General features: G+C 43.0%; 1 protein-coding gene across 3 annotated transcripts; it reads right to left on the reverse strand.

Annotated features, from left to right (window-relative positions):
• Nucleotides 1-59638: 59638 nt before the first annotated feature.
• Nucleotides 59639-112360, reverse strand: FAM167A (family with sequence similarity 167 member A). Of its 3 annotated transcripts, none has more exons than XM_030195565.1 (3): nt 112137-112360; nt 77681-78188; nt 59639-61093 (listed from the first exon to the last, which is right to left on the reverse strand). In XM_030195565.1, the coding sequence occupies exons 2-3, from the start codon at nt 78044-78046 to the stop codon at nt 60830-60832; spliced, it is 630 nt and encodes a 209-aa protein (XP_030051425.1). In that variant the 5' UTR covers nt 78047-78188; nt 112137-112360; the 3' UTR covers nt 59639-60829. The 3 variants fall into 3 exon arrangements, with proteins under 3 accessions (XP_030051425.1, XP_030051426.1, XP_030051427.1); XM_030195566.1 differs by lacking the exon at nt 112137-112360 and adding an exon at nt 111717-111783; XM_030195567.1 differs by lacking the exon at nt 112137-112360 and adding an exon at nt 109389-109434.
• Nucleotides 112361-121896: the final 9536 nt, after the last annotated feature.

A 121896-nucleotide genomic window follows, 5' to 3' on the forward strand; every position in this document is an offset into this window, starting at 1 on the left:
TCAACGACCTCAGGGGGGGCGGGGCACAGGGCGGAGGATGGCGGGAGGTGGAGCTGGGGAGAAAGAGAGGAGAAGAGAGGAAGGGAGGGGGGGCCAGGGCAGCTTAAAGTTTTGATTTTTGGGAAGCGGGGAGCAACGGCGAGCTCGGGTGGGCGGGCGGGGGCAAGGACATCCATAAAGTACATAAGTACATAAGTAATGCCATACTGGGAAAAGACCAAAGGTCCATCGAGCCCAACATCCTGTCCCTGACAGCAGCCAATCCAGGTCAAGGGCATCTGGCAAGCTACCCAAATGTACAAACATTTTATACAAGTTATTCCTGAAACTGTTCTGAAAGGATGGGCTCCGCTTTAACCGGGTTGGAAACAGGCTGCTGGTGCTAACTTTTAAAAAGGAGATAGAGCAGTTTTTAAACTATAATGGGGGGGGGGGGGGGGGGGGAGCTGACAGTCACCCAGGAGCGCATGGTTTGGTATGGAGTATCCTTGAAGGATACTATTGAAACAGGACATTTAGGGAATCCCAGTAGTGAGGTTTCAACAATGCTGAAAATGAGCCAGGTGTGTTTAATGAGAGAGCAGGATAAACGATGCACAATATCCAGTGGCGTTCCTAGGGGGGCTGACACCCGGGGCGGATTGCCGATGCGCCCCGCCCCCGGGTGCAGCACCCCCCCCGGTAAAAGGACACCCCCCCGGCAAAAGAACCCCCCCCCGGGTGCACGCCGCTGGGGGAGGGGGTGCCGTGCGCCTGTCCGCTTCGTTCGTTTCCATGCTCCCTCTGCCCCGGAACAGGAAGTAACCTCCTGTTCCGGGGCAGAGGGAGCACAGAACGAACGTAGCAGACAGGCGTGCGGCATCCCCCCCAGCAGCATGCACCCAGGGTGGACTGCATCCACCGCCCCCCCCTTGGTACGCCACTGACAATATCCCCTTCAACTTCTCAGCAGCTTGTAAATCCATGGAAAAAACACAATTTGAAGTGCCTGTATAAAAATGCTAGAAGCCTATAAAATAAGATTGGAGAGTTAGAGCATATAGCACTAAATGATGAGGTAGATATAAGAGGCATCTCAGAGACTTGATGGAAAGAGGACAATCAATGGGACACTGATCAAATTGGAGGAGGGGTTGAGCTATATGTTAAAGAGGTGATTGAGTCAAATAAAATAAACATTCCACATGAAACAGCAGCGTGGAATCATTATGGATAGAAATTCAATGTGTGAAGGGAAGGAGTGTTCTTGTAGGGCTGTACTATCATCTGTCAAGACAAAACGAACAGATGGATGAAGAAATGTTTACAGAGATTAGGAAAGCAGCAAATTAGGCAACAATATAATAATGGGTGATTTCAAGTACCCCGATATTGACTGGATAATTGTTAAATCAAGGAGTGCCAGGGAGATAAAATTTCTAGTTTGTAAGCTCGCAGGGGTGCTCTCAGGTATGCAGTGGCCCTCTAATGGTTCCTGCTTAGCCTCACCAACCCTTTGCTTCAAGGAACAACCTTGAAGCTAAACTTCTCTATGACTCTGGTGACTCGGGCCTCTATGTTTGGGCCCCCTCTTTCCCTCAGGGTGATCTCTTCATTAACCTCCGGTCCTGGACCTGCCTCCCTGCTGTATCTCCGGGTAACCGACCCCCTTACCAGTTCTTCTGGTGGGGCCCCCGGCTCACCCTTCTCTGGAAGATAGCACAGATTCCTCTGCTTTCAGAAATATGCAAATTAGCTGAGTACATGTAAATTCCATTTATTAGAGCTATGCTTCTGTCTTGTGGGAACCTTTCTTTCCAACTATTATTCATTTACTACCAATTCACTCCCTGAGCCCATTTACTGTGGGACACCTGAGTCTCAGGGTATAACAGCCACCAGCCCTGGATAGGACCTTCTTTACTCTCATTAACCTTACGGTCCTATCCTGCACCCCACGGCTGCTTGTTCATTTTAAACCTTTCACAGTTCCAACCTCAATATTTTGGGGACTTCTAACCCCAGGCTTTGCAGCCTGCTTCACTCAGTGCCCAGGGCACACAGGCCTCTCCCCCCCCCCCCCGAACACACAGTTCCTGCCCGTACCTGGGACCCACAGTCCTGAACACACAGTCCTTCCTCCTCAGCACTTGGGACACCCAGTCCTGGACACACAGTCCTTCCTCCTCAGCACCTGGGACACACAGTCCTGGCTTCAGGCCTACAGGCTCCCATCTCCCCTCCCTCGGGCAAAACAACTCCTCCTCTACTGAAAAGGAAGCTATTTATGAGGTGTCCAATAAACCTCCCCACCTCTTGAGACCTCACCCCTCTGGTTCCAGAAAGATATGGGCCTAGAAGTCTCTTCTCACTCCCCCAGCTATCTCTCTGGAGCTCCCTCTACTGACCCATGCCAGTCAACACTCAGCTAGATCCCTGGAGCTCCCTCTAGTGACCAGAATGGGCATTTTCCCAGTTTTCAGTAGGAGAGCGCCCTCTGGCGTCCTCCTCATGTAAGGGCAGACCCTGTGTTTATCACAAGTTGTAATAAATGACTATTTCTTGGAGCAACTGGTCCAGGAACCGACAAGAGGGGGATCCATTTTAGATCTGGTTCTTGGTGGTATGCAGGGCATACTATGAGAGGTGGTGGTGTTGGGTCCCCTGGGGCAACAGTGATCATAACTTGATCAAGTTTGAGCTACTATCTGGGATGAACCCGCAAAGGAAATCTACTGTAGCTGCATTTAATTTTTGAAAGGGTAACTATAATAAAATGAGGAAATTGGTTAAAAAGAAGGTAAAAGGATTGGCTGCTAAGGTTAGGACACTAACAGGCTTGTTTTTGAAAGTGATCGCCGGCCATTTTCTGACATAAATCGGGAGATGGCCGGCGATTTCACAAAAGCGGCGAAATCGGTATAATCGAAAGTCGTGTTTTTGATACCATCGCCGCTTTCCTGTTGCTGCGCCGGCGAAAGTGCAAGGGGGCATGTTGGCGGCGAAGCGAAGGCGGGACATGGGCGGGCGTGGGCTGGCTTTCACGGATTATGGAAAAAAAAAGCGGCATTAAGCAGTATTTCGCCGGGTTTACTTGGTCCTTTAATTTTCACGACCAAGCCTCAAAAAGGTGCCCCAATTGACAGATGACCACCAGAGGGAATGGGGGATGACCTCCCCATACTCCCCTAGTGGTCACCAACCCCCTCCCACACTCCCTGGAGCAGTTTTTAATGGGTGAAGTGCACTTCAGGCAGGCAGACCCAGGTCCACCCCCCCCCCTACCTGTTACACTTGTGGTGCAAAGTGTTGAGCCCTACAACCCCCCCCCAAAACCCACTGTACCCACATGTAGGTGCCCCCCTTCAGCCATAAGGGCTATGGTAATGGTGTCGAGTTGTGGGGAGTGGGTTTTGGGGGGATTTGGGGGGCTCGGCACCCAAGGTAAGGGAGCTATGGACCTGAGAGCTATTTGTATATATTTTTTTAATTTTTAGAAGTGTCCCCTAGGGTGCCCGTTGGTGTCCTGGCATGTCAGGGGGACCAGTGCACTACAAATGCTGGCTCCTCCCATGACCAAATGCCTTGGATTTCGCCGGGTTTGAGATGGCCGGCATTTTTTTCCATTGTCGCTGAAAAACAAAACCGGCCATCTGAAACCCGGCGAGCTCTGGCATTTGCACCGCCGCCAAAATAGATTGCCGGCGACCTATTTCGCCGGCAGCATTCGATTATGCCCCTCCACATCAGGTATGGACGTCATTCAAAAATACCATCTTGAAAACCCAGATCAGATGAATTCCACATATTTGCAAAGGGGGAAAGAAGAGAAAACGACAGCCAGCATGGTTAAAAGGTGAAAAAAGAGGCTATTACTGCCAAAAGATTGTCCTTCAAATAATGGAAAAAGGACCCAAATGAAGAAAATAAGAAGCAACATAAGCACTGGCAAGTCAGCTGCAAAGCATTAATAAAGAAGGCTAAAAGAGGATATGAAGAGAAACTTGCTGCAGAAGCTAAAACTCACAGTAACAATTTTTTTAGGTACATCAGAAGCAGAAAGCCAGCAAGAGAATCCATGGGACTATTAGATCATGAAGGAGCAAAAGGGGCACTCAGGGACGATAAGGCCATAGCGGAGAAAGAGAGAGAATTCTTTGCTTTGGTCTTTACAAAAGAAGATGTAAGATACCTGCCTGTTCATAATATTTTATGTTACGTGCGTAAATACGAATCCCTTCCACACACCGCCAGACTCCATCCATATGTCTCTCCACCTGACAAATGCATGCTATGTAAGGCATACATTTACAGAGAATTCTTAGGCACAGATTTGTCATATATGCACATATGCACACACACATAAACGCTGGTATTCTAAAAACTAAACCTATTTTATAGAATTATCCTCTTGGGCCCTAAGTACCCACTGTGTTTGCCTATTCCTTAATCCTGCCCTGCAGACCTTGATCTAGTACAGAATAAGAAACCACAAAATAGAAACAGAAACATGCAGACAAAAACTGAAAAGAGCCTCGAGGAAGCCAGACTATGAGGCATGCAACATTGGAAAAAGAGAAACAGAAAAATTCAAAGATGTATTTGTAGGGTGACACAACCTCTAACTAAAACTGTGATCTTACCTTTGGACCTAGAACTATCACATGACACAAATAGAAGAGATCAGACACCTCAATGACCAATTAGAATGCTACAGGCTGCCTCCGCCCCTTTATTAACTTTATCTGGCTTTTTATGTATTAGAGTTTAGGCTTGCCACTGATAAGGTACCTTAAATAACTTTTTGTTCTGAAAAACAAATGATTTCCAGAAGTAAAAAATAAATGGTACAAAAATATGCAGGTAGATAATAAGTGGACTGAGCGTAATCTGCTATTTGAAAGCCATTCGAGAGGTTTGAGTGATGGGATTTGAAGAGTACTATGAAACTAAGGAAAACCTTTCTTATGGGCCTAATTAAAAAATGACGTTTTAGCAAAATCAAGCAAAATCTAAATAAATAAGTTTATTGTTGCATCACAAATACAGAAAGAAAGTTGTAACCTCAACTGTATATTTCTTTCTAGTTTATTTGACCCAGAGGTTTCCCTGTCTTCTTTAAATTTCCAGCTCACTCAGAGACAGGTTTGAGATCTGGTGTCATGTATTTCAGTCACAGCTACCTGGAGATCTGTCCCCTAATTTACAGCACCCAGTGGGGGTAATTCTGCCTAAATATAGGTGTGGGGATGATGCATGCTAAGCATTTATCTGCAGCTCTGCACTGATAAGGCACTTGCTGTTAGGCAATTACATGCCTCATTTTAGCCACAAGCTCTTACCAAATGGCCTGTGTAAATGCTCCCATCTAACTGTAGGCATTTAGAAGCATAATTGTAAGTAGTAGTGTAGCCAGGAATCTTTTACAGGGGGGTGCATCACCTGTGCCCTCGTCTCCCCCCCCCCCCCGGTACCTTAAAATCATCTCTGCTGCAGTCTTCTCCTGGGCAGGAGCAGCAACACTCCATAGGCTGCCTGTGGCCTGCACCAGGAGTCGGGACTTCCTCTATGACAGCGGCCAATCCTGGCCAAGGGCACCTGGCAAGCTTCCAAAACGTACAAACATTCTATACATGTTATTCCTGGAATTGTGGATTTTTCCCAAGTCCATTTAGTAGTGGTTTATGGACTTGTCCTATAGGAAACCATCTAACCCCTTTTTAAACTCTGCCAAGCTAACCGCCTTCACCACGTTCTCCGGCAACGAATTCCAGAGTTTAATTATGCGTTGGGTGAAGAAACATTTTCTCCGATTTGTTTTAAATTTACTACACTGTAGTTTCATTGTATGCCCCCTAGTCCTAGTATTTTTGGAAAGCGTGAACAGACGCTTCACATCCACCTCATTATTTTATATACCTCTATTATGTCTCCCCTCGGCCGTCTCTTCTCCAAGCTGAAAAGCCCTAGCCTCCTTAGTCTTTCTTCATAGGGAAGTCGTCCCATTCCCGCTATCATTTTAGTCGCCCTTCGCTGCACCTTTTCCAATTCTACTATATCTTTCTTTGAATATCTTTGTGTCATCACCAAATTTAATTACCTCACTAGTTACTCCCATCTCTAAATCATTTATAAATATATTAAAAAGCAGCGGCCCTAGCACAGACCCCTGAGGAACCCCACTAACTACCCTTCTCCATTATGAATACTGCCCATTTAACCCCACTCTCTGTTTCCTATCCTTCAACCAGTTTTTAATCCACAATAGGACATTTCCTCCTATCCCATGACCCTCCAATTTCCTTTGTAGCCTTTCATGAGGTACCTTGTCAAACGCCGTTTGAAAATCCAGATACACAATCAACCGGCTCCCCTTTGTCCACATGTTTGTTTACTCCTTCAAAGAATTGAAGTAAATTGGTCAGGCAAGATTTCCCCACACAAAAGCCGTGCTGACTTGGTCTCAGTAATCCATGTCCTTGGATGTGCTCTGTAATTTTGTTTTTGATAGCAGCCTCTACCATTTTCCCCGGCACCGATGTCAGGCTCACCAGTCTATAATTTCCCGGATCTCCCCTGGAATCTTTTTTAAATATCGGCGTTACATTGGCCACCCTCCAATCTTCTGGTACCACGCTCGATTTTAAGGATAAATTGCATATCACTAGCAGTAGCTCCGCAAGCTAATTTTTCCATTCTATCAGTACTCTAGGATGAATACCATCCGGTCCAGGAGATTTGCTACTCTTCAGTTTGTTGAACTGCCCCATTACGTCCTCCAGGTGTACCGTGAAGTCAGTAAGTTTCTCCGACTCGTCTGCGTGAAATAGCATTTCCGACACCGGTATCCCACCCAAATCTTCCTTGGTGAAGACCGAAGCAAAGAATTCATTCAATCTCTCCTCTACATCTTTATCTTCCTTGATCGCCCCTTTTACCCCTCGGTCATCCAGCGGCCCAACCGATTCTTTTGCTGGCTTCCTGCTTTTAATATACCAAAAACATTTTTGCTATGTTTTTTTGCCTCTAATGCTATCTTTTTTTTCGTAATTCCTCTTGGCCTTCTTTATCTGCGCCATGCATTTGCATTGACACTCCTTATGCTGCTTCTTGTTATTTTCAGACTGTTCCTTCTTCCATTTTCTGAAGGCGTTTGTTTTAGCCCTAATAGCTTCCTTCACCTCACTTTTCAACTATGCCACTGAATATCACCACTTCAGAGGCGGGAAGTGATTTAAGTGGACAGGCGAGGCTTCTGTCCGCTTAAATTACTTTGAAACTTGGCCAGAAAGAAAAGATGGTTAAAATCAATATGCAAATAAAGAAGCAAGGCATAGAAGAAAATAACCTGATACCAAAGAAGATCAAACCCATTGGAACAATTATTTACAGTAAGAAAATGCAATACCAAAAAACCCCTCTAAACTGTCTATATTCTTAATATGACCCATTACCCAGAAGCCACAGCCCCATACACACCAAAAGGCAACAAGAGAAATAAATATCACCAGAAATAACACTTGAAGACAATATCAGGGGTGGTTATTTCTGTCTTCTCTCCTCCAATTATGACAGGTACAGTGGGGGAAATAAGTATTTGATCCCTTGCTGATTTTGTAAGTTTGCCCACTGACAAAGACATGAGCAGCCCATAATTGAAGGGTAGGTTATTGGTAACAGTGAGAGATAGCACATCACAAATTAAATCCGGAAAATCACATTGTGGAAAGTATATGAATTTATTTGCATTCTGCAGAGGGAAATAAGTATTTAATCCCTCTGGCAAACAAGACCTAATACTTGGTGGCAAAACCCTTGTTGGCAAGCACAGCGGTCAGACGTCTTCTGTAGTTGATGATGAGGTTTGCACACATGTCAGGAGGAATTTTGGTCCACTCCTCTTTGCAGATCATCTCTAAATCATTAAGAGTTCTGGGCTGTCGCTTGGCAACTCGCATCTTCAGCTCCCTCCATAAGTTTTCAATGGGATTAAGGTCTGGTGACTGGCTAGGCCACTCCATGACCCTAATGTGCTTCTTCCTGAGCCACTCCTTTGTTGCCTTGGCTGTATGTTTTGGGTCATTGTCGTGCTGGAAGACCCAGCCACGACCCATTTTTAAGGCCCTGGCGGAGGGAAGGAGGTTGTCACTCAGAATTGTACGGTACATGGCCCCATCCATTCTCCCATTGATGCGGTGAAGTAGTCCTGTGCCCTTAGCAGAGAAACACCCCCAAAACATAACATTTCCACCTCCATGCTTGACAGTGGGGACGGTGTTCTTTGGGTCATAGGCAGCATTTCTCTTCCTCCAAACACGGCGAGTTGAGTTCATGCCAAAGAGCTCAATTTTTGTCTCATCTGACCACAGCACCTTCTCCCAATCACTCTCGGCATCATCCAGGTGTTCACTGGCAAACTTCAGACGGGCCGTCACATGTGCCTTCCGGAGCAGGGGGACCTTGCGGGCACTGCAGGATTGCAATCCGTTATGTCGTAATGTGTTACCAATGGTTTTCGTGGTGACAGTGGTCCCAGCTGCCTTGAGATCATTGACAAGTTCCCCCCTTGTAGTTGTAGGCTGATTTCTAACCTTCCTCATGATCAAGGATACCCCACGAGGTGAGATTTTGCGTGGAGCCCCAGATCTTTGTCGATTGACAGTCATTTTGTACTTCTTCCATTTTCTTACTATGGCACCAACAGTTGTCTCCTTCTCGCCCAGCGTCTTACTGATGGTTTTGTAGCCCATTCCAGCCTTGTGCAGGTGTATGATCTTGTCCCTGACATCCTTAGACAGCTCCTTGCTCTTGGCCATTTTGTAGAGGTTAGAGTCTGACTGATTCACTGAGTCTGTGGACAGGTGTCTTTCATACAGGTGACCATTGCCGACAGCTGTCTGTCATGCAGGTAACGAGTTGATTTGGAGCATCTACCTGGTCTGTAGGGGCCAGATCTCTTACTGGTTGGTGGGGGATCAAATACTTATTTCCCTCTGCAGAATGCAAATAAATTCATATACTTTCCACAATGTGATTTTCCGGATTTAATTTGTGATGTGCTATCTCTCACTGTTACCAATAACCTACCCTTCAATTATGGGCTGCTCATGTCTTTGTCAGTGGGCAAACTTACAAAATCAGCAAGGGATCAAATACTTATTTCCCCCACTGTAACTAGCCTCTTCTCTCTGGGATAATTTTCAAAGTCCAAGTGCAAATGTAACCCCTATGTACTATTTACATGGTATGTCCCATTGCCACCTCAAACAGAGCCCCCCCACTTAAGTGTGTTCTGTTGTGTCCTGAAGAAAAAAAAGCTACGTGTGTGGGCCAGTCAGTTAAGTTGTGTGGCAGTCTACTCAGCTAAAATCTTCACTCAGTGAAGCAAGAATGGGGCAAAAAAATAAAGACCTGGTAAGTATTAGCATCTTCTCGGTCTTGAGAAAGAGAACTGTTACAATAAAGAGGGTGGGGTGGGAGGGAGGGAGGAAGGAGAAAAAAATAAACACTGTGCTACCTGAACCCATTCGCAATAAGAAATTATTTGGACAACAGCCGTGGGGGGGGGGGGGGGGGGGGGGTTAAAACTCCTGTTAAAGGACCCACTGTGCTCCTGTTGGCTTCATTCAGGTTTTATGTGACTGGAACATGTTGCCACTTCTCTCATCTAGATAGTTGTTAGATGCTGATCTTGATGCTATAACACTGCTGCTCTGAATTCTGTTTATGTACTGCTGCTCATAGAGACAAAATAAAACAAAGTCCAATCTTTGGTTTTAGAAATGACACCATAAACTCCACATGGAAAGGAGAGTGGGGTGGTGGAGATGACACTTGATTGATGCAACATCTACGGTATGTACTGTTTGCTGAGATGTATCACCTTGATATTAATCGCAACTTGTATTTGTTCATACCAAAATCGGTTAACGCCGATTACGGTACCACGTAAGCCACATTGAGCCTGCAAAAAGGTGGGAAAATGTGGGATACAAATGCAACAAATAATAATAATAATGTGCATGTATTGTAAAGACTGGCAACTTTTCCATGAGGGATTATTTTCTTGCATTACATTGGATTGGCCAGCAGAGGGCCTCAGCTTCCTACTGTTAGAATCACGTTATCTGATAGTTATTTATCAAGAGCTATTAACTGCCTTTATGAAGACATTTACCCAAGGCGGTGTACAGCAGGTTTAGCTTGACATAAAACTTTGCCTAACAATAGTAAAATGACCAATATAAGCAAAAATACAATCAATGAGGTGAACCTGAAGACGGTAAATTGAATCCTAGTACTAGTATTAACATGATACAATATAAGTAAACAGTTAACAACACTGTAAAACAATCATATAATAACAGAAATATAACCTAACATAAACTGATTTGAAACTGCCTTGATGTCTATTCTACTACATATGGTCTTATAGTCAAGTCTTATAGTCAAGTCTTTCTCTCTTCTCTGTATTCATTTAATCTCACTATATATAGGAGGAAAAGACCTCATTTAGACCTTAAACCACATTCCTGGAACAATATGTTTCCTCTGTGTGTGGTCGGTCAAACAAGTCATCACTGGTCTAAATACCTCCTTTCCACCGTTGTTGAACAAACAAAAAATACACATTTTTGTTTAACAATAATTCTAACATTCAACAATTATATATGGTGAAGTATTACTTAGCTACTGAATAGCTTGAAGTGATTGTCAGCTGCTCTTTTGTATCTGAATGCTGTAACTCCTCGGTAGAGGTCCCTACGGGGATCCGTTTCACTATGGCTTCATCCAGAAACATCACCTCTTACAATGATGATCTCTTATGCTTCATGCTATGTGTAATTTACATAGCATGAAGCATAAGAGATCGTCATTGTAAGAGACGAGGTCTCCAGATGAAGCCATAGCGAAACGGGTCCCCGTAGGGACCTCTACCCGGGAGTTACAGCATTTACAGCGTTCAGATACAAGAGAGCAGCTGACGATCACTTCAAGCTATCATTTTTTCTTATTACACTTTCAGCATGTAAGCTCTTTATGAATTATTCTTGATTTTGCTGACTTGATTCGTCACTTTTGAGACAACATAAATTGTCTTTTTGATCAGAAAATTGCTTTAAGAGTTCATAAATTACTAAAATATGCTTAAAAAGGAAGAGAGATTATAACATTCATGATGAAAATAAAAACAATTTTCAAAAGGGGTTTTATGCCCAAAGAAAGATGTCTTAAAAAACATGTTCAGTAAGCCTGGTTTTTCTTAGGTCCTTTCCCTTCTTTATACATAGCTGTTCTTCAAGAGATATGCAGATTCACATAAAGTGAATATAATCCAGTGAATTCTTTGAATGATTTAGGGGGTGGGGGTGGGGGGTTATCAAGGTGCTGTAAAAGGTGATAAATACATAACACTGCTTGCAAACCATCTTGCAAGCAGCGGCATGCCACAGTCCTGGCAGGATTGGGCTGCCAAGCCACGGCCCAATGCTGCTGTGCCAGATTACATACAGTGGGGGAAATAAGTATTTGATCCCTTGCTGATTTTGTAAGTTTGCCCACTGACAAAGACATGAGCAGCCCATAATTGAAGGGTAGGTTATTGGTAACAGTGAGAGATAGCACATCACAAATTAAATCCGGAAAATCACATTGTGGAAAGTATATGAATTTATTTGCATTCTGCAGAGGGAAATAAGTATTTGATCCCTCTGGCAAACAAGACCTAATACTTGGTGGCAAAACCCTTGTTGGCAAGCACAGCGGTCAGACGTCTTCTGTAGTTGATGATGAGGTTTGCACACATGTCAGGAGGAATTTTGGTCCACTCCTCTTTGCAGATCATCTCTAAATCATTAAGAGTTCTGGGCTGTCGCTTGGCAACTCGCAGCTTCAGCTCCCTCCATAAGTTTTCAATGGGATTAAGGTCTGGTGACTGGCTAGGCCACTCCATGACCCTAATGTGCTTCTTCCTGAGCCACTCCTTTGTTGCCTTGGCTGTATGTTTTGGGTCATTGTCGTGCTGGAAGACCCAGCCACGACCCATTTTTAAGGCCCTGGCGGAGGGAAGGAGGTTGTCACTCAGAATTGTACGGTACATGGCCCCATCCATTCTCCCATTGATGCGGTGAAGTAGTCCTGTGCCCTTAGCAGAGAAACACCCCCAAAACATAACATTTCCGCCTCCATGCTTGACAGTGGGGACGGTGTTCTTTGGGTCATAGGCAGCATTTCTCTTCCTCCAAACACGGCGAGTTGAGTTCATGCCAAAGAGCTCAATTTTTGTCTCATCTGACCACAGCACCTTCTCCCAATCACTCTCGGCATCATCCAGGTGTTCACTGGCAAACTTCAGACGGGCCGTCACATGTGCCTACCGGAGCAGGGGGACCTTGCGGGCACTGCAGGATTGCAATCCGTTATGTCGTAATGTGTTACCAATGGTTTTCGTGGTGACAGTGGTCCCAGCTGCCTTGAGATCATTGACAAGTTCCCCCCTTGTAGTTGTAGGCTGATTTCTAACCTTCCTCATGATCAAGGATACCCCACGAGGTGAGATTTTGCGTGGAGCCCCAGATCTTTGTCGATTGACAGTCATTTTGTACTTCTTCCATTTTCTTACTATGGCACCAACAGTTGTCTCCTTCTCGCCCAGCGTCTTACTGATGGTTTTGTAGCCCATTCCAGCCTTGTGCAGGTGTATGATCTTGTCCCTGACATCTTTAGACAGCTCCTTGCTCTTGGCCATTTTGTAGAGGTTAGAGTCTGACTGATTCACTGAGTCTGTGGACAGGTGTCTTTCATACAGGTGACCATTGCCGACAGCTGTCTGTCATGCAGGTAACGAGTTGATTTGGAGCATCTACCTGGTCTGTAGGGGCCAGATCTCTTACTGGTTGGTGGGGGATCAAATACTTATTTCCCTCTGCAGAATGCAAATAAATTCATATACTTTCCACAATGTGATTTTCCGGATTTAATTTGTGATGTGCTATCTCTCACTGTTACCAATAACCTACCCTTCAATTATGGGCTGCTCATGTCTTTGTCAGTGGGCAAACTTACAAAATCAGCAAGGGATCAAATACTTATTTCCCCCACTGTATAAATGGGCAGAACACCCTTTTCCTACTCATATCCCTCTAATAAGTTCCCCAGTCAAGTTCCCCCACCCCCAATCGATGACCCTGTCATGTACTCCCAGTGTAGCCCCCAAACAAAAACCTCTTCAATCAGCCCCTTATATGGAAACATGACTCCCTGTGCCAACAAAGGCAGGACTGAGTGGAGATCGCTCCTGCCTGGACCCCCATTAGACCGCCAGGGATGATAAAAGGTAGGCTCAGGGAGGAGGGGGGGGGGGTCTATGGGTGGCCCTGTCTGAAAAGGGGGATGGGGAAGCTTCTGGCTGGATAAAGTTGCCTGGGGGGGAGGGGAATGACCGTAGGGGCCCTAATTGGTGGGGTCTTAACTGGGTACACATGACAGGTGGCCTCAATTGGGGGTGGAGAACTTGACTGGGGGGGGGGGGTTCATTGGGGAGGGGAATATTATGACAGAGGAGGGGCTCTCTGCCTACTCATATGTAATTTGGGTGCCAACCCCTTAAATATGTGGCCCAGCAACATCAGGCTGTGGCTTGGCAGCCTGTTGTTTCCGAGATGGTAAAATAAACCCAGCTTTTAGCAGGAGTTATTTTACTGGATATACATGGTTTGCTGTGTGCACCTGTTGCTCAATGCATGCTGCAGTATGCTATTTACATAGCAATGAGCTCCTTGACATGCATTTGCATATTTTGCATCTGATTACTATGTACTGTGAGATAACTTATTTAATGCTGTGTTAGGGTATCGCACCTAGCATTAGAAATCTTTAACACACGTTAAAGGACAATTAATGTGTGTTATTGCTCTAATACAGCTTGATAACTCCCCCCCCCCCACACACACTAAATTGTCACCAGAAAAGTATGATATTTTATCTGTGGATTTTAAGCAGAATCAAAGGGACATTAGCAACATAAATTTAGACTATATAAATATATACACTTGGCAGACTGGATCTCAATTATCACTAGCTTCCAGAATCACTGTTTACATTTCTATAATTTGTTTTCCATCTGAGACAGACCCTATCATATTCATCTTAATTGCATAGCCAGATCCCCTGGGGAAAATGTCCTTGTTAGCTGAAGGGGTGCCCAGCCTCAAAGAAGAAAATTAATATTTTATCATATAATGTCCTAACTCACAGCATTTCTATAATTACTTGAGAACATACACATGTGAATGTAACCGACGTCATATCTGCTCTGCAGTCATTCTCCTTCTGTGATATTTTTTCAGTAATAATATAGTGTCTTTGGCATCAGAATTTAGTCAGTCTAATCAGGAAGGAAGTGTGAGCTGATAATTCATGCATTGCTTAGAGAATGTTAGAAAGCTGCCTTGATCAGCAAAGAGGTGAAAAAGCATACAGTATATGTAAAAATCTGTATTCTCGTTTTTTATTATTGATATAAAGGAATAAATATACAACTGCTCACTGCCAAAGTAAAACAAGCTATTTGCTTGATTCCTTGTGTCTCTCCTCATGTTTTTTGATTCCTTAGGTTTTCCTTCTGCCCTTTGACATTTATCACTGGTGTCCAATTGGCATCAGCTCTATTGTAATCAAGTCCCTTGATGCAGACAGCTCACCCAGGGGCCCTTTTACTAAGCTGCGTAAACATCTACGTGCGCCCAATGCAAGCCAAAATGGAGTTACCGCCCAACTACCGCGTGGCTCTTGCGGTAATTTCATTTTTGGCATGCGGTTGATACGCGCGGCCGAAAAATAATTTTTATTTTTGACGCACGCCAAGTGGCATTTGACGCGCATAGGTCATTACTGCCCGGTTACCATGTGAGACTTTACCGCTAGGTCAATGGCTGGCAGTAAGGTTGCAGAACCCAAAATGGATGAGCGGCAATTTTCAGCAAAAATGTAAAAAGGCCTTTTTTACAGGCACGCTGAAAAATGGATGAACGCATGCCCAAAACCCACGCCTATACTACTACGGTTTTCCAGCACACCTTAGTAAAAGGACCCCCAAACAAACTGGGCTGCTAATTGATTGCTATATGATCTTTGAAAATATTTAGGTTAGTATTTTAATGTGGAATGGAATTTTAGAAAGGACGTCCAACTCAGAATATAGATGTCCAAGTCTGTCAGATATGGACATCCATGTCTCATGTATTTTAGACTATTTAAATATATATATTTATTTATTTATTGCATTTGTATCCCACATTTTCCCACCTATTTGCAGGCTCAATGTGGCTTACAATATTCCGTTATGGCATTCGCCATTCTGGAGTAAGAAGATACAATTGGTGTAGCATGGAATACATGGATATACATTTGGCAGACTGGATCTCAATTATCACTAGCTTCCAGAATCAGTGTTTACATTTCTATAATTTGTTTTCCATCTGAGACAGACTCTATTATATTCATTTTAATTGCATAGCCAGATCCCCCGGGAAAAATGTCCTTGTTAGCTGAAGGGATGCCCAGCCTCAAAGAAGAAAATTCATATTTTAGCATACTTTCCTAACTCACAGCCTTCTATAATCGCTTGAGAACATGCGCATATAGCCTTTTGTAAAATACATGAAAATGGTCATCCAAATTCTGGCTATGTCCAGCATGAACCTCTGTTTTACAAACTGAAGCTTCCAGACTATGAATGAAGTAAAACAAGAAACTTAGGGGGTCTTTTACTAAGGCATGCTAGCGTTTTTATTACTCGCTAATGATTAGGACGTGCTAAATGCTAGAGACGCCATATAGGTGTCTCTAGTGTTTAGTACGTCCTAATTATTAGTGAATGCTAAAAATGCTAGCACACCTTAGTAAAAGACCCCCATAGACAATCATATTATAAAATGGCCAACTAGTCATCTGTGTGAAGCAGTACCCTAATGGCTATTGTGAATATGAACTAAGTTGCTACTAAACGGGGATAAACCAGTCTCAGCCAGAACACAATCAAAAGGCAGTGACAGCAAACATAGGATGTTGGGTGGGCGGGCCTGGAGGGAAAGTGGCTGGGCCTGGGCCCATCCAGGCCCGCCCGTGGCTACGCCCCTGGCCCCCAGAACCCACACCCATTACTTGCACTTTACAAGGAGCCCATACCAAGCAATACACACCCATGTCTGTGATCTCTGCGCCCTCCCCACAGGTGACAGAGGCTAACCCCTGTGATCCTGGCTCATAACTCCCATAGCACTCCCCCAAACAGGGCCTCCAAAGGGGGGCCCGGGCCCGGCGCCAGCAAGCTTCTTCACAATAATGCAATCATCCCTCCCGACTCCTGGCACAGAAGGAGCAGGAGAGGAAAGACCGTGGAAGCAGGCAGGCAGGAAGAGGCTTGCTAGCACCGGGCTCGAGCTCCCCCATGGAGGCAAAGACAGAAAAGGGGCAGGCGGGTGGGAGGGAGCCGCAGCGCGAGTGGAGGGTGGTGGAGCGAGTGGGGGGTGGCGGAGCGAGTTTGTGTGTGGGGGGGGGGGGCACGTGGCGGTCTGGTTCTGCCCCAAGCCTAGCTGTGTTGGTGGCCCTGCCCCCAAAATGAGGCAGAGAAGTGATACTATAGGGCCCATTGGACTACCTGGGACCAGTGGCGTAGGAAGGGGGGGCGGTGGGGCGGTCCGCCCCGGGTGCACGTGCTGGGGGGGTGTCAGCGCCGCTGGTTACCTGCTCTCTTTGCCCCGGAACAGGTTACTTCCTGTTCCGGGGCAGAGAAAGCAGGGAACCAACGGAGCCAACGCAGCTCCCAGAGACGACGTGCACTCGGCGGGGCGGAGCGCCAGCGGTAAAGATGCTCTCCGGGGGGGGGGGGGGGGGGGGTTGCGCGCGCCAAGGGGGGGTGTCGTGCTGCACCCGGGGGGTGCGCAGCGGCGACCCGCCCTTGGTTGTCAGCCGGCTTCACTACGCCGCTGCCTGGGACATCACCAAACAAACATTTTAGGGAGCTTAAAAATAGATTTCGACGCCTTGACCGTTCTTGGGGGGAGCTCCTTTACTTCCCAGAGAAGGTAGCCAAAATCTTCATGGCCTGTTGCATGCTGAACAACTTTGTGTTGCAAAGAAGACAGCTCCTGTCAGAAGACAGACAGATAGCAACAGCAGCAGCCGCAGTAGCAGGCAGATCAGGAAAATGATGACATTACCTCTCTCCACAGTGCTGACCAGACACCACATCAGCTGGGCGTCCGCACCAGACAAACACTCAAGAGACATTTTCAATAAAGATAAGTGGCATGCACAATTTATTAGTAATCCCATTATCCCAAACCCACCACCCCCACCCCCTCACCCTTTCACATACCCACACCCTTCCATCACATTTTCCCTTACCCCAACACCTACATACCCCTCCTCCCTTCCCCTGGCACCACCGCCACAGCATGGGAATGATGTGGCTCACTACAGAACCAAACGTCCCGCCCCCTCTTATATCCCCTCCAGTGGCCACCTCTCCCACCCCTCCTTCTAGCCGCTGGGGATGGTCCTGGCCTCTCGGGGAGTGATGGAGTGTCTGAAGCCTCCCCTGTGTGCTAGAACTGTTCTCAGAGTCCTCATTGCACCCTGCAGCCTATACTGCTGCTTGAAAATCAGACCACTTTCTTGGCCCCGTGTCTGACATGCTGTTGGGCACAGCACCCAGCACTGCATGGTGTGCTGCTCCCGAGAGACACACTGGGCCTAGATCTGGTGAGTCCATACCTCGTCTGCTTTGATGAGGGGTCAGGTGCAGCAGTTGAGGCAGTAGTTGCGCTGCTGTCCTGGTTGCTCTGGACACTTGTGCCACTTTCTGCTGGTGCGGAGGGTGGTGCTATGGGAATGGTGGCCTCACTAGTGCCAGTGGGAAGGTCAGGTGCCTCAGTGTGCTGGTCTAGACCTCAGTGTAGGCCTGCAGATCTCTCCGGACCCCAAGAAGCTGCTGCAAGTTATTATGCCAGCCTTTCTGGCTCTCCTGCTGCAGACTGCTTTCCTGGGCTTGCATGCTCTGTTCCTGCAGTTGTAGACACTCATGCATCATCTGCAGTTTCTGTCAGCGGTAGTCAGCATGGTCTCGGTTTGGGCCAGGACTTTGGTGGATAGCCTGCTGCGTTGGGCGAGCTACAGACTCACCCTCCTCTGGCTGAGCCAACTGGCCTGGCTGCTGGGTCCATCATCCACATCGAAGTCAGAGTCGACACCTGTGAAGGTAAGTTAGAAGAAATGTCACAGTGGCATTAACTAATTTGTCAGTCTGTTGCTCCCTTCCTGATCACATTCCTCCATGTGCAATTGCATACCACAGGTGTTGAGGACTTCTATTGTCTGCCCATGATCTATCTGTCACCAGGAGGGTATTGTGCACTGTGAACCTTCAGATGCACAGCTACACAGGCAGATGGGTAAAGACACAGCAGAATTAGAAAAGGTAGAGAGAAGGGCGATGAAATTGATAAAGGGGACGAGATGACTTCCCTATGAGGAGAGGCTAAAGAGACTAGGGCTCTTCCGCTTGGAGAAGAGATAGCTGAGGGGAGATATGATAGAGGTCTATAAAATACTGATTGGAGTGGAAAGGGTAGACATGAATTGCTTTCCAAAAATACTAGGACTAGGGGGCATGCCATGACACTACAAAGTAGTAAATTTAAAACAAATCAGAGAAAATATTTCTTCACTCAACGTGTAATTAAACTCTGGAATTTGTTTCCAGAGAATGTAGTAAAAGCAGTTAGCTTAGCAGGCTTTAAAAAAGGTTTGTCTAACTTCCTAAAAGAAAAGTCCATAAGCCATTATTAAGATGGACTTGGGGAAAATCCACTGCTTATTTCTAGGATATGCAGCATAAAATGTATTGTACTGTTTTTGAATCTTGTAAGGTACTTGGAACCTGGATTGGCCACTGTTGGAAACAGGATGCTGGGCTTGATGCACCTTCGGTCTGTCCCAGTATGGTAATGCTTATGTTCTTATGTTCTGACTCTTCTCTCATGTTTGGTTTAGGCACTGTTGCACTATAATCCTCTGCTATGGCAGATACTTACTGCATAAGAGCTAATCCTTCTGTCAGTCTCACACACAAGCATATGGCAAGGAAATCTCTTTGAAGCATGGACTTTTGGCTCATTGATATATCTTTTCTGCGGCAGTATTATTGAGCCTGCCCTTCTATCAGAGCTTCTGCCATCTGTCACTACCTTGTGCTGTGTCTGGGCCAGGCTTAGATAATGACAAACAGATAGCATCTGTGTTAAAAATTATACTATATCTCTTAGAAGAATTGTTAATGCATTTGAGTGTGTTCTACCTACAGTTTTATTCATGGTGGGGGCAATTGCTTGAGTCTGTAGAACATTATTTCACTCTTAAGAAACCCAAACAGAAAACACCTAATGTGTAAATCCTAAGAAACGTTTTCTGTACTTCAGTGTGACAGATGCAAATAATAAAATTCAATAACAATGTAGTGGTCACTCTCAGCTTTAACCTGTGACAATTAAGTTCTCGGTGAATAGGAAATTTAAATAGTCATAAACAGAAGGCAAACTGCTCCACTGAAAGGAAATCGCCAAGCAGGAAAAGGTAGAGCAATGGAACCTCTTGCAGATGGTGTTCAGAATTATGCTTATTAAATATTCTTCTAAAACAATGAGGGAGACCCGACACAACTCGTGTTTCGACCTTACCGGCCTGCATCAGGGGCCTAGGAATTTGTTATTCAATACTTATTCCTAGATTAGTCATCAAGGGATTAAACTTCCAGTTCAGAGTCACTACCGGCGGTTTCACTACATGAGTGGTGAACAAGCTATTGGTTCTTCCGTAGAAAGAACTCCTTCAATTAAACCTGATGCAGGCCGGTAAGGCCGAAACAAGCGTCGTGTCGGGTCTCCCTCATTGTTGAGCTGGATGTGAGCCCGCTGTGTTGTCCTCTTCACTGCCGTCGCTGTGCCTGAAAGTAAAACGGTTAAACGCGTGGGGGGGGGGGGGCAGGAAGGAATGGAGAGGAGGGCTGTCGGGAGCTGAAGGAGGGCATGGAGAATCACTGGACATGGAGAGGAGGGGAGGGCAGGGGGAGAGAAGAGATCGCTGGGCATGGAGAGGAGGAGAGGGGAGGGCAGGGGAGAGAAGAGATCGCTGGACATGGATGGGAGGGGAGGGCAGGGGGAGAGAAGAGATCACTGGACATAGAGAGGAGGGGAGGGCAGGGGGAGAGAACAGATAGCTGGATATAGAGAGGAGGGGAGGGGAGGGCAGGGGAGAGAAGAGATTGCTGGACATGGATGGGAGGGGAGGGCAGGGGGAGAGAAGAGATCACTGGACATAGAGAGGAGGGGAGGGCAGGGGGGGAGAACAGATAGCTGGATATAGAGAGGAGGGGAGGGCAGGGGGAGACAAGAGATCACTGGACATAGAGAGGAGGGGAGGGCAGGGGGAAAGAAGAGATCGCTGGACATGGATGGGAGGGGAGGGCATGGGGAGAGAAGAGATCGCTGTACAGGAGAGTAGGAGAGGGCAGGGGAGAGAGGAGAATTACTGAACATGGATGGATGGAGGGGAGGGCAGGGGAGAAGAGAATTGCTGGACATGGATGGATGGAGAGGAGGGCAGGGGAGAAGAGAATTGCTGGACATGGATGGATGGAGGGAGGGGAGGGCGGGGGAGAAGAGAATTGCTGGACATGGATGGATGGAGGGGAGGGCGGGGGAGAAGATTGTAAGCTCTTTGAGCAGGGACTATCTTTCTTCTATGTTTGTGCAGCACTGCGTATGCCTTGTAGCGCTATAGAAATGCTAAATAGTAGTAGTAGTAGTAGTAGAAGAGAATTGCTGGACATGGATGGATGGAGGGGAGGGCAGGGGAGAATGGAGTGTTGCTGGACATGGATGGATGAATGGGGGCAGGGGAGAGAGGAAATGGGTGGATGGAGGGGAGGGCAGGGGAGAATGGAGAGTTCCTGGACATGGATGGAGGGGAGGGGAGGGCAGGGGAGAGAGGAGAATTGCTGAACATGGATGGATGAATGGAGGGGGCAAGGGAGAGAGGAAATTTGCTGGATATGGGTGGATGGAGGCGAGGGCAGGGGAGAATGGAGAGTTGCTGGACATGGATGGATGGAGGAGAGGGAAGTCAGGAAGGAGATGCAAATGGATGGAGGGGAGGGAAGAGAGGAGAAATGCTGGACATGGATGGAGTGGAGGGCAGGGAAGAGAGGAGAAATGTTGGACAAGGATGAAGGGAAGGAGATGAACACGGATGGAGGGGAAGGGAGAGAGGAGAAATGCTAGACATGGATGGAGGGGAAATTGCTGAATTTAAGGGCTGGATTGGAACACTTTGAGGGCAGATGCTGAAACTGGAGGAAGGATAGGGACAGGGCTACAGATGGTAGACAGGATGCATAAGGACACAGGAGGATGGTGGACATGGTGAGAGAAAAACTATCAAATGGAAAGAAGACACTGCATAAAACAGAAGACACTGGGACCAAAGCGAATAGAAAAACTAAATGATCAGACAACAAAGGTAGAAAAAAGTATTTTATTCAGAATTTATTAATTGGAATATGTCCGCTTTTGGAAATGTGCATCTGTAATATTTTGCATGCAAGTTTCAATTTTTCTAGTATTGCTGCATGCCGAGTCTAACTTCTTGAGGTAACTTTCCAGTTTAGTATTTTGCCTTCATATATTTTTTTATTTCTAGTTCCTCGTGTCATCTGTTGTCGTGTTTTTCATGTGTGATCAAGGTGCAGTATTCTGCTAGCTAGTGTGTAGTATTTGCAGACCTTTATGTTTTGTTTTTCATTAGGTAGTGTACTGGTGTTTTAGAGCCCGGTGTAATTACAGTGCTGCCTTTCCACGCATAAGGTTGTAGCTCGTCCTGTTCTTGGAATTAGTGCTGTTATGGTTTGATAAGGTTCTGAGTGGGTTTTTGCACAAGTTTGTGTATAGTGTTTTGCAGTGGAGAGATTGTGTGTTGGCCTTACCAAAACATCAGAAAGGGTATAGAGTCTAAATCATGACACACTACCTCTTGAAGGATCTACATATAGAGCTTATGCATTTCTAAGGTCTACGCTGGCATGGTATGGGAAAGGGGGTGGGGAAATACTACTGGAGAGGGAGTGCTGGGTAAGGAGGAAAAAAAGGAAGGAAAGGAGAAAGAGCTGGCTTTTTTGGGAATGACCATAATGAATATGTATGAGGTATCCTGGTGAAGTCACTGGAAGGGGATGGAAGTGAAGGAGGGGTTTGATTTTTGGAAGATGTTCCTGGTGGGCAGCAATGAACTCCCCCAAAGTAATTTAAGCTCCTGTTTATCCACCAAAATTGTCTTTGGTCATCTCCCACCTCTGACCATTCATTTCATACGGAGAGTCCCTATTTTTCCTGTCATGCCTGTACCAGTATTCGGAACTACAAGGAACCAGCTTGCCTATACACCCATGGGAAGGCATCACAGGCACTTTGTTCACACCTTTTTCAGTAGTAGCTCAAAGTGAGTTACGTTCAGGTATTCAGTTACATCAGGATTTAGGATTTTCTGGGACCAGAACCAGAACTGGAAAAGTTGATGACTAGCACTGTGGGGTGGCATGGGGAACCACTGTGCCCCAGTAGGTTCCAGGTGAAACAGAGGGAGATTGTTTGGAATCATGTATATACCATCCAGGATAAAACCCTGTACCAACTGAGGGACTGGTTAAATCTCAGGCAGAGGGGGATTTCATTTACCTGTTCCAGCAAATCAAATGCAGGTTGCAGAGCTGAATGTAGTAAACTGTCATCAAGCTGGCTGCAATGTAATGAAACAGAATTATCACCTTGAGTATTGTTCAATTCTGGTTGCTGTATCTAAAAAAAGATATAGTGGAATTAGAAAAGGTTCAAAGAAAAGTGACCAAAATGATAAATGGAATGGAACTCATCTCATATGAGGAAAGGCAAAAGAGGTTAGGGCTCTTTAGCTTGGAAAAGAAATGGCTGAGAGGAATATGACTGAGGTCTACAAAGGCGTGGAATGGGCGGGTCATGGGCGTTTCTAAAATCTATGTGCATTATTATAGATTATACTCACTCCTTGCCTAATTTAGGCGTTGGGATTTACATCAGACTTTACTTGATGTAATTGTGACTAAATTTAGTTATGTGGACTGGTGCTTGGTGTATTCTATAAACTGCATGGAAATTTAGGCTTACAGCAATACCTCAGTTGACTATGGTTATCGTCGGTTTCGGTTTTCATTGATTTCTTTCCGCAAAACATTTGTCTCGGATTTCGTCGGTTGCCTCAGATTTCGTCGGCGTGCCCACGTGACCTCGCTGCTAATTTTGCGAAAACAAAGGGCGACCCACGTGTTCTCCTGCTCATTGTGGCGTTGTTTCTCATTGTGTGAGCATCACCCCGCGCGTCTAATGCCAAAAGACCAAGAAGGGAAGTGATCCCAGATAGTGCCTCGGTTTTTGTCGGTTTCGGATTTCGCCGATTGTTTTCGGACGGATTATCGAAGAAAACCGAGGTATCACTGTATTCTATAAAGTAGGCCTAAATTAAAATGTACTTTATATAATATGCCTAAGTGAATTTTATTTTGGCGCTGAATTTTTAGTCGTGATATATAGAATCTAGTCCTAAGTGCTGTTCTAGAAAAGGAGTGTGCACTTTATAGAATAGCATGTAGCTTGGATTCCGGTGCCTAACTTTTGGGTGCCATACGTATGGCTGCTAAAAGCAGGTATAAATGCCAGTGCCCAAATTAGGCGTGCTTCTGGTGAATTCTGTAATTCCACATGCAACTCTTTAAAGCACCACCAAGATGCACCTGGCCATGTCCCCTTTTCAGATATACACTTTGGGGGTCTTTTACTAAGCTGTGGTAGCGTTTTTAGCTCGGGGTAGAAATCAGCTGGCGGTAAACGCCGAGATGCCCATTATATTCCTATGAGCGTCTCAGTGTTTACCGCTAGCTGATTTCTACCCCGAGCTAAAAACGCTACTGTGGCTAACTGTGAAAGTTATTGATTAAAAGCCCATGGTGACGCATGCACCTAATTCTGTAAATAAAGCACGTAAATATTACGCCAGTATTCTGCCTTATCAAAAAAAAAAGAAGACATTGTTGAGTTCCTGAACCAGTGAGCTCACTTAGAGAAACCAGCCTGTAACAATAAAAGCAATATCTCACATAGAAATATGTTAAAGGATTTCCTCAATTTGCCTATTCATAAATATCCATTAAATCCCTTAAAACTTCCTACTGCTTCCAAATGAGTATATTTCATATGCACTTAAATATGCAAGGCCCTCATTTTGGATGAAAAAGGGATGCATTTGGGTAGAAGTAAATAGAAAACTCTACATGCTCATTAAAAACACCACTATATCCTTTTCTTAACATCTGTCACAGCTTCTCTTATGTCCACAATATTATTTTTGAATTACTAAAAGAATGAAGAAACTGACATCAAGTTTTCTTTATAGAGAAATACAGCAAATGACTGTGTAGTGATTTTTCGCTAAGATATAGTGCAGAAACATGACAAAAGGAAAACAAATTGAAATACATTTCTTTTGAAAAGGAGGCCACAGGAATGGAGCCTGGCTAAACTGTATCACAATGAATTATTTTCCTATCCAGCCAGAACTAAATTTAAGCAGGCTGAGGCAGGTTAGAAGGATACATCATTTCTAGTGTACTTTATACTGAAGAAAATAGAGATGTTAATTAACATATCTTATGTGGTCAGACCTAAGAGGAAACTTAATAACCTCTGAACCAGGCATTTTCAAGACAGAGAAAGAAAGATGAGGGAAGCACCAAAGGGTAGGCGAGAAGAGTGGAAATTCCCTAATGAAGTACTCATGGCCAGAGTTTACTTAACAGAATAATACTGTGCTTCCATTAATATAACTTTCATATTATGAAACAAAACTGCACAGAGGGAGTAGGACATTTGGATATTCCCAATATTAATCAGCAACAACAGCCTAATTCCCTTGCAGTTTACACATTGGAAAGGTCCAATAACCCTTACCAACTAAAGGAATGGAAGCCAACTCAGAAGTGCCCCCAAAGAAAATTCACTCAAAATTAGAAACAAGGAAATATCCCAGCAGAATACACTTAATAGGAAAAATGTTCCCCTTATTTTTATATGTGCTATATATTTCCAATGATTTATGATCCTGTTCGCAAATATATTGCAGAAGCAAAATGAAGCACATCCCTGTAGCCCTGGGATGCAATTCATTTTAAAACTAGTGTTGCATAATTTCAGGGATGCAGATGTTCTGCTTCGTGCAGGTGTAAAATGTGCTTGCAGCTAACTAGTTTCCAAAAACTTAACTCAGCACCAGGGATTGGACTCCTTGCTCTTCATGTCTCACTTTCTACGTCTTCCTCTTTTACAAATTCTATTTTGCTCTGTCTTGTTTCTCCATTGCCATTTGTGGGATCATGACACTGGATGGTGACTGGGCAAATCGATAAAACATGTTCCCAAAATTGCTTGAGGCAAGTTACAATTAAAAAACATTTACACTATCAGGCTTATTTTTGAAAGAGAAGGACGCCCATCTTTTGACACAAATTGGAAGGCGGGCGTCCTTTTCACAGGGTTGCCCAAATCGGCATAATCGAAAGCCAATTTTGGGTGTCCCCAACTGCTTTCCGTCGTGGGGACAACCAAAGTTCCTGGGGGTGTGTCGGAGGCGTAGCGAAGGCAAGACTTGGGCTTGCCTAACACATGGGCGTCCTCGACCCATAATGGAAAAAAAGGGCGTCCCTGACGAGCATTTGGATGACTTTACCTGGTTCAATTTTTCTTATGACCAAGGCACAAAAAGGTGCCTGAACTGACCAGATGACCACCGGAGGGAATTGGGGATGACCTCCCCTTACTCCCCCAGTGGTCACTAACCCCCTCCCACCCTCAAAAAAGAACTTTAAAAATATTTTGTGCCAGCCTGTATGCCAGCCTCAAATGTCATACTCAGGTACATCGCAGCAGTATGCAGGTCCCTGGAGCAGTTTTAGTGGGTGCAGTGCACTTCAGGCAGGCAGACCCAGGCCCATCCCCCCCCCCCACCTGTTACACTTGTGGTGGTAAATGTGAGCCCTCCAAAACCCACCAGAAACCCACTGTACCCATATCTAGGTGCCCTCCTTCACCTGTAAGGGCTATGGTAGTGGTTTACAGTTGTGGGTAGTGGGTTTTGGAAGGGGGTTGGGGGGGCTCATCACACAAGGTAAGGGAGCTATGTACCTGGGAGCTTTTTCTGAAGTCCACTGCAGTGCCCCCTAGGGTGCCCGGTTGGTGTCCTGGCATGTCAGGGGGACCAGTGCACTACGAATGCTGGCTCCTTTCACGACCAAAGGGCTTGCATTTGGTCGTTTCTGAGATGGGCATCCTTAGTTTCCATTATCGCCGAAAATCAGAAACGACCAAGTTTAAGGATGACCATCTCTAGGGACGACTTAAATATCAAGATTTGGGCATCCCCGACCGTATTATCGAAACAAAAGATGGACGCCCATCTTGTTTTGATAATACGGTTTTCCCCGCCCCTTCGCTGGGACATCCTGTGAGGACATCCTCAGGAAAACTTGGGCACCCCTTTCAATTATGCCCCTCCACATCATCTACCCTTCTCCACCCCTACCCCCCACCATATAAAATCCCAATTTCCAACCCCAAACAATCATAAATAAATCTGCACCCATAACCTACTTAATCCATTATCCAAACAGCCATACCTTAACATTTTTACAAAAGGTAGAAGAGACACTTTCTTGTTGTACCTCCACTGGTAATGAATTCCAAAGACGCATGCCATGAACCATAAAAGCTCAATTATTTAAGAGGCGATAAGTGCATCTTCACGAATTGCAATCAGCTTTGCACACGCTAGTACAGTTTTCAGGGTCCGTTTTACTAAGCTGCATTAAGAATTTAACACGTGTCATAGAGTGCATTAACAGCTTGCATAGGCATGTGGTGGTGCCAGATGCAGTCATTTCAGCTCCAGCGCATGCCAAAATCCACGGTAAGCACATCTGCACTAGTTTTTGTAGCACAGCTTAGTAAAAGGGGCCCTAAGCGCGGCAATTGCTGAGGATTTGCTGGGCACACTCCCCAACAATTACCACATTCTAATTTTTGCTGTTATTCGCACTAAGGGCCAGATTCAGTAAATGGTGGTCAAATATGGGCATCGAAAAAAAAAATTGGTGCCCGGCACTATTCTATAAAGGGCGCTCTGGGATGAGAATTCTTTATAGAATATTGTCGGTTGCCGAATTCCACACCTAACTTTGGGCACGAGGACTTACACCAACTGAAACCAGGTGTAAATTCTGGTGTGCATTCGGGGTATTCTGTAATACTGTGCACAATTTTACGGAATTCCCCGACCCACCCATGCTCTCCCTGGGGAACGCGCTGTTTGCAGTTATGTGTGGATACACTTAGGCGCAATCCCATAACTGGGCACATAAGTGTATTTCTGTATCGATCTGCCATTTCACTCCATTTTGGTGCCCTGCATTCATTGGAATGTGTTTTTGCGCTAAAATTGGGGAGCAGAATTAGTGCCTAACTTTAGGTGCCATTTATAGAATTTCCCCAAAAGTGCAAAAATATAATGCACTTTACTAAAAGAACCTCCTAAGTTAACTGCAAACGTGATGGCTAGTAAAGGGAAAGGGGATTTGATATACCACCTTTCTGTGGTTGCAATCAAACAGGTTTACATATTATATACAGGTACTTATTTTGTACCTGGGGCAATGGAGAGGTTAAGTGACTTGCCCAGAGTCACAAGGAGCTGCAGTGGGAATTGAACCCAGTTCCTCAGGCTGCTGCACTAACCATTAGGCTACTGTGCACTAGCTGTAATATGCAGTGCACACCCATTCTCTGCCTATGACCAGTGGTGTGCTGGTAAGTTTTAAACAGCAGGCTCTCTCCCCGGTCCAACTCTGTGCCCCCCCCCCCCAAATTGCAGAGCTGGCTATACCCAGGGAGAGAGCCGGGGGGGAGGGGGTCATGCATTACTCTCTCCGGGAATTTTTTTTAATGCTTCCAGGTTCCAATCTAATTCAAGTTTAACGTGGGATAAAATGCCATAAATAAGTAAATAAATAGATAGAAACTCTGAGCATTGAGAACCTGATTCCCATAACATGATGTCTGTTTTAGAAGCCCATTACCAGGAGAAAAAAATCTCTGCATCAATAACAGGGTTAAATGTCATAAATAAGTAAGTAAATAAATAGATAGATAGATAGATAGATAGATAGATAGATAGATAGATAGATAGAAACTCTGAATATTGAGCACCTGATCCTTATAATATGACATCTGTTTTAATGTCCCTTTACCAGGAGAAAAAAAGATCTCTGCACAAATATCATTCATGCTAGGGTGTCCCTATAACCATCCCCTCTAAATGACACACTGATTATGATTTATAACAAATTACTACTCTATAAAAAGTTATTCCATTACTATACTTCTCTGACCTCTGTGTACATCTGTATGCTGCAAAAGCTGGCATGTTTGAAAATATAAGCAAGATTGAATTAAAATGCTACCAACAATAAAGAACGACAACATGGATGCAGCACCTGATTCTTATAACATGATATCTGTTTTAGTGTTCATCCGTATGCTGCACAAGCTGGCACGTTTGAAAATATGAGTGAGATGAAATTAAAATGCTACCAACAATAAAGAACGACAACGTAGATGCAGCAGCTCATAAGTTTGCTTGATTTTGTTTTGGGTTTAAGGGCAGCGCGGGAAGGGGAATCAGACTAACCTAAACAGTTTCAATTTCTTTGTTTCATGCAGTGCCTGGTCTACCCGGAGCCTTGTCTCTGCCTAGTAGTGTACAGCCCCGCTGATGCAACTTCCTGATGGGATCCGGCAGAGAAAAGGCTCCGGGTTGGTCAAGCAGTGGTGAGGGGGGGATGATGAACATAAGGGACGACATGATGAGGTATGCTGGGGCCGGGGGAGGAGGGAGAGAGGAGGAGAAAAAAAAAAACAGATGCTTGTGTGCTCGCTGCCTGACTCCAACAACCGACTTGCAAAAATCAGTAAAATTTAACAACAGGCTCGTGCGAGCCGGCTCCAGCACACCACTGCCTATGACCTGCATGGTTCCCACTCCCTGACATAACATGTAGTTAATGCATGAATTAGCGTGCACTAACCACCATGTCATCATAATAACAGCCAGCATGCTTGTGCAGAAGCAGTTAACACACACTAATTCATAAGTTAACTGCTTAGTGCACTTTATGTTTCAACAATTTTTATTAGTGATCAGAAGAAACTAACTAATACAACTCTTCTCGTCAGCAACATAAAAATAGAAAAAGGAGCAACAACAAATATATGGAACATGACTCTTCACAAACTGTGTGTCACCAAAAGTTTTACCATATAATTGTAAATTTACCCCCCATATCAACCTCCAATCCCACCCAACCCTTCCAATCCCCCCTTCCTGCCTTCCCGGCCAGAACATGAGCAACAACACATCCCCGGAGCCATCAAAGTCGTAGGCTGTTAAGTAACAAATTCCGGCCCGAAGAGGAGAGTACCTGGATATACGAATCCCAAATAACAAGAAATTTTTGAGCCCGCTTACGGGAAGAGGAGGCATCCCGAGCCTCCCAGGTGGCCAGAGCATGTATCTGAGACCGCCAAATCCAGAAATAAGGGGGCTCCATCGAGACCCAGACATGAAGGACACGCTTAAGGGCTACCATTCTTAATTTCTGAAACAAGGAGAGCCTCCCCACCATAATCTTTTTATATGGCCACATACTAATGGTAACATTAGTGCATGGCCATAAATAAAACAAATACAAAAATGGCCTTTTTATGAGCATGCTAGATATAGGCTTATCGCATGAGAAAGACACACTATATAGCTGAAATATCCAAATTCCTTTGTCCTAATTCTTGACCCAATGTCACCAGATAACTCCTTGGATTCTTCACAAATGGAATATAGTAAACTTTGTTTAAAGGAGGGATAGCTTCCGAAGAAATTTTCAAAACGTCAAGGAAATATTTTCTCAAGACATCAACAGGTTGAATTCCAGAATACTTCGGAAAATTCAAAAAGCAGCGGTTTAACCTTCTATTATAGTTCTCAATCTGTTCCATTTTTCTATATAGAAAGGTCTTATCCTTCACAATAGTTGTAATAACACGTTGTAAATCTCTCACCTCTTCCTTAACCACAGTTAACTGAGTTGTAAAGTCATACTTAATTCCTTCTCAGCTTTGTGATAAGCCTTCAATCTTATTTATTTATTTATTTATTTGTTACATTTGTATCCCACATTTTCCCACCTATTTGTAGGCTCAATGTGGCTTACATAGTACCAGAGAGGCCTTTGCAGGCTCCGGTGTGAACAAATACAGGGTGATGTTGTGGTAAGATTTTATTAGTTAAATAAGTCACTTCTTTTGAAGACTTCTCCACTGTTGTATCCAGCTTCCAGAGAACTTTTCAAATGTTCTTCAGAGACACTTCCATGGAGGGCTCAGTTGTAGCAAACACTCTCAACTGATTCACTCCCAAAGATTTCTCACTGCTGACACCAGCAACAGCTTCGCCCCCGACTGGAGCCTTCTCTTGTGTCATCACTGCGAGAGCTTGTTCCTCCATTGCAGCTGGGTCAGTGGGTCATGGAGGTGGAAAGAGAGTCAGAGGAGATAAGGTGATGTCCAACCTTAGAACTGCTGGTTCTCCTTCACCTGCAGCCAGGAACTCCACTCTGGATTGATCAATGGGGGTCCTGGCTGCATAGCATATGATAGATTGCTGCTTTGTGGACGGCGATCTAGTGGTGGGGGAAACACCTTCACAGTCCCTCTAAGCTTCGTATGTGGAATTGAAAAGGAAGAATATCAGACAGGTAAGAAATGTGTTGCACAGCATCCAGCTTCATGCCACCATCTTGGCCCTCCTCTAAGAGTCTCTAAATTATAATGTGTAGGCAGAAACCATTTCAGTCATCAAAGAGGTGCATACGGCATCAGCATGGCACACACTAATTTTCTACCCTAAACATGGTATGGTCCTAAAATCAGAAGCATACTGAACAAGTAAGGCAAGAAAGAACTATGGGCCAGATTATATAAATGGCGCCCATATTTGTGGGCCGAAAAAAAATGCGCTAAGTGCTATTCTGTAAAAGGAGCTCTAAATTGGGCACTGTTTATAGCATAGCATGTAGTACCGGGATCTGCACCCAACCCAACTGGGTTAGTGCAGTGGACTTTGATCCTGGGGAACTGGGTTCAATTCCCATTACAGCTCCTTGTGACTCTGGGCAAGTCACCTAACCCTCCATTGCCCCAGGTACAAATAAGTACCTATATATACTATGTAAACCACTTTGAAAGTAGTTGCAAAAACCACAGACAGGCAGTATATCAAGTCCCATTCCCTTTTAGGCATGAGGATTTACACAAACTGAAACCTGGTGTAAATCCTTGCACCTAAATTAGGTGCGGATCCCCCAAATTTTATAATACTGTGTGCATCATTAGTGAATGCCCCTGACCTGGCCATTAAGAGATTTACACATACATCTTTATAGAATAGCATTTAAGAAGATCCATGCATAAATCCAAATTGTTGCCAATTGACACCAGTAATTGTAAACATCCAATTATTGGCACTAATTGGCTTGTTGCTCAATTAAATTGCACGCATAAATTAGGTGTGTGCCCAAATTTGCACACGCAATTTTGAGTGCCGTATATAGAATCTGGGCATATCTGCAAATACATTTTTGAGGGCAATTTGCAACAATGTGGACCTATAATTATTGTCTCATGGGATAATTTTTAGGGCTGCATTTTGATTAAAAAATGTAATCATGATAAATCGCACAATTAAAGTTTACTTATTTATTTAATTTCCCACTGCCACTCCTTGTGACTCTGGGTAAATCACTTAAATCTCCATTGCCCCAGGTACAAAATAAGTACCTGTATATAATATGTAAACTGTTTTGATTGTAACCACAGAAAGGCGGTATATCAAATCCCATCCCTCTTCCCTTCCCTAAAGGACTAATAATTTCCCTCCCTCCGCCCCCGATCCATCATATCTCCCTTTCGCTTCCTTCCCTCCCTTTCTTCTTCTCCCAAGTCCATTATCTCTTTCTCTCTCCCTCCCTCCTATTGTTCAGCACCTCACCCTCCCTCCCCTCCAACCTCATGAGTAGCAGCACAAACTTGGTGGTGAGCAACATAAAGTTTTTTTGGAGGGAAAGATTCTGGATCATGCTGCAGACAGAGATCGGGAGTGGAAGAGAGCAGAAGAGAAGTTTGGAGGAGACAGGAGATGCTGCAATTTGATTAAATTCTTTAATTGCGATTAATGATGAATGCATTAATAGCATAGTTAAATACGATTAACTTGCAGCCTTAATCAAACATATAAACGGCGAGTGACCGTACTCACTCGCAAATGCGCAGTAGAGACTTCCCTCTCTGCCCCGCCCCCGCGTCAATACGTGATGACGGGGGCGGGACAGAGAGGGAAGTCTCTACTGGCATGCTGCAGACGTCAAAACCGCTCCCCCTCCCCCCTCCCCCGGAATCGCCGCCACCCCTCCATCTGGCCCGAGCACTGTGAACTTACATCACTATGCAGCAGCAGGCACATCAGCAAAGCTGCCGTCGGGCTTCCTTCTCTGCCTTTGTCCCGCCCTCGCCGACGTTACGTCACACGAGGGCGGGATACAGGCAGAGAAGGAAGCCTGCCCTGACGGCAGCTTTACTGATGTGCCTGCTGCTGCTTGCTGATGTAAGTTCACAGTGCTGCTCGGGCCGGGTAGAGGGGCAGCGGCGGCGACTCCGGGGGAGGCGGGGCGCCGCCGACCTCAGGGGGGGCTCGGAACCCCCCCCCTCATTCCAAAAGTAGCCCATTTTCACTTGCTCAACGGCTAGTAATTATATAAAGCATTTTCCATGTACAAAGAATGTTTTACGTGAGGAAAAATTGCATAGGATTTACACATCCTAGTGGAGGAGCGGCCTAGTGGTTAGGCTGGTGGACTTTGGTCCTGAGGAACTGAGTTCAATTCCCGGCACAGGCAGCTCCTTGTGATTCTGGGCAAGTCACTTAACCCTCCATTGCCTGCCGCATTGAGCCTGCCATGAGTGGGAAAGCACGGGGTACAAATGTAACAAAAAAAAAAAAGTAGGTGCATTGAAATGTAGCATCTACTTTTATGCATTCTGTGCATAGACATTTCCGGGCCTGATATTTAGGCCAGATATTCAATGCTGGATGACTGGCACTGAATATCCAGTTTATCTTTGGCCACTAAGAACATAGCCGGCCAAGTCGATATTCAGTATTGGCTAAGTTCATAGCAGCCATAGATAGACCTGCTATTGACACGGCCAGATTTGTCCGCAAAACTTAGCCGGCAATGTGCTGGAAATCAGTGCGTAGCCGGTTATATCATGTGATATAACTGGCTATCTGCTAAGCACTAACCGGCAATATTCAGCAGGAGATAGTTGGCTATCTATCACTGAATATCGCTGGATAGCTGGCTAAGCACCATTGAACCAACCAGGTGATGTTTATGGCTGGTTAAATGGTTTTGAAAAGCGGGTGGATCATTTTTTATAGTCTGGATGGAGCAAGAGCAGACTTGCAATGTGTGCATGCATTTTATAAAATAGACCAGTGTACACACTAAAGTGTGGTGAAATCTGGGATTAGCGTGTTCTATGCATTCTGTGCGCTAAGCCAGATTTACCACTGCATTAAAGTTGGGCATTTATAAAACATGGAAAAGCTATGTACCTGAAGCTGTTGAAATAAAGTTTAATCAAAGTAGATATAAAATGTGACATTTTATATTTTAGCAGATTATCCCTATGACAACATAGCAAAACATGACATCATATCGGATTAACTCTCCTTTGGAACTCAATGTTCATAAGAAGTTTACTCTTTAAGATAAGTACTTATTTTGTAAACTGCGTTCTGGAAATATTAGTTCTTAAAATAGAGTTTAAAAAATAGGTCTGTGACGATGCTGTGGTAGTTTGTAGCCTAAAAACAGATTTTGATACCTATTTTCTGATGATCTAACAGGCTCAGAAGTAACCTGAGGAAATACGTCTTCACGGAAAGGGTGGTAAATTTGTGGAACAGCCTCCTGGTGGAAGTGGTGGAGATGAAAACAGTATCTGAATTCAAGAGAGTTTGGGACAAGTACATAGGATCTCTAAGGGAAATATTTTTCGGGCGCATAGCAGACGTGCCAAAAATGAAATTACTGCAAGGGCCACGCGGTAGCCGTGCAGTAACTCCATTTTGGCTCGCATTGGGCACGTGTAGACACTTACGTGGCTTAGTAAAAGTGCTCCTTTATTTTTTAAAAATAGAAACAGACAGATAAAGCTCATATGGCCTATCCAGTCTGCCCATCCATGGTATCTACTATGCCTGCCACTCTCTTAGAGATCCTATGTACTTGTCCCAAGCTTTCTTAAAATTATGATGCCGTTTTCATCCCTACCACCTCCACTGGGAAGCTATTCCATGAATTCACCATCCTTTCTGTGAAGAAATATTTCCTCAGGTTACTTCTACAAGCGACATACTTGTACAGAAAGAATTGTGGAGTTTTTTTGACAGATTATTAATTTCAGCACTTCAAGCTAACATGATACACTTTCAAAAGCCATTGAAACATTACTTTGGGACATGAGTAACGCTTTGAGAGATTGGAAATATGCCCAGGATTTAAGAGGAAAAGAGCAGAAAAAGTCAAAGGTGATTGAGAGAGGGGTATCATGAAGTGAACAATGGGAAGAGATAGCTTCCTATGGGAAGGCGCTCAGCTCAATTTAATTGAGATGCACTACGTGATGCAATGCACATGTTCACAGAAATCTTAACTCGTATTCCCGTACTCTTATAAATTTGATCTTAATCTTCTAGCACAGAAACTGTAGATGACATTTCCCAGAAACTAACTTGCATTGCATTTCTGTTTTCATTTTCAACAGCTGACCTTCAGGATTCTGTATGAACTGCACAATGAGGTACGGTACTTGTTGACATTCAGAGTGGTTGTTTTGTTGGCTTCATTGATGTGCCAGTGATTCACATAAAGAGAGCATTGTTTTTCTGCCTAAACCAGATTATGTCCTATTTCCTTGAAAAAAAAAAAGAAAAAAAAGGCTGAGATAAAAGCTTTGCACGTATACAACTAAGTGAATGTAGAGTTTAAGTTTACTTGCGTCAGCATTTTGAAACATAAAGAAAATGAATTGCTAGATTTACTTAAGTGCAATTATGTTTTCCAAATGCACTTATCAGAATTAATGTGCAATTACTAAGAAGCCTCTGCCTTAACTGTTGGGGTGGTCCCAGCATTCGGTTAATACAGAGGAGCTAGCTAAATTAAAAATAGACAAAGCAGTGGTGCCTGAAAAGATATATCTTGAGTGTTGAAGGAATTTAGGGAAATTCTGGAAGCTCTGCTGTCTATCTTTTAAATGTTTCTTTAGAGTTGAGAGAAGTCCTGAAAGACTACGGAAGGGCAGATGTGTGGTCTCTCCACAAAAGCGTAAATAAGGAGGAGGTTGGGAACTACAGCCTGGTAAGTTTGACCTCTGTGGTGAATAAATGAATGGAAATTCTGCTAAAACAGAAAAGAGTGCAATTTCTGGAATCCAATGGATTGCAGGAGTGGAGGAGTGGCCTAGTGGTTAGGGTGGTGGACTTTGGTTCTGGGGAACTGAGGAACTGAGTTCGGTTCCCACTTCAGGCACAGGCAGCTCATTGTGACTCTGGGCAAGTCACTTAACCCTCCATTGTCCCAGGTACAAATAAGTACCTGTATATAATATGTAAGCCACATTGAGCCTGCCATGAGTGGGAAAGCGCGGGGTACAAATGCAACAACAAAAAAAGGCGAAATGACACCTCTTCCCCCCCCCCCCCGGCAAAATGACCCCCCCCCCTGGGTGCACGCCGCTGGGGGGCGGGGTGCCGCGGCGCGCGCCTGTTGCCTTGTCTCCGAGTTCGCAATTCGCAAGTTCCGGGGCAGACTCAGAGGGAGCAGTGAACACATGCGAATTGTGAACTCAGACTGAGACAGGGCAACAGGCATGCACCGCAGCACCCCCCCCCCCCCCAGCGGCGTGCACCCGGGGCGGACCGCCCCCCCGCCCCCCGCCACCCCCTTGGTACGCCACTGGCCAAGCCAGGTCACAAGTACCAGGCATAAACCCAAATTGTGGCAACATTCCATGCTACAAATCCCAGGGTAAGCAGTCACTTCCCCATGCCTATCTCAGTAGCAGACTATGAACGTTTCCCTCTAGGAACTTGTCCAAACCTTTTCTAAAACCCAGATACCCTAACTGCTATTAACACATCCTCCAGCAAAGAGTTTCAGAACTTAACTATTCATTGAGTGAAGGGAGAGAGAGAGAGAGATGCCAGACTACAGAAGGTGGGTGGGGTTTCAGGTGGGTGCAGGATGAAGGAAAGAGAGAAGAGAGAAGTCAGCCATGAGGAGGGACAGAAATGCTGGCTCTTAAGGGAGTATAGGATCAAGGATACAGAGGGGAGGCACTAGACAGGATGGATAGCGACAGATAAGTAGGATAGATGGCAGACATAGAGAAGAAATGTCAAAAGGACAGGAGAGGGTCAATCCAAAAGAAGGAAGGGAGGTCCAAGCCTCATGGATATGCAGCAGCAAACCAACAGAAGTGAGGCAACAAAGAAATGAGGATTCAAAAAGGGTAAATTAAAACAAGTCTTTAATAGGGATGACAAGTCCAATCACACACTTGACACAGCTGTGTTTAGTGCATGTGCCTGCATTAGGAGTCAAGAGTGCCTTTTGATTTCCTTCCAGTACTTATATACTGCTTAGACCTAAGTGGTTTACAGTTTTATTTTACAGGTACTGGGTCTGTCCCTATTGGGCTCACAATCTAAGTAGCACATTGTACTACTGTTGTACCTGAGGTAATGGAGGGTTAAGTGACTGCCCAGGGTCACACAGAGCTGCAGAGGGAATTGAACCTGGTTTTGCAGGATCTCAACCTACTGCTGAACATGAGGCAGCGGTGGGAATTAAACCCCCTTCCCCAGGTTCCACAATCTGCTACACTAACCATTAGGCCACTCCTCCTAGGGGGGGGCATCTCAGTTTTTCTCATGGGACTCATTCAATCCTAGCTATGCCACTGACTCAGGAAGAGCGGGAAATTGGGAGACAGTAACATACTGCTGTCCTGTGGCTTTACTAGAATTCAGGGTAGGGGTTGACATGATGACTTCCAGGGGGCAAATTTGATGTGAAAACCAATTTGTTCAATAAAGATTGGTTTTGACATCAAGTTTGTCCACTGGAAATCATTGTGTCAACCCCTGCTTCTTCCTTGGTTCTTTGGTTCCTTTGGTTTCCTGTCCTTTTCTGTGTGTTTAGAATTAACTCGAGTGTCAGGTAATTGCAAATTCGAGCTGACACAGGTGAGTCTTAAGGGCTCATCGAAAATTAGAGTAAGAACATTTGGATTTTAGCGATCAAGGTTTGGAGTTCCAGAGGAAAGGAAAGAGGAAAAAGAAGGTACTATTATGGGCTGATTCCCATTTTGCCTCAGCAGGGGGAGGGAGGACAAGTCAGTGGTAATTCAGTGAATGAAGACAGCAGAGTGGAGTATAAGAAACAGTGAGAGAAGCCAGATATTCTAATCTGCCTCCATAAATAGCTTTATGTGTTAAAGTAAGGACCTTAAATTTAATTCTATATGGAATGGTGAGCCAGTGAAGTTGCGTCACGTGTTTTGTACAGGTTCCAATTCTTGAAAAGAGGATTGATTTAAACCATAATACAGTGAGTTACAGTAATCAAAGTGATTAAAATGAAAGCAAATGCAAGTATTTTTAATGATCAAATGAAAAAAAGAAAAAGATTTATTGAATGTAATTGTCTAATAGCAAAGTAAGAGGATTTAATATCTAAAGAAATCTGTATATCAAACTACAGCCCAAAATTTAATGCAGTTACACAAGGGAATAGAAACATTATCAATCTGTGATTGGATCTTTAGAAGAAGAGGATACCAGCATGTCCACATTGCCTCTGATTTTGTTGGGTTGAGCTTCATGCCTTGAGATGCAATCCAGAAAGCAATAAAGGTGAGGGTGGATTTTCAAGCTGTCAAATCAGGTTTTGGATGGTCTGTATGATAAATGATCAGGTCCCAGGAAGCAAACAAGCAGGCGGTCAACATAGTAAAATAGTAACATAGTGGATGACAGCAGATAAAGACCTGTGTGGTCCATCCAGTCTGTCCAACAAGATAAACTCATTACATATGGTATGTGATACTTCATTTGTATACCTGATCTTGATGTGTCCTTGCCATTTTCAGGGCATAGACTGTAGAAGTCTGCCTGGCACTGTCCTCGTTCTAAAATTTCTGAAGTTGTTGTCAAAGCCCCTGAAAAGCTCCACTCCAGCCCATCCAAATCTATTCAGCCACGATCAGGGCACAGACAGTAGAAATCTGACCAGCATTGGCCTTGTTTTCCAACTTCTGTAGCTGAATCTGTTCAGCCATGTTCAGGGCACAGACCATACAAGTCTGCCCAGTACTGGCTTTGTTTCCCAATTACCGGTGTTGCTACCTAATCTCCGTTAAGCATCTTTGGATTCATTCCTTCTAAACAGGATTCTTTTGCGTATATCCCATGCATTTTTGAATTCAGTTACTGTTTGCATCTCCACCACCTCTTGTAGGAGGATATTCCAGGTAACTACCACCCTTTTGGTGAAAAAAAACCCTTCCTGATATTATTCCTGAGTCAGCCCCCTTTCAACCTCAATTCATGTCCCCTAGTTCTACCATCTTCCAATCTCTGGAAAAAGTTTGTTTGCGGATTTATACCTTTCAAATATTTGAACGTCTGTATCATATCACCCCTGTTTCTCTCTTCCTACAAGATATGCATGTTCAGGTCAGCAAGTCTCTCCTCGTATGTCTTGCTACACAAACCCCATATAATTTCGTTGCTTTTCTTTGAACCGCTTCAAGCCTTTTTACATCCTTAGCAAAATACGGCCTCAAAAACTGAACACAATATTTCAAGTGGGGCCTCACCAACAACTTGTACAGGGGCATCAACACCTCCTTTCTTCTGCTGGTTATACTCCTATCTATGAAGCCTAGCATCCTTCTGGCTGTGTCTGGGCAGAGTGTTTGTGGATTTTCAATTATGTGCATTGTTTATAAAATACATGCATACATCTACTTTATACACAACATTTGCACCATCTCAGGTAGGCGTAAATGTCTGCTGCTTCATTCTAGGTGCAATTTCTGCCACTTTGCCCCTAGTATTTTCTAAAGACACATAGGTGCCTACATCTTTAGAAAATAGCCTGAAAATGGGTGCCTACTTAGCCTTCACACATAGTCAACCTGTTATAAGTTGACCCTTTTTTGCTGGAGCCTGTGCCATTATTAATACCTGACCAAGCAGAGGATAAATAGATTCAATGTGTTTGGTTAAAAAAACCAAAATCAAGCAAGCAAGCAAAAAACACCACTCATTTGAGACATGTACCATGGTGCTGCTTTGCATTGGGTGCATCTTTTGGCTTATGTTAAATTGGCATAAAATCGTGTTTTACGTGATGCTGGGCTGACATTTGAAGCTGTGCAAACAGGCCTTTGTGTTTTCAGAAGTGTCCATCAAGCAAGTGATTTATAGTGGGAGGAGGAGGTGGGGAGAAAAATAAATGAGTAAGCTTCAGCAACTCCTGCCAAAATGTCTGATACCAAAGCTTCACTATTAGTGGGATGTATTTTTAGCAGGTGCTCACATATCTAGTCTGTAGCAGAGGTAATATTATCCACAGGGTGGACAAGGGGAGGATAAACAAAAAAAGCGTAGCTGTCAGTGCACCTTCAAAATCACTGAAGTCAGGTACTCATCACGCAGCGTTAAGAACGAGAAACTACCAAAGGGAAAGAAATTCACCGTAAAAACATACAGCACAGGCCGATGATCCTGTACTAATCTGTGAGCATTTTGTGAGCTGTTACCATGTTATACTGGGCAGCTTTGTATTGACACCCGTGGATTACATAAATCTGCAGCTTTCAAATGATCTCCATTGTGGTTGTTCATTGTAAACACAGTTTCTGTTTGCTTGCTTACTGGCACAAATACTATAGGACTTGATTGCTTACACTTTACATCCAGCCAGATGCACCATGCAGTTTCCCATAGATACACAATGAGAGAAACCCATTACTAGCCGGCATCAGACTTATTGTATTGAAACAGCATGTTGCTCAGGGTAAAGGGTTTGTTCTGCAATGATTAAAGCACAATTAAAGGAAAGCTTTCATGAGAGAATGCCTATCCTAACAGGAAAAAAAAGCTTGCTTGCAAGCCAGACTATTATTGCTGCTGCATTCATTTTGTGCACAAGAATAGAAGCAGTTATGTCAAGTTGTATACCCAATTTAATAGATGGGTAGAAAGAGAAGCCAAATAGGGATGGAACGGTAGATTGTATATGTGTGGGAGGGGAAAGACAGGGGAATCATTTATTTATTTATTAGGACTTATTTACCACCTTTTCGAAGAAATTCGCTCAAGGCAGTGTACAGCAAGAACAATCTGGAATTAGGAATAGAGGATTTCAGCAGAAAAAAATATTCAAATAACAGTATGCACTGTGGCACAGCACGTCAACACAATACACATTAAAACATCTTAATAAATGACAGGTTGTAAGCAGGGGTGGAACATATAGACAGATAAGATAGAGTAACAGGAGTTGAATAGAGAATAAGAGGTGAAGTTAGAAAGTTGCATGGAAATGACCTCAGCTAGGGTAGGAGTGGACAAGCATGTCCTGCTATAAGTTATGCAGCCAGTATTAGTTCTTGTGCTGTGGGAGAGAAACACACAAACACACACTGCCAATGCAAGTTCTACGGTGAGTGTTAGCAGTACATTTGAGAGACTGAGATCATACTCCACACGCCATGGTTTAGGAGTGAGGTTCATTCCTGTCATGGTATGTGCAAAACTAACCCACTTGGAGAATTTGTCTCCAATTTAGGATCCCATGTAACTTTTATCTACTCACAGGCAGTTGCTGTCTCTCTCTCTTTGATGGGTACAAAGATGGATGATAGGGCTATCTTTTACCTCTATCTTCCTTGCCCCTCAGCTGAGTTGGTTTGGAGAGGGTTCACCCTCAACAGGATTCTTCGCTTCTACTCTTTAATCCTTAGCCTGAATTCAGGCACATGGGAATAAAAATCCTATTCTAGTTGTTTTGTCTTAAGCTTTGGTCAGCACCTTATAAAGGCTGACTGAATTTTGATTTTGGTTTTGTTGCCAAAACTGGCCCGAAATCCATGTTCAGCCTTATTTTGGTTTCAGCCAAAAGTCCTTGAAGCCTCCACTTCCTTCCGATTCCACCTCCCCCTGACTTAAAAGAGCCTCCCTCCGGAGCCCTGTGGCAGCCCCCCTCCTGAACCCACCTCTCTGGTGGCAGCCCCTTTATGGGCCTACCTTGTTGGTGGGCAGTAGGCAGAGGAACATCACCACTCGCTCCTGTGCATATCCGGCTCCGGGTCAGAATGGCTTCCGGGACGTCCAGCAGTTTACAATATTACAATTCTAACAAATAAGAAAGGAAATACAATATCAAGTAGGTCAGAATATTCCGCCAGTGTCGTTATGCTCATATTAGCCCTCTCCTCAAGTCACTTCACTGGCTTCCTATCCGTTTCCCCATACAGTTCAAACTCCTCTTATTGACCTATAAGTACATTCACTCTGCAGCTCCTCAGTACCTCTCCACTCTCATCTCTCCCTAGATTCCTCCCCGGGAACTCCGTTCACTGGGTAAATCTCTCTTATCTGCACCCTTCTCCTCCACTGCTAACTCCAGACTCTGTTCCTTTTATCTTGCTGCACCATATGCCTGGAATAGACTTCCTGAGCCGGTACGTCAAGCTCCATCTCTGGCTGTCTTCAAATCTAAGCTAAAAGCCCACCTTTTTGATGCTGCTTTTAACTCCTAACCCTTATTCACTTTGTTCAGAACCCTTATCATCCTCACTTTAATATTCCCTTATCTCTTTTTTGTTCTGTCTGTCTGTCTTAATTAGATTGTAAGCTCTGTAGAGCAGGGACTGTCTCTTCATGTTCAAGTGTACAGCGCTGCGTACGTCTAGTAGCGCTTTAGAAATTATAAGTAGTAGTTATAGAATATGAAGAAAAGACAAAGGGGAGCAGGCAGATAGGTCCAGGTGGGGGCTATTTTTGGTTGGGTGGAGGGAGAGAGTGGGGGCTGTTGGGGGAGCAAGTTTCATTTTCAGCTTCGGTTTCTGCCGAAAACAAGTGGCCAATTTCAGTCAGAGATTCAGTTTCTGCTGAAACTGAAGAGAGACTAAAAAAATGTACTTGCCCCTTCCCAGGGTCTTAGAAGCAAGCAGCAGCAACAACAGTTTTTTAAAAAGAAAATAAACTGTAACTGTGACCACTAGCACAGTTACCATACATGAGTCACAGGGTACCAGGAGCAGTGCATCAAAGGAAGAGTCAGGAGTTTTAATTTAAATCTATTTTATTGATGGAATAACATCAAATACAGCAGTTAACTCCCAATGAAACATTTCTTAAACATGTAATTCCATACATTTTCTCCCCCCCCCTTTCTCTTCCCTCCCCCAACCCTTCCCTTCCCTTTACCCCAACCCCATTCCAATCCCAACGTTATGCAAAAACTCCAACAAGTGCTTACCAATATTAAATCTCTAACCCGCTTAATCCTTTATATAACATAAGGTTGCCCACATAACAAACACCGCTGTGTCGTCAAAAAGGTTCCAACAATGCCCCACTCCTTTGATGTCTTGCTGACAAAGATGCGCAAGGGGCTTTTGGCTCTTATAGCCCCCCGTCGCAGTAGGTCACCACTGTGGAGTACATGTTCATTGAACCCTTGTTAATATTTGCCATTAGGATTTACGCATATTATGACATTATATACTTGCAACAAATCAAACTTAAAACTTGAACATACCTTTCGACAGCACTCCCAATGCCAATTAAACATTATCCCGTATCAGTCAACCTTTTCTTCCCCCCTACCCCTCTCCCCAAAAGTTTTAAAAAATACAGCTTAAAGACTTCAATATGTATACTTTGGATGAAAGGCAGGAGAGGGGAGCTATGATAGAGAGACATTTAAGTACGTATGTGGCATAAATGCACAGGAGGTGAGTCTCTCAATTGAAAGGAAGCACGACACCCCCCTCCCCGGCGCATCAAGCCCCCCCGGCGCAATGACACCCCCCTCCCTGGCGCATGAACCCCCCCCCCCAGGTGTATTCTTGGCTGCTGGAGGAAGTAACCTGTTCCGGGGCAGAGGGAGCAGGGAACCAGCGGAGCCGACAGGCGCGCGGCTGCTCTCTGCACCCTCCAGCAGCGTGCACCCGGGGTGGACCGCCTTCCTATGCCACTGACTACACCTATCCCTATAAATACATATGTATAGAATTTGACTATTATTTTAGGTAATAAATAGAAATAAAACAAAACGAAGAAAAGAAAATAAGATGATATATTTTTGACTGGACTAACAACACATTTTTTAATTTGCTTTTGAACACAATACCTTCTTTTTCAGATCAGGAATGAGAAAATGATGGCATATCAGAATATATATATGTGAAACATAAAGCATTCCAGTGACAGTCTCATGGGGAAAGGTTGGGAGAGAGGAGAAAAACAGGGAGAGATGAATGGGTTATAAGAGGATGGCAAAAGCAGTATAATTTTATGGTTTATAATGTGATAGAAAACCCAAATCTTTGTTAAGTCCTGTCTGGTGCATGTCAAAATATTTCATAATTTTAACTCAAAGATTTTGGAGCCCTTTTACTAAGGTGTGCCAAAAAATGGACTGCGTATTTTGGGCGCACGCAGATCCATTTTTCAGCATGCCTGTAAAAAAAGGCCTTTTTAAACTTTTTGCCGAAAATGGATGTGTGGCAAAATAAAAATTGGCGCACATCCATTTTGGGTCTGAGTCCTTACCACCAGCCATCGACTTAGTGGTAAGGTCTCAAGCGTTAATCGTGCGGTAATTGTCTACGTGTGTAGAATGACGATTACTGCCCAGTTTCTGTCGCGCACCAGAAAATAAAAATTATTTTCCGGCGTTCGTAGTGGACACGCATAAAAAATGAAAGTACCACAAGGGCCATGTGGTAGCCGGGCGGTAACTCAAAATTGACGCGCGTTGGGTGTGCATAGGCACTTTAGTAAAATGACCCCTCTATGTTCCTGGATGGTTTTGAAATTTCCTTTGAGTATTCTCATCATAAAGTCATTCATGCAGTGCTCTGGTCTGGCAAAATGCTGTTCTACAGAGGTGTCATCCTGATTAGTACTGTAGTGTTTAATGTGCTGCCGATGTACATTGAGCCTAGTCTTCAGCATTTGACCTGTCTTTCCAACATTGCATCCTTCTTCACATTTTTTTGCATTGAATAATATACACTACATTTGAAGATGAGCATATGTAGGATGAAGATGAGTACTTGCTGGCATATTTTGCAGCTTAGTATATTGCTGGAATGTGTGTCATTCTCTTCTTTCTGAGCTTTTGTTGGGAGTTTGCTTTTCACTAATTTTTGTTCCAGATTAGATGTTTTTCGGAAGGTCAGCATAGGTTGAGCTCAGAATATTTCCTTCTGTCATTCTTCCTCCTTGAGTAGTGGCTGTAGATCTTTTATGATTTGTCTCAGGTTTTCCAGCTCTGTGGGGGCTCTCTCTGTGGTTTTTCTTTCTTTGTACTGTAACAGATTTTCCCTGGGTGTTATGAGGGAAGAGGTAATCTTCTTGGAGATTATTTTGCGGATGTATCCTTTTATTTGAAGTATTTAGTCAGACTTCTTTTTTTATTTGCTTTTATGAACATTACAGTTTCCAATAATATCAAAGGAAATCAATACAAACAACTCTGAAATGAAATAAGAAAAAATTAAGCGGCTAGGGCTCTTCAACTTGGAGAAGAGATGGCTGAGGGGAGATATGATAGAGGTCTCTAAAATAATGAGTGGAGTAGAATGGGTAGACGTGAAGCATCTGTTTACGCTTTCCAAAAATACTAGAACTAGGGGGCATGCGATGAAGCTACAAAGTAGTAAATTTAAAACAAATTGGAGAAAATTTTCTTCACTCAACTTGTTATTAAACTCTGGAATTTGTTGCTGGAGAATGTGGTAAAGGCGGTTAGCTTAGCAGAGTTTTTAAAAATTTTGGACAGCTACCTAAAGGAAAAGTCCATAGACCATTATTAAATTGGACCTGGGGAAAGTCCACTATTTCTGGGATAAGCAGTATAAAATGTTTTTGTACTTTTTTGGGATCTTGCCAGGTCTTTGTGACCTGGATTGGCCACTGTTGGAAACAGGATGCCGGGCTTAATGGACCTTTGGTCTGTCCCAGTATGGCAATACTTATGTAAAGGAAAATACATCAAATTCAATTAGCCCACATCAAGGGTAGAGAAGCTGATCTTCAATTACAAAGGATCTATAGCTAATAAGAAATTAAACAAGAATATATCTTATACATCATGGGCTATAAACTACAATTGAACTCCCCTATATACCCCAACCCCTTTCAAGAATTATCCCAAAGAAACTTTTCCAATTACAAAGGATCAAAAAAATTATATTGCTTTCTATGATAGGTAATAATGCACTTACAGGGAAAATGCAGGAAAAACAAATGCTCCCTTATAGAGAATCCACAAGAGCTAAGAAAGCTTTCCTTTGCAATTGTGTTGCTCGTGACACATCAGGAAAAATCTGGAATGTTTTTTCATAAAATAAAATGCATTTTTTCTTGAAATATGATCTCATATCTAATGCCTTATCTGCCTCATTCAAAAAGGAGACAAAAAGAGTGGATCTGGTAGAGACAGTATCACTGGAGTCTTCCAGAAATGCAATCAAATCAATACTGCTTGAGGAGGCTCCATCCACCAACACATCTTGTTGGTCACCTTGCTGCAATAACTTCTTAGAACTATAATAGCATTTTGTGAAAACTATCGTTTCAAAATTTGACAAATCTAAAACTTCCTTAAAGTATCCTATCCTATATAATAATACTCACCTCCAACGTTCTAACCTGCCTGGGACCGTGGACCCCTCAATGTGGTCAGTTAAGCCCTTATAACGTAATGATGTCAGTAACGTCACAGACAGCTGATTCCAAGGCAAGGGGAGGAGTAGAGTGTTTCCCTACTCCTCCCCCTGCCTGAGAATCAGCTGGTAGTGCTCCCTGCAACACAACCCCCCCCACGCGCATCACAAAAGCACCCCCCCACACACACACAGGAAGAACAGATGAGGCACGGAACACCTCCCGAACCTGCCAGCCCACAAAAAAACAAACAGCTGACGACAGTGCCGCGCTCCCGAAACTGCTGCTCTCCAAAAAAAAAAAAAAACCCACCTGAGGACACTGTCGCCCCTCTCTGGCTATCCCCTTCCTACAGCCGCCTGCTTAAAAGTTATTACCCTCTGCACGCAGGGACACTGGCAACTTCAAACAGCCTTTTCGTTCGCTTCCGTTTCTGTTCCAGTGGTCCGAACCTGCCACCGCCCACAAAAAAACAAACAGCTGACAACAGTGCCGCGCTCCCGAAACTGCCGCCTTGAGGGTGGGACCACAGGAACAGCTGAAACACAAGCGAAAGAAGAGGCTGTCTGAAGCGGCCAGCGTCCTTGCGTGCAGGAGGTAATAACTTTAAAGCGACAGACGGCTGTAACGAGGGGGAGGGCCAGAGAGGTAGGGAGGGGGGTCCTGAAATGACGGGGGGAGGGGATTCCTGGAAATCCACTGGAAGGGGAGGGGCGGGTACTGGAACTGGAAGGGGACGGGGGGGGGGGGGGGTGCTAGATCAGGGGGTAGCAGAGGGGAGGGGGGTCCTGTAACTCGGAGAAGGGGTTAGATGTGGAGCAGGAAGGGGAGAGGGGGTGGGAAAAATGGGAGGGGGTCCTGCAACTCAGATGGGAACACGTGGGAGGGGTTTCTGGAACTCGGACATGGGTGGAAGGGGGGAGAGGGGGGAGAAGGAGAGAGGGGGGAGGGCGAAGAGGGGAGAGGAGGGGGAGGGGGAAGAAGAGGGGAGGGGGTTCTGCAAACTCTCGCACTCACAGTCTGTGTATCGCATACATACTCTCACATTCACTCTCTATCACACTCACTCTCTCATACACACTGTAATCTGTGTGAAACACACTGTCTCACACTCACACACACTGTATCTGTGTGAAACACACTCTCTCTCTCTCTCTCTCACACACTCACTGTGTCTCACATACACACTCGCACACACTGTCATTCTGACACACACACTCACACCCAGTCTCACTCTCACACACAGTCACTCTCTCACACACTCTCAAACATACACAGTACGAGGAAAACTTTGCTAGCGCCCGTTTCATTTGTGTCAGAACCGGACCCTAAATGGAGGAGGGGGGGCAACGACCCTAAAAGGAGGGTGGAGGGAGGGAGGGAGGAGGAGAAGGGGAGGGGGAAAGAGAGGGGGAAGGGGGAAGGAAGAGTGGGAGGGGGGTCCTGCCGCACACCCTCACTCTCACTCACAAACTCTCACTCTCTCACACACAGTCTCACTCTATGACACACACACTCGCACATTCACTCTGTCTCTCTCTCACACAGTCACTCTCACACACACACTCTCTCAAACATACACACTTAGAGGAAAACCTTGCTAGCGCCCGTTTCATTTGTGTCAGAAACGGGCCTTTTTTTTTTTTTACTAGTTTTCTAATAAAATCTGCTGAAAGAAAATGAGTAACAGGAAACTTTAAGAACCTAAGGGGTCCTTTTACCAAGTCCTTGTGGCAGGGGCTGTTTTTCCCGCACCCTAGGGCCCTTTTTACTGCAGTGGGTTACCGGGCAGTGTGCAGCAATGCCCGATTTGTGCCGCCATTTCCAGGGGTTTTCTTACCCCCCCCCCCCCCCGGAAATGGTGTGTGCTCGGGGCAGGACTACCACCAGCGGCCACGTTGAGCCAGCGGTAGTCTCAGAAGAGCGAGCGGTAAGCCCGCTTTGGGCTTACTGCCGCTCTGTAAAAGGGCCCCCTAAGGTTCTTAAAGTGTAAAGCATTCTCAAATGCCTTCATCTTACGATGAAAGTAGAGGATATCCTTAATTGCAGAAAAGTTGGTAGTTTGAAGAGAGGATATCATATTCTCAATGGAATGAATTTGAGAAGATAACTGTTCAACCCTATTGTCTATCTCCTTAAATTTAAGGACAGATTGTGAAGAAAATTCACAAAGCTGTTGAACTACTTCCTTCAGTAGAGTCTCAGTCTGAGATACTGCTGCCCATCTTAAGAGTTGTTTCTTTCTCCACAACAGGAAGTGGTGTTGCCAAATCAGATGGAAATACAACTGCTTTAGAAAAAGTCAACAACCGCTGAGGATCAGGACCATTAGCTTCCGAGGGAGTCAAGACTAAAGGCTGAGGTGGTGGAGTTCTGGCAGAAGGACTCAGGGATGCCCCTTCTGAGGATACATGCCCTGACACAGCCTGCAGTATGGGGCCAGTGACAAGATGTCTATCCATGGGGCCAAACAATTTGGGTGGAGACGCTTTAACAACCTCTGTCTTGTTTTTCCTCTTTTTCCCCATATTAAAAAAGATTAAGAAAAACAGGACAGTGATTTCAAATTGCTCCAAAAATGTCCCTTATTAATCATCACACAATCACCACAAGTACTTGTGTGAGACCTATGATGTTGGCAGTTTTAAAATCTCTTCATAGATGTCACAGGTGTGAGAGGAATGATTGTAGCCCATCTTTCTGGTGCAAGTCCATCATGAAACTGGCCATAAATTCAGGCAAAGGCTCAGGCAGCAGAATTTGGCTACACTGGTAGACAGGTCTCACTGAAGAGATTGTTGACCGCTTCAGTGCAAGGAGAGGCCAAAGAACCATGACAAGTATCAATCTCCTATGTGACTCACCGAAACGGCACAAGGGACATATTTTAAGCACTAACACCATTAATATTTATGGAACGGAAAACAAATATTCATTACCATGAATAACACGAGGGAGAAATACCTTAAGTGGTAATAATAAGTTTATTTTATCTGACTCACACAGGTAATGTTAAGTACAACTGGTCCCCTATACAAATTCAAGTCAACCTAACGATAAATCCTAATTGGTAATCCAACAGTTGCTTATTTATTGGAAGAATTTGACCTCCAAAGTCAATAGTTTGCCAATTAATATTTAAGGAATCGGGAAGAGATGCTTCAGAAAATACATTTTACTCCATTTAACATCTCTAAGGAGAACTGCTTTAATTCAAAAAGCTAGGGACCCTGTTTACTAACATGTACTTGCATTTTATGGGTGTCTCTAGCGTTAAGGCGTGCTAATTTTTAGCATGCGCTAAAAACACTAGCGCACCTACAGCGTAGCTTAGTAAACAGGGCCCTAAATTTGAGCAGTACTGGTGATACAGACCTCCTTAAGTGGAGCATACTCAGTCTTCCATGATGGATCAAACTACAACTTCTACAACTGCATAACACTTTGAGGAAGATAGGAGGAGCTGAAATTGAGAGCCAGCAAAACTAGCACTGTTCATCCAGAAACTTTATTTTATTACAGGTTGTCAATTCTATAACTGTGTGTCAAGAAAATTGTCACTTATAAATATAATGGTATCAGGCGAGTTCCCACCCGGACAGTCCCACCCACCAATTCTTCCCGAGACAATTCCCACCTAGGATAATTTCCCCCGGGATAATTCCCACTTAAGGGGAAAATTCCCACCAAGGACTCCCCCCCCCTGGACATTTCCCACCCTACCTAGCCTTTTTTTTTTTTTTAAACAACTGTAGCTTCTATAAATCCTGGTGGTGCTTTTTCTTTTATGGCGTCTGAAACAGGGAAGGATAGAGCAGCATACGGATGTACATAGAGAATGTATAATAATGGAATAACTTTTCATAGGTAGAGTAGTAATTTGTTATAAATCGTAATCAGTGTGTCATTTTGAGGGGCTGAATTAGGTTGAAACCTAGTTTGGGGGGCATTGCTCCCCAACATGAACTGCATGTCTGGAAGGGGAAAGGGTTGTGTAAAAGATAATGTGTATGGGGGGGGGGGGGGGGGATGAGGGGGTACTGGCCCCCCAAGCAATGTGGAAGAGAAAAGGGAGGAAATTATTTGTCCTAGTGTGTTTTGTATGTTTTGGGTTATGGGTGGGAATTGTCCTCCCTGGTGTGGTGGGAATTGGTTCAGTGGGAATTGTCCAGATGGGCATTGGTGGGTGGGAACTGTCCGGTGGGAACCATCGTAGAACCATCCGTAATAGCACTACATATTATTCTATAAGGTAGCACATAAGTGCCTTAATGTGTAACTGCAAGGGGGGTGTAGAATACTAAGTTATGCATGTTGTATGGTACACTTAGGAGTGCCCATTTATACCTGTCACTAACCAGGCGTAAATGATCACGCCCTAAAATAGGTGCGCCAATTTGTTTTTTTCGCTAATATTCTATAATGGTGTTATAGAATTGGCATCAGGACACCTAACTTCAGGCACAAGGTTACAGAATTGCTACCACTTTGTGATCATTTGCCCAGCATAGCTAGCTAGAAATTGTAAACTATTAGTTAACCAGTCTCTGCAGTGATTATTAGTTAGAATTATTATTATTATTATTGCGACCTTGTTCCAGTGCAATGTTGGAACTCCCTTCCTTTCGAGTTGAGACTGGTTTAACCTTACCTACACTTTCGTAACTTGTTAAAGGCTTATCTGTTTTCCATTTATTTAATGTAATTTTGTGCTTATGGTATTGAGATAGTTCTGATTTGGTCTCTGTATAACTATATTATTGTATTTTATTCCTAGTGATGGCCTAGTTTTTAGTTTAACTTGTAATCCACATTGATCCTTAGAATATAAATTCTGTTGTATTGTGTATTGTATTCTTGTTTTTACATTACAACCTCCATTTCCTTAAGCGTAGTTATGTAAGTGCCAGCAGGGATATCCACTGATATAGAAAGTAGCTAGACATTCTAGACCCAGATTTGGCTGATGTCCATTCAAAGCAAATAGGACTCTATTACTCTGTGTACATGGACCAACACAGACACTGAGGGGGTCGATATTCAAAGTGATTTAACTAGGCAGAAATGGCTCCTGGTCTGTTATAATCGCTTGCATGTGGATATCCGCTGAAAATCAGTGGCACTTAACCAGTTAGTGCCACTATCACCACCGACTGCTAAACTCAATGCCAGCTATTCTGTCGGAGGTCCAAGGGTGCTTATGTAAGTATCGATATTGAGCACTGAACTGCCAAAGTTTAGCAGTCAAATCAGACCGCATAAAAATCACTCCTGAAGTGCTGAGCATCGCACTTAACCGCATAAGAGATAGCCAGCTACATTTATTTATTTATTTGTAGCATTTATACCCCGCTTTTTCCCGCTCAATAGCAGGTTCAGTGCGGCTTACAATGAATAGGTACAAGTATTACAGAGATAACACAATATATGGATACAACGTTTTACAGAGATAAGCAAGTTGTATAGAAAATGATAAGATGACAAAATATGGGGGCAGGATTAAGGTATGGTTAATGTTAGTGGGTCGTTCGGGTAGGCTCGTTGGAAGAGGTGTGTTTTCAGCAACTTTTGGAAGGGTAGAAGTTCGTTGGTTGCTCGTATGTGTCTTGGTATGGCGTTCCAGAGTTGACTGCCTATCACGGAGAAGTTGGAAGCGTAGTAGGTTTTGTATTTGAGGCCTTTGCAATTAGGAAGGTGAAGGTTGAGATATGTTCGAGAGGATTTGGACCCGTTCCTGTCTGGGAGGTCCAAACTTGTGTTCTATAGCTCCCAAATGTTCAACGTTGGTGCCCAGACATGGCCTGGAATTGAATATCCAGGAATAACACAAGCAGCAGCTACAAAATGTCTCACCACCTCCGGCTATCGACCCCCTATTTTATGCAGGCACTAATCACACATTCTCAAGCTATAGAACCTAGTGGGAGCTAACTCCTGAAGTCAGTGGTCAGCCCGGATATTCAATGCCAAGCCGTTTCTGGTGACCGGCGTTGAATATCCAGTTTAATTTTGAGTGGTTTAAACGTAACTGGCTAAGGGTCCTTTTACTAAGGTGTACTGAAAAATGGCCTGCGCTGGTTTAGACGCATGTATTGGATGCTTGCTGGTCCATTTTTCAGTGCACCTGCATAAAAAGGCCTTTTGTTTGGCCGAAAATGGACGTGTGGCAAAATAAAAATTGGCGAGCGTCCATTATGGGCCTGAGACCTTACCGCCACCCATTGACTTAACGGTAATGGTCTACGCGCTTAGAATGATTACCGACCGGTTTCCACTATGCAATTTTCTGGTGCATGTACCAGATGCATATAAAGAACAAAATTACCGCTCGAGCCATGAGGTAGCCAGGTGGTAACTCTAAATTGATGTGCGTTGGTTGGCTTAGTAAAAGGGCCCCTAAGTTAATATTTGGAGCTAGCCGGTTAAGTTTAAACTGGCCAAAGATATTCCACCTATTTACACGGCCCAATGAGGTCGCTTACAATAGCCAGCTACATGCTGAATATTCTGAAATAGCTGAATATATTGCACGATATAGCCAGTTATCTCCTAGGCGCTAACCGGGAATATTCAGCAGGGGGTAGCTGGTTATTATTGCTGAATATCGCTGGATAGCCGGTTAACTGTCATTTAACTAGCAAGGTGCCAGTTCTGGCCAGTTAAATGGTTTTGAATACTGGGGGGAGTATGTTTTGCCACTGTTGGAATTTTTTCAAGACCCTCTTTTAATTATTTTCCAGTGGGGCCAGAATAGTAAAGATGCTAACTCTGAAGGGAAGTTCAAGTGCTTACTCATCTTCAGTTTTTGAACACAAGTTATGTGGAAAATGCTCTTGGTGCACTTCTATGATTACAATGTCTGTTTGGAGATCACCGACTACTAATTTAGGGGCCCTTTTACTAAGTGGGAATCTGGAACTATTGCCGGCCCAACACGGCACTGGCAGTAGTTCCACCCCAGCACATGGCATTGCCGGTGTTAATGGAAATACACGCAGTAATTGGTCAGTGGTGTGCACTGGCCAGTTACTGCTGGGTTAGCACAGGAGTCCTTACCACCACCTCAATGTGTAGTGGTAAGTATTCTCCCCCCCCCCTGCATGGCTACACGGTAAGTGCAATCTTACCACATGGCCATTTCTTTTTAGGGTCTTTTTACCCGCTGTGGTAAAAGGACCTCAACATGCGGAAAAAAAGGTCACCACCACTAGGACAGGGCCCCTTTTACCACAGCTTAGTAAAAAGGCCCCTTAGAAATTAAAGCTCTCTATAAAGCTGTGACTCTTCATATGACCACCCCACCTGCAGAAACCAACAACATACCCATACTATGCAATAAACGAATAATGACCAAGCACAACACATCACACCAAACCGACAGTAACCAAATCAAAGGAACAGAACCAACAGGCTTACAACCTCAACAACAAGTCAAGAAAGGTCATAAAAAAACAACACACACACAAAAAAAAAAGACAACTAACAAATGTCCACATCAACACCAGATCCGCAGTAAACAAAACAACAATACTAACAGACTGGATCACATCAGAGAAACTCGATCTACTATTCATCACTGAAACATGGATCCATGATCAGAAGGACCCTATCATCTTAAACCTATATCCCCCAGGATATAAAATCACCCACTGGACCAGAAAAGAAAAAAAGAGGAGGGGGCATAGCGCTTATATTCCGATCTCATCTCATGATTGAAACCACCACGGAATCCATAACAACCCACCATGAAATAGCATCAATCAGAATTCACCATAAAACACTGATCGACCACCTAAATTGTGTACTATTCTACAGGCCACCATGCAACTGGAACGAAAGTCAGACGGACTTTATGGACTTCGTTTCAAATGTATGTGAATCCAAACCCAATACACTAATACTACGAGATATTAACCTTCACCTTGAAGGCCCAAACTCTACCAACGCACGGTAATGCAAGGACTTCCTTCATCTATGCGATCTTACATGGCCATACACACAAACAACCCATGTGAAGGGACATACACTAGACCACATTTCATACAAACTGTCCACCGACCAGAACCTAACCATAACACAAACTAGATGGACAGAAATACCATGGTCCAACCACTACAAATTAAACCTCTCTCTAAAATGGCGAAAAAGGGGCTCGCTCAACACACGAGAACACACAGCTCATACCACGAGAGGCCAAATAGACCAGATTACCTTCTGGCAACAACTATACAACAACGATTGGACAGCACAAACAAAATCCATATACTACCTTTCAGAATGGGACAAAATATGTAGATACGTACTAGATGAAATAGCACCCCTACAAACAAGAACTTCACGTAGACACAACTCAATACCATGGTTCAACAAAGAACTAAAAAAACTAAAAACATAATCAAGGAAACTGGAACTCGCATGGAAAAAAATAAAAGACGAACACACACTCAATGCATGGAAACAACAACAAAGAAAATACAAATACGCAATAAGACAGACCAAAAGGTCATACTACAAAACCAAAATTGGACCGGACTACAAAAACACAAAGAAATTATACAACCTCGTGAACAAACTACTAGACACAGTGCCAGTCACTTCAACCAACACCAACATCCCATCTGCTGACAACCTTGCTAAATATGTCAATGAAAAAATCGCAAACTTACGCAAAACTCTACCTCAGAACAACACAAACGTAGAAAACTTCATAAATGGTCTAGACCCAACCCCTGGTGAATACCCTGCCGACTGAATATGGTCAAACTTCGCTATCCTCAGCACCGACACAGTTACTCAGGCGATTAAAAAATACTCCAACAGCCATTGTCAACTGCCCCAGTTACCTCATACAGTCTGCCCCTCACCACTTCATAACAGATCTCACATCTCACTTAAACTTCATGCTTCAACAGGGTAGCTACCCCAAAGAGAAATGCAACATCCTACTCACCCCAATCCCAAAAGACACCAAGAAAAAATCAAACGACATTTCCAACTATTGCCCAGTAGCATCTATCAAAAAAATCCTAAATATCACTCTTTTATTCACTCAATAGTTGGACGTAGGACTTTGACCTAAACTAAATTTTTATATGTAAATGTAAAATAGCCTCAACAGCCCAGGGAACCTCACATTAGGACTCCACTGAAGTGGCCAATTTAAGCTAAGTTATTGATTTTTTGAGCTTTTCAGTCATTGCTATGTGACAAGTGATTGATATAGTATTCGTATTGCGGTTGATGCCTTTGATACTCTTCAGTTCATTATTTTTCAAGTAAGTTCAGTAATGGATACTGTAGTTTTTCAGATCCATCAATATTCACAGTAGAAGGGTGTGGAGACTTTGATCATTGTTTGATATTGTAAGACACTCCGCTTTCCGTTTTTTGCTCACAGAATCTTTTTCTCCCGTAAGTGTGCATTGTTTGGGAGTTTTTTTGACTTCTGTGAGTTTTTTCGGAAGGCGGTAGGAGCCTATGATGTTAGCCACTTCAGTGGAGTCCTAATGTGAGGTTCCCTGGGCTGTTGAGACTATTTTACATTTACATATAAAAATTTAGTTTAGGTCAAAGTCCTACGTCCAACTATTGACTGAATAAAAGAGTGAAATTTAGGATTGTTTGATTTACACTCTTTTGCAGTTGTAATAGTGTTTGATAATCCAGTAGCATCTATCCCATTAGTAGTCAAACTAATGGAAGGACTGGTGAGCAAACAACTTAATGACTACATAAATAAATTTGCCATACTACATGAGTCACAATCAGGATTTTGACCTCAACACAGCACCGAAACAGTACTACTCACTCTCCTAACCAAATTCAAGCAGGAAATAGCATTAGGCAAGAGCATTCTCCTCCTCCAATTTGACATGTCAAGTGCGTTCAACATGGTTAACCATAACATACTGCTAAGAATCCTAGAATACTTCAGAATCAGTGGCAACACCCTCAATTGGATCAAGGGTTTTCTAATTACAAGAACATATCAAGTGAAATCAAAAACAAACACATCGCCTCCGTGGAAACCAGGTTGCAGAGTGCCACAAAGATCACCATTATCACCGATCCTTTTCAATCTCATGATGACTCCTCTAGCCAAAGCCTTATCCACCCAAGGCCTTAACCCATTTATCTACGCTGATGACGTTAAACTATACATCCCCTACAAACATGATCTGGCAGAAATCACCAACGAAATCAAGCTCAGCTTAAACATCATGAACTCATGGGCAAACGCATTCCAATTAAAACTCAACACATTAAAAACACGATCTGGCAGAAATCACCAACGAAATCAAGCTCAGCTTAAACATCATGAACTCATGGGCAAACGCATTCCAATTAAAACTCAACACATTAAAAACACACTCTCTCATCATATCATCCCAATACAATACATACAAACCCACAAACATTAACACCCCAGGATACACCCTCCCTATCTCAAACAACCTGAAAATTCTCAGAGTGATATCGACCGTAACCTATCACTAGAGATCCAAGCAAAGTCCACCAAAAAGAAAATGTTTTTATCAATGTGGAAACTTAAATGCATGAAACCATTCTTTCTGAGGAAAATATTCCATAACCTGATACAGTCAATGGTACTAAGTCACGCTGACTACTGTAATGGAATCTATGCTGGATGCAAAGATCAAATCATAAAGAAACTTCAATCCGCCCAAAACACAGCTGCCAGACTAATATTTGGAAAAAACGCGTTTTGACAGCGCCAAACCACTCAGAGAAAAACTGCATTGGCTACCAATCAAAGAACGTATCACTTTCAAAATCTGCACAACTGTTCACAAGATAATTTACGGTGAGGCACCTGGATACATGACAGACCTCATCGATGTGCCAGCCAGAAACACCACAAAATCTACACGATCATATCTTAACCTCCACTACCCAAACAACAAAGGACTCAAATACAAATCCATCTATGCAACCAGCTTTTCCTATTTAAGCGCACAATTATGGAACGCACTGCCAAAAGCAGTAAAAACTACGCTCGACCATGAAGAATGCATTGATGACTTTTTTGTTTCAACAGTAAAGTACTTGATAAATGATGCTGAAATGAAATATTTGTAGATGTTGACCTGTTTTCACTGAAGCAGGGCTGGTGGCTGTTCTTGCAGAGAATCCAGATTATTCAGTTTCATGCCTTTTTTTATCATTTCAGAAGTTGATGTATGAATTACAGATGCAACACAATTTATTCCAACAGATATGTGACTTTTTAAAAATTAAATGGACCGATGATTAGAATGGAAGAGATCACTGAGTAACTTTGATCACATGATTATGATAGTCTATCAAACATTACAGTACACTCTCGCTTATCCGACTTTCGCTAATCCGACCATCCAGCATATCCAACAGACCCCCCCCGCAGTGATGTTATAGCATTTATTTCTATAAAAAAAATCTTTGTTTTACAACAATTTTTGAAAATCGGGAACTCTATACCTTTGTTTATGCATTGTTTGAGGGGTTTATGATGTGTTTTTCATATTATCCAACTTTTCACTTATCCAACAATGGGTTGATACTATTTACGTTTAATAATGGAGACTGTATTGAAGAAGAGCGAAACTTGGAAGTGATTGTGTCCAAAGACCTTAAGGTGGCCAAATAGGTAGAAAAGTCAACGGTCAAAGCCAGAAGGGTGCTTGGGTGCATAAGGAGAGGGATGACCAGCAGGAAAAAAGAGGTGATAGTGCCCTTGTATAAGTCTCTGGTGAGGCCCCATTTGGAGTACTGCATGCAATTCTGGAAACTGAAACCTACGGAAAGATAAACAGGATGGACTAGGTCCAGAGGGCAGCTACCAAACTGGTAAACAGTCTCTGTCATAAAACACATGGGGACAGGATCATGGACCTCAACATGTATATGCTGGAAGAGAGGCAGGAGAGAGTGGTTATGATAGAGATGTTTGAATACCTCAGTGGCGTTAATACACAGGAGGTGAGCATTTTTCAAATGAAGGAAAACTCTGGAATGAGAGGGCATAGGATGAAGTTAAGAGGAAATAGGCTTAGGAAGAATCTAAGAAAATACTATTTCATGGAAAGGGTGATGGATGCGTGGATTGGCCTCTCGGTGGAGGTTGTGGAGATGACGACTGTATCAGAATTTAAGAAAGCATGGGACAGGCACATGGGATTCCTTAGGAAAAGGAGGAACTAGTGGTTATTGAGGAAGAGAAGCCTTGATAAGCTATTTGACCCTTATCTGCCATCATGATTCTATGTTTCTATATAAAAAATAAAAATTAACCAAGTCTATGAAAATGACATTTATTGAAGTTCTACAGCTTGAGAGCATGTAATTAGTGTCTTTGACAATTGTTTTGTTTTGGATATTATTGGTAGATATTTTATAAAGACAGCATAGGTGCCTCTGTACATTTATAAAACAGATAGCCAGAACTATCCCTAGTGGACACAAATTCTCTAGTAGAAATTTACACCTGCTCTGAAGTGTCTATATGTATGCATTTCATAAAATATGCACATATCACAACTTTGCCCCTGCTTTGCCCAAACTACCCCCTAGGAATGCCTAGATGTTAATTTATGTTGATGCCACCTAGTGGCTTATTGTTATATCTCAGTGTTTACCTGCTTCCTGTCACCTTAACCTTAAGTTTGTAAGTAATGTGGTTCCTGTGCATGTAGTGTGTCTTTATTTCTAACTCTGAAATTTGGTATCAGAAGTACAGTACCAAGTATACCTGCCATATTGGAATACAGTTCATCAATGCCAGATAGATTAGATTATATGTGCCAAAAAACCCTGTCTACACTTGCACTGGCTGGCGCTCAAAGCCACACCAGTGACTTGATCTGTAGACCAGTTACAGTAGAAAGTTGTGTATAGCTCAAAAGAAAAAACGGAAAGGGTGGTGTTGCAAATATTAAGTTATGCTGATGCCACCTAGTGGCTCATTCCTATATCTCTCTGGTTTCCTGCTTCCTGTTTACTGTCACTTTTATCCAGGGGTTTTCAACTCAATCCTCTGGACACACCTAGCCAGTCAGGTTTTCAGGACACCACAATGAATATGTATTAGATAAATTTGCATACCATGGAGGTAGGGCATGCAAATCTATCTCATGCATGTTCTTTATTGGTATCCTAAAAACCTGACTGGTTAGGTGTGTCCCAAGGTCAGTGTTGAGAACACCAAATTTTAACCTTTAGTTGTAATACAGTATATTTCCTGTGCACCAGCTGCATGTATTCCTTATTTCTAATTAGGAACCAGTAAGCTTTATCTTTCTGTGCACCTACTTTGTGCATGTGTATACCCCCCCCCCCCCCAAGCAAAAATGCTTCATAATCGTACCCCTATCTATGTTGTTCAGATCTATAAAAATAATTTTTTTTAATATGTGTGGATCAACAGATTATATTACCACGATGAGTTACTGTATTAGGATAATAATATGAATGATGAAATACCCTACTGCAGTTTAAGTTAAACATCAAGATGGGTAGAGTTCCAGCTAATAGGGCTTGGACAACATTGCCAAGAGGTTTTGTTTTGGTAGAAAATACAATCTTATACCATAGTTGTTTTATACTGTCTTCTGTGTTGACCACAAGAATATTTTCCTTGTAAGCCCTTTCTTTCATTTTAGATACAAGTATGACTTTTTCTTATTTGATCATCTTGCTTGTAAGAGGGGAAGGGTTTAGATTCCAGATGGACAAAGAGGCTTTACACCCTTTTAAATTATACAGCATGAAATGTTGCCAACTGTGTGATTTTGGATGACCTTTCCCATTTTATTTAAGGCTGATGGCATCCCTCTGTCTCAACAGTACTCAGGGCAGGAATAACCCATTGGGTTGGCTCTAGGCAGACTAGTGCATCCCCCATCATAACAAACACATTTTATAACTCCCACAAATAGGAACCCACATGGTTCCGATTGCACAGGAAATCTAGTAGAGGGTAAGCAGTGGTTAGGAACCATTGCTCGGCAACTGCTCCTTCTCACAGGACAATGCAGAAATGGTGGGGAAAACAGATAGACATCTACAGGCAATGGTAAGTCTGATTTTCCCCTCCCAAAGTCTTCTTTCTGCCAGCAGGTGACTTACCATGGTAAAAATCTACCTTGCGAGCTATTCAAGGGGGCCCCTCCTAAACCTTTAGGCCCAAGGCACATGCCTAGTTTGCGTATGCAGATACTACCTGCCTAACATCCACCAGAACACTTAGAAGTGCACAAGCTCTATCTGTGCTGTCCAGGTCTTTATAGAACTTATACTAGTAAAAGACTAGATCATCCAGTTTCAGCATAGAATGACCTCTATAGTAGACTCTCTCTCCATTTCCTCTCCAGACACAGTTAATTCATAACACAAGTTTGGTCACACGGGCTGGATGAAACAGCTTTCCATTTCTCCCTTTCATTGCCTCTTGAGGTTCCATGTAGTGTTAAGCATGAACTAGCTCTCCTTTTATGACCTTCTATCTTTTCCCTTAACAGAGAGAAAACCTTCGGGAGTTGATATTCATTTTGGTGACTCCGATGAGTTTAAGGGGAGTGGAGAGGCTGAATGATGTTGTCAAAGGGAAGTCACAGAACAAGTCGGACAGCTCATCTCTCTCCTCCAGCTCGTAGGTAGCATCGTTCAACATCCGCTGGTGCAGATGGCATGTCTGTTCAATTTTAAGCTTGTTGATGTCACTGCGTAGACGCATTAGCTGTCTTGCCAGCTGCTGGTCTTGAAGGCGCATTTCTGTCTGAAATATATACAGAAAAGTAAATAGGTCGAGCTTATTGTTGTTATTACTATCATGTTGTATTTATATACAGTCATAATTTTATACTTAACAAGTTGATACTTACAGGAGAAACAAACAAGAAACAACATAGACATGGAACATTTAAAAATATATAATAGTATATGTTGAGATAAATACAGAACAGTAGAACATGTTGGCAGAAAAAAATAACACCAAAAAGTGGGAATTGGAAGTAGGCTGAACAGACAATGGGATAATCAAATAAAATGTAATGGATTCTTGTATAGCTGTAAAACCAACACACGGCACTGTGTTGCAGCACAGACATGCCTGCCTTGGGAGTCTGATTAGTATTAGTCCTGCAGATAGAACTAAACAGCTGTATAATATGATGCCTGAAGGTCTTGAAAAAGACCGTGCATGAATGATTTTCAAACAAATCCACAGCAACGGCTTATTAAACCTTCAACAGAAGACATTATGACAGAAAAGGCGAGCTCTGTAAACAGAGCTTTTTCAAGACCTTCAGACATTATTTTATGCAGCTGTTTACTTCTATCAGCAGGACTAGTACTTGTCAGACTCCTGAGGCATGCAAGTCTGTGCTGAAACGTTGTGCCGTGTCGAGTCTTTGGTTTTACAGCTATACAAGACTCTATTACATTTCGTTTGATTATCCCAATGTCTGTTGACCCTCCTTCCATTTCCTACTTTTTGGTGTTGTGTTATTTCTTTGTGAGTCTTTTGTGTTCAGTTACCTAGTGGCAGATAAAATCCCCACATACTCATCTCTACCATTCTTCCCACTTATCACAGAGCCTAAATGATAACTTGACATTTCCACATAACCACATGATCACCTGGCACATTCCCATTCTGACTGATAGAAAGCTGGAGGCAAGGAAACAGGACCTAGAAGTAAAAAAGGAAAACACTAGAACAGCATTGATCACAGAAGTGCCAGTCCCAAGTGATTACTCCAAATTACGTGAAGAGAGAGAAGATCCTCAAGTACCAACACATACGACTGGATACGAAGAAAATGTGGCAGAAAGATACAGATATATTTCTCATTGTCTTGGGTGCCACAGGTTTGATTACAAGGAATTTTCAAACACACTGGATTGGTTACCTATATATGTTACATCTTATGAACTTATGTTGCAAGTACTACTGTGATTGTTAGCAGTAAATTTGAGAAACTCATACTCCACATTCCTGGGCTGCTGGAGTATCGGCAACTACGTTTTTTTAGCGCTATGTAAGAAAAGTCTTGACCTTGAGACAGCAGTGTGAAAAGCTGGCCAATGTTGGGTGGAGGACTTTTCTGTTTTGCTGGAGAAGGCGAGATAACTGCATCTTAATTGTTTTTTATAACATTAAGAAAATTAGTTTCGCTATATATTAAGATAGAAGTTATTTTTTGCACTTATATTTGTGGTGTAGTTTCTTTGCCAATGATAGAGGAGTGTGGTAGCCGTGTTAGTCCACTCTTAAGGTTATCAATAGAAATCAAACAAAATAAAACATGGAAAAGAAAATAAGATGATACCTTTTTTATTGGACATAACTTAATACATTTCTTGATTAGCTTTCGAAGGTTGCCCTTCTTCCTCAGATCGGAAATAAGCAAATGTGCTAGCTGACAGTGTATATAAGTGAAAACATTCAAGCATTACTATGACAGTCTGACAGGGTGGGAGGAGGGGGGTGGGTAGGAAGTATGCATGGGGACATCAAAGCATATCATTGATATTCTAACAGGGTGGGTGTGGATAGGTGAGGGGAGGGTGATCAACAGAGACATACAGCTTTATGGTTTATAATGGGCTAGGAACCCCAGATCCTTGTTAAGTCCTTTCTGTTGGGTGTTAAAATATTCAATCATTCTGACTTCAAAGGTCTTACGTTCTTGTATGGTTTTAAAGTTACCTTTGAGGATTCTCACTGTGAAATCACTGGTACAGTGTCCTGGTCCTGTAAAATGTTGACCAACAGGCGTGGGAACCCTGCTGGCACCAGTATTGTTCATATGATGTCTATGTAAATTGAATCTTGTCTTAAGCATCTGGCCTGTTTCTCCAATATAGCATCCTTCGTTACATTTTTTACACTGAATGATATATACCACATTGGAAGATGAGCAAGTGAAAGATCCCTTTATGTTGAATAACTTTCCTTTGTGGATGACTTTGGGGTCCTGTGAAATATTTTGGCATAGTTTGCAACTGGATAAATTACAGGGAAGTGTGCCCTTCTGTTCCTTTTCAGTCTGTGAAGGAAGTTTACTTCTGATTAGCTTGTGTTTTAAATTGGGTGGCTGTCGGAAGGCCAGTACTGGTGGGGATGGGAATATCTCTTTCAGTAATTCATCCTCCTGGAGTATAGGTTGTAGATCTCTTATGATTTTCCTCAGTTTTTCCAGCTCTGGATTGTATGTCACTACAAGCGGGATTCTGTCTGTGGATTTTTTCTTTTTGTACTGTAGCAGATTCTCCCTGGGTGTTTTGAGGGAGGAGGCAATATTCTTGGAGATTATTTTGGGGTTGTAGCCCTTCTGTTTGAAGGATTCAGTCAGGGTTTTAAGGTGTCTGTCTCTGTCCCCTGGGTCAGAGCAGATACGGTGGTATCTTGTGGCTTGGCTGTAAATGATGGATCTTTTTGTATGTGAAGGATGGAAGCTGGAGTTGTGGAGGTAGCTACATCTGTCTGTGGAGGCCAATGATGAAGCTTCAGAGCTAAATACTCTTCATCATTGGCAAAAAACTACACCAGAAATATAAGTGCAAAAAATAACTTCTATCTTAATATATAGTGAAATTAATTTTCTTAATGTTATAAAAACAATTAAGATGCACTTATCTCGCCTTATTCTATAGTGGATTAGGATGTATCAGGATCGACGATCTGTATTATTCTGTCTGGTTTCATTTTACAATAGGTGAATTGATGTTCTAGTGCTCACAATGTTTAAGATGCTTTCCTTTTCCTTGTGTGACTCGTAGAAATTACTGCTTATGGTATGGTAGAATTGCTCTATAGGTCCTGAGTGTTTTGTATTTTCAGTATGACTAGTACTGGATTTTGGAGGGGGGTGTTAAAAAATGACCAGCCCCAGGTGTCAACTACTCTAGGTATGCCACTGCTCTTCAGCTTGGAAAAGAGAGCAAACGAGGGTGGATATGATAGAGGTCTACAAAATCCTGAGTGGTGTAGAATGGGTAAACGTAAATTGTTTTTTTTTTACTCTTTCAAAAAGTACAAAGACTAGGATACACTCGATGAAGTTACATGGTACCAGTTTTAAAACAAACCGGAGGAAAAATTTTTTCACTCAACGAATAGTTAAGCTCTGAAACTCACAATATGAGCAGTTAGTGTATCTGGGTTTAAAAAAGGTTTGGACAATTTCCTGGAGGAAAAATCCATAGTCTGCTATTGAGATAGACATGGGGAAAGCTACTGGTTGTCCATGGGATCAGCAGCATGAATTGAAGACTTCGTTATGATTTTATGTACTTTTTAATTGTTACGCATTTTGGATTAAGGCGGGAAACAAATATGAAAATAAATAAATAAAATAAAGGTTGAAGGAGGACACGTGAACACAAATTATGAGCTAAGAAAAACTCCCATTATACTAATGTATTTTCAAAGGTCATACTAAGGGCCCTGTTTACTAACGTGTGCTAGCATTTTTAGCATGCGCTAACCGTGTAGACACCCATAGGAATATTATGGGCATCTATACGGTTAGCACGTGCTAATGCTTAGCTCACGCTAAAAACGTTAGCACACCTCTAGCGCGGCTTAGTAAACAGGGCCCTAAATATTTAAACAATTGCAAAGTATTTTGAAACTATGTAAGGGGTCCCTTGTTTTTTTTCACAGACACCATGTAGTAGTATGTGATTGTGAGCTCAGCTTTAACAATCCTTTTCCTGGCTGAAACGGCTTGGAGAAAAGACAGCTGAGGGGAGATATGATAGAGGTATATAAAATACTGAGTGGAGTGGAACGGGTAGATGTGAACCGCTTGTTTAGTCTTTCCAAAAATACTAGGACTAGGGGGCACGCAATGAAGCTACGAAGTAGTAAATTTAAAACAAATTGGAGAAAATATTTCTTCGCTCAATGTGTAATTAAACTTTGGAATTTTTTGCCAGAGAATGTGGTAAAAGCAATTAGTTTAGTGGGGTTTAAATAAGGTTTGGATAGCTTCCTAAAAGAAAAGTCCATAGACCATTATTTATTTATTGCATTTGTATCCCACATTTTCCCACCTATTTGCAGGCTCAATGTGGCTTACATAGTTTTGTTAACATTGCCATTACAGGATAACAGATACATTTAGTATTGTGCAGAGATTAAGTAAGGGAAGAAAGAAGACGGAAGGGAGTGATTAGGGTAATTATAGAACGTGGGATTTCTTAACTGAGTGGGTTGGTTAAAATGGACTTGGGAAAATCCACTACTTATTTCTGGAATAAGCAGCATAAAATGTATTGTAGTGTTTTGGGATCTTGAGAGATACTTGCGACCTGGATTGGCCACTGTTGGAAACAGGATACTAGGCTTGATGGACTTTGGTCTGTCCCAGTATGGCAACACGTATGTACTTATGACATGTATGCCAGCCTAGTAAACATTGCTGAGAAAAAAGGAAGTTTATCAGGCTCATTAAGATAGTGGAATAATAAGAATACAAGTGAAGCCACACTAGGTCACAGCAAATGTCCACTGAGTCCAGCACCTTTTCTTGCACCATGGCCAATGTAGGTCACAAGCAAAAACATATAACTCAATGTTTGGTCTTCTAATCAAAAGTAATTCAAGAAAGGAAAACAAAAATTATTTGTGCCCTGCATTAAAATAAATAAATAAATAAAGCTGAAAACTGTACTCCCTAGGTTTCCTGCCACAATGGATGGGTTTATGTCAGCAATGTCAGATAGCCAAGTCCGTGTATGATAACATCATCAGGTATGCTCTAATTCATTACAGCGCGCAAAACAGATTTAGCTACATAGCAATTAGAGCAAATTATCAAGCACCTGCTCCTTCTGAAATTGGAGCCCATTGTGAAAAATCCATGAGGTTGTAAGGAAATTTTAGAAGGAGCTGGTAATTGGTATCTTGTATTAATCATGCTATGATTTGTTCTCAGATTTGAATGATTCATTGATCAGAAGAGGCCTGGTGAGCATTCAGAATACTTCGAATGGGCTGTGTCGGCACTGCTGTGTGGTTTTGTAAGTGTGTGTGTGTGTGTGTGGGGGGGGGGGGGTTAGAGTACTATGTACAATTCTAGACACTGATTTCAAAAATATATAAACAGAATGGACTCAATCCAGGGGTCTGCTACTAAAATGGTCAGTGGTCTTCGTCATAAGGTGTAAGGGGACAGACTTAATGATCTCAAAATGTATATTTTGGAAGAAAGGCGGGAGAGGGGAGATAAGAGAGAGACATTTAAATACCTCTGTGGCATAAGGAGGCAAGTTATCTTTCAGTTAAGAAAGCTCTGGAACAAAGGGTCATAAGATGAAGGTGATTGACTCAGAAGGAGAAAGGTGGTGGATGTGTGGAATGACCTCCCAGTGGAGGTGGTGGCGATGAGAACAATATGAATTCAAGAAGGCTTGAGACAAGCACAGAGGATCTCTAAGGGAGAGGAAAGGTTTGTAGAGCTCAGTAGTTGGTATTGTTGGGCAGACCAGATAGGCCATATGGCCTTTTGTCTGCCAAGATTTTTTCTGTTTCTAAGTTTCTGAAATATAATTACAGATGTAATTAAATTCCAAATTTATAATCTGCACTTTACAAACAAAAGGACTAGATTTACTAATAAGTGATATCATGTTAACATTCACTAATAGCTAGGAGTATGCATTCGTTAGTGCACATTCAGTTCGCTAGTGTACCTTAAAACATTTTAGGGCCTCTTTCCTGCACTAGTGATTCCCTCGAGGCAATGCCAACGAAGCCCATTCAAAAATGAATGGGCTTTGTGGACATTGCCACGCTGGAAATCGCTAGCGTGGTTTAGTAAAAGAGGCCCTTAGTGTGCACTAAATTAATTCAATGACGCTAGTCAATGAATTAAGTTGTTTAGTTGTGTTAAGAAACTATACCATGCGTTATATATTTCTAAAAAATACCCAGAGATCGGGGGGGAAAAGCCAAAGGCGCTGTTTTCTAAGCCGCACTGTAGGCGTGCTAGCGTTTTTAGCACACGCTAACACTATAGACAACCGTATATAATGCATCTTAGTAAACAGGGCCCCAAATGAACTCTAAATTTTCTATGCACATCCCTACTAATAATGCATTAGTGTGGATTATTTAGTGCAGGTGATACTTTTTGCAATAGGACCTACTGCATGTTAAGAGAGTAATATATCTTGAGGCATTGAACAATATTTACAAATATGGGCCAAATTTTCCAACCCCGCCCCCCCCCCCCCCAGCTAAGCTTCTAAGTTATGCTCTTAAATTTGTGCTCCATGTTTGGCCAAAATTAGGAGCCTAAGTTCTCAGCTGAAAATTCATCTTACTTTAGGAGTTTCATTATTAGGTTTGCAGATTTAGGCCTGTCATTTATTTGCCTAGATTAATGAGCCTAATTTTTAAAAAATCAGTGCTGAGCTCCTAACTTTTTTCTCCTGCCCTGAATCTTTCCCTGTTACCCACTTTTTATGCTCCTAAATTTAGGATTTTAATGAAATTTTCAGTGTAGTTTTAGGAACTGCGCCCTAATAAATATTCAAGGAGGTCAAAGTTGGAAGCATAGAAATTTAGAACATCCTACTCATATATACTACATTTTACAATATAGGGAACACAAAAACACAGTCCCAGTTCAGAATATCCTTACTTTCTAGACCGTTTCTTTATTTCACCCTCTGATGACCTTGAGTATTGTAAAAGAAAAGCCTCTACTGGTACAAAAGACACAATCATTTTGAAAATTTCCTTTGCAGGAAAGAACCTATTCTGTTTGTGCACTGTTTTTTTTTTTTCTTTTGGGTTGACCTTGGCTAGGAAAAATGTCTTTGAAGCTGCTGACAAAAGGATTAAACTTACAATGGAATAGAGGGTCCACAGTTTCTGCTCAGCTCTGTTGAGGGCTTGGCATTCAGTCTATTTGCTTTTGATGAATAAGAAGTGTCTTGTATGCTGAAAACTCTATGGAGTGGGGAATGAGAACTGGGTGCTAACCACCCAGAGCTGCTTCTGCAAGGAAAGCCCTGGCTCCCGTTCAGCATCGGACAGAAACAAAGGCCTATGGCAAATGCTACAAGGCGTGATCTAGTTGAAAAATAAAACTCCCCGTCATGACAAAAAACATAGAGCGGTTATGCAAAAACAAGGGATTTGTACATTTTTTTTTATTTTATAACATTTACAATTTTATTCAAGTACATTTCTTGAAAACAGAAAAGATGACACTTATCATGCTAAATTCTAACTCATATAATCAATTCTATGAAACTTATCCAAATATCACATGATCCTTTACTCATCTATAGTCCACAAATATGGAGGCAATTCACAATTTTAAGGAAATTATAGAGAAGAACTGTACCAATAAGGATTAGAAGGCTTGAATAAGAGATTCCAGGATTATTACTACTAATTACAGAGTAGAAATAATTACTATTCTTGATTGTGACTTAGTCTAACAGCCATCTTAGAATCTAAAAAGGAATTTAGTTGTTTGGGATCAAAAAATACATATTTAACTGAGTTTAGCTTTAATACACACTTGCAGGGAAAGTTTAACCAAAATAAAGCGTCCATTTGCAAAACTGGATTTGTAAATTATTAGCAGTGTAAAAAAGTTGTGGAAGATTTCAGCTTCATCAGATCAAAAATCCAGGCTTTTCTAGGGTTGAGAAAGGAAAAGTGCACTATTTAGGAGGACACCCATATAATTCCAATAGCTGCAAAACCGTCACCTCCATGAGATGAAACAGTAAGGTATATGATTTGCTTTAGTCTAATCTACACTGTTTACATCATTAACAACAGCATTTGCGCTGTTATTTCTTCCAAGATATAAACACTTCCTGCATTGTACCTTTCAGATCCCTAATTGCACTTCTACAGTGTGAAAGCATCTAGCAGGACCTCCCAGCTCAGATCTCAATACACACATCAAGTTGGCATTACAGTTGGGAACACTGTTCCCACTAAGCTGAGCAGGAGTCCTCCACTGAATTGCTGCCAGTGGGGGGAGCTGTTTCTCTATCACATTTTCAATAGTGAGGGACAAGCAAGCTCGGCAGGACTCCAGGGAACCTACCTGTCCCTAATGATTGAAAACACAATATTGAAGCACCACCTCCCACTGGCAGCAATGCAGTTGGAGGAGTCCCGCTCAGCTTAGAGGAAACAGTGATTAGGAACAGAGGTCAACCGAATTTCGGTTTCAGTTATGGTGCTCAATAGAAATCAAACAAAATAAAACATGGAAAAGAAAATAAGATGATACCTTTTTTATTGGACATAACTTAATACATTTCTTGATTAGCTTTCCCCTCACCTATCCACACCCATCCTGTTAGAATATCAATGATATGCTTTGATGTCCCCATGCATACTTCCTACCCACCCCCCTCCTCCCACCCTGTCAGACTGTCATAGTAATGCTTGAATGTTTTCACTTATATACACTGTCAGCTAGCACATTTGCTTATTTCAGATCTGAGGAAGAAGGGCAACCTTCGAAAGCTAATCAAGAAATGTATTAAGTTATGTCCAATAAAAAAGGTATCATCTTATTTTCTTTTCCATGTTTTATTTTGTTTGATTTCTATTGATAACCTTAAGAGTGGACTAACATGGCTACCACACTCCTCTAGTTATGGTGCTGAAACTAGACCCAAATCCTTTTTCTGCTCATTTTTGGTTTCGGTCAAAAGGATATGGCCAAGTGTTTTTGGTGGAAGCTGAAGATTTGTGCTTTGTCCTGTTTGTCTCCCTCCCCCTCCCCTCTGAACAGGAGTTGCTTTTCCCCCCTGCCTGCCAGTAGGTGCTCCCCTTGGGCCTATCTTACAATTCCAGGCAGTCTAGGGGTATATTTAAGGCAGGAGTGATCCCCAGTCATTCCTGTCCATGCTGGCTCTGCCCTAAAAATGGCTGCCATACCTCTAGTGGCAATCTTGCGAGAGTGCACAATAGCTCACGGCAGCCATTTTGAGAGTTGAGCTGACATGGGCAAGAGCGACTGGGGCTCACTCCTGCCCTGACTATACCACTAGAACACAAGGGATTGTAAAGTTGCCTTGGGGAATTCACGGAGCCATCGTGTGGATTGCAGTCATAAGAGGTATTCAGTTCTCAACATAATTTGCCCCTGAGGCAGCCCATATATGGATGAAACACAGCCTATGTCAGGCATTGTTGGTTGAATAAATTTATTTCCATATATATTTTTTTGTCTGTTCTGTTTTTGTGTCGCCATCTTGGATCTTGAAGATAGACTGCCCTGTTGTTTTCTTGGACCCAATTTATCTTTCATCACCATCTGGGAATCTTGCATAGCATGGTTATAAGGAGAAATCATCAGCTATGTTTCTTTCCAAAGGGGAAAAAACCCAAACCCTCCTCTATTGCAGAACTGGAAGAAGATATTCACAACCTGGAATCCTCTCTATACTCCACCCTACAAACTCTGCTCTTCAAAATAAACTTCACCTTTTGAAATTTCAGTACAACTCTTTATTGTCCAACATGCCTTCTGCCATCTCCTTCAAACAAAACTCTGTATATTACTCTGATGCCAACAAAGCTGGCAAACTATTAGCCTCAAACCTCAAAGGCAAAAGAGTTAAATAATTTATAACCAGCATTAAATCCAAATCTGGAGAACTGAACATAAGAATAGCCATACTGGGCCAGGTCCATCTAGCCCAGTATCCTGCTTCCAACTGTGGCTAATCAAAGTCACAAGTACCTGGCAGAAACCCAATTAGTAGCAACATTTAATGCTACCAATCCCAGGGCAAGCAGTGGCTTCTCCCATGCCCTTCTCAATAACAGACTATGGACTTTTCCTCCAGGAATTTGTCTAAACGTTTTTTAAACCCAGATATGCTAGCTGCTGTTACCACATCCTCCGGCAATGAATTCCAGAGTTTAACTATTCTTTAAGAAATATTTCCTTCTATTTGTTTTAAAAGTATTTCCATGTAATTTCATTGATCGTCCCCTAGTATTTGTACTTTATAAAAGAGTAAAAAATTGATTCACTTCTACCCTACTACTACTACTACTATTTAGCATTTCTATAGCGCTACAAGGCGTACGCAGCGCTGCACAAACATAGAAGAAAGACAGTCCCTGCTCAAAGAGCTTACAATCTACACCACTCAGTATCTTATAGACCTCAATCATATCCTCCCTCAGCCATCTCTTTTCCAAGCTGAAGACCCCTCTCCCCTTTAGCCTTTCCTCATATGGGAGGAGTTCCATTCCCTTTATCATTTTAGTTGCTCTTTTCTGAACCTTTTCTAATTCCACTATATCTTTTTTGAGATACGGCATCCAGAATTGAAAGCAATATTACATAGAGGGGCATTTTCGAAAGAAACGTCCAAGTTGCGATTTGGATGTCTTTGCAAAATGTCGAAATCCAGGGGCGGGGAAACCCGTATTTTTGAAAAAAGATGGACGTCTATCTTTCGTTTTGAAAATACCATCAGAGCCATCCAAATCCTTAAATTTGGACATCCTTGGATCTGGACGTTTGTGACTTTCAGCGATTTTCGAAACCAAAGACGTCCATGTCAAAAACATCCAAATGCAAGCCATTTGGACATGGGAGGAGCCAGCATTTGTAGTGCACTGGTCCCCCTGACATGCCAGGACACCAACCGGGCACCCTAGGGGGCACTGCAGTGGACTTCATAAATTGCTCCCAGGAACATAGCTCCCTTACCTTGTGTGCTGAGGCCCCCAAAACCCACTACCCACAACTGTACACCACTACCATAGCCCTTACAAGTGAAGAGGGCACCTATATATGGGTACAGTGGATTTGTGGTGGGTTTTGGAGATCTCACTGTTTCCTCAACAAATGTAACAGGTGGGGGGGGGGGGGGTATGGGCCTAGGTCCATCTGTCTCAAGTGCACTGCAGTACCCACTAAAACTGCTCCAGGGATCTGCATGCACTGTCATGGACCTGAGTATGACATCTGAGGCTGCCATGACATATTTTTAAAGATTCCCTCCGGTGGTCATCTGGTCATTTTGGGCACCTTTTTGTGCCTTATTCGTAAAAAAAAACAGGTCCGGGTGAAAACGTCCAAGTGTTCGTCTGGGACATCCTTGCTTTTTTCGATTATGGGTCAAAGACGTCCAAGTGTTAAGCATGCCCAAGTCCTGCCTTCGCTACGCCTCCGACACACCCCCTTGAAATTTGGATATCCTTGCATCAGACTGCAGTTGGAGTTGTCCAAAATCGGGTTTCGATTATAACAATTTGGACGTCTCTATGAGGACGTCCATCTTCCGTTATATGTCAAAAGATGGATGTCCTTCTCTTTCGAAAATGAGCCTGAAGTAACATAGTAAATGACAGCAGATAAAGACCTAAATGGTCCATCCAGTCTGCCCAACAAGATAACCTCATTTTACATGGTACGTGATACTTAATCCACAGAAAGACATTGCCTCCTATCCTCATTAGTCTCTCATGAGAAACTTTTGTCAAAAGCTTTCTGAAAATCCAGATCCACTAACATCAACCGACTCTTTATCCACATGTTTATTTACACATTCAAAGAAATGAAGCAAATTGATGAGGCAAGACTTCCCTTGGCTGAACCCATGCTGACTCTGTCCCATTAAACCATGTTTGTCTATGTGTTCTGTAATTTTATTCTTTATAATACTTTCCACTATTTTCCTGGGCACTGAAGTCAGGCTTACCGATTAGTAATTTCCCAGATCACTCTGTAACCCTTTTTAAAAATTGGTATTACATTGGCCACCCTCCGATCTTCAGGTACTATGGATAATTTTAATGACAGGTTACTAACAGCAGATCAACAATTTCATACTGTATCATACAATATAAGCTTATATCCCGCTAATACCTTACAGTTCAAAGCAGTTAAAGCAAAGCAAACCTCTGAGATATTATTAAAAGGAATAATGAAGTCTAATTAAAATTAAACATTATTACAAAAAAATAAATTTCTGAAACAGTAAGGTCTTAACCTTTCTCCAAAACATCATAAGTGAACGAGAGGAGAAGAATATCTAAGCAAGTTCTTTCCAGTGCCCAGCAGCTTGGAATGCTAAGGTGAATTCCTTGGATGAAGGAAAAGAAAACATAATTACAGGTAGTTACATGTTTGAGTTATTTTAGTACCCCGTGGTGTATGGCATTCGGTCCAGGTGATTTATCACTCTTTAACTTGTCAGTTTGACTCAATACGTCTTCCAGGTTTACCGAGATTTCTTTCAGTTCCTCCGCATTGTCACCCTTGAAAAACATTTCTGGTAGAGCTAGATCTCTTACATTCTCTGTAAAAATCGAAGCAAAGAATACATTCAGAGGCCCGTTTACAGAGTGGCGGTTAGCCCCAAGTGCAGGGCTCTTTTTCCAGCAGCTTGGTAAACGGATCCCTCAATCTCTCCGTTATGGCATTGTCTTCCCTGAATACCTCTTTTGCTCCTTCATGATCTATTGGTCCCATGGATTCCCTCACAGTCTTTCTGCTTCTGATATACCTGAAAAAGGTGTTACTATGTGAGTTATTGTCTCCACGGCAAGTTATTCTTCATATTCTCTTTTAGCCTTTTTTTATCAGTGCTTTGCATCTACCTTGACACTGCTTATGTTTCTACTTATTTTCTTCATTTGGATCCTTTTCCATTCTTTGAAGGATGCTTTTTTGGCTCTAATAGCCTCTTTCACTTCACCTCTTAACCACACTGGCTGTCGTTTGCTCTTCTTTCCACCTTTATTAATACTTTGAATACATCTGGTCTGGGCTTCCACAATGGTATTTTTAAACAGCATCAATGCCTGATTTAAAGTCCTAACCTCTGAGGCCAACCCTTTCTGCTTCTTTTTAACCATTTTCCTCATTTTGTCATACACGCTTATTTTCGAAAGAGAAGGGTGCCCATCTTCCGACACAAATCGGGAGATGGGCGTCCTTCTCTCAGGGTCGCCCAAATCGGCATAATCGAAAGCCGATTTTGGGCATCCTCAACTGCTTTTCATCGCAGGGACGACCAAAGTTCCCGGGGGCGTGTCGGCAGTGTACCAAAGGCGGGATGGGGGCATGGCTAACAGATGGGCATCCTCGGCCGATAATAGAAAAAAGAAGGGCGTCCCTGATGAACACTTGGCCGACTTTACTTGGTCCCTTTATTTTCAGGACCACGTCTCGAAAAGGTGCCCGAACTGACCAGATGACCACCAGAGGGAATCGGGGATGACCTCCTCTTACTCCCCCAGTGGTCACCAACCCCCTCCCATCCCCCCAAAAACCCAAATTAAAAAATTTTTTTTTCCAGCCTCTATGCCAGCTTCAAATATCATACCCAGCTTCATCACAGCAATATGCAGGTCCCTGGAGCAGTTTTTAGTGGGTGCAGTGCACTTCAGGCAGGCGGACCCAGGCCCATACCCCCCCTACTTGTTACACTTGTGCTGGTAAATGTGAGCCCTCCAAAACCCACCACAAACCAACTGTACCCACATGTAGGTGCCCCCTTCATCCCTAAGGGCTATGGTAGTGGTGTACAGTTGTGGGGAGTGGGTTTGGGGGGGTGGGGGCAATTTGTGAAGTCCACTGCAGTGCCCCTAGGGTGCCCGGTTGGTGTCCTGGCATGTAAGGGGGACCAGTGCACTACGAATGCTGGCTCCTCCCACGACCAAATGCCTTGGATTTGGTCATTTTTGAGATGGGTTTCCATTATCGCTGAAAACTGGGGATGACCATCTCTAACTTTGACCTAAATGTTGATATTTGGGCGTCCCCGACCGTATTATCGAAACGAAAGATGGATGTCCATCTTGTTTCGATAATACGGGTTGCCCTACCCCTTCGCGCCACCAACCTTAGAGATGGGCGCCCTTAGAGATGGTCGTCCCCGTTCGATTATGCCCCTCATAGTCACCCTTTCGAAAACTGAATGCTGCTACAGTAGATTTCTTTAGTGACTTCACTCCAGATATCAATTCAGATTTGATCATTGTATAATCACTGTTTCCCAGTGGATCCAACACCGTTACCTCTTATACCACTAAGGACTAGATCTAAAATAGCTCCCCTTATCGGTTCTTGGATCAGTTGCTCCAAGAAGCAGTCATTTATTACATCTAAGAATTTTACCTCTCTAGCACACCCTGATGTAGCATTTATGCAGTCAATATTTGGGTAATTGAAGTCACCAATTATTATAGTATTGCCCAATTTGCCAGCTTTCCTAATTTCTGTAAACTTTTGTTCATCTGTCTGTTCGTTCTATCCTGGTGGATTGTAGTACAGCTCTACCAGTATACTCTATCCCTTCATACATGGCATTTCTATCCACAAGGATTCCACTCTGTTTCATGTAGAATATTTGTTTTGTTTGACTCAATTCCCTCTGTAACATAGCACAACTCCCCTCCAATTTGATCCATTCTATTGTGATTTAATTTGTACCCTGAGAACATAGTGTCCCACTGATTGTTCTCCTTCCACCAGGTCTCTGAGATGCCTATTATATCTACCTCTTCATTTAGTGCTATATACTCCAAGTCTCCCATCTTATTCTTTAGGTTTCTAGCATTTGTATATAGACATTTCAAATTGTGTTTTTTCCTTGTATCTACAAGGTGCATTGAAGTTTACGGGGATCCTTTACTCTGTTCTCCCATTAAACTCCCCCGGCTTTCTTTCACCATTATTGAAACCTTTCTATTGGGATTTCCTAAATGTCCTGTTTCAATAATATCCTTTGAAGATACTCCACACCAAACCATGCACTCTTGGGTGACTCCCCCATTTTAATTTAAAAGCTGCTATATCTCCTTTTTAAAAGTTAGTGCCAGCAGCCTGGTTCCATCCTGGTTAAGGTGGAGTCCATCCTTTCAGAACAGTCTCCCCCTCCAGAACGTTGTTCAGTTCCTAACAAATCTAAATCTCATCCTTCCACCATCGTCTCAATCACACATTGAGACTGAGGAGCTCTGCCTGCCTCTTGGATCCTGCATGTGGAACGGGGAACATTTCCAAAAATGCTACCCTGGAGGATCTGGATTTCAGCTTTCTACCTAGAAGCCTAAATTTGGCTTCCAGAACCTCCCTCCCATATTTTCCTATTTTATTGGTACCCACATGTACCAAGACAGCAGGCTCCTCCTCTGGACTATCTAAAAGTTTATCTAGGTGACGTGTTGAGGTCTGCCACTTTCGCACCATGAAGGCAAGTGACCAGGTGATCCTCACGTCCAGCAGCCACCCAGCTATCTACATGAACTACATATAGATACAAAATGTGTATTGCCAAAAGGACTAAAGTCTCCAAAAATGTTAAGCTTGAAATGGTCTGCATTAAGAAGATATATCAAGAACAATACTGATTCTGATTAACATCTCTGAGTTTTGGGGAGTGATTACCTCCTTCTGACCCAGAATTGATGGGAAGTAAAGTACTGATTTATCAGCAGTGCGGCTGATGACGGGAGATAAGCCGGTGTAGTTTGAAAGGAGGAACTCCAAGTTCAAAGATTAATTAAGCTGCTTAAGGTGCTGCGGGAGGAGAACAACAGACTAAAGGAGCAACTGGACAAGATATTTTACTTCTGGGTAGAAAGGAAGAGAAATCCTACCCACTAACACCCTTTTTCCTCAGATAGAGGAACTAGGTGCCAAGTATTCAGGGAGTGATGGAGTTTGCCCAAGGGGGATTCCTGCCAGGTGGGCCCTGAACCCACAAGGGAGTGCTACCTAAAATGCTACTCCACGAATTCAAAACCAAGGGGAAAAAATGTTCCTAGTGAAGTACCATACTTGCATACTCCATTCTGAAATCACAAAAAATGGGCCTAGCAAAATATGTTTTGTTTACTTTACTTTAGTTACTTTAGAGCTTATAGGTAAAAACCTATAAAGACAGGCTGTTGTTTTTTTTTAAAATTTATAATGTTATCTACAGTATGGTTGCCAATTGGCTCTGTTTATTGATGAGAAGCTGAACCTCTACAAGCATGGACTTCTGATTTTTCTAACAAGTCCAGGCATGCAATGGTGTGGGGGGGGGGGGGGGGGGGGGGGGGGGGGAGAGAGAACAGTACCCAGTCTACCTAAAAAATTAGAGCCATTTGCCAGCCATAATGATGTCATGTTTAATATATACTGTATCACAAGCATACAAGAAGAAAGGTGTGTAAGTCTTATGAAAGAATAACATATTCATTTCTTAATTTGAATGATGACTGCTTTGATGTGCAATAGTGCCATAAATAATAAAAGTTATAGCATAAAAGGCAGTTATTTGTTTATTTTTAAAATTTATAGCACCTGTTTTTTCAATCAGACTCGGTTTACTTGGAAAGCAAATCACTTACCAGTTCCTTCCTGAGCCAATTCAAAGCTTCATCAATGCTGTCAAAGGTATTTATTTTCCCTGAGGTAAGATTCTTCTCCCTGGGAGAACTGGCATTCTGACAGTTTATTTGCACCTTTCTTTTGCAACTTGCCTCATCCCCAGATTTTCTTTTTTCCTTAACCCCTTGCTCTCCAGCAGGCTTTGGGCTCTTCCACGTCTTATCCTCTAGCTTTGCCTTCCACTCCAGATAGGAAGGCCTTCTGGTCTCCAGCCTCATCTTTTCTGTGAGGGCCTTCAGGCTTCTTAGATGGTCATCTGGTGGGATTCCAGAGCTGGTGCTCACAGTCTCTGATACTTCTTCAATTTGGATCTTTGGTAAAGACATGCTCTTGTCTTTTCCGTGCACAGAGATACTGTATTGCTAGGCCGTTTTTGTCTGTACAACTGCATAGATGGTGTTACTACCACCTGTTATGTATTCATTCAGAACTCTAAGCTGCTCACCATCTTTTGACTGCAGTCAATACCTAAAAATAAGTGAAAGGAAAACATTCTTAGAATTAAGTGCAAAAGGTTCTACTCAACCAGATTCAGAGCACAGAAAAAAAAAGACAAAGAAAGTTATCTGTCAGCTTTGATGAACAAAAATATTCATATCACAATAACATAGTGAATGGCAAATGTCAGTAGAAAAAAAACAACAACCAGGAGATCTTTTACAAAAGTGTGCTAGCATTTTTAGTGTGCACTAATCATTAGCGCGCCCTAAATGCTAGAGACACCCATAGGAATATATGGGTATCTCTAGCTTTTAGCGTACGCTTATTTTTAGCATGTGCTAAAAACACTAGCGTGCCTTTGTAAAAGGACCCCGCGATGCACTTTAACATAGGAAATTAATTAAGAATAGATCAAACATGAGCAGGAGGCAATTAGAGCAGTAAAAATATTCGAACAACAATACAAAATATGGCATGGTATACTACTTGCAATGACAACACAATATGTACTAGAACATTATAATTGGTAGTGAAGGGTAAAGCAAAGTTGTAACATATAGATGGGTAAGATCCCTCCCCCAGCACATGCCATTTCTGGCACTGTAAACATATTTCAATTTTTGTAGCTCCAGTGTGCACCCAGCAGTAATTGGGTCTGCATGCTGCCCAGTTACTGTCGGGTTAGCATGGGAGCCCTTACCACTGTAATTAAATTCGCCGATGACACAAAATTATTCAGGGTCGTCAAGTCGCAGGAGGAATGTGAACGATTACAGGAGGACCTTGCGAGGCTGGGAGAATGGGCGTGCAAGTGGCAGATGAAGTTCAATGTTGACAAGTGCAAAGTGATGCATGTGGGTAAGAGGAACCCGAATTATAGCTACGTCTTGCAAGGTTCCGCGTTAGGAGTTACGGATCAAGAAAGGGTTCTGGGTGTCGTCGTCGATGATACGCTGAAACCTTCTGCTCAGTGTGCTGCTGCGGCTAGGAAAGCGAATAGAATGTTGGGTGTTATTAGGAAGGGTATGGAGTCCAGGTGTGCGGATGTTATAATGCCGTTGTATCGCTCCATGGTGCGACCGCACCTGGAGTATTGTGTTCAGTACTGGTCTCCGTATCTCAAAAAGATATAGTAGAATTGGAAAAGGTACAGCGAAGGGCGACGAAAATGATAGTGGGGATGGGACGACTTTCCTATGAAGAGAGGCTGAGAAGGCTAGGGCTTTTCAGCTTGGAGAAGAGACGGCTGAGGGGAGATATGATAGAAGTGTATAAAATAATGAGTGGAATGGATCGGGTGGATGTGAAGCGACTGTTCACGCTATCCAAAAATACTAGGACTAGAGGGCATGAGTTGAAGCTACAGTGTGGTAAATTTAAAACGAATCGGAGAAAATTTTTCTTCACCCAACGTGTAATTAGACTCTGGAATTCGTTGCCGGAGAACGTGGTACGGGCGGTTAGCTTGACGGAGTTTAAAAAGGGGTTAGATAGATTCCTAAAGGACAAGTCCATAGACCGCTATTAAATGGACTTGGAAAATTCCGCATTTTTAGGTATAACTTGTCTGGAATGTTTTTACGTTTGGGGAGCGTGCCAGGTGCCCTTGACCTGGATTGGCCACTGTCGGTGACAGGATGCTGGGCTAGATGGACCTTTGGTCTTTCCCAGTATGGCACTACTTATGTACTTATGTACTTATAAAGTAGGAAGAGTTAGAAAGTAAGGCGATTGATTTGAAGAAAGTTGCACGTGAGGTCAGAGAGATGGCTAAATATTATCTCAGCTAGGGTAGGAGTGGGTAAACATGTCCCGCTGCAGTATGTGCAGCCTGAGCCAATCCTTGTGTGTGTGAGCGAGACTAACAAGATAGTTACTTCTTCCATTAAAGGCTTGGTTGAAGAGCCAAGCTTTCACCTACTTCCCGAAGTATTTTAAGTGCAAAATTAGCACAGTACCAAATGGGGGAATGCCTAGCACGTAACCTACAGTCACTACAGTAAAATGCCTGTTAGCATTCACTACTCAGCGTGGTTAGCACAGAAGCACTTATTAGTTCCTCCTATTTACTGTGGGAGACAGTAAGTGGCCGTGTGCAAACTGCACGTTAATCAGTTAGAGACCCTTTTACAAAGCTGTAGAAAAAAGGGGGCCTGTACTGGCATCGGCGTGTGTTTTTGACATGCGCTGAGGCCTCCTTTTACCTCAGCGGGTAAAAGGGAGGTCTTTGCTATTTTCAAGAAATGGCCATGCGGCCATTTCGGGGGGAGCACTTACCACCACCCATTGAGGTGGTGGTAAGGGCTCCCATGCTAACCCGACAGTAACTGGGCAGCATGCAGACCCAATTACTGCTGGGTACACACTGGAGCTACAAAAATTGAAATATGTTTACAGTGCCAGAAATAGCATGTGCTGGGGGAGGGATCTACCGCCGGGCTGCTGCGGTAGCCCGGCGGTACTTCCCTTTTAGCGAGCGGTAAGCCTGCTTTGGGCTTACCGCGCTTTGTAAAAGGGCTCCTATGTGCATGATAAGGGCAGTGCACTCCACGCCTTGCCCAGTTCCACCCCTTCCATAAAATGGCCTCAACGCACAACTTACTGCACTCAAACTGGAACTGCGTGTTAACAGCCTAACACACTTTAGTAAAAGGGCCACTAAATTTCGTCTTGTTTTCAGTAGTGATATCAACTACTGGGGACAATCTCCATACCTCAGTTGAAAAAGCCAGACATTTTTAAACTCAATACAAGTTAGCCACAGTTCCAAGCGTAAATGTTTAGAATACAAGCATATACACATGTTTGTGTGCACAGATGTGTATACAAACTGGATAAACACGCGTATCTTATGAAGTGTGTATTTTAAAGGTGGACATGTATATGGGTGGACTCTGGGAAGGGGGAGCAGGGCACACATTTAGACCAATGCAAGAATTCAGAACCGGAATGTATTCCCCTATTATTCCTTTAACATATTCCTTTTTTTACCCATCTCCACACAATCTATTTTTCTTCTTACCCCTCCCCTACATTTTTCCTATAATAACTACGCTATTATAATAACTATATGTCAATTTGTTATCCTGTTTTACTATGTAAGCCGTATTGAACCATTCTATATCATTTTGTTAAGCCGTTTTACTATGTAAGCCACATTGAGCAGGATAGTGCGGGGTACAAATGTTACAAGTAAATAAATAAATAAATAAACTAAATGTCCACGGCTTCCTGGAGGAAAAAGCCATAGAATGTTATTGAATGGACGAGGGAATACAGTATTTCTGGGATGGGAGGGACAAATTGCTTGTTCTTTTGACCACTGTCGGTGACAGGGTGCTGGGCTTGATGGACCCTTGGTCTGTCCCAGCATTGCGATGCTTATATACTTATGTATTTATACTGCTGGATTCTATATAGCGCACCTAGAGATGTGCGCCGAAATACGGGCATATTCTATAACAACACTTGTAACATAAATGGCTTAACAAGCTAATCAGCATTGATAACACTTAACAAGCAATAATGAGCAATAATTGTCAATAATTAGAATTCACACTTAGAACTCACTAAAGCGTATTCTGTAATGAACTGCGCATAAATTCTAATGTGCGCAGTTCAAAAGAAGAGTGGCATAGTTATAGAATATGGTCCAGTGAGCGTAAATCTATGTGCACGGATTTACGCCACATTTTCGTTGATGTAAATAGAGGCGCATAGTTTTAGGCACTGGGATACCAACTAAGCATATTTCTATATACAGCACCTAAATCTAGGCCACTTATAGAATACACTTAGGTGGAAATGTTTTCCGTGCAGATCTTTTAGGCGCCATATATAGAATCTGGCCCATAAAACTCAACATTCATGATTATCACACAAAAGTCCTATAAAAATGCAGGTTAAAGTATGTGCTGGTAGCTCTTTGAATTTGTGTGGCTGTCAGGGCCTATTGCTTTGCGATGACTGTTGCTACTCCTTGCAACGTCTGAGAGGCTTATGCCCTAGGCAACCGTCTAGTCTTGCCTAATGGTTGGGCTGGCCCTGCCTAGATCATATATGCTTCCATATCAGCAAGAACAAATTGCCTTTTTGGTGATTGGACATTTCCTAGACGACTCTAGGCCGGTGATCAAATTAGCCATGGTGCTGGCTACTGGTATGATGCTGGATGCAGGACATTTCACTAGCCAACCTGCGCTGAAAAATTGACCTGCTCACATTCAAAACATGTGCCAACACCAGCACAGGCCACTTGGTTCCTTCTAATTATTTCTGTGAAACTGACAGCTCACAAAACTGGAATTATTTTAGTTTTGATGGTGCCTTTTTTCAACAACAGTCAGAGGTAGCAATGGGTTTGTCTTTTGCCCCATCTGTTGCTAATTTATTCATAGCCAGTTTTGAACGCAAATGGGTATACTCTACAATCTACTATCATGTGAAACTGTGGTGTCGTTTCATAGACAACATCCTTGTGTTATGGGAGGGTTCTGCAGATCTGTTGGGATCCTTTGTACAATATTTAAATGAATGTCACCCTTCCATTAAGTTTGATGTCACTAGCAATGACCATGAGTTTAAATTTTTTGGATGTGAAAGTTGTGAGAAAGAGTGGGTGTTTTGTTATTTCTATTTTCACTAAAGCTACAGACTATAATACTTTCCTGCATTACAACAGTATGTACCCACCCCATCTTAAGAATAGTCTTCCTGTCTCACAATTTTTGCGCTATAAACAGGTTTGTCCTCTTGATGTAGAATTTATTGAAATTCAGTGAAAATTTTTTGGCAAATGGTTACCCGAAAGGGGTAATTAAGAAAGAAAAAAAAGACCTAAATTTAATTATTGAGAGCAACTTTTGGATTATCGTGCTGTTAAACAGAGCTGGATGCAGTGGCTTGTATGTTTAGATATTCCTCTCTATCACTATCAGTGGGTAAGATCATAAAAAGATATTGGTAAATGTTAGTGGTACATAAATGTTTTAAAGACAGTAACTGTTTGTTATCGTAAAACAGAAATTATAATTTAATTGATTTATGTAGATCTGATGTAAGGACAATGCGTGAATGACTGAAATTGGTTACTTTAAGTGTGTTGTGCAGCGTGTGACATCATGATTGAAGGATCTCTTTTGCGATCGAGATATAAGTGAGATGTCTATTTGACTACACTCCCATGGGAATCCTGTGGCAATTTCTCCCAGCCCTGTGGGAATCTCATGTAACTTCTCCCAGCCCTGCAGGAATCCCGTGGCAACTTCTTCCATCCCCGCAGGATTCCCACAGGTTCTGCAGCATTCCCACTATTCCCATTCCTGTGTGGCTCTCTTCCATGAAGTTATGGTGTTACCTCTCCAGGTTTCTTAGGCAAGCGATAATCCTAATAAATATGTATACCCTGCAGACACAGCATAGGCTTACCTATCTCTAATGAATATGCATAATATATCCTGAAAACCAAGACAGCTCTGGGGAAGAGGGTCTGAGAACCAGTTTGAGACCCACTGACTTGGTCTGTACCTTAGGAATGGAGTTACCTCGTGAATTATTTTCCAGTTTCATTTTCCTCAGTCATTTCCATTGCTCATTAAGATGAGGCAAATACTACAGTCCCTCCATGGAACAAACTATTGATTGACCCATAAGCTATGCAGACAGAAAATATGTATTTCTAACCTCCTGGGATTTCTAACCGTTTCATATTTGGAAAGGTATAGTATAGATTACGGTCACAAGATGAAATAAACTAGATCCAGGAAGCTATTTGCAAATCTTACTGTAAATTTCTCCTGCAGTGGACTAGAAGAAACCCATTTTCACTTGTTACCATAGAGATGAGAGCAGTAAGGGACGTGTCGAACTGTCCCTATTATAATAAACAATGTGTTTCCATTCTGCATACTGATATATGTTGGCTTTAAGGAGAATGGGGAATTAATGCTATATGAAACAAGGGGAAATCCATCTTACAAAATAAAAACAAAACAGGCAGTCCTGATTATTTAATTAACTCAGTATAATGGACCAGCCTCTTTTTATCAAGAGTGATCCTGCCATGATACACTTACCACACAAACACTGAAGTAACAGGGCATAAACAGGGTTCTGGATACTGGTCCAATCAACTAGACTATTTACATACCATGTAAAATGAGTTTATCTTGTTGGGCAGACTGGATGGACTGTTCAACTGTTAGTCATTCCATGTCAAGTGGTCTGGTGGTCCCTGCGCAAAGGCTGCAGTATGGGGTCAAACAGATTACTATATCTCAGCAAGTATTGCATCAGCGAACGTAAAACTTTACCAATGCTCATTGGGGACATGTATGAATGTTCACAGAAAATTTCATCGAAATCCGTGATGGCCGCGCAGGGACCACCAGACCACTTGACATGGAATGACTATGTTACTATGTTATGTTAGATAAATCTGAAGATGGTATTACACAAATTCATGCTTAGAACAACGCCCTTATACATTTGTGACCATCAGCCTATCTGTAACAAAATACTGCCAAAGTTACATAGCAACATGGATCATGAAAGCAAATTTAATGATATTCTTATCGTCTGACACAGAACATATTTTTCAGCATATGTACTCAAAATTTGTATAATTAAGCATGAGGAAGAAATTAACCCCCTGATTCAATAAAAGTTGCCAGAAATTGTGTGCACAATTTTAGGCATGCTCCCGATTTGCATGCACAATTTAAGAGAACAATGAGCCAATCAGTGCCAATAATTGGCTTTTTAACAAGTAATTATTGTCACTAATTAGATTTAATTGGGACTTATGCACATAAATTTAAGTGAAGGATCTGCTTCTAAAATTTAGGCGCAGCCTGAAAAAGGGGGCATGGAAATAGGAGGATTATGGCGTGGTGTTGAGTTATATGCATAATTATAGAATAACAGTGTTCTGCGTGTAAAATTAGGTGTGTGTATTTGCATCACATTTTCATTGGTGAAAATGGCGGCACCCTAAATTTATGCACAATCTTTCCACTTAAGCATTATTCTATGAACTGTATCAAAGTTTAGGCGTGGCTTATAGAATACCGCTTAAGTGTGTGGGGGAGGGGGGAGTTTTGGTGATGATTTTTTAGGTGCCATTTATCCACATTGCCTTCATCAGAGCTTATCAGCCCTCTTCTCTGGACTTGCCACCAGTCTGATTTTCAGAACAGACACAATGAAGATGCATGAGGGATGTTTGCATAAAATACAGTCAGAGCATGGGAATCTCTCTCCTGCATGTTAACTGTGGTGACAGGGTAGGTCTCAGACTGGATTGAGAACCACTGGCCCACATAATCTTGCACTTCTATCAATATCATCTTCTGTTTATGCCTTCCAAAAATACTAGGACTAGGGAGCATGTGATGAAGCTACAAAGTAGTAAATTTAAAACGAATCGGAGAAAATTAATTTTCTTCACTCAATGTGTAATTAAACTCTGGAATTCGTTGCCGGAGAATGTGGTAAAGGCGGTTAGCTTAGCTGAGTTTTAAAAAGGTTTGGACGGCTTCCTAAAGGAAAAGTCCATAGACCATAATTAAATTGGATTTGGGGGAAAATCCACTATTTCTCAGATAAGCAGTATAAAATATTTAGTACTTTTTTGGGATCTTGACAGGTAATTGTGACCTGGATTGGCCACTGTTGGAAACAGGATGCTGGACTTGATGGACCTTTGGTCTGTCCCAGTATGGCAATACTTATGTACTTATATATTTTTTAGCGAACCTACAAAAAATGCCTTTTCTTTTTTTGCTGAAAACAGATGTGCGGCAAAATGAAAATTGCTGCACGTCCATTTTGGGTCTGAGACCTTACTGCAAGCCATTGACCTAGCAGTAAGGTCTCGTGTGGTAACTGGGCTGTAATGGTCTACGCGCGTCAAATGCCACTTGATGCGTGTAGATTCCACACACCAGAAAATAAAAAGTATTTTTCAGAAATGCGTAGTGGATGCACGCCAAAATTGAAATTACCACAAGGGCCACGTGGTAACTGGGCAGTAACTCCAATTTCGTGCACATTGGGTATGCGTAGGCACCTACGCGGCTTAGTAAAAGGACCCCTAAGTAAGCAGTGCTAAGAAATGGACTTAACACAACCTTGCACAGTTCTTTCTTGTGCTGTAAGGCCCATTTTTTAGTGCAGTCATCAAAAAGGGCTTTTTCCCATTTCTTAAATATATGGACATGCTAGCATCAGTGTGCGGCCATTAAAAAGAATTACTATGGGAGCACTTACCTATTTACGCAAAAACAAATCTACGCAAAACCCTACCTAAGAACAACATGGACATAGAAAACTTCATTAATGGTCTAGACCCAACCCCTGGCGAATACCCTGCTGACCGAATATGGTCAAATTTTGCCCCCCTCAACACCAATACAGTTACCCAGGCAATTAAAAAATACTCCAACTGCCACTTTAAACTGGACACCTGCCCCAGTTACCTAATACATTCTGCCCCCCACCGCTTCATAACAGATCTCACATCCCACTTGAACTTCATGCTTCAGTAGGGTATCTACCCTAAAGAAAAAGGCAATATCCTGCTCACCCCAATACAAAAGGATACCAAGAAAAAAAAACTTCAACATTACCAACTACCTCCCAGTAGCATCTATCCCATTAGTAGTCAAACTAATGGAAGGACTGGTTACCAAACAACTCAATGACTACATAAACAAATTCACTATACTACATGAGTCACAATCAGGATTTCAACCCCTTCACAGTACCGAAACAGTACTACTTACTCTCCTAACCAAATTCAAACAGGAAATAGCAATAGGCAAGAGCATTCTCCTCCTCCAATTTGACATGTCAAGTGCATTCGCCATGGTTATAACATACTGCTAAGACTTCTAGAATATTTCAGAATTGGTGGCAGCACTCTCAACTGGATCAAGGGTTTTCTAAACACAAGAACTTATCAAGTGAAATTAAAAGCAAACATATCACCGTGGAAACCAAACTGCGGAGTACCGCAAGGATCACCATTATCACCGATCCTTTTCAACCTCATGATGACTCCACTAGCCAAGACCTTAGCCACCCAAGGCCTTAATCCATTTATCTACGCTGATGATGTTACATTATATAACCCCTACAAACATGATTTGGCAGAAATCACCAACGAAATCACGCTCAGCTTAAACATCATGAACTCATGGGCTAATGCATTCCAACTAAAACTCAATACAGAAAAAACACACTGCCTCATCATCTCATCCCAATACAATACATACAAACCCACAAACATTAACCCCCCAGGATACACCCTCCCTATCTCAGACAGCCTGAATATTCTCGGAGTAACAATCGACCGTAACCTCTCACTAGAGACCCAAGCGAAATCCACCATAAAGAAAATGTTTTTCTCAATGTGGAAACTCAAACGTGTGGAACCATTTTTCCCCGAGGGAAATATTTCGTAACCTGATACAATCAATGGTACTAAGCCAAACAGACTACTGTAATGGAATCTATGTGGGATGCAAAGATCAAATCATAAAAAATATTCAGACCGCCCAAAACACAGCAGCCAGGCTTATATTTGGAAATACATGTTTTGACAGCGTCAAACCACTCAGAGAAAAACTGCATTGGCTACCAATCAAAGAGCGTATCACCTTCAAAATCTGCATGACTGTTCATAAAATTATTTATGGTGAGGCACCTGGATACATGACAGACCTTATTGACCTGCCAACTAGAAACACCACAAAATCTGCACGATCATACCTAAACCTCCACCACCCAAGCAACAAAGGACTCAAATACAAATCCACCTATGCATCCAGCTTTTCCTACTTAAGCACACAACTATGGAACGCACTGCCAAAAATAGTAATAACTATGCCAGACCACCTTAAATTCCGGAAAGCACTAAAAACAGACCTGTTCAAAAGAGCATACCCCACCAACCCAACATAAAAAGACATGGTCACCTGCGACACAATGTAAACAAAGAACTTAATGGACATTACCTGACTCCTCCTCCCTCCCTCCCTAAATTCCCCCCAGTTGTACCTACCATACATGTACCTTATCTACCACAATATCACCTTGTATTCATTCATACCATGTATTTGTTCAGACTGGAATCGGCTTACGCCGCTAATGGTAATATGTAAGCCACATTGAGCCTGCAAAAAGGTGGGAAAATGTGGGATACAAATGCAACAAATAAATAAATAAATTTTGGAGGCTATAAGGGCGCTGACCGGTTAAATAGCGTTTTGGTGCCTAATTGCAAATATTCAGTGTGAAATGTTAACTGGCTACGATGCCCTTTTACTAAGGTGTGCTGAAAAATGATTCTGCGCATGCTCAAAACACATGCCTACACTACCGCAAGCCATTTTTCAGGAACACCTTAGTAAAAGGTGCCTTTTACAATTTTTTGCCAAAAATGGACATGGATGGGAGGGGAGGGCAGGGGAGAGAGGAGAAATCACTGGACATGGAGGGGAGGGCAGGGGAGAGAGGAGAATTGCTGGATATGGATGGATGGAGGGGGCAGGGGACAGAGGAGATTTGCTAGATATGGATAGATAGAGGTAGCAGGGGAGAAAGGAGATTTGCTAGATATGGATGGATGATTGGATGGATGGAGGAGAGGGCATGGGAGCGAGGAGAGTTGCTGGTCATGGATGGATGGCGGGGCAGGCAGGGGAGAGACGAGAGTTGCTGGACATGGATTGATGGAGGGGAAGGAAGACAGGAAGGAGATGCACATGGATGGAGTGGAGGGCAGGTAAGAGAGGAGAAATGTTGGACAGGGATGGAGGGAAGGAAAGACAAAGGAAGGAGATGCACACGGATGGAGGGGAAGGGAGAGAGGAGAAATGCTGGACATGGATGGAGGGGAGGGAAGACAGAGGAAGTAGATGTACATGGATGGAGGGGAGGGGAGTGAGGAGAAATGCTGAATATGGATGGAGGGGAAACTGCTGAATTTAAGGGCTGGATCGGAACGTTGAGGGCAGATGCTGAAACTGGAGGTAGGATAGGGACAGGGCTACAGATGGTAGACAGGACGCATAAGGACACAGGAGGATGATGGACATGGTGAGAGAAAAAATATCAAATGGAAAGAAGACACTGCATAAAAACAGACACTGGAACCAAAGTGAATAGAAAAACTAAATGCTCAGACAACAAAGATAGAAAAAAGTATTTTATTCAGAATTTATTAATTGGAATATGCCAGCTTTTGGAAATGTGCATATGTGATATTTTGCATTTAAGTTTTAATTTCTCTAATATTGCTATCTGTTGTTATGTGTTTTTCATGTGTGATCAAGGTGCAGTATTCTGCTAGCGTGTAGTATTTGCAGCCCTTTTTGTTTTGTTTTATTCACTAGGTACTGTATTGGTGTTTTAGAGCCCGGTGTAATTACAGTGCTGCCTTTCCACACATAGCTCGTCCTGTCCTTGGAGTTATTGCTGTTATGAGTTGGTAAGGTTCTGAGTGTGTTCTTACAAAAGTTTGTGTATAGTGTTTTGCAGTGGGGAGATTGTGTGTTGGCCTTACTGAGGTGACATCAACACTTTAATTTTAGTTTGTCATAACATCAGACATGGTTTTAGATTATTTTGGAAGATCTGATATTGATTGTTCCATAGATGTGTATGTGGTTTAGTGTTGGTAAGTACTTGAAACTCTGAAAGCAGTCTCTCGGCGGCCCTGCTTACCGCCATCCAGGGTTGCCAGCTGGGAAAATTTTTCCCAGCCCCAAACGAGCCATAAACCTGCCCAAAAACCGCCCGTAGCCAATCCCCGTCTCCCGTGTCACCGAACCCCGCCCCGCGTCACCAACCCCGCCCCTCGTCACTAACCCCGCCTCCCATGTCACTAACCCCGCCTCCCTGACATCAACCCCGCCCCTGAAAGGCTTCTATTGGTCCAATTTGGACCAATAGAAGCCCCGGAAAAGCTTCTATTGGACCAAATTGGACCAATAGAAGCCCCGGAAAAAACCGCCGAACTCGCACAGCGGCGACGGGAAAACCGCCCAAATAACGGCATCCCATGGCCGGCAAAATTTTCCCGCCGCCGCTGGCGAAAACCCGCCCACCTGGCAACTTTGCCACCATCCAGTGAGGTGGTGATAAGGGCTCCTGCGCTAACCAGTCAGTGTGCAGTGATGCCTGATTAACGCCAGGTTACAGCCACGCAAGTCGTTGCTCTGGGCGAGACTACCACTGGTGACCGTGTTGGGCCAGCGGTATTTCCAGAAGAGTGAGCGGTAAGTCTGCTTTGGGCTCACCACTGCTCTGTAAAAGGGCCCCTCAGTGTGGATCTCTGCATAATTGCTAAAACAGAATATGCGCTTAAGAGTAAATTCTATAAAGCACGCCTAAAAAATCGGTGACAAAAATCCCCACGCTTAAATAGTGTTTTGGTGCCTAATTGCAAGGCTTACAAAGAGAACCCATAGCTGTACAAATCCACCTCACCAACCCACCCAATCACTAAAGTCCACCTTCTATACTATCCTGCCTAACACCTTCCTTCTCTCTTCCCTATCTTAATCTGTAGACATTACTAATTGTATCTGAGAATTGTATCTAACTGTATTTGATTGTATCTGGTATGACTATGTCATAACAAAACTCTGTAAGCCACATTGAGCCTGCAAATAGGTGGGAAAATGTGGGATACAAATGCAATAAAAAAAAAATAAAAAAAATACAAAATCTAAGTCACGCCTAAAGTTAGGCATGGTTTTTAGAATAGCTCTTAAATGCAGGGGTCACACATATGTTTAACCACATCTATTTGCACCAATGAAAATGAGGGGCAAATGCCAAAAACAAAATTTACCCGTGGAACCCCCTTATTCTATAGTTGCACATGTAATTTGAATCCATGCCCACGCTCTGCCCTGAAATGACCATGACCTTCCTATTTCTGCACCCCCTTTTCAGGGACATGCGTAAAAATTAGGTGTGGATGACACCTAAATTTGCACGTGTACATGTTAATTGATTTCAAATATCCTATATAATAATTCTCACCTCCAACGTTCTGAGGCTGCCTGGAACCGTGGTTTCCGGCCAGAGCTGCTCAGGAAAGTGGAGTAGATAAAAGTGATGTCATTCCTGAAGTGCCACTGACTGGCTGCTATGACATGCTGCAGGACGTTCAATAGACAGGAGTGGAAGTGAACAAAACAAGTCTATGGTAAGCAAGGAAGCCCATTGGTTAATCTGATTCCACTCCCCAAAGCAGCCGTGATTCCTATACACTCAAAAATAAAAGGAAACCTAGGAGCTGCTTCTCATTGCCGTTTTTACAGCTGTTTCCACTGAACAAAAAGGAGGGGGGAGACACACAGACCCTGCAACTGGGAAAAAGGGAGGGGGGACCCTGCAACTGGGAGGAAGGAAGGAAAGGAGGGAGGGGGGACACCCCTGGAACTGGGAGAGAGGGGGGACCCTGGCACATACTCTCATTCTCACACAAACACTCGCACCCAGTCTCAGGGCCGTGCCAATACGGTAAGTGGGGAAAGCACCGCAGGGGGGTGCCGACCTCTGGAGGGCGCCGCCGCGGTGCTTACCCTCGCTGCTTACCTGAGCTCCGCGCTGCCGAGGCCTTTAAACTTTTTACCGCCGAGGCTCCGACAGTCGCAGCAGCATCAGTGAAAGCGCTGCCGACATCTCCCTTCCCTTCGCGCTCGTTGGTTCCCTCAGTGTCCCGCCTTCTTCTGACGTCAGAAGAAGGCGGGACACTGAGGGAACCAACGAGCGCGAAGGGAAGGGAGACGTCGGCAGCGCTTTCACTGACGCTCCTGCGACCGGAGGTAAAAGATTTAAAGGCCCCAGGGCGCGGAGCTGAGGTAAGGGAAGGGCAGAGAGGCATGGATGGGAGGGCAGGGCCCAGGGAGAGGAGAAATTGCTGGAGATGGAGGGGAGGGGAGAGAGGAGAATTGCTGGCTATGGATGGAGGAGGGAAGGGCAGAGGGGGAAAAGGATGGACATGGATGGGAGGGCAGGACCCAGGGAGAGAGGAGAAATTGCTGGAAATGGATATAGAGCAAGAAATGAAGAAGAAAGGAGGAAAGTAAAGAAATAAATGGAAAGGAAGCCCTGGAAACGGAGTTAAGAGGACAGATAGCAGCAGAATCAGATACCGGGCCAGCATGATCAGAAAAAGAAAGTCAACAGACAACAAAGGTAGAAAAAAAATCATTTTATTTTCATTTTAGCGTTTGGAATATGTCCACTTTGAGAATTTACATCTGCTATCTTATTTTGCAATGTATAGCAATTTGTTTCTAAGAATATTGCTGACAATTCCTGTCAGTGTGGCAAGTGGTGAGCAATCATTTTCACGGTTAAAAATCATAAAAAATTATTTGTGATCTATTTGTTGAGCAATCCCAGAAAGATGCTCTCCATCTTTCAGCTCCTATTTCCTTTGCATCTTGTGCCACACCGGGGAGGGGAGGGGGGGGGGGGGGGGGGGAAGAGGGCGCCAACTGATAGTCTGCAGGGGGGCGTCAGAGACCCTAGGCACGGCCCTGCCTAGTCTCACTTTCTCTCTGTCACACACACACTCGCACATTCACACTCTCTCAAACATACACACTCCGAGGAAAACCTTCCTTTAAAACAGAAACGGGCCATTTTTCTTAGTCACCAATAATTGCTTGTTAAAAGCCAATCCTTAGATTTGGACGTCCCTAGACGGTGGGAGGGGGTTAGTGACCACTGGGGGAGTAACGGGAGGTCATCCCTGATTCTCTTCGGTGGTCATGTGGTCATTTCGGGCACCTTTTTGTAATAAAAACACGTCCGGGTGAAAACATCCAAGTGTTCGTCAGGGACGTCCTTGCTTTTTTCGATTATGGGTCAAAGACGTCAAAGTGTTAGGCACACCCAAGTCCCGCCTTTGCTACGCCTCCACCACGCCTCCTTGAAATTTGGACGTCCTTGCGAAGGACTGCAGTTGGAGATGTCCAAAATTGGGTTTCCATTATACCGATTTGGACATCTCTGGGAGAAGGACGTCTATCTTCCGATTTATGTCGAAAGATGGACGTCCTCTTTCGAAAATGAGCCCGATAGGCGCCTTTATAAAAAATAAGAACCCCCCCCCAAAAAAATTTCTACAATCCTTATAATATAAATCCATATAATATAAATCCATTGCAAGAATTACAACACTGACCTTCTCATCGGTCAGCAGATAAATCTTTTATAGTTATTAAAAAATACAAATTATTATTTTTAAAATTGTATGTGTGTCCTTCTAATAGAACATATAGAATAATAAGCAGTTTTTAGAATGTCGGGCATATAATGCAATTGTATCTTCTTTTTGAAGAATTCTCCACAGTAGCATACAAACGGCGGAAACCTATTTGAGAACATTTAGCACTTATGTGATATGAAAGACCTGTGATATCTTTAAAATAATCTTTCCATACAGCTTGTGGACGATGTCAGTGGTGCCAGTACACTGAAACAGGTCCTGAACGGATTGACCCCTAGACTCATCACATTATTAAACCTAAGACTAATTCTTCTTGTTTGAGTTAAAATGTTGTTTCTGTGATTCTTTGTCCTTGTGACCTGGTTTATGTAGGGTGCAGCAGTCGCCTGGTAAAAATTAGGCTTAAGGAACATAAATCTAGAACAGTGACATCAAACCAGCAAGCACCTTTAGTACAACACTGGGAGGAGAAGGGCCATTTGATACAGGATTTATGATGGCAAATTATTGATAGTGTGCAGGAGGGTTGGGAGGGTGGCTCTGCCGAAAGGATTTTACATTTTAAAAACAAAAATGGATATTTGAATTGTGGTCTGTGGTTCCGACAGGGTTAAACCAGGAGGTAGAATGGATGACATTAGTCTAGCTGGGTTTTCAGTGGGTGGAGTTAGTATGCTGACGTAGTCACGTAAGTAGGGAGTTGAAGGCCAACGCCATCTTGACCGGGACAGAGTTATATATCACCAGGTTAAAATTAAGGTATTGAGAATTTTTTAGTTAAAGTTAAATTTCAATTAATGGAAGATTGACTTTAAGGTTTAATTGTTTTTACCTTGCATTGTAGGGACACTCCTTGATGCAGTGTTTGCGAAACATGAATCATGTCTGACAAGTTGTCCCCGACCCAACTCATTCTAAAGACTGCTTTTAGATGGGTGTTGCAATTTCTTGCAGCAAAAAAATTAAAACACGAGCAGTTGCACCACTGAGGTCAATGGATTTATATTATAAAGACTGTAGAAGTTTTTTTTGTTATGGTTTAGAGGTTTCCACAGAATAATTGCCTTTATAATACAGGCATCAAATGGGTGCTTTAGGGGACTTTTCACATAGGCTCTAAAGTGGCTCATATTCTCTACAATATAATGAACACAAGTCTGAGTGGAAAAGTAACTCATTTGTTACAGCAGTAGGCTAAGAACCATGGAAAGCAGGGCTCAAATGTTATAGCTGTTCTTTGTGACTCTGGGCAGGTTACTTCTCTTTCCATTGCCTTCAGTACAAAATTAAACCATAAGCCCTCCAGAGACAGGGAAATACCCAGTGTTCCTGAAAATAATTAATTTTGAACTACTACTGAAAAGGTGTGAGCAACCTCAAAAAGAAAAAACAGTTCATGGAAACTTGGTGAATGTTTATGCATCTTGGCATAATCTGAAAATCTTTTAAAATTTGCAAAAGGCGAATTGAAAATCTTTTAAAGTTTGAAATAATAAAACAGAAAGAAACTTAAATGAATTGGTGAGTATTGACAAAAGAGGTGATGTGCTCAAGTAACCCAGTAGTATTCATTGCAGGCAGAGGAATGTAACGATTCCCATCCCTTCTTGCCTGGATAGCTCACATTTAAAGTTGCCATAGAAACAACTAGATGCATGTGTCTGCCGTGTCCCGGCAACCACACCAGGTCTTTGCTTTTCTCTTCAGGGCCACATTTCTTTTTACAGCTCTGCTAAGGCCTGGCAATGCCAATCTCAAGATATAAGCAGAAAGAGATCTCTTTTGTTGCTGGTACTCTTAAGTAGCCTTATGGCATTCTGCTGGGCCTAGAAATGGAAACACTGCCATCTGCTGGCAGAGATGGATAACCTGGGAGAGAAGAGATAGGTACAAGGAAGAAAGAAAGCAGGTGAGGGAAGTGGGAAGAAAAAAGGTGTGCACACTAACTTAGTAAGTGATGGCAGATAAAGACCTGTATGGCCCATCCAGTCTGCCCAACAAGAAACTCATTTTACATAGTATGTGATACTATATCCGAGTTTGATTTGTCCTTGCCTTTCTCAGGGCACAGACCGTAGAAGTCTGCCCAGCACTGTTCTTGTACTAAGTTCTGAAGCTAACGTTGAAGCCCCTTAAAATTTACACTCCAGCCCATCCCTATCTATCACAATCAGGGCGTAGACCGTAGAAGTCTGCCCAGCTCCCATTTTGTTTCCCAATTACCGGCGTTGCCACCCAATCTCCGCTAAGATTCCATGGAACCATTCCTTCTAAATAGGATTTCTTTGTGTTTATCCCAAGCATGTTTGAATTCCATTACCGTTTTTATCTCCACCACCTCCCGCGGGAGGGCATGCCACATATCCACCACCATCTCCGTGAAAAAATACTTCCCGATATTAGTCCCGAGTCTGCCCCCCTTCAACCTCAATTCATGTCCTCTAGTTCTACTGCCTTCCCGTCTCCGGAAAAGGTTCATTTGCGGATTAATACCTTTCAAATATTTGAACATCTGTATCATGTTACCCATTTCTCCTTTCCTCCAAGGTATACATGTTCAGGTCAGCAAGTCTCTCCTCGTACGGTTTGCAACACAAATCCCACACCATTTTTGTAGCTTTTCTTTCCACCGCTTACAGTCTTTTTACATCTTTAGCAAGATAAGGCCTCCAAAACTGAACACAATACTCCAAGTGGGGCCTCACCAACGACTTGTAGAGGGGCATCAACACCTCATTTCTTCTGCTGGTTATGCCACTCTCTATGCAGCCTAGCATCCTTCTAGGTTTGTAAACTCTTATCTTGGTACTTAAGTATTCTAATGTTGCTCCAAAAGGGACAAAGTCACATCTAAAACATTTTCAGAAGCTGACCATGCACATGAAATGTTGCAAAGCTCTGCTTAGTAAAGCTCCTTTCTTGCTTCAATTTATTAATCCAATATAACACAAGCACATAATATAAAACCACATCTTACAGTGTATCACAGGTTATCCCTATGTATAGGCACCTACTTTCCTTTATAGAATACTAGTGTGACAGGTAAAATGTGTGTCTATAATTTAGGCGTGAGCACTTACGATAGAGCGGGTGTGAATGATTGCACCTAAATGCTGAAACACATATGCAAGTTACAGCATTCTATTATTTATGCACATAAGTGGGAGCCAGTGATGAACAGTGACCATTGAGACAGCAGGGCAGTGCCCGGATCCATACACGCACCCTATTGGCTCCGCTAGAATAAGGGGGTTCCACATGTAAATTTTGTTTTGGGCATTTGCCCCACATTTTCGCTAGTACAAAATTGGGTGGATAAAGCCCATGAGATATCAGATTTGAAATGGCAAATTATAGATACAGTGGAGGCAGGAAATATGGGTGGTGATATTGCAAAACTGTTGAATTTTAAAGAACAGCGGGGATATTTACTCTTGATACGGTAACTCCCTGTGGGCTGAATAGCCAATTGGAATGGGGTTCCCTGCTCTGACATTAATGTTGGTAAAACACTGATAGGATAGATGAGATATGACTGGTGGGGATCATAGGCAGGTCTATATAACAGCTGAGAACGCTGACGCCATCTTAAGAGTTAGGAATGGATGATGGCGTTGTTAAAAGTTGATATATAGGTAATGTATTGAACTGAAATAAGGTCACAGTAGTATTCTAATGCAGTATGTTTTTCCTTTGTCTACAGTAGACTTGACCTGTCGGTTTTTGTCACCATTAATAGTATTTGCTGTCAAGCTACTTTGAAAGCTAAGTTTTAATTTTCTATTATGTTAAAAATTAAAAAGATATGGTTTGGGGAAGGTTGATGGAAGGACCAACGAGGAGCCAACGGCGCATTAAGAGCTTGGAGCTTGTGTCTCTGGACAAATGAATTGCCGCCAGTTTACACATTGAGCTACTGAGGTCCACAGTGAATTAAGATTATTGAAGCTGTCCTGGTACGGTTGTGGAAAATCTTAAGATTTTCAGTTTTTTAAGAAATACAAAATGTAAATGTAGAATGTAAAGGGAAGACATTACATATTATGACGCTGGGCAAATGTGTCACTTACATAGTGTACATATACAAGGAGGGGCTTATACAGGGATGGACCAAGGGTGGACATAGGCGGGGCTCCCAGTTTCATGCTTAACTTACAAAATACTATAAGTTACGTGCATCCATGCTGCACTTAGGTGCTCGTGTTTACATCAGATCTGTGGCTGGTGCACATGCCTAAATGTTAGGTGCGTCAATACCGGGTTATACTAGTATTCTGAGGTTCTTTTATAGCAAAGGCTCCTACCACACACCCTCAAATTTCATGAAAGAAGCCTGTTCCATAAGTATTTGGAGGATAGACAATGAATGTAGTGGGGATGGGATCAGTTCCTACACAAGTAAAATAAATGCATGTGTGCCAATTTCTACCAGCAACATGTGCATAAAATTACTCCTGCCATAGAGCAGAAGAAACACTGTATAGCAGCTTTTCCAGTGGGCTATTTTGTAAAACAGGTCAAGTACCTAGGTGCTTGCCTACCTAGACTTCCTATGATTGCTATTATATCCCAGAATGTTTACTGGTTAAAAATATATATTAAGCACAAGAGAAAATCCACAAGTTAAGCTTGGAGTGGAGGAGTAGCCTAGTGATTAGTGCAGTGGACTTTGATCCTGGGGAACTGGGTTCAATAACCACTGCAGCTCCTTGTGACTGTGGGCAAGTCACTTAACCCTCAATTGCCCCAGATTACTACTACTACTACTACTATTTAGCATTTCTATAGCGCTACAAGGCATACGCAGCGCTGCACAAACATAGAAGAAAGACAGTCCCTGCTCAAAGAGCTTACAATCTAATAGACAAAAAATAAATAAAGTAAGCAAATCAAATCAATTAATGTGAATGGGAAGGAAGAGAGGAGAGTAGGTGGAGGCGAGTGGTTACAAGTGGTTACGAGTCAAAAGCAATGTTAAAGAGGTGGGCTTTCAGTCTAGATTTAAAGGTACAAAATAAGTACCTGTATATATGTAAACCGCTTTGAATGTAGTTGCAAAATACCACAGAAAGGCTGTATATCAAGTCCCATTTCCCTTTCCCTTCCCTTTTAATGCAGTTTATGCTGTGTGTGCCAGTTCTGGGTTGAATCTGTTTCAGCTGATGGTGTTAAACTGCATCATTAAAGTCTGACTTGCCATCGGGAAAAAGATTTGACAGATATGCAAGTGCCAAGAATAAAGAAGCTGCAGACTGTACAGTTCTATAAGAACAACAACACATTCGCCAAAATAAATCAAAATAAAACCCTCTGAATACATTAAAAAAATTCTGCGGTGCATGATGTTATTATGAACACCGTACTGTATAGATACTTGCCACACCAGCACAAGCAGTAAGAGTGGGGTTCAGTTCAGTGCCATAGCAACGGGTGGGCTCAAGTGGGCAGAGGCCTTCCCATAGGTGCCCCGTATAAGAGGCTCAACCATGACCTTCTCCTGCCTCCTCTGTCAGTGCCTCCTGCCCTCCTCGAGCTCGGGGCAGGAGCAAAAAGAAATTGTATCTTCCTTTCCGGCGCCCCTCCCCGCTCACTTCTTTTCTTACCGGGCTGCCTGCCGATTCGCTTCCTCCCTAAGGCTCCTTCCCCAGCAGGTCTGAGCACAGAAGAAAAAAAAAAGCTGCAGGTATAGAGCCACGTGCTGCGACACTCACTCACAGACAGGTCGGCCTAGAACCTCCTCCTGTGACACACTTCCTGCTGCCGTTCTGGCGGAGCATGGCTGTGAGCCTTCAGTGAGTGTCGCAGCATGTGGTTCTATACCGGTAGCTCTTTTTTTTTCTTCTGTGATACAACTTCCTGTTCTTGGGACCAGGAAGTTGTGATAGAGGGTAGGCTCAGGGCCAGCATGAGCAGTGGGTATTAGTCACTACTCATCACCAGTGAAGAACTAAAAAAAAAAAATAAAAACTTAAAAAGGAACCAGGGAGGGGGTTGGGGAGTTAAAAGACCCTCTCATTGCTTGGGGATAGGAGGAAAAGGATTCTTGTGCCTGCCCACTTTGGGCATAGCCAGACCCAAAATTAAGTGTCTGGCTATGCCTCTGGTTCAGACAAGGGAAGCAGGTAAGACCTGAGGCCTTAATACTATAAATTATAAACCACACAAATTGTCAAGTATCTAGAAATCTTTGGCACCAGGACTATTTTTTTTTCTCATGCTACAAAATTAGATGATCAGACCAGTTTGGGGAATAATTGTCTCTTTACTTGGAGAAAGTACACCTGAACAAGGAAAAAAGACAAAATCCATGATCCATGTCGGTAGCTTTATTGAGTGTTGGTTTATTGAATTTGTCACTCAACACATTGTTGATGTGAAATAATTGTTACCTTGCTTTGGATTTGCTTACTCCTTTTAGGAAATGCGTATTGAATTCACTTGATTGAATTGTTTCGACACCTGAGGCAGGTGCTTTGTGCACCAAAACGCAGAACTGCATAGTCTATTGTTTTGATTTTATTAAACGGTTGCCCTTGTGTTGGAATTTGATTGGCCTACCTCCTTTTCTTTATTTTCGCTGTTTCCTTATTTGGTGTTCTTGGGGGTTTCACGTTTTCTTTCTTTTTTTTTTTTTGTAAGTAGCCCTGTTCATTATACAATACGAGCATTTCTATATTGCAACTACCAAATTTTTGGGGAGGCGGGGGGGGGGGGGGGGGTTCAGTGAGGATTTACAAAAGAATTTTAAGCAGTTATATCTGGGCATTACCATGTTCAATAAAAATTATTCTTTAAAATACTTCATAGAATAAAATGTTTTAACAAAAATCATATAATTTGGTTCAGATCTAATGAGAGAAGGCAATGCATTCCAGAACCTTACTGCCTGATAAGAAAATGTTGATGCAAACATTTATATTTTTAGCAGATGGAAAATTCTGAAAATGTTGATTTCTAAGACCTAAGAACTTATAGTTAAAATGTCAATTTATAAGTCGATATATATTTTAAGGAGCCGATCCAAAACCAATTCTATGAACAAGCAGCAGATCAATTAAGAGGGGGACACATGATGAAATTTCCTGAGTATATTAATCTTTCATATTTTCTTGCCTCTCAAATTCTGCTGAATTGGAAGCTTAGTCCTATATTGGTACTAAAACCACTGAAACGTCAATTAAAGTAGTGTCCGGTGCAGAACGCTGTTTCCTCAGAACTACAGTTTTCCCATCCACAAAGATCTGTGTGAGGAAAAGAATGAGAGGGAAAAACAACGAAGTTAACGCTGGAAGGTGAGAGGGAACAGATGGCATGCAAGAGAGCATCTTCTTCAAAACTCCAACTGTCTACATTCAGGGGTCCTTTTACTAAGCCGTGTCAAAAAGTGGCCTGTGGTAGTGTGAGCATGTGTTTTTGGGGTGCGCAGGGCCAGTTTTTACCGTGTCTGGGAAAAAAGGGCTTTATTTCAATGGGCCGGGAAAAGGGCCTGCGCTAAAATTGAAACCAAAGTGTGCTTATTTATGACCTGAGCCCTTAATGCCACCCATTGATCTAGCAGTAAGGGCTCATACGCTACACGCATGGTGACTGGTTGGCAGCTAGGTGCCTAAGGGCCAGATGCACTAAACCTTACGAGCCAATAACGAGCAAGTAGTAAACCCTGGCATGCACTACTTTTTTCCGACGACGGTAGCAGCTAACGCAAACGGAATGCAGATGAGCAAATTGTGTAGAAACCCTATTGAAATGAGATGCACTAAGCTTTTCCGCTTGCCCTAACGCTGGAAAATGCTGGGAAATCTAACGAGAGGTCTGTACCTCTCGTTGGGGCTGCGCGGGCTTGGAAAACTTATAAAATGTAAAAAAAAAAAAAAAAACTGGGAGGGGGCAAAAATACCAACTGCTCGTCAGGAGCGTCCTTTATGGATGGCCTTGTCCCCCCCTCCCCCCCGCCCGAGGTCGCCGACGCCGCTCCCCCTCCCCCCTGCATTGAAATCAGAACTTTACGCAGCCCTGGCCCCCCTCCGCAACTTATAGAATAGCAACTAAGGGCAGTTACATACGTAACTGCTAATTGGTGACAATTAGGCTGTTAACGCCAATTAATAGACACTTATTGAATTAAGTTGTACATGCAACCGACCTTATTCTACAAATTGTGCGCACAAGTTAGGCACCTGACTTTATTGAATTAGGGGAGACAGTGCACGCTGTTAATGACATTAGTTTCAAAACAAAATAAAAAGGGAAAAATGCTGCCTGTCCCTAGTTTAAACCACGCAGGCTACAAGAGGATCAAAAGAGAAGCCTGTCCTGCTGCTGAAAGATACCTCACTTGGCTAAAAACACCAGTGTTGCGCAAAAGGAGCAGCAACAAAGTGCCTGTTTGGTTAGGAAGAGAAGGGAGAGCAGTAAACACTGTTTAAATGGCTTACGGGGAAGAGAAGGAGGGAGAGAGTGAAGGTTTAGAAGAAGGGGGAGGGTCTTTGTGGTTGGGAGAAGAGCTGAAGAAAGGGGGCACTTGAAGGTCTTGAGGTGGGGGAGAAGAACAGAGGACGAATGAGCATTTAAAGATTGCGGGGAATGAGAACTCAAGGGCCATAGGAGAGCAGAACAGGAACTGGGAGATGTGGGAAGCTGGAACTCTGGAACTGAAAGAGGATTTGGTGGAGGTGGGGGGGGGATAAGGAGCTTCTAAATTAGGTGGATATGAGTGGGAACATGCAAGATAGGCTGGGAGTATGCATGAAGGTTTGAGATGGGGGCCAGAGAAGAGGGTTGAGGAGTTGATGATATAAATAATTTGGAGGTCTGGAGACAGGAGAGGTAGGGTAAAAAGGATGGGGGTATTATGGAGGAACAAGAGAGGGACAGGATGAGACTGAAAGGAGTTAGGTGGGAATGGCATTAGGAAAATGGTGAAAGAGGGGTGCTAGGAAACTGCGTAGAGGGTGCAAGAGAAGAGAGAGGCTGGAGGCAGGAGAAGACATGAACAAAAGAGGAGAAGCTAGAATTGATGATACAACTAGAGGCAGAGGAAAGTATCTGAGGACTGCAGTGATGAGTACAAAGGATATTTATTTATTTACATTTCCTTGATATAACCTCAGAGGGCCATTAAACAGCTTTTACATGGTTTACAAATTAAAAGAATAAAGTGAAGAAGAGGCAGAGTAATTGATACAACAGGCTAGACATGGAGTTAGGGGAGGGAGGAATGAGGAGAAGAGAGGACAAGCGAGCAATCACCAGGAGTTTAAGCCAAAGAATTCCTGAAAGAGATGGGTCTTGAAGAGAGACTTGAATTTGGTGTGTGTTGGGGGGGGGGGGGGGGGGGGGTTGAGTCTGATGTGTTCTTGAAGGGATTTAAGGGGGAGGAGGTGGAGGAGGCTGTGGTGTGAGGTATAAGGGATGAAAAGATTGGGTGCAGATGGGAGGTAGTTTTTGAATACCAGTAACAGAATCTTAAAATGTATTTTGAGGAGAAACTGAGAGCCAGTGTTCAAGTTGTAGTAGAGGGGTGACATGGTCAAAACAATGCATGTGGTGAAGACGTTTTACGGATAAATATGGGCTGATAAATATGGAGGAACAAGAAGCTGAGGAAGGAGTGAAGGTAAAAATATGGAAAGCTGGTAAATAGATAAGAGGTTAAAAAAGAAGAATGATGACTGGAAAGTAAGGGGGGATATCGACAAGTAAAATCAAGTTATAAGTGAATAGAGAGAAAGAGAAGAAATGAAAAGAAAAAATGAAAGTAAGGATCGATCTCAGAGACAGATGTGAATAGTAAATTTTCAATGAGCCCAGTTATTAGGAGAATAACTGTCAAAGTTAGAAGCACAAATCCATTTATTTTTAGTTTGGTGCTTGGAGTATGTCAGCTGTTCAGCAGAGGAAGTAATGCATTTCTGTTTCTGTTTCTTCTTCCATCCTTCACATACAAAAAGATCCATCATTTACAGCCAAGCCACAAGATACCACCGTATCTGCTCTGACCCAGAGACAGACACCTTAAAAGCCTGACTGCATCCTTCAAACAGAAAGGCTACAACCCCAAAATAATGTCCAAGAATATTGCCTCCTCCCTCAAAACACCCAGGGAGAATCTGCTACAGTACAAGGAGAAAAAATCCACAGACAGAATCCCGCTTGTAGTGACATACAATCCAGAGCTGGAAAAACTGAGGAAAATCATAAGAGATCTACAACCTATACTCCAGGAGGATGAATTACTGAAAGAGATATTCCCATCCCCACCAGTACTGGCCTTCCGACAGCCACCCAACTTAAAACACAAGCTAATCAGAAGTAAACTTCCATCACAGACTGAAAAGGAACAGAAGGGCACACTTCCCTGTAATTTATCCAGTTGCAAACTATGCCAAAATATTTCACAGGACCCCAAAGTCATCCACAAAGGAAAGATATTCAACATAAAGGGATCTTTCACTTGCTCATCTTCCAATGTGGTATGTATCATTCAGTGTAAAAAATGTAACGAATGATGCTATATTGGAGAAACAGGCCAGATGCTTAAGACAAGATTCAATTTACATAGACATCACATGAACAATACAGCCAGTAGAGCCCCCACCCCGGTGGGACAGCACTTCACAGAACCAGGACACTGTACCAGTGATTTCACAGTGAGAATACTGAAAGGTAACTTTAAAACCATTCAAGAACGTAAGACCTTTGAAGTCAGAATGATTGAATATTTTAACACCCAACAGAAAGGACTTAACAAGGATCTGGGGTTCCTAGCCCATTATAAACCATAAAGCTGTTTGTCTCTGTTGATCACCCTCCCCTCACCTATCCACACCCATCCTGTTAGAATATCAATGATATGCTTTGATGTCCCCATGCATACCTCCTACCCACCCCCATCCTCCCACCCTGTCAGACTGTCATAGGAATGCTTGAATGTTTTCACTTATATACACTGTCAGCTAGCACATTTGCTTATTTCCCATCTGAGGAAGAAGGGCGACCTTCGAAAGCTAATCAAGAAATGTATTAAGTTATGTCCAATAAAAAAGGTATCATCTTATTTTCTTTTCCATGTTTTATTTTGTTTGATTTCTATTGATAACCTTCAGTACATGTGAACTCTGGTTTGTTTGGATTTCCATTTCACTTATTCTCTAAATATTTCTGGTTACTTATTCTGCACTTGGGGGCCTTTTTATTAAACTGTGGCAAACAGTGGCCTGCGGCAGTGCAAGTGTATCTTTTGGGCTTGCATTTCCTGGAAACCAATAAGTTGCAAGATCTGAGACAACATGGTTTTACCAAAGGTAAATTGTGCCAAATGAATCTCAATGAATTGTTTGACTGGATGACCAGAGAATTGAATCACGGACGTGCTATAGATGTAATCTACTTAGATTTCAGCAAAGCTTTTGGCACGGGTCCCCACAGGAGGCTCGTGAATAAACTGGACAGGCTGAAAATAGGACCTGACGTGGTGAACTGGATTAGGAACTGGTTGACGGACAGACGCCAGAGGGTGGTGGTAAATGGAATCCGCTTGGATGAGGGAAAGGTGAGTAGCGAGTGCCTCAGGGATTGGTGCTGGGGTCGATTCTGTTCAATATATTTGTAATATTGCCGAAGGGTTAGAAGGAAAAGTTTGCCTTTTTGCGGATGATACTAAGATTTGTAACAGAGTGGACGCCCTGGAGGGAGTAGAAAACATGAAAAAGGATCTGCAGAAGCTAGAAGGATGGTCTAAGGTTTGGTAATTAAAATTCAATGCGAAGAAATGCAAAGTGATGCACTTAGGGAGTAGAAATCCATGGGAGATGTATGTGTTAGGCGGTGGGAGTCTGATATGTACAGAAGGGGAGTGGGATCTTGGGGTGATAGTTTCTGAGGATCTGAAGGCGATGAAACAGTGTGACAAGGTGCTGGCCGTAGCTAGAAGGTTGCTAGGCTGTATAGAGAGAGGTGTGACCAGCGGAAGAAAGGAGGTGTTGATGCCCATGTATATGTCGTTGCTGAGGCCCCGCCTGGAGTATTGTGTTCAGTTTTGGAGGCCGTATCTTGCTAAGGATGTAAAAAGAATTGAAGTGGTGCAAAGAAAAGCTACGAGGATGGTATGGGATTTGTGTTACAAGACGTATGAGGAGTGACTTGCTGACCTGAACATGTATACCCTGGAGGAAAGGAGAAACAGGGGTGATATGATACAGACGTTCAAATATTTGAAAGGTATAAATCCGCAAACAAATCTTTTCCGTAGATGGGAAGGCAGTAGAACTAGAGGACATGAAATGAGATTGAAGGGGGGCAGACTCAAGAAAAATGTCAGGAAGTATTTTTTCACGGAGAGAGTGGTGGATACTTGGAATGCCCTCCCGCGGGAGGTGGTGGAGATGAAAACGGTAACAGAATTAAAAAATTTGTGGGATAAGCATAAAGGAATCCTGTTCAGAACGAATGAATCCTCAGAAACTTAGAGGAGATTGGGTGGCAGAGCCGGTGGGGGGAGGCGGGGCTAGTGCTGGGCAGACTTCTACGGTCTGTGCCCTGAAAATGGCAGATACAAATCAAGGTCAGGTATACACATAAAGTAGCACAGATGAGTTTATCTTGTTGGGCAGACTGGATGGACCATACAGGTCGTTCTCTGCCCTCATCTACTATGTTACTATGTATTTCTATTGTGTGATGGTGTTGTAAGGGGAAGTGTCTAAATTCAGCTCTGTGCCTGTTGTTGGGGGAGTTTCTATAGTCATAGGACTGGAGGTGCAGAGACTTTCTTGAAAAATATTTACTGTTATTAAAAATGCCACCGATATACCAGTAGTATTTTAGGGGTTTGGTCTGATATGTATTCAGAAATGTCTCTTCCAGCTCAGCCATAAAGAGGTTGGCATATTGGGGTGCTGTCCTGGTGCCCATCGCAGTGCCCATTATTTGTAGATAGTAATCATTGTTAAAGCGGAAATAGTTGTGAGTTAAAATAAATTTGATGAATTTTGTAATAATTTCTGGTGAGTATTGATTTTCCAGCATGGCTGTTTTTAGGAGCTTCTCACATGTAGCTATGCCATCCGCATGGGGAATGTTGCTGTATAGTGATTCTACATCCATCGATCGTGACCAGAAGGGTACTCGGTGGTAATTGCTTGATATTTTTCAATTTATTCAGAAAGTCTGTGGTGTCTTGTATGAAGCGGTTTGTTTTGTTTTCTATAACCCTATTGAGCTCAATTTTCAAAACCCAGCTCAGCAGGTAAAATAACCAGGTAATTTTACTCAGTCTTTAACTGGATAGCCTACACACAATTTAGAAGAGCGATACTGGCAACAGTAACTGTGCTGTCAAATTTGTTGGCACTGAAAATCTGTGTTGACAAAAAAAACAAGTTGTCCTGAGACTACCTCTGCCCCTGCCTAGATTTGTGCAACCTGCAAATTTAGGGTTGTAGATCTAACCCATTATAAGAGTGAGAACTTTTATCTAGTGTCTTTTTTTTACTAAAGTGTGCTAAACAGCACATGAATTAGTATCAATGTTAGTTCATGAGCAAGCCGATGTGAACGCAGAAGAACACAGTCTTTGCAAGCTCAAAGCAGCCGGGAACACATACAAGATGACAAAAAAAAAGTTATTAGATGATGTATTAAAGTTCACTTTATTAAATGAGTCCAAACCAATGTAGTAATTCAAAGTGACTCGACATGGCCGTGTTTCAGCCAATTGGCCTGCCTCAGGAGTCTTAAGGCTCTAGATTAAAACACACATAAAAAAATATTGCATATACAGTTGAATAAAAAGACACAACCAAATAAATATTAAACTAATAAAACTGAAGTACAATCATAAAAAATAACAAAACGCTACATAATATAAATCAAACTCAAACATCATATTAAAACCATTTGAAATTTCCTAGACATGAAAAAGACTCCACAAGTAAAAAAAAAAAAAGGGGGGAGGGTAATGTTAATGTATAGATTGATGAGAATCTTAGGTTTTTAATTAGGTCTGAATCAATAGATAAACATTTATGGGAATGCATATACAAAAACAATGATCACAAACATGAATGTCCTGATATCGCAAACATGAATGTCCTGATATCACCGCAGAGACCCAGGCAAAGGTATCGGCCTGCTTATCCGACATTGCTGACTGGATGTCCAAACGCCACCTGAAACTGAATATGTCCAAGACCGAGCTCATCGTCTTTCCACCAAAACCCACTTCTCCTCTTCCACTTTCTATCTCCGTTGATAACACCCTCATCCTCCCCGTCTCATCTGCCCGCAACCTCGGAGTCATCTTCGACTCCTCCCTCTCCTTCTCTGCACATATCCAGCAGATAGCCAAGACCTGTCGCTTCTTCCCCTTTAACATCAGCAAAATTCGCCCTCTCCTCTCTGAACACACCACCCAAACTCTCGTCCACGCTCTCATTACCTCTCGCCTTGACTACTGCAACTTACTCCTCACCAGCCTCCCACTTAGCCATCTATCCCCCCTTCAAGACAAATCCCTCCTCTCAGTGCCCTTCTCCACCACCGCCAACTCCAGGCTCCGCTCATTCTGCCTCGCCTCACCCTATGCTTGGAACAACCTTCCTGAGCCCTTACGCCAAGCCCCCTCCCTACCCATATTCAAGTCTTTGCTGAAAGCCCACCTCTTCAGTGCTGCTTTCGGCACCTAACTCTTACCTTTCAGGAAATCCAGACTGCCCAATTTGACGGCCCCTATCGGACTGACTGTTCATTTGACCTTTAGATTGTAAGCTCTTTGAGCAGGGATTGTCTTTCTATGTTAAATTGTACAGCGCTGCGTAACCCTAGCAGCGCTTTAGAAATGTCAAGTAGTAGTAGTTTTCAGTTGTCAATACATTAAGAGCCAGCTGCACGAAACCTAACGAGCCCACAACTTACGTTTTAAACTGGTTCCAGGCAGTTTAAAACACAAGTAGTTTACCGGGGGCATGCACTAAGGGCATTTTTCCTGTCACGGTAGCAGGCAACGAAAACAGAATGCAAATTATCCAAAGGCTATTATAATGAGCTGCAGTACCGTTGCAGCTCATTATAATGAGATGCACTACCGTTTTTCCGATTCCCTTACCATGGAAACCCTAACGTGAGGTCTGCACCTCTCATTAGGGCTCCTGTGAGGGAATTGGAAAGGAAAAGGGCCCAAAAAAAAGGTAAAAAAAGAAAAAAAAAAAAAAAGCAGCGAGTGCATGTGAGGGGCGTCCTTTATGGACGTACTCTGCCTGTGCTTGTGAGGGACGTCTTTTCGCCGTTGTTTTTTTTTTTTTTTTAGTTTTGTCTCCCCGGCGCTGCTCACCTTCTGTAGCAGCGAGGAGAAGGGAATTGGGGACCTGCGAGTCAATCCGGAGTTCGGGATGTCCCTTTCCATTATGCTCCTCTTCCAGGTCTCTTCAGCCAGAGTGCGTATAGCTGACACCAGCAAGCTAGATGCGCTTTGATTGGCTGAAGAGACCCAAGAAGAGGAGCATAACCAAATGGGACGTCCCGATTCTCCGACTGGCTACCAAGGTAATGGTGAATGCAACAGAGCTACAACGAGTAGCTCATTTGCATTCCCTTTCCTTAGTGAATTCCCGTTCCCTACCGATCCGCTATGGAATCGGTAGGGAACGGGAATTACCGACAACTTTAGTGCATCTTCCTCTGAAAATCTACAATGTGGAAAATATGGCGCTTACAAGTTAAATACTTCGATGTATTATTATATTCCCTAGCTCTCAACAGAAAGACTTGTAACAAATACAATGCTTCAAAAAGTGCTTAAAATAGTACAAATATATGCTAGGTGTATACACATACCAAGTCACCGGTACTTAATATGAAAATTAGAAAAACAGAATTACTTGCAATGGGTTTTGGAATATACTGGTATTAAAATAATGTAGCTTATAGTATATGCACCAAAGTCATGGTTGAAATATACCCATAAAAATATGTACCTTTTGCGATGGTCTGTAGAGGTAAAATATATCAATGAGATCTCGATTGTAGTTCTGGCAAATGAAAAGATAAAATAATGTCTGCTAATATAAAAAAATGTAAAGATTCGAACATCAGGCAGTCTGAAAAAGGTTGATGTATAAACTCTTCAGCCTCGTGCTAACGACCCAAAAAAAAGAGTATGTGTGAAGCAAGGTGCCTGCGCATGAGCAAGTTCATCATTACTGTGCTGACAGCATACACTAATTCATGTGCTAATTGCATACCCTTTTATAGGTGGGAAATTGGGGGGAGGGTTATTGGCGGGGAATGGATGGTCTGTGCATTGCATTAGCACAAAGCACTTTACCATGTACTGCAGCGGGGGAGAGTCAGCGCTGGCAGCGGGCAGGCAAGACTGCCTGCCCCGAAGAAGTCGAAGGACAAGGCAGGGTGACTCAGAGTCAGGTCGGTGAGGGACCGGATCGGAAGGGAGGGAGGAGAGCCGGCTCGCGCTTTTTAACAACCGGCTCGCAAGTCAGAAAAAAATTTAACAACCGGCTCTTGCGAGCCGGCTCCAGCACACCACTGAATTGTACTGACACTGTGCAGCTAGCACGCAGGGCCAGTGCGCCCACTATGCAGATTAGACATCCATCTAGGGTGATCCAACTTGGGGGTAGGGGTCACAACAAATTGATGTGTCTATGTTTAGCACCTCCCCATTCTTCACCAAGCTGCTTCCCTTCTTTTCCTAACCCCTCAGGTAGCAGCACTGGTATGCTGACACAACACTCACATGCCCAGTGGAGGGCACAATGTTATTATTACTTACATACCACCTATAAGTCAAGGCCCATTGGGTCCCTCCCCCCCAAACTTCCTGTTTCAGATGGGGCAAGACCCTGTGAGCTTTGAGCATGTGCAGAGGCTCAAGGCCCCACACCAGGTATGACAAGCATTGTGTCAGCAAGCTGACATGCTAGTGCTGCCATGGAGGAGGGAAGGGAGGGAAAGGAAGTCACCTTGAGGAGAGGATGGGGATATGCTGGACATCATAGAGGGAGGTAGGGAAGGGGAGACGCTGGACTACAGAAGGGAAGAGGAGATGCTAGATGTGATGGGGTGGGTCGCACATTTAAAGGTTCACCTAGGGTGTCAGATACCCTTGGGCCACCCCTGCTAGCATGGATGCACTTATTGCTTCCTAAGAGTAGTAACTGTTTGGGAATAGGCTAGGAATACCCCCAGAAGCACTAAAGTCTTGCACTTACTACATGTTGACTTTTGTATCCAGCACCTGGTAAGTACAAAACTTCAGTGCACCTTAATAAAAGAGTTCCCCCAGTATTCAGCAAGTGCCTTCACTTTGTTCAAGTAGGGGGGTAACTTGTGATGGCTTTAACACCTGCAATCATTCTGATAAATTGGCTGCTACATATCCATTAAGCTATTAAAATCTTCTGAAAATCCAATCCAATGTTTTCTGCCCATTCTTCTCCATAGCCCTTTGTGTAAGCCAACAGCCCTCAATAAATACATGGGAGAAACATGGCCATGATTCCTTTTGAACCCTGTGCACAGACATCCAAACAGAATAAAACTAAGAAATTCCCCTTTTTAAAAGAAATCTCTCAACAGGCATTGATCATAAGAAATCTCCCTCTGCAAAGTACATCTTCTGTAGTACATGGCAGCACACACATTTCCACAAAGACCCCTCCCCCCCCCCTTTTTTTTTTAAATGTTAGTTGTCCAACTTATATCTCTAAGGAATTAGAAATAGAAAGACAGGAACGTCAGTTTAAAAGCTCGTTGAACCAAGTTTGCTCTAAACCCACCTAAAATGTCAAAGTACTTTATCAACATCACTGTCTAGACAAGGGCAACTCCCTGCTTTGTCTTTTCTGACTAATGTTGCTAAGTATCAAATGAAGGTTTTAGGGCATTCGCCGACAATTTGTAAATACCTTTTGCTCCTGTGGATTTACGACTACTGAGTTTAAGGTTTCAATTTCACTAGACGTTCGCTGGCTCGACTTTAGACTGAGTAAGCTGCTGCTAGCCAATTTGTTGTAAAGAAAGTTTATTATAGCAGATCATGCAGAAATTCATTTGAGGGGCGGGGAAGGAATGCAATTTTAGGCTTTTTTTTTTTTTTAATCAGAAGAATAAGAAGGAGGGCTTCATTATAATGAAATAACACTGCAATATTAAGAGGCTCTATTGGCGCCACTCCTCCCTTGATTTATAACTGAAATGTATAATGTTATAAATTAAAAGGACACATTTTTTAATAACCATAAGCAAAGAGATTCCTCCAAAGATTGCTCGTAAAATGGACGTACCGGGGTTTCGGCAGACACTGATATTTGCAGAGTTATTCAGCTTTAAGCAGACAGCTGTGCTAGTGGAAGGAAAAGGTGTCATGCAGTGGGTTCATCAGGGCACCGTAGGAAGAAGTTCGAGCACACCGCGAATTCACGATTCCCTTCAGCCCCCCTGACTCACTGGGTGACCTTGGCCCAGTTAACAGCTCGGCCATTTCATGGTCCAAATAACTGGAAATGCACGCTAATCTATTTTAATTTCTTTGATCGATAATTTATTATGCCCCAGCTAAAATATAAATTAAAAGAATAATTACGAGCTAGCATCTGAACTCGTGTCCAGCTTGATGAACTGAGGAATATTCTAACGTTGAATATATTCAGACGTTTTAGCAGCAGCTACAGATCATCTGTCACAAATCAATAAAGCAAACTTACCTGGGCTCCTTAACACTCTGTCTTCGCATGCGCTGTGCTCTCTCCCAGATTACAAGCTCTCTGTGTCTTGTCTCACGCTCACGTCCTCTTTCTTTCTTTTTTGGCTTCTGAATTTCTTTTTTTTTTTTTTAAGGGACTTTTGGTTGCGTCAGGATAGTTGCCTGGAGACAGCAGAGCTATTCCAATGAGTGCTTTTCAGCCCTGGCTTTCTCATTCCCTCTCATTCATACTGCTGCTTCTTAACCACCCACCAAGCAATAACCGTGAAGAGACCTGCAGAAGAATAGTGGCCACGCTGGGTCCTAAAGTCTGCCTAATAAGAACATACGAATAGCCATACTGGGTCAGACTAATGGACCATCTAGCCCAGTATCCTGCTTCCAGCAGGGGCCAGTCCAGGTCCTGGAATCAGTGGCGTAGCTAGGTGGGGCCACGGGGGCTTAGACCCCCCCAAAATTTCCTCTGGGCCCCTGCATGCTCAGTTTCACTAAAAGGAGCATGCCGGACGTGAGGGGACGAGAGAGCAGGGCAGGCAATGTGGAGGCACCAGAGACCAGCGCTGAATGAAATCTTCAGCTGATAGGGGTTGGGGATGCCTGCCAGCCAAGGTATTCCTGGCAGTGGTGGGCGGCGAGGCGAGGCGAGGTGGCGGGGGGTGGGGTGGGGCAGCGACCAAAATGTACCCCCCACCTTGGGCTCTGGCTCTCTCCCACCTCGAGGTCTGGTTATGCCCCTGCCTGGCAGAAACCCAATTAGTAACACCATTCCATGATACCAGTCCTAGGGCAAGCAGTGGCTTCCCCCATGTCCATCTGTGGTGGAACTGAAACTCCGAGAGAAGAGTGGAAGGGAGATGGGGCCACTGATAATGGGGCAAACTAATATGACTATTTACACTAAAAGAAGGCTTTTTCTCTTTCACATGGAACAAGAAGACACTGTTTTCTGGCACGCCCCTCCCCGGCATGGCAGGTAATCATAGGCCACTGCTGGTGATTTCTTACAGTACATACAATGCAGGCAGTGTTCCTTCACAATTGTAAGCGTTTAAAGAAGCTTTGCGGTGATCAATGACACTTTGTATAAATGAGACTTCAAGTTGTCAAAATGGCTGTTCTGTGATTTCAGGTCATTTCCCAGGCCACTAGCCAAATGCAGGAAGACCACAATTACAAATGTCATACTTGTCTGGTTTCAGGATATCTGATTTGCTTTGATTTTGTAACCTGGAATTTGCTTGGTTCATTATATGGTAGTTATTTTATTTTATTTTTTATTGGTACAAATGTCTATCTTTGAGGAATCCACATTATGAATATTACAGAGGTGGTCAAAGCTGATCCCAGAGGGCTGTAACCAGTTAGCTTCTCAGGATACCCCTAACCAATACATACCAGGCTGATTTGGATACAGTGCATGCAGATCTATCTCATTTGCTTTTCTTGAGGAAAGAACATACCAGGGTGCAAAGTATAGGTTAAAATAAATACCTAACAGAAAGTTACTGGCATATTGGATTGAATCTTTCCAGCCCACCCAAAGCTAAAGATTCAACAGGATTAGCAGAAACCATTATCTATATAAATAATTCTCACCTCCAATTCTAAAGCTCACTGTGTGGCAGGGAAACACTGAAGCCCTGTACTGTTGCAGCCTCTCACACCACTCATTCTCACTCTCACTCATACACCCGCCCTCAGCCACGCCCCATCTGGACATAATTCGCAACCCCAACGTTCGAATGAAGCCACCCAAGCTCCACCCACTTTCGTGAAGGGTTCGTGGATTCATGGTGGTGAAGCCTCTCCACTGCCCATACCTGTCTGTCACGCCCTCGCGTCGACCGTGATGATGTCACGACCGACGTCACGACCGAACTGACGTAGGGAAGGAACGGGTCATGAGGAGGTGGAGCCAGGACGCAAGTGGCGAATCCGGGGCATCGGAGGCATGAGAACAGTTCCAGGCCCTCGCAGCCGCAACACAAGCGCTATCCTTGCACCGCCGGCGCTGGCAAAATGGCTCGCACTCCAAACTGCTGCAGTGCCAACAGCGACGCACCACCGCCGCCATGATGGCCGGCGTAACAAACACGGTGACCAGTGTGCTGTCGGAGCATCGCCCACCCAGCATGGCTGATGCTCCCCTTCACGGAGGTGGGCCCAAGGAGCGGCCAGGACGCGGGGAGCGGTGAACACGCGCAGCAGCTCAGGAGCGTGACAGGTACTCAATTACAACAAAGTTCGCTTATTCACATCTTCAGCTGCCTCAGAAGTGCAGGCACAGCGTAAACACTGTTGAAGAGGCACTCATAGCACTCAGAGACGCTGGGATTGAAGGCCTGGCAGTGCCTCTCTCCACAGAACCTGTCAGGCCCCACAGGTTCCTCACTACATCACAGAACAGAATGAGGAGCCAAATCAGGTAGCACTGCGCATTCAGAAGCAGACAGAACATCTCACACCTGACACACCCAGGATTTGAAGGCACCCAAGGACAGCAGTAGAAGAGCAATTTTGGAGTAACACACACAATGGAATGAATGGGGGCAGATGAACAGGGAATATTGATGGTAGCATACAAAGGGAAGGAGTGTGTATGGAACACTGAATGCAATGGTGCAAGGGGGTGGGGGAGCAATTACTGTTGGGGCTATGGTTGAGGACACTGGGTTACGTAACAGATCCTCTGGAGCAACACCTGCCGATGTTTGGGTTCAACATGGGGGGGGAGGGGAGGGCCAGGACACGTAGAGGAGATGGGGATACAGGGGAGAACAACAAGACTATTGGCAGGACATGGAGGAGGGAGAGAGGGAGGGCACACCGCTGACACTGGGAGAGAGGGAGGGGACGGGACAAACCTGACACTGGGAGGGAGGGGCAAAAACCCTCGAACGGGGGTGGGGAGGGGGACCCTGGAACAGGGAGGGGGAGAGGACCCTGGGAGGAGGGAGGAGGAGGAGGACAGCCCCTGGCACACACTCTCTTTCTCACACACACTCTCTCTCACAGACACACTCGCACCCACTCTCAGTCTCTCTCACACACACACACACACTCGCACATTCACTCTCTCTTTCTCACACAGTCACTCCCCCACACACACTCTCTCAAAGATACACACTACGAGCAAAACCTTGCTAGCGCCCGTTTCATTTGTCTCAGAAACGGGCCTTTTTTTACCAGTATATACTAAAGCAAAGCTTCTTAAACACCTAGCCAGTCAGGTTTTCAAGATTACCACAATGAATATGCATGAAAAGCACTGAACTAAGGCCCTCTCATAAAACAAAAACAATGTCCTCCTCTCCCCGTCCTGTCATTCTTCGTCCTATATTCTCTTTCCTATCACCCTTCTCTTCTCCTTCAGTCTTCCTCCCATCTCTTCCCCTCTTATTCCTTCCCCCTTCTCTTGTGCTCTCCCATCCTCCTTCATTAAAAGGAACCACTGTGGTGTGGACCTGCTACCTCTAAACCTAATAAAATTGGACTAGCAGTTAGTTCCAGCCCTGCAGTGGCTTTGGCTCCTCCCACTAAGGATGTGTGTATGGCATTATGTGAAATTTCTTCTTTTTATTTCCAGCTTTTTAATATATATTTTTTATTGGCAGCTGTAGAGATTGTCAACTAGGAATTAGAAAAACAGTGGAATTAGAAAAGGTACAAAGAGGGTGATGAAAATAATAAAGGGGATGGGACAACTTCCCTATGAGGAAAGGCTAGGGCTCTTCAGCCTGGAGAAGAGACTGCTATAAAATACCGAGTGGAGTAGAATGGGTAGGCGTGAATCGCTTGTTTACTGTTTCCAAAAATACAATGAAGCTACTAAGTAGTAAATTTAGAACAATTTGGAGAAAATATTTCTTCACTCAACATATACTTAAACTCTGGAATTCATTGCCAGAGAATATGGTCAAAAGAATTAGCTTAGCAGGGTTTAAAAAAGATTTGGCTAATTTCCTAAAAGAAAAGTCCACAAGCCATTGATAAGATGGACTTGGAAAAATCCATTGCTTATTTCTAGGATAAGCAGCATCAAGAAGATTGATTCAAGTTCTAGTTTAAAAATACTTTGATTCACATTTTTTGCCCCCACTGTTTACTAAGCTGTGCGCTACTGAGGGGGGTTAGTGTTTTCTCACTTTTTTTTAAAGATTTTATAAGACCAATGAATGGATGAAGCCATATTGAAAGGAAAAACTATTTTTCATAGTGGCTATAGCTGAGATCGTTTCTCTCCTTTTCCTTGAAAATGGCTCACATTCTATCTATCTATCTATCTATCTATCTATCTATATATGACTTTATATGTTTGACTCTTGTCAGGAAATTTTTATTGTTATGTGGTACTTGTCTCAGCCATGATCACCATGTTGTATATTCACAGTGCTCCCCCAAATCACATAAATCTATTCCAAAATGTATACATTGGTCAGTTCAATACATTATAGGTGGGCGAGAAATGTGTTGAAATAAATAGTAATATTTGCCACAGCATGATGTAAATTCTTATTTGGATTCACCATCCAGTGCAGCCTCTCAGAGTCAAATAGTGACTGTTTCCCAAATTCCTTGCCAGAGGTTATACTGCTAATGAGGTCACTGGTAAATGCTGTGTTATTAGCGAGGTTACAATTCCTGGCACTATTCCATTAAGAAAACTCTGTTTTTACTGTAAATACCAGACTGGCAAAACTGTATATACACAATAAGATAGTCTTCACTTTTTTCATTGGCAACAGTTGTGCTGTACATGAGGCCACAGCTCCTGACGCCAGCCCAATGTGCAAACTCAGCTTTTATTGTACAGTCAGGCTGGCAGAATTGTCTATTCACAGTTCCTTGGCACTCCATTCATTCTTCAAGGGCAAAGGTTGTGCCTTTAGATCATACTTCCCAGCACCAGTCAACTGCTTAGGTTCAGCTTATAATATGAACAAATGGATGCAAAGTTATATATTCCCAATTAAACAGTAATTCATCAGTTTTCCCAGGCAAAAGCCATAGGCCTAGTTTGCCTTCAAGAGATTTGGGCCTTTACCTGGCAAACAGCTTCTAAACATTAGGGCTGTACACGCTGAATATTTTTGTAGCTATTTATTTTTCATTTTGTGCTTAATTTTTTTAATGTGCTCTATTTGCAACTAGTAAGTGTTAAGTTTTAGTGCATTCTGTTGGTAAAAAATGACAGCCAGTCCTCTTCTGCCCTGTCACTGATTAAACCTGGTCTGAAATGTTTAACTCCCCTCCCCCAGTCTTTTCCTTCATTCCCTTCACATTCTTGTATCCAGCTCTGTCTTATCTGAGTCCTGAGGTCCAACAAGGTCAGTTCTTCTTTCTCTTTTAGGGGCTGATACTCAAAACTACCGCTGGTGTTAACTTGCTCAGAGGGCTCAAGCGCTGGTGTTAACATGTGCACCAAAAATGGCCACAATTTTATTTGAAATTCTATTTAAATGAATGTAAATGAGGTCAGTAGTATTTCTTCCCAATGCTCAAACAGAAGGCCTGCAATGCCCAGAAGCAAATGATGACCTTTACTCCAAACATTTTTCGCCAGTTGAGGAGTAGCATTGAAGGTTTTCAGGAGAAGATTTCTTGTCAATTTGTCACATTGAATTGTGGATTTTGAACTCTTTTTCAAGCAGCAGTAAGCCCATCCAAGTTGTAAACACTGATTGTGAGAAAAAACACGTGTGCAAGTCTGAGCAACATCAAAAGTGGAAGCACACATCGGCACCATAAGATCATAAGAATAGCCATACTGAGTCAGACCAATGGTCCAGCTAGCTGAGTATCCTGCTTTTCCAACTGATCTATCCAGGTCACAAGTACCTGGCATAAACCCAGTTAGTAGCAACATTCCATGCTCCTAATCCTAGGGCAGGCAGTTGCTTCCCCATGTCCATCTCATAGTAACATAGTAGATGACGGCAGAAAAAGACCTGCACGGTCCATCTAGTCTGCCCACGATGAACTCATATGTGTATACCTTACCTTGATTTGTACCTGTCTTTTTCAGGGCACAGACCGTATAAGTCTGTCCAGCAGTATTTCCCACCTCTCAACCACCAGTCCCGCCTCCCATCACCGGCTCTGGCACAGACCCCATATAAGTCTGCCCTCCCCTATCCTAGCCTCTCAACCACCAACCCCTCTTCCCCCCGCCACCCAATTTCAGCTAAGCTTCTGTGGATCCATTCCTTCTGCATAGGATTCCTTTATGCCTATCCCACGCATGTTTGAATTCTGTTACCGTTTTCATGTCCACCACCTCCCGCAGGAAGGCAATCCAAGCGTTCACCACCCTCTCCATGAAGAAATACTTCCTGACATCTTTCCTGTGTCTGCCCCCCTTCAATCTCATTTCATGTCCTCTCGTTCTACCGCCTTCCCATCTCCGGAAAAGATTCGTTTGCGGATTAATACCTTTCAAATATTTGAACGTCTGTATCATATCACCCCTGTTCCTCCTTTCCTCCAGAGTATATATGTTCAGGTCAGCAAGTCTCTCTTCATACGTCTTGGAACGCAACTCCCATACCATCCTCGTAGCTTTTCTTTGTACCGCTTCCATTTTTTTAACATCCTTCGCAAGGTACGGCCTCCAAAACTGAACACAATACTCCTTATCATCCCCTCAATACCAGACTATGGACTTTTCCTCCAGGAACTTGTCCAAACCTTTTTTTAAACCCAGATACGCTAACCACTGTTACCACATCCTTCGGAGACGAGTTCCAGAGCATTACTATTCCTTGGGTGAAAAATGTTTTCTCCTATTTGTTTTACAATTATTTCTATGTAATTTCATTGAGTGTCCCCTAGTGTTTGCACTTTTTGAAAGAGTAAAACATTGACTCACTTTTACCCTTTGTACACCACTTTGGATTTTATAGACCTCAATCATATCCCCCCCTCAGCCGTCTCTTTTTTCCAAGCTGAAGAGCCCTAACCTCTTCAACCTTTCCTCATATGGGAGGAGTTCTATCCCCTTTATCATTTTGGTCACCCTTCTTTCAACCTTTTCTAATTCTGCTATATCTTTTTTGAGATAAGGTGACCAGGAGGCTCATTTTCAAAGCACTTAGGCTTATAAAGTTCAATACATTACTATGGAACTTTGTAAGTCTGAGTGCTTTGAAAATATGCCTTTATATCACTTAAAAATGAGCTTTTCAAAAACCCAAGTGAAACCAAGTTTTGAAAGGCTTATATTCAAAGGTGCAGAAGAACAGGTTGTGTGCTTGCACTGCCAATTTTGTCTGGATGTGTGCACAAGAGCTGTGCTTACTGCAAAACCTTTGTGCACATGTGCCAGACACGTTTCTTCCCCTACGTTCAGTTTAATAGCATGAATTAAGTGCACATATCATTTGCATATTGATTCCTTTCAGCATTTCCAAGCTACTTTTTCCAATGTTGTTACATTATGGCTTCTGTGTGTTGTGGGCTTTAGCGCCCAGCTATGAGTGTTGACCCCTTATTTCTATGATCCAAAAAAATGCCAGCCTGCCTGAGTCTGGTGCTAATTTGGCGTACCACCTGTGGATCTACTGATCTCTGAAGGGAAGCTCTTCACACAGCTGGTTATTCTGCAGGTATGATGTGTGTGAGGAAAAGAGAAAACTAGGATTTGAAAATAAAATTTCAGCTTATACTTCAGCCAGCCTATCCTGGCTTCACCCTTTTCCTCACAGGGAAAAGGAAGAGAAAGTTTTAAAGGGGCTTTTGCTGAGGATAAACCCCCATTTATCCACGAATATCCCTTTGAAAATTGTCCCGTAAACGCATTGCTTTTGTGTGAATGCCTTACAAAGATATGAATTTTTGCCTACCACTGTTTTTTTTTGTTCCTTTATTTTGCTGATTTTTTTTTTTTGTGTTCTCTTTTCTTTTTGATATAACATAGTTGGCAGGAGGACCCAGTAGGGGTAGTCATCCTTGTCTGAATACTGATTTCAGTGAACCAGTGATGTAGTGCAAATGGGCACCGAGGTTGCTGAGGTGCTGCCCATTCTCGGGCCCAGACAGACAATGAGCATAAGCATGAGTTGCTAAGAATGAGTCTAATGCCACTGCAAGGGGCATTTGCACTGCTTACACAAAGTTGAGAGAGTCATCCTGTGCTCCTTATTCATTCATATACTTAAGAATTCAATTCACATAAGCTCTCACCATACACTAAATTGAATTCAGAACTTAATTCACCATAAACTAAAATTTCCTAATCATCACACCATCAGATGATGGGTTTTATCAGTACCAGAACTGATACCATCACATTAAATTCTTCATTGATCCATTATTGATTTTTTTTCTTCCCAGTAAAGATAGGTAATCATGTACTTATCTTAAACAGATGTCCTAACATTTCAGTTCAGAGGAGGTTCTTGATCTAACATGATACAATGTTTTACCTTGCTGAGTCAGGCATATTAGCTCTTGTAAATAGCAAAAGTCCTAATTACTGTCTAATATTCAGCACTATTAATATCTCTTTTGATATCTCTTCTGACACACAACTTTCCTTCAGATTATTAAAAAGATTTTGGAACAGCATGACCCCCTGCCTTGTAGAATATAAGTACATAAGTATTGCTAAACTGGGACAGACCAAAGATCCATCAAGTCCAGCATCCTGTTTCCAACACTGGCCAATCCAGGTCGCAAATACCTGGCAAGATCCCAGAAAACTCAATACATTTTATGCTGCTTATCCCACAAATAAGCAGTGGATTTTCCTCAAGTCAATAATAATGGTCTATGGACTTTTCCTTTAGGAAGCCATCCAGACCCTTTTTAAACCCCGCTAAGCTAACCGCCTTTACCACATTCTCTGGCAACGAATTCCAGAATTTAATTACACATTGATTGAAGAAAAGGTTTCTCTGATTCACATTAAATTTACTACTTTGTAGCTTCATCGCATGCCCCCTAGTCCTAGTATTTTTGGAAAGAGTAAACAAACAATTCACGTCTACCTGTTCCACTTCACTCATTATTTTATAGACCTCTATCATATCTCCTCTCAGCCGTCTCTTCTCCAAGCTGAACAACCCTAGCCGCTTCAACCTTTCCTCATAGGGAAATAGTCCCATCCCCTTTATCATTTTCATCGCCCTTCTCTGTACCTTTTCTAATTTCACTATCAGGCTCATTTTCGAAAGAGAAGGATGCCCATCTTTTGACACAAATCGGAAGATGGGCGTCCTTCTCACAGGGTCGCCAAAATTGGCATAATTGAAAGCCGATTTTGGGCATCCCCAACTGCTTTCTGTCGCGGGGACGACCAAAGTTCACAGGGGCGTGTCGGAGGCGTAGCGAAGGCGTAGCGAAGGCGGGACTTGGGCGTGCCCAACACATGGGCATCCTCGACCCATAATGGAAAAAAAAGGGCGTCCCTGACGAGCACTTGAACGACTTTACCTGGTTCTGCTTTTCTTACAACCAAGCCACAAAAAGGTGCCCAAACTGACCAGATGACCACCGGAGAAAATCGGGGATCACCTCCCCTTACTCCCCCAGTGGTCACTAACCCCCTCCCACCCTCAAAAAACATCTTTAAAAATATTTTTTGCCAGCCTCTTTGCCAGCCTGAAATGTCATACTCGGGTCCATCACAGCAGTATGCAGGTCTCACAGTTTTAGTGGGTGCAGTGCACTTTAGGCAGGCGGACCCAGGCCCATCCCCCCTACCTGTTACACTTGTGGTGGTAAATGTGAGCCCTGCAAAACCCACCAGAAACCCACTGTAC

Source organism: Microcaecilia unicolor, chromosome 3, assembly GCF_901765095.1.
Source record: "Microcaecilia unicolor chromosome 3, aMicUni1.1, whole genome shotgun sequence".
NCBI classification, from domain to species: Eukaryota; Metazoa; Chordata; class Amphibia; order Gymnophiona; family Siphonopidae; genus Microcaecilia; species Microcaecilia unicolor.

Excerpts from the sequence above, each read along its gene's own strand:
- FAM167A (XM_030195565.1), bottom strand. The coding sequence starts at position 78,046 with ATGTCTTTACCAAAGATCCAAATTGAAGAAGTATCAGAGACTGTGAGC. Across the intron at positions 61,094-77,680 it reads ATTGGCTCAGGAAGGAACTG|ACAGAAATGCGCCTTCAAGA; the intron begins GTAAGTGATTTG and ends TATATATTTCAG.